Below are 144,179 nucleotides of genomic sequence, written 5' to 3'. Positions count from 1 at the left end.
CCTATTTCTCTGATCGGTGAAAAGATCACGAGGTACAGTACTTAGCCAGGTTTGATTTCCTTTGGAGGTCAGTGGAGGTGTCATGCCAGCTTCTGTTACCTGAATTTATTTAGAAATATCCACAAGGCAAGTATAAGTGGTGGCACACAACTCAAACACTCCAATAGGCAGCCAGATTGATTGCCTTACATCGGCTCTCCAGAGAGAAATAGAAAGCACCATAAAATGCTGTTAGAGGACAGCCCAAATTCAGCTCTCTGTCTTCTATCATTGGACTCAAAATGATTTTTTTCTTCATGTGCACACATCTTGATGATGATCATCCTTAGCCTCTCCCATCTTAACTCCCAATCTCACAACTTGTTAAAAAGGAGAGGCTTTACTCCTCTCCTGCCATGACTGCCAGTCTGGGTAGGGCAGCCATGCAAAGGGGCCCTCAGGTAGACATCCACCATACTGGGGTTGGCTTTACTAAACTTATGTAGTTGCTAGGGGGGCTGTGCCCCTCTGCTTGCTTTCCCTGCCAACCCTCTAGCCCCCCACCCACACACACGAGGGACTCCCCCATGCACACACACCAGGCATTTCCAAATGTGCACACACAGGGTCTTCAGAACACACACTTGCAAATGCACCCCCCCAGGCACTTGCAAACACTTCTCCCACAATTCCCCCTAGAGCCTCCAGACTTTGAACCTAATGCTAACGCTCCTTGCCAGTTCCTGCGCTTTGTTGCTCTACACTGCTGCTGTCCCACACAGCCGCTTACCCCTCAACAAATGGCGCCACTGCGCAGCTCCACACAGCGTGTCTTAAGCTGTCTCCCCACCTAGGGTGTTTACCTGCCTGCCGCCCAGGCCGCTGCCACCACCACTTGTCCCCCAGCTGCTCGCCCTTCCCTCTGTCTGCTTGCCTGCTCACTCCACACCCACTCACGCGCCTTGCTCACAGCCCACAGCTGCCCACTAGCCGTACAGGCCCTACTTCCAGCTGTCCTGCTCACTCACCCACCAGCCATCCTTGCTTTCCTCGTGCCCTCGCGTTGCTTACTGCCCTGCCCCATGTGATGGCATAACGGCTTAGGAAAATATTACAGATTTATTTTAAAAACTTGTATTTCCTCCTTTAGACTAGAAACCCAGAGTGTTACAACAGTAAATATATTAAAACAATCCATAGTAAAAGAAAGCACTTGAAATCAACCATGAAATAGATATCAATATAAAAGATAGAACATCTATCACTTTTTTGCGTCACTAAACAAACCACAAGTGGTAACCAAGGTTTGTTCTTGGCTTTGGCTTGCCTGGCAGAAACAAGCCATGGCCCCAAATGCAACACCAAACAAGACCATGGCCTCCCTCCCAGTAGCATGGCGGCAGCAGCAGCAGGGAAAGGAGGAAGTGCCCATGACTCCAGAAATGCACACCAGCATGTTGTGTGCCCACATCAAACCATGGTTTATTTTAACTTGTGGTTGAATGTGACATGTCAGTGAGATCGTTGTCTTTTGACTTCATCCCAGGGATGGGAAAGATAATTCAAAGCCTCAGATGTTGAACTGTTAACGGATTAGTTAGAGGAGGATAAGGGAACTTTACCAAGCCTATAATCCCTCATTACTTGCTCCCAGATCTTGCAGAACTGAATATTGGGTTAACCAGGTGCCACTTAACCAGGTGTCCACTCACCAAAATAGGCATGCTGATTCACTCTTAGATTCTCAAGCAGGCCAGTTTACACAGAGAATGTCAAGGGAGCCTAACCGCTCCTGCCTCCACCTCTGTTGTAAGCAGCAGAGCATAGAAATAGTTTTATGGGTGTCACTGGTTTTGCTTTGAAAATGGAGTATAACATCCTGTTACAGGATTGGAGGGTTGGTTTGGATGATATCTTTGGATACCTTCCAAGCTTGTGGCTTTGTGTTTGTAAGATGGGAGTCTGTAGTGGAAGGAACTGCTGAAGTAGTTAAACCAGTCTGTTTGTTAAGTTGGTGGCCCTCGCCAAGCCTGTAAAACATCCTTTCTACATGTCTAAAGGATTGGTCAAATATAGATGTGTTGCCATAGAAACAACTAGCTAGTGATGTCTCCATGTCATCATAGGGATAGGAGAACAATAGGCAAGGGGGCTAGTCTGAGTTGGCTTCCTTGGGAGCTGGGAATACACAGAGGCTGGACTTTCTCTCTGCAACCAAAACTATGACTTTGGGGACGTCCCCCGAAACCTAATGGGAAAGCAAAATCCAAGCAGCAAAGCATATAAATAGCTTTGTTGGTATCATTGTTTTTGCTTTTTATAAACTGCCTTGAAAGTTGGGGTATTAAATATTTCAAATAAATAACTGAAACTTGGGTCATGGTCATGAGAAGAATGTATCTTTTGGCCTGGACTAGCTTGCTGCCAACTACCTTTTCTAAGGTTTCTAGCAGGGTCTTTGTTGAAATGTTGCCCAAAAAGATTGAGCTATGAATCAAGGAGTCTCTGCTTAGAATCTCCCATAGCGTCCTTAGGAAAGCCACTCTCTTTCAGCCTCAGTCCTCCCATTTGAAATAAAATTGATTTACTTTACAGGGTACTTAGAACGATTATGACTAGTTAATGCTTGTGATGTGATTTGAAAAGGGAGTATTTTTCTTGGAATGTGTCTAGGCGTAAGCCAATCTCCCAACTGATGGCTTCTCTTTCCTCATCTGCCCCCACAGTAAATGTAACTTTGGATCCAGGCACAGCCCATCCCAGGCTCATCCTGAGGATCATTAAAGTGTGAGAAGTGAAGATCACCATCAAGATCTGCCCGATAATGCTGAGAGATTTGACAGACATCCCTATGTGCTTGGGCATGCGGGGTTCACAGCAGACTTGTGGGGGTTGCCAGAAAGTCTGTGAAGAGGAGGGTATGTTCATTTCTGGTCCTGAGGAAGGGATCTGGGAGATGGAGAGGTGGGGAGATACAGAGTCTCCATGCCCCCTGTTAACCCTCATCTGTCCCTGAGTGAGGAGCCCAAGAAGATCAGAGTGACTCTGAACTGTGAAGGGGGCCGGGGGGGCCTTTTACGATGCTGACACAGCAGCCCTGCTCTACACATTCCCAGCAGCCTCATTCTCAGAAGAGACTCTTCAACCCTTGTTTTATGTGTACACTAAAACCCACCTGACACTCCTTGCCTAAGGGTGAAGCCAAATTGCATAAATTCACGGCTGTTGTGACATATGTAGAAAGCTGTAAGGCAGATTTGACTTAATCAGATGGGGCCACGGTTGAGCAGTCTTCTTACAGGCTTTTCCAGGCGGCTCATTATGTACTGCTTCTTTGTAAAACTCTTGGAGTGTTGAACCTGTCTGATTCCTCCGGTGACCAACAGCTAAAAAGTGGCTAGCATCTAAAACCAGAGAAGAGAAAAAGAAGAGGGGAACCCCAATATGTTAGAAAAATATTTTATTTATAATCCAAGCCCAATGCGTTTCAGCCTGTGTGTATTTAGGCCTTTGTCAGGGGCTGTAAATAAAATAGCAGGGACATATTATTTTGATAAACGTATAAAATGAAATCATACATGGCTTACAGGATCTCTGGAGTGGATTAATTTTTATGCTGCTATTAACTGGAAGGGTTTTTTTTAGATTATTCATTGATTGTGGTTTTACATTGTATTTTATTGTGTAAAGTACGTCGCCTAGAGTGGCCGTTAATTTGGCCAGATAGGCGACTCATAAATAAAATTTTATTATTTTATTATTATTATTAAATCTGTCTATAAAAAATCTTTTCACTTACAACAGCTGATGTGAAGTGTCCTTCCATAAGCAAAGCTGCTTGCATTAGTACAGCCACCACAGAGAAGAATACACTAAGTATATTCATATATATACATTCCCAGAGATCATGATACTGGTGAAACCACTGAACGATTAGATGATTACAAACAACTGCAGGAAGAGAATGTGGAAGGGATCCTGGATATTTTTTAAATTTCACAAGAGAGGAAGAAATTCGAACCCCTCATTGAGTCCACTAGGGGTCATCGTTTTTAGATCCAGAATCCAAGCTGTTTCTCCTTAATAGGACATGATTTCTCTCCTCATTTACTTTTTCTAGAACCCAAAACTTAAAGTCAGCAACGGAGTGATGAGATTTAGTAAAATGCTCCACTAAGGGTCCCCCAGATCTCTTATTTTTGATGTTGCTGAGGTGTTCCCCTATTCATCTTTTGACAATCCTTGATGTTTGTCCTATGTAAAATTTCTTACATCTGCACTGAATTGCATAAATGACATTGGCAGTGTTACACGTGGAAAAATGATTCAGAGTATATTTTTTATGATTGGTGGGGTTAACAAACTCCATTATCTTACACGTGAATTTATGATAGGCTCCACAGGGATGATGGCCCATAGGTGCACTAGTACCTGGTAAGGTGTTTGTAATGGGATGAGTGTTGTCCCTAAATTCAATTCAAATCAAAATGTCTCTCAAATTCCTAGTTCTCTTAAAGGAAATCATAGGTTGTTCGTGACATCCAGGAATATGCCGTATAACATGCCCGTGCCTTTTGATGCTTCTTTGTAATTTGTTGGTGACATGATCAAAAGTCAAATTACAGTTTAAACGATCAGAAGCTTTCTGTATCGTTGGTTGCAAAAGCTCAGTGTGTTCTATATGGGAAACTTTCTTAAAATTGTCCTCAACAATGCTTTTAGGATAAACCCTCTTGTATAAATGGTTTTTCAAAATGTAGGATTGCTGTAGAAAATCTGTTTCAGAAGACCAATTACATTTGATCCTTAAAAACTGACCATATGGTTAGTTCTGTCTTAGGGGTTTAGGATGGGAGCTGTCAAACCTTAGGTAAGCGTTTCTGTCTGTGGGCTTCCTGTATATGTAAGTGCACAAATGTTCTCCTTGTTTCCTAATTAATAAGTCCAGAAAATTGACTTCCTCCAGACTATAGTGGAAATCAAATTGGATGTGGGCACTCCTGCTGTTTACCCATTCAAAAAAATTGCAAAGTCGTTCAACTGATCCCCTCCAAATCCGCCGGGACCTAGACTCTCAAGTTATAGCAGTAGATCCTAGTGAGATGTCCGGAGCACAGTCTTGTCCTGTTTTGTTGGATGAGCTTCAGTTGGTTCAACTCGAGGACGTGGACAAGGTGCTTGGACAGGTACGTGCAACCACTTCGGTACTGGATCCTTGCCCCTCCTGGCTGATAAAAACTAGTAGGAATGGAACAGGTAGCTGGGCCAAGGAAGTGATAAATGCCTCTTTACGAGAGGGAGTGGTCCCGGGCTGTCTGAAAGAGGCAGTGGTGAGACCACTCCTGAAAAAGCCTTCCTTGGACCCAGACAATTTTAACAGCTACAGGCCAGTGGCGAATGTTTCATTCCTGGGCAAGGTCTTGGAACGGGTGGTTGCTGGCCAGCTCCAGGCGCTATTGGATGAAACTGATTATCTAGATCCATTTCAATCGGGTTTTAGGCCCGGTTTTGGCACTGAGACAGCCTTGGTCGCCCTGTACGATGACCTATGTAGGGAAAGAGACAGAGGGAGTGTAACTCTGTTGATTCTCCTTGATCTCTCAGCGGCTTTTGATACCATCGACCATGGTATCCTTCTGGAGAGGCTCGCGGAGTTGGGAGTTGGAGGTACTGCTTGGCAGTGGTTCCGCTCCTACTTGGTGGGTCGTCTCCAGAAGGTAGTGCTTGGGGAACATTGCTCGACACCGCGGGCTCTCCAATATGGGGTCCCGCAGGGGTCAGTTTTGTCCCCCCTGCTTTTTAATATCTACATGAAGCCGTTGGGAGAGGTCATCAGGAGTTTTGGAGTGCGTTGTCATCAGTATGCTGATGACACGCAGCTCTACTTCTCCTTTTCATCTACTTCAGGTGAGGCTGTCGATTTGCTGAACCGTTGCCTGGCCTCGACAATGGACTGGATGAGAGTTAACAAACTGAAGCTCAATCCAGACAAGACTGAGATGCTGTTGGTGGACGGGTTCTCTGATCGGATGGTGGATATATACCCTGTCCTGGACGGGGTTACACTCCCCCTAAAGGACCGGGTTCGTAGTCTGGGAGTCTTTTTAGACTCTTCCCTCTCACTTGAGGCTCAAGTAGCCTCGGTGGTTAGGAATGCGTTTTACCAACTTCGGTTGGTAGCCCAGCTACGTCCCTATTTGAGTAAAGAGGACCTTACATCAGTGGTACATGCTCTGGTAACCTCACGTTTGGATTACTGTAATGCGCTTTACGTAGGGCTACCTTTGAAGACAGTTCGGAAGCTACAACTAGTGCAAAATGCGGCGGCCAGATTGCTGACAAGGACCAAGTGGTCCGAGCATATAACACCTGTTCTGGCCAGCTTGCACTGGTTGCCAATATGTTTCCGGGCTAGATTCAAAGTGTTGGTATTAACCTATAAAGCCTTATATGGTGCGGGACCACGATACCTTGCGGAACGCCTCTTCCGATATGAACCGGCCCGTGCACTACGTTCTGCTACGAAGGCCCTCCTCCGGGTTCCAACTCACAGGGAGGCCCGGAGGGTGATGACAAGATCTAGGGCCTTCTCAGTGGTGGCCCCCGAACTATGGAACAGTCTCCCTGAGGAAGTACGCCTGGCGCCGACTCTGCTCTCCTTCCGGCGCCAGGTCAAAACCTTCCTATTCTCTGAAGCATTTTAAGTTACATTGATTTAATTTTAAAAATGTTTATTGTGTTGGATTGTTGCTTGTATTTTAGTATTGTTTTGTTATTTATTGTATTTTTATGCTGTTTTATGTTCACCGCCCAGAGAGCTATTGCTAGTCGGGCGGTATATAAATTTAATAAATAAAATAAATAAATAAATAAACACATCATTTATAAACCTCCACCAACACACAAGCTGTTCAGAAAAAGGACTAGAAGACAGAGCGACGTCTTTTTCGAAGGATTCCATGTACAAATTGGCTATTTCGGGGGCCATACGGCATCCCATGGCCAGAGCTTGGAAGTAACTCGTTATTTTTAATGAGTTACTTGTAATTAGTTACAATTTTAAATAACGAGTGGGTAATTCCATTACATTTGGCAAGTATAGGAACGACTAGTAATTTCCCTACTTTTCAGCTGCAACTTTAACATTTCCACGTTAGGTTGCACGTTACTTGGGGGCGGGAACAAGGGGAAGTCAGCTCCTGGCTGTGATTGGTTAACACAAGACATGTGCCTCACACTGATTGGACCTCTGCGCAGACTCTTCCCTCGTGATCTGTGTTAGGAGGCACGAGGGAAGAGGTGAATAGGCAGGGCCTGCTGCTAGCGTCTGAGAGGACAAAATGGACGCCGGAGGAAAAAGCCAGTTGAAGGACAACGGAGAAGGCAGCAGCAGAATGGCGAAGAGCTGTGGAGGTGAGTGACAATGATTTGTGTGTGTGTGTGTGTGTGCGCGCGCGCCCCGGTATGTGTGTTTTTGGCTGGAGTCTCTGGTTTTGGGGGGGGCTCTGGCTCTCTGGCTACTACCCCTTACTCTCCGGACTCTCAGCTTCAATTTAAAAAAAAAAGTAAGTTTCTAGGTGGTCTAATTCCCGAGATATACACCAAAACGTAAACCCCCCCCACAACTTTATTTTAAACAGATCCATGCTCTAGCTACAACTCCCATCAGCCCAATCCAGTGGCCATGCTGGCTGGGGCTGATGGGAGTTGTAGTTTAAAAAAGTAACTTTTCAAAGCTCTGGCTGTAACCCCACCCTTTCATGATTGTAGCCAATGATGCCAGAGTTGTGACTTGTTGATCCAGGCATGCCTAGGCTGAACGTCAGAATATGGTGGCTTTGAGTTTTTTGCAGTTTGCGTAAATAATATGGCTTAATGTTTTTTTTTCCTCTTCTGTCCAAGAGTCAGACCCTGGGCTATGAAATATGAAAGTATTTAATCCAATATCTGCTTTTCTGGGAGTAAAGCCATTTCTGGGAGTAAAGCATGTACCTGGAGTAAACCCCATTGAACTCCATTAGGACTTGCTTTTGAGTAGACATGGTTTGTGTTGTAAATCTCTCTCCCTCCAACCCTATTTTTAAAGAAATTAGGCAGGGTTTATCACAGTTTTTATTATGTAGGAAACTAATACTCATTTTTTTAAAAAATGAATGAAGTTTATTTATTTATTTATTTTTATTATTTTATTTATATCCCACCCTTCCTCCCAGTAGGAGCCCAGGGCAGCAAACAAAAGCACTAAAAACACTTTAAAAATCATAAAAACAGACTTTAAAATATATTAAAACAAAACATCTTTAAAAACATTTTTAAAAGCTTTAAAAACATTTTTTTAAGAAAAAGTTTAAAAACATATTAAAAAGCAATTTCAACACAGACGCAGACTGGGATAAGGTCTCAACTTAAAGGACTTGTTAAAAGAACAAGTTCCTTATCACTTGACGCTGCAGTTTTCCCTGGTTGAGTAAGCCCCATTGAATACATTGGGACTTGCTTCTGAGTAAACAAACATAGGATTGCACTATAAATATCTTTACAGGTTATATAAATAAACATATTTGATAGTCATGCTTATATAAATATTTTCATAGAATCATAGAATAGTAGAGTTGGAAGGGGCCTATAAGGCCATCAAGTCCAACCCCCTGCTCAATGCAGGAATCCAAATCAAAGCATTCCCGACAGATGGCTGTCCAGCTGCCTCTTGAATGCCTCCAGTGTCGGAGATCCCACTACCTCTCTAGTAATTAGTTCCATTGTTGTATGGCTCTAACAGGAAGCTTTTCCTGATGTCCAGTCAAAATCTGGCTTCTTGCAACTTGAGCCCATTATTCTGTGTCCTGCACTCTGGGATCATCGAGAAGAGATCCCAGCCCTCCTCTGTGTGGCAACCTTTCAAGTACTTGAAGAGTGCTATCATATCTCCCCTCAGTCTTCTCTTCTCCAGGTTAAATATGCCCAGTTCCTTCAGTCTCTCCTCATAGGACGTTGTTTCCAGTCCCCTGATCATCCTTGTTGCCCTCTTTTGAACCTGTTCCAGTTTGTCTGCATCCTTCTTGAAGTGCAGAGACCAGAACTGGACACAGCACTCAAGATGAGGCCTAACCAGTGCTGAATAGAGGGGAACTAATACTTCACATGATTTGGAAACTATACTTCTGTTAATGCAGCCTGATATAGCATTTGCCTTTTTTGCAGCCACATCACACTGTTGGCTCATATTCAGCTTGTGATCAACAACAATTCCAAGATCCTTCTTGCATGTCGTACTGCTGAGCCAAGTATCCCCCATCTTATAACTGTGCATTTGGTTTCTTTTTCCTAAGTGTAGAACTTTGCATTTATCCCTGTTGAATTTCATTCTGTTGTTTTCAGCCCAATGCTCCAGCCTATCAAGGTCCCTTTGAATTTTCTTTCTGTCTTCCACGGTATTAGCTATGCCCCCCAATTTTGTATCATCTGCAAATTTGATAAGCATGCTCTGTACCTCCTCATCCAAGTCGTTAATAAAAATGTTGAAGAGCACTGGGCCCAGGACCGAGCCCTGTGGTACCCCACTCATTACTTCCACCCAGTTTTGTCATGCTGTGTCCCTATAAGTATCCAATTGCATACTATGGTTGTACAATACTTCCTTTACATTTTAAGTATGCCTTGGGGTAGTCATGGTTCTCCATTGTTTTCATCCTGAGGGGCAGATAGGCTGAGAAATGGTGAGTAGCCCATGGTCACCCACTACACTTTACAGCTTATTTTCATTTTGAAAAATTAATTAAAACAATTTACATGCAGGCAAAATTTATTAAGCGGATTCACACAATATGTGTAAAGCACATCCAACTCGCATTTAAAGCGCATGACTTCCCCTAAAGAATTCTGGGAAGTGTCATTTCCCCCTCACAGTTATAGTTCTCACCACTGTTACAAAAGGAGCCAGGCCTGAATGGAGGCCAGACTGATAGGAACTCTATATTCCTTGAGACACCAATAAGGAATAGAGACGAGACCAGAGTACTGCAAATGCTTGCCTTTATTTGAACCTTTGCAAAGGGAGGGCCACTCTCAAGTGGCTCTCCAGAATTGCTGACAGCCATCATATTTATAGGCTATAGATGCGTCACATACATAACATTAGAAATGCATAGCTAATCAAGAATACATCATTGTTTTAATTTCTCAGCATCTGTCTATTCTGGTCCACTTCTCTGTTCTCCTTCCAAACTTCCTCTATCCTTGACCTTTGGTTCGATAAGCTGGGAACAACATTTTTAATTGTGAAAGAAGCTGATAAGCGGAAAACTCCCATACTTTTCATAAGGGAGGCAAGCATATGTTTCACTTAGCATTGTTTGATTTTATTTCAATACAATATTTTAATTTTAACTCATTGTAACATTTGCCCCTCAGATACTTTCTTAATTTCCAAAGTAAGAAAGTATCTTCCTAATTGTCAATGGTGGCATAAATGTTTCTTTCTCCAGTAATAACTGATTGGGGAGCATAAACAGTATGGTTCCATATTTCTTCATGAGATGGTGCCATTTCAGTATAATCTCCCTGTATTTCATGCAAGGCTAGTTGCTGATACATCATCAGTTGGGCCTTTCTTTTCAAGACCCGAATAAGCATGCCAGATACACAGGATATGATACATGGTAAGCACATAAGAATAAGGAATATAATACAGCCAATAACAAAGAGATGCTTCAGCCAGGCCCAGTTTGGCAGCCAGCTCGTAAGCCAATCCCAACTTAGGCCCTTCCATTGCTGATCACCCACATACGCTGTTATTTCTGCATGGTCTACTAATTGATTAATTACCTGTGATGCATCTCCAATTTCAACACAACACTCACCGCTAGTGTTTAAGGTGGCGCAGAGCCCACCTGAGCTGGCGAGGAGCAGGTCAAGACCCTGTTGGTGAATGATCAATCTTTTACGTATTTGCTCAGTTTCCTGCGTTAAGGTGCGTATTGCTTCACCGGTGGCATTAGTAACCACTTCTACTACAGCTTGCAACCTTAACAGGCCATTTGTCATGGACCTAGCTCCAACGATTCCAATAGAGCTCCATGTTAATGGTTTGTATCCATCAATCAAATCTTGGGGGGTCCAAACTTTACTCCCCCAATTATGATTTCCAGCATGTAAAGCATGCCTTTTGTCTCTGGTATTTGTGTATAGGGGTCTGAAGATGTGTTGCCCTTTGGGTTTAACATTAATATTAGGTATTAAGTAAGCCGCATAACAGCTTCCTCTCCAGTCAGGGAGCAAGCATGTATATGCAGTGGTTCCACAAACAAACCAATGATGTCTAAGTGCACATTTACCCAAGGGCCATATCTGTGAATGATGGGCTTGTATAGTCCCATTCAAATGAGATTGAAAACCATGCTGTGGGGTAAAGTACCAGCTCATGAATAATGGCTCAGTATATATAGGGCCACTAGCATTGCATCTAGTTACCCCTGGGGCTATAGGGATGCAGGTTTCTATCCCTTTTCCCATCCGAGCTCTGGCATACCAAGAGTCGGAAGATATATATACCTCAGACCAAGCTTGGGGCTGATCCCCTTTGTACCATCTAAGCATAGTGGTTTGGTCTGGGATGTTGGTGGTCCAGCTGTTAGCACGACATAAGGTTAACCCATACCATTGCCAATAATCATCAAATCCTGTATGGCCACAATGACAAGGGGGATTTTTCCGGAACGAGTACTTCATGCCTTGTGGTGTGCAATTGCATCTGGTCTTATTGATGTGGGTATTATTATAGTGTAAATTAAGGCAAGGGATTCCCCCTGGCCACTTTTGCCATGGGCCTCTCTTATGTGTATAAAAACAAGAGGAGTGTCCCAACAGGGGCCCTGTCCCATCGTAGTTTTCCCAACACCACAAGCCTTTCCTTCTCTTGACCTGTACCTGATCCCTTCGTTGCCAAGTCTGGTTGTGTGCTGGATGGTCCACAGCCAATTCCAGTATGTTAAGCGGGAGAGGATATAGCGGAATTTGGCCATGTTGCACCTGCAAGGGGGAACATACCCAACAGCTGGTGAGCTGGAACTGGCTAACTACCTCCTGTACCAGCTTGAGGAAGGTGTTAGTTTGCGTTAAAGACCCGTTTCTGGTCAAGGGACGCGTCCATGCCGGAAGTAGAATACAAGATAAAGCAACATAATAAAAACCATACATGCTATAATGATCGCAATACATATGTAGTATGGGTTAACTATGTTCTGAGCTGCAGGATTAATAACTAAGTTTGGGGCGTTCTGCAGAGACGTAACTTCAGGCCCAGACCAGGGGCTGTCTGCGAAAGCCACTTTTCTTCAGGGATCTTCCTCCGTCCCTCACCTGTTGGGGAATCCTTGGCTATTCCCGTCTCTGGCTCCTGCACCTCGATAGGTGCGGATGCTTTCTTGACTCTGGTGTGGTGGATCCACTTGGCCTTGCCGTCAATCTTTAGCGCTGCGTCCGTGGTCAACAGCACCTGGACCGGTTGGCTCCACTCGGGCTGGAGCGTTTCCTTCTTCCACGTCCTGATCCGGACCCAATCTCCTGGTTTAAAAGGGTGAATGGCGGCGTCCAGCGGCAATCTCTGGAACTCTTGAGAATATCTATAGAGTTTGGAAAGAACAGACTGCAGGGCAATAACATATTCTTTGATCACAGCATCTCCCACTATTTGATTTATTTCAAGAGGCTGGGTCTTGAGAGCTGCCAGTACTGGCGGTCTCCCAAATAAAATTTCAAATGGGGTCAACTTAGTCTGTCCTCTGGGAGTGCAACGAAAAATTGTCAATGCCATGGGTAGGGCGTTTACCCAATTTTGTCCAGTCTCTTGGCAAAGCTTGGTTAGCGTGGCCTTCAAAGATCTGTTAGCCCTCTCTACTTGCCCAGCTGATTGTGGCCTCCACGCCGTATGAAGGCACCATTTAAATCCAAGGGGCCTTTGGAGCTGTTGAACCACTTCCGAAACAAAGTGCGTCCCTCTGTCAGAGTCTATTGTTTCAGGAAGGGAATATCGGGGGGAAATTTCTTTCATCAGTATCTTAGCCACTACCGCCGCAGTAGCTTGCCTTGTGGGGTAGGCCTCTATCCATCCGGACAGCTGATCTACTATTACAAGGAGGTATTTGTATCCATTCTTCCTGGGGAGCTCTGAAAAGTCAATCTGGAGTCTCTGGAATGGGTAATACGCCCAAGGGAGGCCTCCCATTGGCGCGGGTGCAGTTGGTCCCTTTTGATTAGTGGCAGCACATATGGTGCATTGCGCTGCCGCCCGTGCAGTTTCAACATAAATCCTGGTGCCATTATTTGTCGGACTAACAAATCTCCTAAGGCACTCCCCCCTAGGTGCGTATTTTGATGTGCTGCCAATACAACTTGTCTTAGGAGGGGCCATGGCACTATGATTTGTCCCGTTAGCAATTTCCACCACCCTTCCGGTGTCAGAGATGCTCCTTTGGCGGCAGCATCCTCTGTTTCAGCAGGTGAATAATGAGGCTTTAAAGCATCTAAAGGGATGAGCTGGAGAGCAACTGTGGGGCTTCTTTCAGAGAGAGCTGCTTCCTTTGCCGCTTGATCGGCCAAATTATTCCCTTCTCTTAATCTCTTTTCCTTTTCTCTGCCGTGTGCCAAAATGTGTATTACAGCTACTTTTTGAGGGAGGGTAACTGCTTTTAAAAGTCTCTTTATAATGTCCAAGTGTTCAATGTTTTTTCCCACGCTATTGATGAAACCCCTCTCTTTCCATATCATCGCGAAAGCGTGAATAACATTGAAACCATATTTACTGTCTGTGTATATATTAACCCTCTGTCCCTCAAACAGAGAGAGAGCTCTTTCAAGTGCAGTTAATTCAGCTTGCTGAGCAGAATAGTTATCTGGCAGCCTTCCACTGGATAATATTTGGCTCCCTTCTATTATGGCAAATCCGGTTCTTCTGCGGCCTTCCACTATCCTGCTACTGCCATCAATAAAAACTTCATGGGCATCGGGAAGTGGCAAATCAGAGAGGTCATCCCGGGGCTTTGTGGCAATTTCAAGGGCATGTTCACAATTATGCAACAATTGTCCTGGTTGGGGCATCAGGGTTGCAGGGTTTAAAGTATTGCAGGTGCTAAGAGTTATTCCCTGCCTTCCAAGAAGCTGTTGTTCAAACATGGTTAATCGGCTAGGGCTTAAAACTCTGGCTGCATCAGCTCCCATTATCTTCCTTAGGTCATGGGGTCCTAGGACTTCAACTGGGCTTCCGACCATAATTTTATCAGCCTTTTTAAGCAAAATGGAAGCGGCTGCTAAGATTCTTAAGCAAGCAGGCCATCCTTGGGCTACAGGATCTAATTTTGAGGAATAGTATCCTACAGGTCTCTGTTTGGGCCCCCACTTCTGCGTTAACACTCCAGCCGCCACTCCTTTGTTTTCTGAGATATAAAGGCAGTATGGCTTGTTGCCATCTGGCAATGCAAGCACAGGTGCTTGAGTTAACAAAGTCTTAAGTGTTTGGAAAGCATGCTGCTGCTCTTTGGTCCAACGCCAAGTCTCTTTTAATTGTTCAGCTTCCAATGCTTTATAAAGAGGCTGCACTATTCTGGCGTACTCAGGAATCCATGGCCTGCAGAAGCCAAATAGTCCTAATATAGTGCGTAACTCTTTCACATTTCTGGGAGGGTCCAAGCTACAAATTGCTTCCTTTCGCTCGGGAGACAGCATTCTGCCATGGTGGGATATTTTATATCCTAGGTATTTAACTTCACTTTGGCACCACTGTATTTTCTGATGGCTAGCACGATATCCTTTTTCAGCCAAGTGGTTGAGCAATGAGACAGAGTCCTGCTCACAGGAGGGCCTATCTTGGCTACATATCAAAAGGTCATCAACGTAAACCAAAAGGACAGTCTCCCTTGGCTGCTGGTGCCATTCCTCTAGGTCTTTTCGCAAGGCCTTAGTAAATTCCGAGGGGCTACCCACATATCCTTGGGGCAGGACTTGCCAAGTCATTTGGGAGGCTTGCCCTGTTCGGGGGTTTTCCCAGGTAAAGGCAAACAAATCTTGGCTCTCAGGGTGTATGGGAATGCTGAAAAAGGCATCTTTTAAGTCTATCACAGTAAATACTGTCGCCTCAGCTGGAGCTCCAGAGAGAAGTGTATGTGGATTAGGAACTACAGGAACGTCCTCTTGTACTTGCTTGTTAATAATGCGCAAGTCTTGTAGGAACCTGTACTTGCCTGGCTGGCCTGGCTTCTTAATTCCAAATATTGGAGTGTTATGGGGAGATGTGGCCGGGCGTATCCATTTGTCTTTAAGGAACTGCTGTATGAGCACAGTGAGGCCTTCCCACACATCTCTTCTTAATGGAAATTGTTTAACAGGGGTGGGCTTCGCTCCTGGTTTTAGCAGGACCTTCACAGGCTCAGCAAATTTAGCTCTGGCTGGGTTCCCTTCTGCAGCCCACACTATAGGGTTTATATTCTTATTTCTTCTTACATCATCATCATAAATGGGGCGCTCATCTCTCTGGTATAAAACTGCCATCTGGTATGCAGCTTCCATTTCCTTAGGAATGGTAACAATAAGGCAATGTTTCTTAAACGAAATGGTGGCTTGCAGCTTTGCCAGACGTCCCTGCCTAAGATGGGTAGGGGGCATTGTTCTGAAACAAGGAAGGCTATAGATGCGTCACATACATAACATTAGAAATGCATAGCTAATCAAGAATACATCATTGTTTTAATTTCTCAGCATCTGTCTATTCTGGTCCACTTCTCTGTTCTCCTTCCAGACTTCCTCTATCCTTGACCTTTGGTTCGATAAGCTGGGAACAACATTTTTAATTATGAAAGAAGCTGATAAGCGGAAAACTCCCATACTTTTCATAAGGGAGGCAAGCATATGTTTCACTTAGCATTGTTTGATTTTATTTCAATACAATATTTTAATTTTAACTCATTGTAACACCACTCTTAACCAACTGCAGTTCCCATGATTCTGTGGTGGGATTCATGTGCTTCAAATGGGTGTTGAATGTGCTTTAAAGGAATGGTGTGGATCTGCCCTAGGTATGATGTTCATTCAAGAGTGAATTGAAAAGAACAATTTTAAAAGATACTTCTTACTCTTACTCATTTTTCAGACCTCTTTCTGAAGTAAAGGGTCAAATCTGTAAAAACATTTGGAGCAGCCACATTAAAAGATAAGGGCAGGGTATTCCAGGCAGGGGGTTGCCAACCCTGCTTGGATATGGATGTCTTTGCAGAAGAACCCTAGTCAAGGTTTACCAACAGCACAGTCCAAACTATATCTAGTTAGAAGTCAGTCCTGTTGAGTTCTATGGGGCTTAATCTCTTAGTAAGTGTGTTTAGAATTGCAGCCTTCAGGAGCCTCCATCTTTACTCCCCAAAGCTCCCATCTAACATCTCCACAACACTAGGCTCCTTTGTCTCTGCTGTGGCCTTCTGGTGACTGCCCTAGCCTGAAGGCACTTAACCCTTCTTGCTGAAAGCAAGTCGGCTAGATTAAATGTTCCCTACCCAGGCTCATATATATAAAAGATAAAAGATAAACTGCATTTTGTCAAAAGTATTTTTGTCTACATTTTATACCTCATCCTTGGTTTTCCAAGCTTGGCATGGAATGCTTCTCATACAGAATTAATTTAAAATGCTGCATATATATTATCATAATCATATTCAAAATAAAAAATATATGTACCGCCTTCAAGTTGATTCCAACTTATGGTGACCCTATGAATAGGGTTTTCATGAGGCTGAGAGGCAGTGACTGGCCCAAGGTCACTCAGTGAGCTTCATGGCTATGTGGGGATTTGAACCCTAGTCTCATTTTGTTCTCACAACAACCCTGTGAGATAGTAGGTTAGACTGGCCCAGGCAGGGTTATTTAGTGAGCAAAAATGATGCAAATAGGATCTCTTAAGAACATAAGAACATAAGAAGAGCCTGCTGGATCAGGCCAGTGGCCCATCTAGTCCAGCATCCGGTTCTCACAGTGGCCAACCAGGTGCCTGGGGGAAGCCCGCAAGCAGGACCCGAGTGCAAGAACACTCTCCCCTCCTGAGGCTTCCGGCAACCGGTTTTCAGAAGCATGCTGCCTCTGACTAGGGTGGCAGAGCACAGCCATCATGGCTAGTAGCCATTGATAGCCCTGTCCTCCATGAATTTGTCTAATCTTCTTTTAAAGCCATCCAAGCTGGTGGCCATTACTGCATCTTGTGGGAGCAAATTCCATAGTTTAACTATGCGCTGAGTAAAGAAGTACTTCCTTTTGTCTGTCCTGAATCTTCCAACATTCAGCTTCTTTGAATGTCCACGAGTTCTAGTATTATGAGAGAGGGAGAAGAACTTTTCTCTATCCACTTTCTCAATGCCATGCATAATTTTATACACTTCTATCATGTCTCCTCTGACCCGCCTTTTCTCTAAACTAAAAAGCCCCAAATGCTGCAACCTTTCCTCGTAAGGGAGTCGCTCCATCCCCTTGATCATTCTGGTTGCCCTCTTCTGAACCTTTTCCAACTCTATAATATCCTTTTTGAGATGAGGCGACCAGAACTGTACACAGTATTCCAAATGCGGCCGCACCATAGATTTATACAAAGGCATTATGATATCGGCTGTTTTATTTTCAATACCTTTCCTAATTATCGCTAGCATGGAATTTGCCTTTTTCACAGCTGCCGCACACTGGGTCGACATTTTCATCGTGCTGTCCACTACAACCCCGAGGTCTCTCTCCTGGTCGGTCACCGCCAGTTCAGACCCCATGAGCGTATATGTGAAATTAAGATTTTTTGCTCCAATATGCATAATTTTACACTTGTTTATATTGAATTGCATTTGCCATTTTTCCGCCCATTCACTCAGTTTGGAGAGGTCTTTTTGGAGCTCTTCGCAATCCCTTTTTGTTTTAACAACCCTGAACAATTTAGTGTCGTCAGCAAACTTGGCCACTTCACTGCTCACTCCTAATTCTAGGTCATTAATGAACAAGTTGAAAAGTACAGGTCCCAATACCGATCCTTGAGGGACTCCACTTTCTACAGCCCTCCATTGGGAAAACTGTCCGTTGATTCCTACTCTCTGCTTTCTGCTTCTTAACCAATTCCTTATCCACAAGAGGACCTCTCCTCTTATTCCATGACTGCTAAGCTTCCTCAGAAGCCTTTGGTGAGGTACCTTGTCAAACGCTTTTTGAAAGTCTAAGTACACTATGTCCACTGGATCACCTCTATCTATATGCTTGTTGACACTCTCAAAGAATTCTAATAGGTTACTGAGACAGGACTTTCCCTTGCAGAAGCCATGCTGGCTCTGCTTCAGCAAGGCTTGTTCTTCTATGTGCTTAGTTAATCTAGCTTTAATAATACTTTCTACCAGTTTTCCAGGGACAGAAGTTAAGCTAACTGGCCTGTAATTTCCGGGATCCCCTCTGGATCCCTTTTTTAAGATTGGCGTTACATTTGCCACTTTCCAGTCCTCAGGCACGGAGGAGGACCCGAGGGACAAGTTACATATTTTAGTTAGCAGATCAGCAATTTCACCTTTGAGTTCTTTGAGAACTCTCGGGTGGATGCCATCTGGGCCCGGTGATTTGTCAGTTTTTATATTGTCCATTAAGCTTAGAACTTCCTCTCTCGTTACCACTATTTGTCTTAGTTCCTCAGAATCCCTTCCTGCAAATGTTAGTTCAGGTTCAGGGATCTGCCCTATATCTTCCACTGTGAAGACAGATGCAAAGAATTCATTTAGCTTCTCTGCAATCTCCTTATCGTTCTTTAGTACACCTTTGACTCCCTTATCATCCAAGGGTCCAATCGCCTCCCTAGATGGTCTCCTGCTTTGAATGTATTTATAGAATTTTTTGTTGTTGGTTTTTATGTTCTTAGCAATGTGCTCCTCAAATTCTTTTTTTAGCATCCCTTATTGTCTTCTTGCATTTCTTTTGCCAGAGTTTGTGTTCTTTTTTATTTTCTTAATTCGGACAAGACTTCCATTTTCTGAAGGAAGACTTTTTGCCTCTAAGAGCTTTTAATTGTGCTATCGACCTGCTTACTTCCACTCTGACTGGGGGATCTTGCAGCATGGGGAAGAGATGGGGGCACATCACAGCTGAAGTTCACCCATATAGGAGCATTATCTCTTGTTTATTACAGAGACGCCTGTTGCAGGTTTTGCTGCTGAGAGCAGCAGTCAGTTAGTGCGGCCACTTGAGTCACAGCTTGTTGATCCTGAGGAGGCAAAACTAGAAAGTGAGGTTCAGAAAGGAGGCCCTGTGCATGAGGAGGAGGAGGGCATGAAGCAGTGCCAGTTGCCCACAGCCACATCTGCAGAACAGCAAGTACCATGGTTTGGCTTTGAGAAAGCTTGTACATTTGTGAGCCAGAGTGGGGAAAATGTTGTACGATGCAATTACTGCCTTCCAAGGATCAAAAATCTGAGATCAGCTGTTTCCTCCTCATCCAATGTGAAGAAACATTTTGAGGTAAGCCTTTGTCATGCTGGTCCTCAAAGAGTGTCCATTGTCTATTTATGTTTAAATTGTGAAGTTCCTCTTCCATTTTTTCTTGGATTCATGCTTTGTTCTTCTTCCTCAGAGGGCACACCCTGAGAAGCTGAGAGCAATTGAAGAAGCAATAAAGGCAAGGAGACGTGGCCTTCCTGAACCAATGCATGACACCCCTCCTCCCAAAATGCTGAAGCAGCAGCAGACAACCCTTGAGAGGTGGGGATCTGGCAGGGAGCCTGTCACCCAGAGCAATCTCGACAGGAGAATCATTGATTTCATTGTAGAGGAGACATTACCACTTCAGACTGTGGACAAACCATCATTCATTAATCTGGTTCGCATTGGACTTCCCAAAGATCTCACCATCATATGTGCCAAGACTCTGAGAGACAGAATTGAGAAGAGAGCATGCCACATGAGAGAAACTCTTGCAAACCGAATGGGTGCTGTGGCATATATAGCAACCAGTGCAGATTGTTGGACCAATGGCAAGAAGAGTTACTTTGGGGTAACAGCCCACTGGATCAACCCAACTACCCTGAAACGTGAGGTCGAGGCCTTGGCTTGTAAGCGTCTGAAGGGGCGCCATACATACGATGTCCTTTCAAAAGCACTGCATGATGTACATGTGCAGTACAGGATCCACAACAAAGTTATGTGCACTACTACAGATAATGGCTCCAACTTTGTGAAAGCGTTCAGAGTTTTCATGGCCAAAGAACCAGTGGAAGCTACAGGCACCAGTGACGATGATGGTGATAACCAGGAGGAGGAGGAGGCTGAGGTGGAGTTTGTGCCTATCTGTGAGATCCTGGACACAGGACCTGAGGCAGAGGAAGAAGCTGCAGACTCAGGAGAGGATTTTGTTTTACCACCACACCAGAGATGTGCTAGCCACACCCTCAACCTTGTGGCAACACAAGACATAGAGGCCATGCTTTCTGACTCCTCCAAAAGTAGTCTTCTTGGTCCTTTCAAGAAACAGTTTCGTTCCTTGATGGGAAAGTGCAGCAAGTTGTGGTCCAAGCAGAACCAGTCAGCCCAGATTGCTGAGTATATCCATGTGCAATGTGGTGTGTATCTGAAGGTACCGAATAAGACCAGGTGGAATTCCACCTTTGATGCGTTGAAGCAACTACATGAGCTCCTGTCAACTGTGCCACTAAAAATGCATGCCATAATGGACCGCTGCTCCTTGTCCAGGATCACAGCTGCTGAGATTGAAGTGGTACAGGAATACACTGAGATTATGGAGCCACTAGCCCAGTCCCTAGATATCCTGCAACGGGAGAACGGCATGTTCATGGGGTATTTGCTACCAATGCTCTGCAATCTGGACCGCAAGTTAGAAGGACTGGAAAACAAACCTGAGAGGTACACATACTGTTTTCAGCTGCTGAGAGGTGTGCGCGAAGCCCTAAGAAAGCGGTTTGCAGCTATCTGGGAGGACAAGAGGCTTCTTCTGGCAGCCTGCCTACACCCTCGCTTCAAACTAGATTGGCTGGAATCGTGTCAGGCCACCACCCATACCAACAAGTAAGAACATTAGGGAAGCCCTTTGGGTGGATTACTCCAAGGGAAATGTTGTCTCAAGGGAGGTATCAGAGGGCTTAAGGTGGCAGGCAGGGGCTGGGCCTTTTCTTCCTGGGGATCCTCATCACAACCTTAGGTTGCTGCAGGTAATCCTTAAGGGTCTGCTGTGCTGCCCCATGAGTATGGTGACTTGGTCACCTTCCTACCTTCCATGTCATCATCCACAGGCTCAGGCTGGACCCTGAACCAGGGGACATGACAAGCATCAGGAAATGAAGAGCAGATGATGGTTTCCTAACATATATGTGTTAACATATCCTCTCTCTTTCTTAGATACACAATGGAAGCCTTGCTGAAAGCTGAAATAAAGATAGGTGTACTTAATGAGGACAGTGATCAGTCTTCAGATAAAGACCAGGAAGGAGATGACTTAGAAGATGACTTCTTTAACTTTCTGCCCCAGGGCAAGAAGTCAGCAGTGGACACTGCTGAGGAGGAACTGGTGAGGTACCTGAGGTCTCCCAGCAGGGAAGTGTCATCACTCCATGGCTTTCCACGTGTGCTGCGGTGTTTTTTGCAGCACAACACAGGCATGCCTTCAAGCGCCGCAGTAGAACGCCTGTTCAGTACTGGTGGCAACGTAATGACTGTAAAAAGACATTCCTTGTCTGACATGCTCTTTGAGCATCTTGTTCTTTTGAGACATAACAGAAACATTATAAAAGCATTTCAAGTGTAAAATTTGATTTCAAGAGTTGGGGTATCTTCATTGCTTGTTATGCCATTATGTTAATCTTATGGATAATTTTTTTTATTCTACTACCCCGTGTGTGTGTGTGTGTGTGTTTATTTTTAATATTGTTTTAGGCTTCTTAGATGTGCAGCAGCCAAGGCCAGCACCTTGTAGGAGTTTTTTTTAAGTAACTGAAATGTAATTGTAGTGATTACTTTTGAGAAAAAGTAAAGTAATCAGTTACTTTCAGAGCAATTGTAATTGTAACGGTAATTACTACTTTTTGGGGGCAAGTTATTGTAACTGTAATTTATTACTTTTTAAAAGTAATCTTCCAAGCTCTGCCCATGGCCACCCCTTAAATCTGCCAATAGTATGAATTATCAAATTTAAAATAATTTTTACACATTGCTATTTCTGCCAACGTGCAGAGAAAATATGTGGGAGGATGTCTATCAGTTCTCTTGTCCAACGTACACTGAATGATATCTAAAGCTTGTTCCTGAGGAATATTAGTGTAAAGAGATCTCACGTCCATAGTTACCAAGATGTCCAAAGGTTCTATAGAGGTGGAGTGTACCTTATTCATAAAATCTGTAGAATCCCATATATAAGATGGAATGGAAGGTATAAAGGGTTTCAAGAAATGATCGATAAACACGGACAGAGGCTCTAAAATAGAATTGCATCCAGAAACAATGGGACGACCTGGAGGAGGTAATTAATATGTCTTTGGGAATCTTAGGCAGCGTATAGAAAAATGGAACCCTGGGATTCTTATTAAACAGGAATTTATATTCATCATTGGTGATATAACCCAGGCTAAGACCTTCCTCGAGGACAGTTTTGATTTCATGACCACTGCTAGCTGTAGGATTATTAGAACATATCATGTATGCTGCTCTGTCTGATAACTGAGAAAGAATCTCCTTTTTGTGTTGTGGACATCCTGAATAACTATGGCACCACTCTTGTCAGCTTTTTAAAATTACAGTGGAGGGATCCTGTGATAATTCCCTTAGAACATGCTATTCTTTAGTGTTCAAATTATGCCAAAAACTTTGAAATGTAGCTTATATTATACAGCCACAAGAGTGGCTGTGTACTATAGCCAGCATGGATTTTTCACATTCCGCAATGTTAAATGGAAAATACCCCCACATGCCATTCTGATGCTTCCCATAAACTCATTTCAAAACAAAACCTTACAAAACTTATAGTTCTGAACTCAGAAACGCTTGCTTAACAACCCTGTCAGTTTTCATGGCGATACACAAAACAGTCAGAGAGAATCAAGAGTTCAAAGTCTAAAAAGAGAGAGAAAAACCTCAGAGCCCTTTTGGACTTTTTTCTGCCAGAGTTCTCATAATCTGTTGAAATTCATTAAAAATCAGCCATGTTCACAGAGCACCTGTAATCCTAATGCTGACCTTGCCCCATACTCTGACCTTCATCTACTGCAGTTTAAAAGTTAAAAAAATGCCTGTTTGATTTTTAATTAATTTAAGAAATTTTGGCTGGAAGCCTATTATAACGCGGGGCATGCTCAGTAAGGACCGTCAGTGTTCTAAAAGCCTCACAGCTGCTGTTACCAAATTCTTCCAAGCTACACAGCAAGTGGCTTGGACTGTGAAAGACCAACCCAAATTGTGTTTGCATGTTGACAACTTTGTAGGGCAGTCCAATATCTCAGAGAGGAGTTCAGGTCTCCTGTTCCCCTGGTGCATTCACTATAGCTGCCCAATTTCCCTGCTTTTTAAAGTTTGGTAGAAATATCTGAGGGCTATAGGTACATTCTTAAACTGCAAGGTTTTTTGTGTATTAGTGAATACTCTCTAAATGCTGAGAGACTAATCTTTCAAACGTTTGTATGGCGGGATCCATAGGCCCAAGGGGCATAAACTTAGAGGGAATTCTAAACATGCTTTTAGAATCTGTGAATTTCGAGACCGTCCCTCCAAAGTACTGACGTAACTTTATATTTCTGAAGAAACGAAACAAATCTAATCTGACTTGAATAGGGTCATGCCAGAGAGTAGGAACAAGAGTGGCCAACAAGAGAAAGTCCTTTATCAAGTACACATCTTTCCAAATCACTCAGAGTCCTTTGGGAGAGATTGACAACTCAAGTCTCCTTCTGAGTCGATACGGAGGAGACCTGATCCTCTTGGATCTTGTCCGATTCCTATTGTAAGTAGTTGTTCTCTTGTGTTTGCCTCTGTCTTCTAAAAGAGTTGAAGAATTGAAATTGCAACCATCTGCATCGCTGCTCTTTTGTTCCAACCTCTCCTACTGGAACAAACCCCACATTTCCAGGGGAGACAGCTATCGCAGTCAGGAGGAGCTTTGCTAACGCTTCCAATTCTTCTCATGGAGGCCAACAACAGCATCAACACACAGCAATACTGACACTGTTCTGCCTCCAGTGGGGGGCCATCTACAATGTTCCTCACCGGCATGGAAGCAACATGTTGTGGACAAGTGGGTGCAAAATTCAATAGAACTGGGATATCAGATCGAGTCTCTCCCTCCAACCAGGTTTGTCCCTTCTCCATCACCCTCAAAAAGAGGGAAATTATGCAAGAAGCCATATGACACCTCATTCAGATCCAGGCTATCAAGGAAGTGCCTCCCATGGAACACTTCTTAGGTGTATACTCAGTCTTCTTTGTGGTCCCCAAACAAGACAAGGACTGGAAGGCTGGTCCTACCTTCATTTTGTCCCAACCTGGTCCATCCACAGGAGAAGGTGTGGCACTCACTGGACATGTGTCATGCCTTGAAAGTATACCTTCACTGTACAAAAGGTTTTAGACAAACTGAATCCCTCTTTGTATCATTCCATCCTAGATCCCTGGGGAGAAAAGTAGAGAAAGGTAGGGCTACTAAACAAGACATTCCCTAGCCTTTTTGCCAAGATTAGGTGTAGTGGAAGGTAAGGTGCAGAAGAGGAGCATGGGGCTCCTGCACCTTTAACGGAGGGGCAGAAGAGGGGATTTCAACAGGTGAAGCTTGTCAGGCCATCCACACCTGCTGAAATTTCCTGTTCCACCCAGATATGAAAGGTGCAGAAGCCCTGTCTTCTTTTTGTACCTGGCCACCCTAAAGTAACTCTTCAGTATTCTGAAACAGCATTTAAGTCCAGGACATGAGAGGTGGAACGGTAACTTCAGGCCCCTTAAAAGTTCTTTTTGCTGCTCATCTATAGGCTGGTCTGTTTTAGCCTCTTCTGTTTCATAGATGGCAATAAACAGGTGCATATAGATTTATGAATAAGGTAAAATAATGGTAATGTGGTTTCCATAAGTTGTTATTTTCCAGGGGAATATGCTTCAGGAGACAAAGACATATTATTTTTGAATGCATGTACACGTTTTTAAAAGAAAGTTTCATTGCTGAATTGATAATGAAGGCTTCTCTTTTTGCATGAAAAGATGCATAGTTTGAGTGTATGGACTAAATGCCTGTGTGGAGTAGGTTTTTTTATATTTTTTTGGGGGGGGAAATAGTATGGTGACTCTATGAATAGAGTTTTCATGAGGCTGAGAAGCAGTGACTGGCCCAAAGTCACCCAGTGAGCTTCATGGCTATGTGGGGATTCGAACCCTTGTCTCCCAGGTTGTAGTCCAACACCTTAACCACTACACCACACTGGCTGATCCCATCTACCCACCGATCTCATCCCTTCTTTGTCTATGCTGACAGAACCATAAATATTACAAGTGAGTTGATTTTTTAAAAATGTAGATATAAATTTTTGTCTGGGTGCTGATAACCTGCGATTCCATTTAATTTGCTTTGATCTGTGGATTCTTAACTTTGTTCATATACCTTTAAATGCAAAAATGAAAGCAAATATAACTACAAACCCATTACAAACTGGCACTACAAGAGCATCCAGTATCTCGACATGGATCATTGTGGATTTCTAATGGTCTTCCCAGTCACTTTAAGCACATTTCTTAGCTCTTCCTAACAAATTGCTAGCACCCTTAATATTCATGGGAACTATAGTACTGTTACAAAAGGGCAAGACCAGAGGTTTTGGCCTGCCTGCTATGGCCTCCAATTCCTAGATTTGCCAAATAGGAATTAGAGACGAGACCTGTTAACTTGCAAGAATTTGCCTTTATTCCTTTGCAAAGGGAGAGATCACCATAAAGTGGGCTCTCCCCATAAAACAGACAAGCATCACATTTATAGGCTATTATACATCACATACATTTATTTATTTATTTATTTAAACATTTTATATCCCGCCCTAGTTCTTAGAATTCAGAGCGGCGAACAAATAAAACAATGTCTATTACAACTCAATACAATTAAAAGATAAAGTTAAGAAAATCAAAATTATACAGTAGTTATAACCAATTAAATGTTAACTTTAAAAGCTTGAAGAAACAAAAATGTTTTTAACTGACGGCGAAAGACCGTGAGTGAAGGGGAACATCGGATCTCTGGTGGTAGGTTATTCCATAAGATGGGAGCTACATGATCATCAAGGCATCACAGTATCAAAGTGCATTGCTAATCAGAATAAATGTTTCATCCGGGGCTTTCCTATCTTCACCCAGTGCCCTTTACATCTGTTTCCCATGGCTTACTTCCCTGTTCTTATGCCAAGTTCCTCTATCCTTGACCTTGTCCTCCTAGCCATGTGGGAGAATATTTCAGAATGCTGAGAAAGCCTAAAAGCATTTTTAACTTTTTGCACACATTAAGCATATGTTTCATTTTGCACATTTTGATTAGATTGTCACAGTACCACTTAATGACATGTTGCATAACCCTTCTAATAGCAGCTCCTGTCTGTAGGTCCAAAGTATACTGGATTATAGTGTTAGTATTCACAACTCTTTTTTTGCTGCTGCTACACCTTTATCATCAGCCAGACATGCAAAAATTAAACAAGTGAAGCTCTTCATGACATGGCAGGGGTGGAGAAAGCAATTTCCACCTTGTGCTTTCGCATGTACTTACAGGGCATCTTGAAGGTACATAGAATTGCAGCCTCTAACTGTCTTCATTACAGCTAAATGCAGAGGACCAGAGGCAATAAAAAAGAAGTTTGCAATCGTCCTGCCACTGTATAGTCTAGAAAGATGCTTCAGATCATACATGTACAAACTGCAGGGGGCTTAGAGGTTTGTGAAACAAGCTTCAGTTGGGTGTGGCTCGATCATCCTCGGGGACCAAGCCTCACTTGGGGACTGTGCACTGCAGCAGCTGTTCCAAAGTGCTAGCTCCTTGGGTCTGCGTCTCACCTTTGGCTAAAGTCTTCTTCACCAACCCCTCTTTTTTTCTCTCCCCCCTCCACTTGGCTCTAATAAAAAGATTCAGAGCGAGGGAAAACTAGGCGGAACCCGTGATTGTGCAAAGATGTTTGTTTGCAGGAAGGATCCCACCTCCACCCAGCATTCAAAATTATTATTATTATCATTTATTTATTGCATTTATATCTGAAGTCATTGTGGGGCCTGAGAAAGAATGGAGCATGGGGGCTGCCAGAAAGTCTGTGAAGAGGAAGGATGATGGCATGAAATACGGTCCCAAGGAAGGCTTCTGGGAGATGGGGAAGTGGGCAGGCAAGTTCAGGGCCTCCAACCCCCTATAACCTTCCTCTGACCCTGGATGGGGAGCCCAAGAGGATCCGAGTGACTCTGAACTGCGAAGGGGGTCGGGTGGCCTTTTACGATGCTGACAGAGCAGCCCTTCTCTATGCCTTCCCAGCAGCCTCGTTCTCTGGAAACACTCTCTTCCCTGGCTCATATGTGAGTGATAAAGCCTGCCTGACACTCTCTGCCTAAGGCTGGAGGCAGACAGACATAAATTCACTGTGCTTGTCTCACTCACTCTCACACTCGGCCTCTTCACCAGGCTCAGAGGTTAGTTTCTTTCTGTCTTGGGAGAAGTTGTAGTTGTAGGACAGTCATATTTCAGAGGATGTTGTACACAATACTGAAAACCTTTTAAACTTTACAAAGAAAACCCTTAAATATTTACAAAGCTCCGAGTAACCTTTTTCAATCAGGATCCTGAAGAGCAGCATAGAAATAGCTTAAATAAATGTGGCAAATCCAATGGCAGAGTGGGGGCAGTATGCAAAATAAAAGTGGAAACAGCCTGTTGTTGCTGCCTCCCCTTGTACTTCATTCACTAGAGTTGGGTATGTGTTTTCTTTGGAGCAGGAGAGGGGAGGTGGAGAGAAGCCAAGAACTAGCCCTCACTCCCTGTTTCTATATCTGTGTAGCTCCAGCTTTTTCAAAGGTGGCCAAAATTGCCTTACACCTGCCGTCACCACTGCTGATGTCTCTCTCCAGGCAAGGATGCTTAATTTTCAACACCCGCACATAGACGTTTATCAGTCAAGAGCACCTTCAGTTGGCCCTCAACAGGATTCTGGCTATACCAAAGCTACCTCTTAAAGATTGTTGTTGTTGAACTTATGTGCCTTCAAGTCAATTACGACTTATGGCGACCCTATGAATCAGTGACCTCCAACAGCATCTGTCATGAACCACGCTGCTCAGATCTTGTAAGTTCAGGTCTGTGTTTCCCTGATGGAATCAGTCCATCTCTTGTTTGGCCTTCCTCTTTTTCTACTCCCTTCTGTTTTTCCCAGCATTATGGTCTTTTCTAGTGAATCATGTCTTCTCATGATATGTCCAAAGTATGATAATCTCAGTTTCATCATTTTAGCTTCTAGTGACAGTTCTGGTTTAATTTGTTCTAACACCCAATTATTGGTCTTTTTCGCAGTCCATGGTATGTGCAAAGCTCTCCTCCAACACCACATTTCAAATGAGTTGATTCTTCTCTTATCCACTTTTTTCACTGTCCAACTTTCACATCCATACATAGAGATGGGGAATACCATGGTCTGAATGATCCTGACTTTGGTGTTCAGTGATACATCTTTGCATTTGAGGACCTTTTCTAGTTCTCTCATAGCTGCCCTCTCCAGTCCTAGCCTTCTTCTGATTTCTTGACTATGGTCTCCATTTTGGTTAATCACTGTGCTGAGGTATTAATCTTTGCCAAGTTCAATGTCCTCATTGTCAACTTTAAAGTTACATAAATCTTCTGTTGTTATTACTTTAATCTTTTTGACGTTGAGCTGTAGTCCTGCTTTTGTGCTTTGTGTGATGTTCCTGTTAGTTAGCATCTGTAAATATGGTAAGTGCGGGTCTATTGGGTGATGTGTGGTAATTGACTGAGAGAGAAAGGGGGAGTACATGGGTGAGAAGCTGAAGTATGCTGGATGATGATTGGCTGAGTGGCTGGCTGGCTGAAGGTATAAATGGAGGTTTGTGAGTCATGAGGGGGGGAGAAGTTGTTGAATTGGTTGGAGTGAGGTTGGGTGGTGAGGGTTGGTTGGCAGAGTTCTGAGGGAAGTTTGGATTGTATTTGGCTGATATTTAAAGAGTATATATATGAACAGAAACATAAAGAGTGACCATATATGAAACCATATGCTTGTGAAACATTCCTAAAGTAATCTTGTTATTTCCTGTTAAGAACATAAGAACATAAGAAGAGCCTGCTGGATCAGGCCAGTGGCCCATCTAGTCCAGCATCCTGTTCTCACAGTGGCCAACCAGGTGCCTGGGGGAAGCCCACAAGCAGGACCCGAGTGCAAGAACACTCTCCCCTCCTGAGGCTTCCGGCAACTGGTTTTCAGAAGCATGCTGCCTCTGACTAGGGTGGCAGAGCACAGCCATCACGGCTAGTAGCCATTGATAGCCCTGTTCTCCATGAATTTGTCTAATCTTCTTTTAAAGCCATCCAAGCTGGTGGCCATTACTGCATCTTGTGGGAGCAAATTCCATAGTTTAACTATGCGCTGAGTAAAGAAGTACTTCCTTTTGTCTGTCCTGAATCTTCCAACATTCAGCTTCTTTGAATGTCCATGAGTTCTAGTATTATGAGAGAGGGAGAAGACCTTTTCTGTATCCACTTTCTCAATGCCATGCATAATTTTATACACTTCTATCATGTCTCCTCTGACCCGTCTTTTCTCCAAACTAAAAAGCCCCAAATGCCGCAACCTTTCCTCGTAAGGGAGTCGCTCCATCCCCTTGATCATTCTGGTTGCCCTCTTCTGAACCTTTTCCAACTCTATAATATCCTTTTTGAGATGAGGCGACCAGAACTGTACACAGTATTCCAAATGCGGCTGCACCATAGATTTATACAAAGGCATTATGATATCGGCTGTTTTATTTTCAATACCTTTCCTAATGATCCCTAGCATGGAATTTGCCTTTTTCACAGCTGCCGCACACTGGCTCGACATTTTCATCGTGCTGTCCACTACAACCCCAAGGTCTCTCTCCTGGTCGGTCACCGCCAGTTCAGACCCCATGAGCGTGTATGTGAAATTCAGATTTTTTGCTCCAATATGCATAATTTTTCACTTGTTTATATTGAATTGCATTTGCCATTTTTCTGCCCATTCACTCAGTTTGGAGAGGTCTTTTTGGAGCTCTTCACAATCCCTGAACAATTTAGTGTCATCAGCAAACTTGGCCACTTCACTGCTCACTCCTAATTCTAGGTCATTAATGAACAAGTTGAAAAGTACAGGTCCCAATACCGATCCTTGAGGGACTCCACTTTCTACAGCCCTCCATTGGGAGAACTGTCCGTTTATTCCTACTCTCTGCTTTCTGCTTCTTAACCAATTCCTTATCCACAAGAGGACCTCTCCTCTTATTCCATGACTGCTAAGCTTGCTCAGAAGCCTTTGGTGAGGTACCTTGTCAAACGCTTTTTGAAAGTCTAAGTACACTATGTCCACTGGATCACCTCTATCTATATGCTTGTTGACACTCTCAAAGAATTCTAATAGGTTACTGAGACAGGACTTTCCCTTGCAGAAGCCATGCTGGCTCTGCTTCAGCAAGGCTTGTTCTTCTATGTGCTTAGTTAATCTAGCTTTAATTATACTTTCTACCAGTTTTCCAGGGACAGAAGTTAAGCTAACTGGCCTGTAATTTTCAGGATCCCCTCTGGATCCCTTTTTGAAGATTGGCGTTACATTTGCCACTTTCTAGTCCTCAGGCACGGAGGAGGACCCAAGGGACAAGTTACATATTTTAGTTAGCAGATCAGCAATTTCACCTTTGAGTTCTTTGAGAACTCTCGGGTGGATGCCATCCGGGCCCGGTGATTTGTCAGTTTTTATATTGTCCATTAAGCCTAGAACTTCCTCTCTCGTTACCACTATTTGTCTCAGTTCCTCAGAATCCCTTCCTGCAAATGTTAGTTCAGGTTCAGGGATCTGCCCTATATCTTCCACTGTGAAGACAGATGCAAAGAATTCATTTAGCTTCTCTGCAATCTCCTTATCGTTCTTTAGGACACCTTTGACTCCCTTATCATCCAAGGGTCCAATCGCTTCCCTAGATGGTCTCCTGCTTTGAATGTATTTATAGAATTTTTTGTTGTTGGTTTTTATGTTCTTAGCAATGTGCTCCTCAAATTCCTTTTTAGCATCCCTTATTGTCTTCTTGCATTTCTTTTGCCAGAGTTTGTGTTCTTCTTTATTTTCTTCATTTGGACAAGACTTCCATTTTCTGAAGGAAGACTTTTTGCCTCTAAGAGCTTCCTTGACTTTGCTCGTTAACCATGCTGGCATCTTGGCCCTGGCGGTACCTTTTCTGATCTGCGGTATGCACTCCAGTTGAGCTTCTAATATAGTGTTTTTAAACAACTTCCAAGCATTTTCGAGTGATGTGACCCTCTCGACTTTGTTTTTCAGCTTTCTTTTTACCAATCCCCTCATTTTTGTGAAGTTTCCTCTTTTGAAGTCAAATGTGACCGTGTTGGATTTTCTTGGCAATTGGCCAGTTACATGTATGTTTAATTTAATAGCACTGTGGTCACTGCTCCCAATCGGTTCAACAACACTTACATCTCGCACCAGGTCCCGGTCCCCACTGAGGATTAAGTCCAGGGTTGCCGTCCCTCTGGTTGGTTCCATGACCAACTGGTCTAGGGAATAGTCATTTAGAATATCTAGAAACTTTGCTTCTTTGTCATGACTGGAACACATATGCAGCCAGTCTATGTCCGGGTAGTTGAAGTCACCCATTACTACCACATTTCCTAGTTTGAATGCTTCCTCAATTTCATATCTCATCTCAAGGTCTCCCTGAGCATTTTGATCAGGGGGACGATAGATCGTTCCCAGTATTAAGTCCCTCCTGGGGCACGGTATCACCACCCACAACGATTCTGTGGAGGAGTCTGCCTCTTTTGGGGTTTCGAGCTTGCTGGATTCAATGCCTTCTTTCATGTATAGAGCGACTCCGCCACCAATACGTCCTTCCCTGTCCTTCGGATATAGTTTATATCCAGGGATAACCGTATCCCACTGGTTTTCTCCATTCCACCAGGTCTCCGTTATGCTCACTATATCAATGCTCTCCTCTAAGACCAAGCACTCCAGTTCTCCCATCTTGGTTTGGAGGCTCCTAGCATTAGCGTACAGGCACTTGTAAGCAGTGTCTCTCTTCAAGTGTCTTTGGCACTTGTGGTTTGGCCTGTGGTAGTTTTGCCCTTCTGAATTGATATCCTGTGCCCCTGCTCTCACAATGCCTACTTCTAGGCCTACCCCTTTTAAAATTTCATCATTTCTTTGGTTTTTATCCCAGGGGGGAGGTTTATTCCGAACCGGACCTTTCTCAGCTCCTGTCGGGTTTCCCCCCTCAGTCAGTTTAAAAGCTGCTCTGCTACCTTTTTAATTTTAAGTGCCAGCAGTCTGGTTCCATTCTGGTTCAAGTGGAGCCCGTCCCTTTTGTACGGGCCCGGCTTGTCCCAAAATGTTTCCCTGTGCCTAACAAATCTAAACCCTTCCACCCGACACCATCGTCTCATCCACGCATTGAGACTGCAAAGCTGGGCCTGTCTGGCTGGTCCTGCGCATGGATCCGGTAGCATTTCAGAGAAAGCCACCTTGGAGGTCCTGGCTTTCAGCGTCCTACCTAGCAACCTAAATTTTGCTTCCAGGACCTCACGGCTGCATTTCCCCATGTCGTTGGTGCCAACGTGCACCACGACCACTAACTCCTCCCCAGCACTGTCTACCAAACTATCTAAACGACGGGCAATATCCGCAACCTTCGCACCAGGCAGGCAAAACACCTTGCGGTCTACACACCCATCACACACCCCACTGTCTATGTTCCTAATGATCGAATCACCCACTACAAGGATCCCTCCACCCCCTGGAGATATATCCTCGGCACGAGAGAATAGCTGCTCATCCCCCAAGGAATGGGTCCCTTCTAAGGGATCGTTTCCCTCTTCCTCAGCTGGATGCTCTCCTTCCCCGAGACCATCGTTCTCCATGATAGCAGGAGAGCTATCATCGCTGGAGTGGGACACAGCTATAACATCCCTGAAGGCCTCCTCCACACATCTCTCTGCCTCTCCACTTTTCCAGGTCCGCCACCTTGGCCTCAAGGAAATGAAGTCATTCCCGGAGAGCCAGGAGCTCATTGCACCGAGAGCACACCCACGACTTCTGTCCAACAGGCAGATAGTCGTACATGCTGCAGGCGGTGCAAAACACTGGAAAGCCCCCACACCCCTGCTGGCTTCTTACCTGCATAGTTTTGTTTAAGGTTTATTACGTCAATAGGTTGGAGACTGTGGTTTAGTTGAGGTCAGGGAACAGAAGGGCAGAGTTATTAGTAAATAAATACTTATTTGGTTTACCAAAGGCCTGATCCTTGGCTGGGGAATATGTAGTGTAGCACCAATGGACCAGCGGAACCAGAAGTCCAGTAGCTTGTTAACTTGTTTATTTGTGTCTGCTGCCGAACGAAATAACAGACCAACAGCCGAGGCTTCAGGAAGAGAAACTTTACTGTTTCATTTAGAAGTTTATTACACCGTGCTCCGTCTCTCTCCGTCTCTCTCCACCTACAACGCATTCCTATTACCCCCACACCCATTGTGTGCTCACTCAAGCTTGTTATAGCTGAGCCTCTGATCTGCTACAGCTGCAGACTGACCTTGGATGTTTCCTTCAATTAACTGTTTAACTCTTGCACTGACTGTTCTGGAACTGGCTGTGGTGTTCACCGAAGCCTGACAGAATATACAGACCAGAAGAGAGGGCAAGGTAATTACCAAGGCTGAACAGAAACAGTATCTAGTGGTGGCAGCGGTGAAGGGAGAAATTGTAACAAGTCAAGCATCCAGAGCAACCCAGAGTTGTGTGCTTTTTATATAAAGATACAAGGGGATTGGGAACAGCATAAGCACTCAGTCACAAAAGTAACCAGCTAGAGAGAGACTCAGGCAAAGTCTCTGGGAGTATTGGTTACAGGACGTGACTGGTGGTGCTGCCCAGCAGTGGGATCTAAGAACATAAGAAGAGCCTGCTGGATCAGGCCAGTGGCCCATCTAGTCCAGCATCCTGTTCTCACAGTGGCCAACCAGGTGCCTGGGGGAAGCCCACAAGCAGGACCCGAGTGCAAGAACACTCTCCCCTCCTGAGGCTTCTGGCAACTGGTTTTCAGAAGCATGCTGCCTCTGACTAGGGTGGCAGAGCACAGCCATCACAGCTAGTAGCCATTGATAGCCCTGTTCTCCATGAATTTGTCTAATCTTCTTTTAAAGCCATCCAAGCTGGTGGCCATTACTGCATCTTGTGGGAGCAAATTCCATAGTTTAACTATGCGCTGAGTAAAGAAGTACTTCCTTTTGTCTGTCCTGAATCTTCCAACATTCAGTTCTTTGAATGTCCATGAGTTCTAGTATTATGAGAGAGGGAGAAGACCTTTTCTGTATCCACTTTCTCAATGCCATGCATAATTTTATACACTTCTATCATGTCTCCTCTGACCCGCCTTTTCTCTAAACTAAAAAGCCCCAAATGCCGCAACCTTTCCTCGTAAGGGAGTCGCTCCATCCCCTTGATCATTCTGGTTGCCCTCTTCTGAACCTTTTCCAACTCTATAATATCCTTTTTGAGATGAGGCGACCAGAACTGTACACAGTATTCCAAATGCGGCCGCACCATAGATTTATACAAAGGCATTATGATATCGGCTGTTTTATTTTCAATACCTTTCCTAATGATCCCTAGCATGGAATTTGCCTTTTTCACAGCTGCCGCACACTGGCTCGACATTTTCATCGTGCTGTCCACCACAACCCCAAGGTCTCTCTCCTGGTCGGTCACTGCCAGTTCAGACCCCATGAGCGTGTATGTGAAATTCAGATTTTTTGCTCCAATATGCATAATTTTTCACTTGTTTATATTGAATTGCATTTGCCATTTTTCTGCCCATTCACTCAGTTTGGAGAGGTCTTTTTGAAGCTCTTCACAATTCCTGAACAATTTAGTGTCGTCAGCAAACTTGGCCACTTCACTGCTCACTCCTAATTCTAGGTCATTAATGAACAAGTTGAAAAGTACAGGTCCCAATACCAATCCTTGAGGGACTCCACTTTCTACAGCCCTCCATTGGGAGAACTGTCCATTTATTCCTACTCTCTGCTTTCTGCTTCTTAACCAATTCCTTATCCACAAGAGGACCTCTCCTCTTATTCCATGACTGCTAAGCTTGCTCAGAAGCCTTTGGTGAGGTACCTTGTCAAACGCTTTTTGAAAGTCTAAGTACACTATGTCCACTGGATCACCTCTATCTATATGCTTGTTGACACTCTCAGAGAATTCTAATAGGTTACTGAGACAGGACTTTCCCTTGCAGAAGCCATGCTGGCTCTGCTTCAGCAAGGCTTGTTCTTCTATGTGCTTAGTTAATCTAGCTTTAATAATACTTTCTACCAGTTTTCCAGGGACAGAAGTTAAGCTAACTGGCCTGTAATTTCCGGGATCCCCTCTGGATCCCTTTTTGAAGATTGGCGTTACATTTGCCACTTTCCAGTCCTCAGGCACGGAGGAGGACCCAAGGGACAAGTTACATATTTTAGTTAGCAGATCAGCAATTTCACCTTTGAGTTCTTTGAGAACTCTCGGGTGGATGCCATCCGGGCCCGGTGATTTGTCAGTTTTTATATTGTCCATTAAGCCTAGAACTTCCTCTCTCGTTACCACTATTTGTCTCAGTTCCTCAGAATCCCTTCCTGCAAATGTTAGTTAAGGTTCAGGGATCTGCCCTATATTTTCCACTGTGAAGACAGATGCAAAGAATTCATTTAGCTTCTCTGCAATCTCCTTATCGTTCTTTAGTACACCTTTGACTCCCTTATCATCCAAGGGTCCAATCGTCTCCCTAGATGGTCTCCTGCTTTGAATGTATTTATAGAATTTTTTGTTATTGGTTTTTATGTCCTTAGCAATGTGCTCCTCAAATTCTTTTTTAGCATCCCTTATTGTCTTCTTGCATTTCTTTTGCCAGAGTTTGTGTTCTTTTTTATTTTCTTCATTTGGACAAGACTTCCATTTTCTGAAGGAAGACTTTTTGCCTCTAAGAGCTTCCTTGACTTTGCTCGTTAACCATGCTGGCATCTTCTTGGCCCTGGCGGTACCTTTTCTGATCTGCGGTATGCACTCCAGTTGAGCTTCTAATATAGTGTTTTTAAACAACTTCCAAGCATTTTCGAGTGATGTGACCCTCTCGACTTTGTTTTTCAGCTTTCTTTTTACCAATCCCCTCATTTTTGTGAAGTTTCCTCTTTTGAAGTCAAATGTGACCGTGTTGGATTTTCTTGGCAATTGGCCAGTTACATGTATATTTAATTTAATAGCACTGTGGTCACTGCTCCCAATCGGTTCAACAACACTTACATCTCACACCAGGTCCCGGTCTCCACTGAGGATTAAGTCCAGGGTTGCCGTCCCTCTGGTCGGTTCCATGACCAACTGATCTAGGGAATAGTCATTTAGAATATCTAGAAACTTTGCTTCTTTGTCATGACTGGAACACATATGCAGCCAGTCTATGTCCGGGTAGTTGAAGTCACCCATTACTACCACATTTCCTAGTTTGGATGCTTCCTCAATTTCATATCTCATCTCAAGGTCTCCCTGAGCATTTTGATCAGGGGGACGATAGATCGTTCCCAGTATTAAGTCCCTCCTGGGGCACGGTATCACCACCCACAACGATTCTGTGGAGGAGTCTGCCTCTTTTGGGGTTTCGAGCTTGCTGGATTCAATGCCTTCTTTCACGTATAGAATGACTCCGCCACCAATACGTCCTTCCCTGTCTTTCCGATATAGTTTATATCCAGGGATAACCGTATCCCACTGGTTTTCTCTATTCCACCAGGTCTCCGTTATGCTCACTATATCAATGCTCTTCTCTAAGACCAAGCACTCCAGTTCTCCCATCTTGCTTCAGAGGCTCCTAGCATTAGCGTACAGGCACTTGTAAGCTGTGTCTCTCTTCAAGTGTCTTTGGCACTTGTGGTTAGGCCTGTGGTAATTTTGCTCTTCTGAATTTATATCCTGTGCCCCTGCTCTCACAATGCCTACTTCTAGGCCTACCCCTTTTAAAATTTCATCATTTCTTTGGTTTTTATCCCGGGGGGGAGGTTTATTCCGAACTGGACCTTTCTCAGCTCCTGTCGGGTTTCCCCCCTCAGTCAGTTTAAAAGCTGCTCTGCTACCTTTTTAATTTTAAGTGCCAGCAGTCTGGTTCCATTCTGGTTCAAGTGGAGCCCGTCCCTTTTGTACAGGCCCGGCTTGTCCCAAAATGTTCCCCAGTGCCTAACAAATCCAAACCCTTCCACCCAACACCATCATCTCATCCACGCATTGAGACTGCGAATCTGGGCCTGTCTGGCTGGTCCTGCGTGTGGAACTGGTAGCATTTCAGAGAAAGCCACCTTGGAGGTCCTGGCTTTCAGCATCCTACCTAGCAACCTAAATTTTGCTTCCAGGACCTCATGGCTGGATTTCCCCATGTCGTTGGTGCCAACATGCACAACGACCACTGACTTCTTCCCAGCACTGTCTACCAAACTATCTAAACAACGGGCGATATCCGCAACCTTCGCACCAGGCAGGCAAAACACCTTGCGGTCTACATGCCCATCACACACCCCACTGTCTATGTTCCTAATGATCGAATCACCCACTACAAGGATCCCTCCACTCCCTGGAGATATATCCTCGGCACGAGAGGATAGCTGCTCATCCCCCAAGGAATGGGTCCCTTCTAAGGGATCGTTTCCCTCTTCCTCAGCTGGATGCTCTCCTTCCCCGAGACCATCGTTCTCCATGATAGCAGGAGAGCTATCATTGTTGGAGTGGGACACAGCTATAACGTCCCGGAAGGCCTCCTCCACACACCTCTCTGCCTCTCTCTGCTTTTCCAGGTCCACCACCTTGGCCTCAAGGAAATGAAGTCATTCCCGGAGAGCCAGGAGCTCATTGCACCGAGAGCACACCCACGACTTCTGTCCAACAGGCAGATAGTTGTACATGCTGCAGGCGGTGCAAAACACTGGAAAGCCCCCACACGCCTGCTGGCTTCTTACCTGCATAGTTTTGTTTAAGGTTTATTACGTCAATGGGTTGGAGACTGCGGTTTAGTTGAGGTCAGGGAACAGACGGGCAGAGTGGGGGGCCCTGGCCTCCTCGCCCTGCTGCCGAACTCGCCTTGACGCTTGGTCAGCTAGGACTCCCTCTAGCTCGTGGAGCAGGCTCCCTCGCTAGGGTGCTCTGACTTTATATGTGTGGCTGGTTCCTCCCAGCTACTGCTGCCAGCCAGTGATGTGTTACTTGAGGCTGATGGCTATCAGCTGGGGCTTAACTCTTTAGTATTCTCTCAGGCTTCCTTCCTTTGAAGGCAGGAAGGCAGGCTTCCTTCCTTCCTGAGCAAGGGGCGGGGCTGTTTAAGCTTCTGGCTGCTTTTAATCTAGTCAAGGGGCTGCGCCTTCCAGGCAAGTCTTTTGTGTTTGTTGTTTTCCCACCTAGAACAGCCTGACCTTTCTTTAACCTAGGGAAACAGAGCTTGTGGTTGTGTTTCAGGAAGGCTGAAGCTGCCCTTTTTAGCAAGGACTGAGCTGACTCTCTCCCTGTATGTATCGGTGGAGTTTCCTTTTCCCCCTTCTCTCCGACTGGAATTTAGCCTTGTTTACAGTGTCCCCTGAAGCTTTCCTGCTAGGGTGGTGTTGAAAACTAGCTTTCTATAGGCTTCCTTCTCCTAGGATCTGTCTCCTAAGATATAGGTTCTTTCAGGATTTGGCTCCTAGCTCAGGGTGACCTTGGGCTGCCCTTATTACTTATTGCTCTGAGCTGTTTTACTTCAATGAGGAGCCTTCTTTAGATGTTCCAGTGAAGGAATGTTATTCTGAAGCTAGTGGGGAGAATACACTTCCATTTGTCCCTGTCTTCTGTAAGATGGTCTGTAGTTAACAGTTAGGCAGATTAGAGAGCACCTCTGCTTATTTGTTTGCATGCTGTGTCTTGAACATATTTGGGGATGTGTTATCTTCAATGTGTATTTCTATTAAAGGGTTCTTTTCAGTTGTTCTGGTGCCTTGCTTTCAGACTCAAAAGTATGATGGCTTCATACCACCCCAATAAATTCCAGCAACATAGACAGGGCGCAATTCTATTTTATTCACACAGCAGCTCCACCAGCACTTCAGTCACTTTCTCCCACACCAACTATCTCAGCCTAGACCAATCCACACAGGAAGTTTACTTTTTGGAGGCTACTATACAACTCCACAATGGGCACAACCTCATATAGCAGGGGTAGGGAATTTGATACTTTCCAGGTATTTGTTGGACTTCAAATCCTATCATCCCTGAGCATTGGCCATGGTAGCTGGGGCTGATGGAAGAAGACCATGTCACCTAGTCCACTGACAGCTACCCATGTTTACATACTTTCAACTTCCACCCTGAATAATTTTTTTATCAAACAAGAGGGTGGTATTCAGTGCCAGTCCTACTCACAGTAGACCCACTGAAGTTAATGGGCATGACTAACAGGTTCATTAATTTCAGTGGCTTTACTCTGTGTAGGACTTAGTTGGCTGCAACCCTATTTGTGTTAATTCACTTACCAATGCCAGCAAGTCTGTGCTCTTCATGACTGCTTCTTTTGAATGGTTCCCACTTCATGTGTTAATTTACACAACATCACTGAGATGACTATATTATCACCAATCTGCTTTTGTGAAAGGTGTGCCTATGTAACATACATCTCATTATCACTGATGGTAATTGTTGCATCTCATTTCAATTCAACTTTCATCTTATAATTTTCTCCTTTTATATATCTGCCATCTTAGATTTCAAGTCACTTCTAATGAAGTGGGCTTGAGCCCATGAAAGTTTATGCCATAATTAAGGTGCTACAGCACTCTTTGTGATGGTCATGGCCAAGTAGATATTTGAATCTACTTCTCATCATCCCAGATCCAATACTATATGTGTTCAGTCTTTTAAAAGACTGAGGAAAGCATCAGAATGGTAGGATTTCTTGGGAACTTTAAAGGGCCTAGGTGTCTCCTGTGACGCTCCTTCCCTGGCTCTCCCTGTCAGGTTCCTACCTGCACGTGGCTACTGCCTGTCACTAGGCACCACCAGGGACTCCACCAGTCCAGACCGCTCTCTCTTATGGTTTCTCTCCCCGCTCTAGCACAGATCTCAACAGATCCCCCTGCTAGGCAACCACCAGTAACGTCCCAATACTAGTATTCCCACAGACTCTGAATACTGGTATTGTTATTCTCTTCACCGCTGCCACCATTTGTTACAGTTCCCCTTCAGCCTTGGTCATTACCTTACCCTCCCTTCTGGTCTGTGAAACCCCAGCCAAGGATCAGGCCTTTGGTAAACCAAATTAAGTATTTATTAAAGATAACAAAGCTAACAAGATTAACAAGATTTCTTCTTAAGGCACATAAGCATATGGTTTTACTCAATACTAATCCGAACTCCACCCCCCTCCTTCTTCACTCTCTCCTGGCAAACAACTCTCTCAAACCCCACCAAGCAATCCACTCTTTCTCTTCTCCCCCCCCAGATTCCACAATTCACCACCTCACATTCCCCCAGATTTACCTGTCATCCTTTCATTTATACTGTCAGCCATTTTAAACATTCAGCCAATCATCAAGCATTCTATTGCCTATTCACTCCCCCTCCTCTTTCACTACTTACCATGTATACTCTAAACAACCAGCACTTACCATATACACTAATATATAGGAACATCACATCTCCCCCCCCCCAAAAAAAACAGATTGGGGAAGTACAATCTGTTAGACTGGGGTCACCATCCTATTACCTGTGTGTGCCATGGTGCGCACCAGGGCTGTGGAGTTGGAGTCGTGGAGCTGGAAGCAATTTTGGGTGGAGTCAGAGTCTGAGTCGGTAGAAATGTTCCGACTCTGGCTTCAAAATAAATTTTGATTGACAATTTTTTAAAAATATAAATTCAAACTGTCAAAGAAGCTTCCCATGAAGTCAGCTGTATTTGAGCATTTCACCATAACTCAAGATGGAAAACATTTTGTGTGTCAGTGTATGACACAGGACCCAGATGAAGACAAATGCTGTGATACCAAGATCCTATGAGAGCTTCCAATTTAAAAAGACATTTACAGTGCTTTCTAGGGCTGTGGAGTCAGAGTTGGAGTCGGAAGCAATTTTGGGTGCAGTCGGAGTCGGACAGTAGAAAAATAGAGGAGTCTGAGTCGAAGGTTTGGCATACCGATTCCACAGCCCTGGTGCCCACAAAGGCCTTCAATGGCACTTCCAGCAGGTAGCTCAGAATCGGAGCTTTCATTAAAAAATAAAAAGTAAGTCTGCAGTCCTCCTAGAAAGAAAGTTATGGAGCAAAATGTGCAGGTACCCTTTTAAGCAATTTCTGTGAAATCTTCCAGCCTGGTTACTCCTGCCTGTCAGTGTTATTAGCCAATAAGAAGTAACAGCTGTGATTTGGTAAGTGAGTCGTTTGGACACCAGGTAATAGCAATCCCTGAGGTCCCCAAGGGCTACTAGTTTCCCCTTTTAGTGCACTTTTCCTGCTTCTGTCTTCTTCTTTTAGTCCTTGGAGTCTCCATAGGTTGCCCTTTTCCCCTAGTGACCAGGATGCATCTTTCTTGCGTTGGGTTTGCCTGAGATCAGGTAGTGCCTAGAAATTATTTTCTGCAAATTTTGTTGTTACATGCCTTCAAGTCGACTGTGACTTATGGCGACCCTATGAATCGGCAACCTCTAACAGCATCTGTCGTGGACCACCCTGTTATTTTCTGCAAGTACTACTACTTAATACATTTAAAAAATCCCCTCTTCCCAAAGAGCAAATGTGAAAACTTTGCAAAGAGGCTTAACAGGAGCTAAAGACCAGAGATCCAAATTCACTGTATAGTTAACTTACAGTAAAAGGGTATACATGTCTACTTAGAAGTCTTTTTGTGTTTACTGAGGCTTACATCCAGGTAAGTGGATACAGGATGGCAGCCTAGGATTTGGTTCAAGGTTGGCATAAGGGAAAAACCAAGGTTCTTCTGCCTTTAACAGCTTATGGCAAGCAGAAATTCAACAGGTGAAGCCTTTTTTAGTATGGACATTCAATTATGGAAAAAGCTTCACCATGACTGCTCTCTAATGTTGTGTTATACCATGTCCCCCCATGGCAGCCATTTTGGGACTGGTGCCCCAGTAAGAAATGTGCCCTCTGTTCCAAAAAGGTTGGTGACCCATGAATTAGATTGGTAATGCTATAAATCTCCACTTATGGTCAGCCTGTATATATGTGTGTGAGAGAGAGAGAGACTGAGAGAATAAATATACACTGTATCATAAAAATGCTACAAGTCTCTATTGGCTTCCTTGCAAAGGAAATTGAACCCTGAGTGAATATTGCATCCCTGAAAAGCTCAGAAGTGGAGCGCATGCAGTGCACATAATAATATAAATTCAGATCTTGAATTTAGGAGATGAGCATGTCTCCACCCAATTCATTTCCAAGCATTCCCTAAATTAATGCGTACTGGTTTCCTGGTTTCTGTGGTGAAAAAGCATTCCTGTTACCATTCATTTTATTCTTGTTTCCTGACAGGAAGCCTGCGGGGAAGAACATGAAAAGAATTTAGTTCTCCTCAGATATTTATCTGATCAACAAAGGTTAAAAGTGCGTGCAAGAAAATCGAACCAGCATCAAAATTGCAAATCATGTATTCATTTGTAATGTGAATGGTTCCGTCAACGAGGGGAGATGGAAGATGAAATTGGTGGCTGGGGCTGGGTCGAGACTGGGCGCACGTGGCAGTTCACAAATTTATCAGATGTCATGTAATTAATTGCACCTTTTATCTTTTTGCACACTGAAGTCTTCTTAATGGATGGGACTTTGGCAAAATGACCCCCCCCCCTTGAAAAATAACGGCCAGTGGATGGTTGGGCTTTGCGGTTTTTACTCTCAACTTACCGGAGGCGCGTGAAAGGAGTATTTGGGTGGGAGGGGCTTACGGGTTCAGATGCATTTATTGGCTTTCAAAGTTGTAAAAGAGAGTCTGAGGCTGACATAGGACTTATTGCCAGCTCTGAGAGGAAAATGGTTCATTAAAACTGCAGGCAGGAATTATGTCCATTCTTTTCTTTTTTTAAAAAATATTTTTTCCAAATCGAAGAAGCTCTTTGTTCCAGCCAGCTCCACATCTCCACGGCACCAGAGATCCCGACTCACCTCGTTTGATTTCCTTTGAAAGGCCCGTTTGCTGACGGAAAACAGAGAAAACGAAAGTCATTTTCTCTTCCTGGTGAGGTAGCTATGGCTGATCTCAGGGGCCCCGTCCAGGATCTCAACGAGGAAGCCACTTGTCCGATCTGCCTGGAGTATTTTCGGGATCCAGTGATCATCCCGGAATGCGGGCACAACTTCTGCCGAGCCTGCCTGAGCCAGTGCTGGGAGAAATCCGAGGCAGAGGCTTCCTGCCCTCAGTGCAGGGAAAGGATTCCGCACAGGAATCTCATCCGGAATCGGCCGCTGGCGAATGTTGTAGAAATACTTATAGCCAAGAAGAAACTCGGCCTTCAAGAGGAGATAGAAGGAAAGGGAAGAATCTGCGAGAAGCACCAGGAGCCGCTGAAACTCTTCTGCAAGGACGATGAAGCGCCCATCTGTGTGGTGTGTGACAAATCCAAGGAGCACAAAGGTCACGAGGTGATTTCTCTTGAGGAGGCTTCCCAGGAGTACAAGGTAGGGAGGAAAACTGGACACGTGGGATCTGCAATGAAATGTAATATATTCTCCCCACCGCCAAAAAGGAATTCTCCAGTAAGAATGTACAATTTCACAATAGTTTGATATTTAAAGGAATAATGTTTGAGTATTGCACACTGCATACATTTTTTTAACGGCCCATTGTTTTTTGACTAGGCCAGACTCAGTTTTGGGACCTCACTTAATACTTGGGGAAAGTACCACAAAAAATGTAGAAGAAAGCAACCAAATGGCACCTTGAGAACACCACCTGGAAAGGAAAAGCGAAAGTGACTGGGAATTTTTAGTTCCCAAAAAAAGGATAGGGTGAAATTAGAGAGATTTATAAAGTTGTAAATTGTATGTGAAAAGTGGAGAGGGAAATGTTTCTCCCTCTCATAATTTATTATTATTACATTTTTATGTGCAGCATTTACACCCCACCCTTCCTTCAAGGAGCTCGAAGCAACGTACATTGTTCTCCCCCCTCCATTTTATCTTCACAAGAACCCTGTGAGGTAGTTTAGGTTGAGGGATTGTGACTGGCCCATAAGACCACAGACTGAGTGACAAATGACAGAGGATGAGTGACAAATGACAGTCCTCCGGCTGGCCATGGCTGAAATGTTGGATACGATGCTGAAATCGGTTACTAGTTCCAAGTTCCTTATTTGCTCAAAAGTTCAAAACGCTAAAAAAGAAAGTCTCTATGTCCCTGAAGCCCAAAACAAACTCCCTGTGGATGCATGGGTATATGATGGGTAGTGGCCTGAAACATATTTTGGGGTAGACACCCTCAGTTGCTTATATTTTCCCTGTGTATTTTGGCTGTTGTTGGTGTGCATACATGTGCTTGACTGTGCCGTGCACCCAGAGTATGCTCTGAGCATATATTGTGTGTGATGGGCAGTGGCCCAAAACATGTTTTGTGGTGTGCACCCGTCCCTTGTTTTTTGACTTGTGGTATGTTCATGTTGCGCACGCCTGATCATTTTTGTTGGGCTCGAAGGGGAGAGTCCCTGACCATGGAGATATATTATACAGAGTATCCCAAAGCTTATTTTGAGGTTCAGGGACATAGGAACTTTCCTTCTTTTTTAGTGTTTTGAACTTCCAAGCAAATAAGGAACTAAGAACCACCTTCAGCATTGTACACTGGACTCACTAAATGGATCCTTGGCCTGGCCAGCAGGGCTTTCATCCTGTCTTTCTTAGAAATAATCCAGGTTCATGTTCTTTTCCCTGGAACAGAATTAAATCCCACTGTTTTCAATGGGGCTTGCTCCCAGGTGAACAGATCGAGGCAGAGGAGGAGGAAGAATGGTCCGGGGGCATATTGCTTTTGCTGGAATAGATGAACAGTAAAATCCTAGCCAGATTTACTCAGAAGTAATTCCCATTATTTTCAGTGGGGCTTACTCCCAGATAAGATAGGCGGGCAGAGGATTGCTGCATAACAACTGCTCTCTTCAGACCTGAACACGTGAGGGTTAAAGTGTGGAGGGGTGGGGTCCGCACATGCAAGGCCTGCCTCCAGTGTCCCCCTGCAGACGGGCTGGAGCAACCGCTTTGTATTTTGAATGTTTGTTGCAAGCTGCTTTGAGCACAGTGCTGTGGAAAGGCGGCATATAAAGTCAATCAATCAACTTCCCTATGAGGAAGGCTTACAATATTTGGTGTTATTTTTAGTTTTTAAAAAAAGGCAAGTTAAGACATGATAGAGGTGTATAAAATTATGCATGGAGAAAAAAATCAAAAACAAAGGCCACAAGTTTGTCTGCTTTGGCCTAGGACACCTCTCCAGAATCTGGACCCAGAGGAGCCCCTTCTCTGCCCCATCTCAAGGGGTGATAAACCCATATTGGATCTAGTAGTCTATTCAGTCTCCTTGTTTGCTACAATGGGATGAAGAAGGCACTTGGGAGATCTCCCTAAAAGACCCTGGAATGTAGGGCGGGGAGCAAGGATACTGTTCAGGTTGCTTCTTACATGTGTACTAAAACTTTAAAAAAATGTTTTCTCTTTAGGATCAGATCTGTAGCTGCCTAGACAATTTAAGGAAGGAGAGAGAGAAAATTCTGGCATTGAAAGTGAGCATTGAGAAGGAAAGCCAAGACCTGCTTGTAAGTGCTGCTAATATTGGGAAGTGAACAAGTACCATAGTCGTCAATATCTGAGGAAGTTGAATATGAACTTGTGTGTGTGTGTGTGTGTGTGTTTAATGCAGTATTTGGAATGGCCTGATCTTCCACAGAAAATTTTAATGAGATGATACTCTAAGGGGGACCAGTTTTTACAAAGCTCTTTCCCTGCCAAATATTGGTGGGTCCTCTGAAATGGCAAAAGTGACCTTCCAAGGGAATTCTTATAATTGATCCTCTGATGCTGCAAAGTCAGACTATAGTTATTTCCAGTGCTTTTTTGTTAATAAAAAAATGAGGTGCCGGTACTCATACCTTGATAAAAGTGCTGTGGGTTCCAGCACCCAGTGGTTGCCATGGGCAGGGAAATAAGAGGTGCCAGTGTACTGGTAAGTACCATCACAAAAAAGCCCTGTTTATTCCAGATATTGGCCTGCTGTTCTCTCGTTTCCATGTACCAGGGCTGTGGAGTTGGTGCGCCAAACCTCCGACTCCGACTCCTCTATTTTTCTACTGTCTGACTCCAACTCCTTCATAAATGGCAAATGTATATTAACTAGTAATAACTTTACTGTAGTGAAATGGTAGCACAAGGCATTTCATCACGCAGAGCTTGGAAAAGTTACTTTTTTAAACTACAACTCCCATCAGCCCCAGCCAGCATGGCCACTGGATTGGGCTCGTGGGAGCTGTAGTTCAAAAAAAGTAACTTTTCCAAGCTCTGCGTGAATCATCAGGCTAGATTGATAGAACATAAAATATATTTATTTGCTTAAAATTTCTGAACAAGAAAACTTTCCTAAATTCCTATGAAAGTTTTTATTTTGAACTCGGAGTCGGTACATTTCTACCGACTCCGACTCCATCCAAAATTGCTTCCAACTCCACAGCCCTGCCATGTACTTGTTGCAGAAACGAATAGAATCAGAGAGAGAAAAGACAGTGGCCGAGTTCAGACGACTGCACCAGCTTCTGGAAGAACAAGAGAAGCTTCTACTGGACCAGATGGAAGAGGTGGAGAAAGAGGTTGCAAGGAAAAGGGAAGAGCACCTGGCCAGGCTCTCTGAGAAACTCTCCTCTCTTGAAAGCGTCATCCAGGAGATGGAGGAGAAGCGTCAGCAACCAGCCAGTGAACTCCTGCAGGTAAAGTCGGGTCCTGGAGTGACAAAGTGGAATGTACTTCTTCAGACTGCAGATTGGGGAGATACCATTTTTGATCAACAAATTGATGGGGAGAAATGGCCTACCCCAATTCCTCATCTCTGCCCCTCCTAGTTTTTTTGCAGGGCCTTTTTTGTTGTTATAGTCGGCAGGCTCTTCTTATGTTCTTATATTATTATATAGGAGCATTCCTAAATGTGATTCTCCATCTGCAGGCTCAAGCGGTTCACTGTATCCTTTCCCACCTCATCTTGTGTAGCTTTAGCCAGGGCAAAACCAGCTTCAAACCTTTGAGTGCCTCCTTTCACCTGCAGGAAAAGTGATTGGGAGGTCTTAAAAGGAAAAAAACCCTGCGAAGTTTGAAAACCAGGCCCTTGCACTGCTCTCAGTGGCTGGACTTTGCCATTTGACTCAACCATCTTTTAATTACATTTTCTTTGCATATTTGATGGGGTGGGTGTGTTTTGCTTTACCAGATGGTATGTTGCTCTCTGCTTCAACTGTTGAATATTTCAAATAGACCCACTCAGAAATAGCAGTGAATTCTTCTCTCTCTTTCCCTCCAGGATATCAGAAGCTTCTTGCAGAGGTAAGCAAAACAATTAAAATAAAATAAAAATCTTAATGAGGACTAGTGTTTCACATGCATCCCCCCTCCCCTCAGAATTTGATTGATCGATTGATTACATTTCTATCCTGCCTTTCCTCCTGAAGGAGCCCATTTTGGGGGGAAAGAATTTAGATCTCTATCATCCCTCTAAAAATCATGGATAAAAGCCTTCCCGATAAGGATCACTGCCGAGGAACTCTCGCCTCCCATTACTTGCATGTATCTAAAGGCTTTTCTCTGTCTACTGGTTAAATTTACTGTGCAATAGTTACAAAGAAAAGAAAGAGCATCCCAAACAGTACCATAGTGGCAAATTCAAAAGTGCAGTGTCCCTTCATGATAGTCACAGCCATGACCCTCCCTCCCTTTTTTTGCACCTTGGTTTATTTATTTATTATTTATTTATTCTATATCTATGCTGCCTTTTGGCCAAAAGGCCCTCAAGGCGGCTCCCAAAAAAATAAAAAATAAACACAAATACAAAATACACATCAAAAAAAGAATACAGTGCACAAAAATTTGGTTGAGAATGAATCTTTGTTTAAATATTCAAAATGTTTCAAACTCCTTTCTCAGTTAGCTACAAATTATACAATGTCTGCAATGAAAAATCCAGTCCTATTAATTGTGGAAATGCTTCACATTATTTACAAGTATTATATTCGGCTCTACTATTCTTTTTAAAATAGCATCGCCGTTTCTTAAAGGATATAATTTCCATTGGGCAAACTCTTCATTCACTGCACTATTCAGCACTTACATTTAACAACACCAAAGTTATTTGGCTCTGTTCTTCTCTCTTTTAAAACGGTTCTTTTAAAATAGATCTAATCCTAAAATCTCTCACTGACCCTATTTCCTTGCACATATTTCTTCAACATATCTTCATATTTTGGCTTCTATGTATCAGAAGACCTCACCTTTTAGGATTGCTCCATTAATTGTTAAAAACTCCATAGAACCGCAAGTCATCCGGATGTTGCTTTTCGCCCTGGTAATACCCCTGATCTCAGCTCCCTGTGATATATCCATGATGTGGAGATTAACTAACATCAGGATGAGGCCTCTGGCTTTTCTGACAGCTCCTTTCATTGGAGGGATGGTGGGTAAACATTGTTCTTCTCCGCCAGGTCTCAGGCAAAGGAGAACCTTGAGGATCCTCCTGTGGCTTTCCCCCCTGCACTGAAGTGGAAGATCTGGGATTTCTGCGATATAAATCCCTTCCTGGAGGGTGTCATAAAGCAATTCAGAGGTAATGAAGAATGGCTGCAAGGATTTATACAGTGGAGATTAAAAAGTGTGCACGAAAAGCTGCAGCTCATCTGTAAAGTTAGCAGAACCAGGAAAAGGGGAGAGTTGTGTGAAAAGAAAAGGCAGCTTGATTTTAGTAAGGAAAAGGCTCTGGTCAAACTAACTCCTGCAAACTGCGTTCTGCTCATTTGCACCTATTAGTGCTTCAGTGTCTGGCATTAAGCGGGGGGAGCGATTTAACACAGGAAGCGGCTTTATACCAAGTCCTACCATTGGTCCATCTGGCTACCTCAGTATTGTCTGCAGCGGCTCTCCAGGATTTCAGGCGAGAGTCTTTCCCAGCCCTACCTGGGGATTGAACCGGGGGCCTTTCCCATGCAAAGCAGGTGCTCTGCCACTGAGCACAGAGAGCAAGCACTGCAGAAGATGCGCCCATCCTTCATTGGCATCAAACTTTGGCACCCCTCTCAAAAAGCAGTGCATGCATTCCGCCCACTCTGAACTTGAAAAAAATCAAATGGGCTGCCTTCATGTCATTCTGGACTTATGGTGACCCTATGAATAGGGTTTTCGTGGTAAGCGGTATTCAGAGGGGGTTTAGCATTGCCTTCCTCTGAGGCTGAGAGGCAGTGACTGGCCCAAGGACACCCAGTGAGCTTCATGGCTGTGTGGGGATTCGAACCCATGTCTCCCAGGTTGTAGGGCAACACACTAACCACTACACCACACTGGCTCTCAACTTACTCCACTAAAAAAGAACTGCTGTAACAATAAGTTTAGGCTTTGTGCTGATTCATGCCTGGCTTGCTCTTTATTCTTAGGGCACAGAGTGATTGGGGGATGTTGTTGAAGGAGCAGCCAGAAACCCAGGCAACTGATGTTGAGACCTCCAGTCCTGAGATAGGGAAATGTAGATCAGACAACTTCTCAAGGACGTTGGTGACTGGTGGATCTGCTGGGGTGTGTGTGTGTGTCCTGATTCCACTCCAAGGAAACACCAGGTTCTCATTCGGGCAGGGCAGAATATTAACACTAATACATCACCTCTACTCTGATGCGTATAAGCTATGATGCAGGGATAGCTAACATGCTGGCTTCCAGATGTTTTTGACTACAATTCCCATCAGCCCCAGCCAGCATGGCCGGTGCTTAAGGTGATGGGACTTGTAGTACACAACATCGGGGGGCACCACATTGGCTACCCCTGCTCTAATGCTACGAGCTCATATTGTTACCAGACTTGTTGTAAGGACGGTAGTGTGACACTAAGTCTGTGTTCCCTTTTCTTTTCCAGATACTCTGGGATCTGGACTTCAGCTGCAAAAAGGTAAATTTCAGGGTCTGATGGAGGCACAATTACTAGGAGAGATGGGACTTTGCTCTGAAAGACCGGGCCTCTGGGGCTCTTCAGCCCATGTTTGTTTTCCCTGCCTTACTTATTTGTGCCTGTCTTACTTGTTTCTGTTACTTTCAGGGAGCTCTAAATTGCACCTGGGGCATTACATTCTCCCCACTTTTCTGGGCAGTGAGAAGCTCCAGCGAGGCCCCATCTCCAAACCCGTCCTGCATGATACAGAGGAGGAACCCCTACCCAGCGCCCCACCACCTTATAGGCAACCTACGGATGAGGAGACGCCCACCAGCCCACCATCAAACCCCAGCACACCTGAAGTGACTACCCCTTCGAGTCCAACAGCACCCCAAGAGACAGTGACCACCCCCCATTTTGAAAACCTCCCGAATTGTTCCCAGTGTCAAATAGGAAGCGGTCAGAGGTATATTCACGAAATCCACACCAGCGCGGCAAGCACCCCCCAAGAAAAAACTCTTAAAGAAGAGAGACTGCGCGTTTTAGACGAAGCTGTAGAAGCGGCTACTAGAAGGAGGGAGGACGTTAGGGAGCATAGAAGTGGCAACAGTTATCTCCAGGCCCCCATGAGACAGGTCCTTGATGGAACTGGGCATTTGGCATATGTCTATGTCCCTTTCACGACCTCTGACCTGATTAATTGGAAGAATCAAACACCCCCATTAAGGGAGGACCCCGGGAAAGCTTATCATTTGTGGCAGTCAATATTTGCCTGTTACCACCCCAGTTGGGCGCACATCCAAACCTTGATGAACTTCTTGCTAACGCCCGAAGAGAAAAGCTTAGTTATTGGACAGGCCCGTAGACAGGCCGAGGCCGACAGGGTGGCTGCTGGACGGTTCGCAGCAGCCGTCACCATCACCATGCCAGAGGAAGACCCAAATTGGGACGCCGCACCCAGCAAGAGCCCCGAGCTCAAAAATTACCGCCGCCTCATTCTTCTTGGTTTGCAAAATGCTATACCCAAGCCCACCAATATGAGTAAACTGTACGAGATTAGACAAGGTAAAGATGAAGATCCCTCTTCTTTCCTTGTTCGACTGCAAGAAACTATGAGGAAGTACACACCCCTAGATCCAGCCGCGGCCAATAATCAGAGACTGTTAGTTACACTTTTCATAGAACAGAGTGCCCAAGATATTAGAAGGAAGTTGCAGAAAGTCGAGGGAGCAGTGGGAATAAACTTGAGTCAATTGATGGACATTGCCTATAAGGTGTTTGTGAATAGAGATGAGAAGGAAAAAAAAGAGGACCAGCGTATGTTTAAATGGCAGTGCGCGGTGATGGCCGCAGTCATGCAGAAAGATGGCGACAGAGGAAAGGGAGAAGGAGGCAGGGGGCAACGCCCCATAAGGAGATTGGAAAGGGATCAGTGCGCCAAATGCCTCAAGAAAGGGCATTGGGCAAAAGACTGTGAGGGTGAAGAGCGTAAGAAACCCACACCCCCGCCCCTCTCAGCATATGCTGAAGGGGATTCAGAATGAAGGTGGTCGGGCCCACAAGGTAGCGATCCGGGAGAGCCACTCATCCCCATTGCGGTGGAGAATCAAAAGTTAAAAGCCCTTGTTGACATCGGAGCTACCTATTCCATGCTACTAGGGGCGGCACCCCACCACATGAGCCCCAAATATAGAACCATTCAGGGAGTGACTGGAAACAAACAAAAACTGTTCCTGACAAAACCAATAGGGATACAGACGGGGAGACAAGTCTTTAAACACCGTTTCCTTGTTTCGGAACAATGTCCCCTGCCCATGGGACAGTGAGAAGCTCCAAGCGGTTTCCTTTGGAAGGAGGTCGCTGGAGGCCTATGGCATTTTGTCATATTTGAGTTCACTTACCAATATATAGCGTATTTAAAATATTTCTGTCCCACCCTTCTATTCTACAATAGGGCACTCAGGGTGGCTCACAATAAAATCACGCACATGGTTGAGCAAAAGTGGTGGCGCACAGCTTCAGCACTCCAGCAGGCAAGTCCACAGCCCCACGCATCAAATCCCCAGAGAAAGGCAGCCAGACCAGTCAGATTACAGAACCCAAACTGTTATTTGGGTCTCCTCCTCTGTCTCATGCTGCAGTTTTTTTTCATGCATGGACACCTAGATCATAGAATCATAGAATAGTAGAGTTGAAGGGGCCTATAAGGCCATCAAGTCCAACCCCCTGCTCAGTGCAGGAATCCAAATCAAAGTATTCCCGACAGATGGCTGTCCAGCTGTCTCTTGAATGCCTCCAGTGTTGGAGAGCCCACTACTTCTCTAGGTAATTGGTTCCATTGTCGTATGGCTCTAACAGAAAGTTTTTCCTGATGTTCAGCCAAAATCTGGCTTCCTGCAACTTGAGCCCATTATTCCCTGTCCTGCACTCTGGGACAATCGAGAAGAGATCCCGGCCCTCCTCTATGAGACTTTCATGTACTTGAAGAGTGCTATCATATCTCCCCTCAGTCTTTTCCAGGCTAAACATGCCCAGTTCTTTCAGTCTCTCCTCATAGGGCTTTATTTCCAGTTCCCTGATCATCTTTGTTGCCCTCCTCTCAGTGGCGTCACTAGGGTTGGTGTCACCCGGTGCGGTAACTCATGGTGTCACCCCCATGGACCTCCTCCCGTACCAGACCATACAGAATCCTTAGTAATGTTTTTTGTACTAATGTTACTCGTAAATTGTAATTCCCATATATCACCGAATGTAATGGCAATAGTAGTGACATAAACAACTAGCAAAATTAAAATTACACCTTTAAATTACAATATCATACACACAGCTCAAATTCTTGCTCTTATCACTAATCGGAGTTAATTATCTTGCATATGCCCATAGTAAATTTTCAGATACTTTCAGACCCTCAGCAATTTTCAAGTGGTCTATGTAGAAGAAAGATTTGGGAACCCCTGGAATAAGACACCTGCTTATGTCCCTATGCTGCCCTCTCCCCTCATTTAGGGGCCTGGGATGCATGCGTGTAGACATACCTCCTTACAATTATGGAAAGTGATTCTTAATAATAAGTCTCCAGACACAAAGTTACATAGGTATTTATCAGTTGTTTAGTAGAAAATTCAGAAGTGTAGAGTCCCTTCATGATAGTTGCAGCCACATACACCCTTTTTTGCTCCTGGATTAAGAATGAGATGTTTGTTAATGCATTCTCTCACAACAACAAACATCTCTAGGAGCCAATCAGCATGTAAGTGGAGAGCGTTAGCAACTGAGAAGAGTCTTCTCAGTGGCTGACTCACCTCCTTTCACTCTGATTGGCTCCAATCAGCAGGAAAGGCAAGGAAGCATATTAGAAGACTCTTCTCAGTGACTAACACACTCTCTTTTCATGCTGACTGTAGGATGCTTGGAGACATAGGGACCCTGCTCCTAAAATAGCAGAGGGACTAAGATCCCCTGGGCGACTACCCTCCTGGTGCTTATGGACATGACCATAATATATGTTGTGACGTGCAAGTTCGATATTATTTATTAAGTGTGTTTAGGATTACACTGATGGCATTCCCAAATATGTACTTTCACACAGACTTTGGTTTTCCATAACACAATGTTTGTCCAAGCCTCCACACTTGGGGGGACACTACTTGCACACCCCTTCCATAAGCACATCAAAGTTGGATACACACCTGTACCAAGACCCGGACAAAAGGGCACTCAAAACAAAAAGGTAATTACAGTGGCTGAGTAGATCTTGCACAGTGGTTATACTGACTGGGCAGCAATCAGAACCAGCTGTTACCACAGATGTTACTACTGTGCATGGAGGGGGAGGAAGTGGAATAATTCTAGGGGAAAAGGATAGAAAAATACCATCTGGTTTGGCTAGTAGTAGCCAAATATTGGGGAACCCAAATGTACAGCGTTGGATGGAACTTGCAGAAAAATGTGGCGTGCTGTGAATATGATGTCAAAACTGATTTACTAGTGTTAGGGATAAATTGAAAACCCCAGTGCTTGTAAAACTATAATTCACTTGCCTTGCCTAAACCAGCTTGGGCTTCACGGGAAATAGAACCAAACTGGCCTTTATTTGACTTTTGATATAAAACGTTGGTTTATTTCCTGGTGACCTGACCCTTACCTACATTCCAGTGGCTCGCATAATAAAAGCCGGTTTAAGCTGGAAACTTCCCTACTATGCATTTCTGTATCACATTTATGCTTATGGCCTTGCTTATTGTTACTAATGTGCCTTGCATAGAAATGTCAAACGCTATTCCAATGCCCCTCATACCCTTGACTTGTAATACTCCTTTGATATGTAAGCAGAATAATATCATGTCTGTCTCTAGTTTAGGGGGCGCCTGGTTGCAGCTGGGCCTCCCCTCAATAGTTGCCTTTGTCTGTTCCTGCATAGTGCTTATCTCAAGGACATGCGAAATATGCAGACATGGAGTCTGAGAGATAGTCTTGATGTTTCCACTTTGTCCTTCCCCCGGTACCCCTTTACCTCCTTACATATGCCCCAAAGCTATGACAGTTAGCAATTGTTTCTTTTGTATTTTATGACGTGAACCCGATATTGTAAACTTCGGGGTAAACCTATATAAACCCTTGAACACCAATAAACGAGGTTCCCATGCTGGCCTGCTTCGGCTTGTAAGTATTGGGTCCCCTTTGCAAAGGTTTTTGTCTCGTGTTACTTGATCTCTGATAGTGGGTTCATTTGCACTCAACTCCGCACTCTTCCCGGGTGTAATAAGCGAGTTGGGGTTGACAGGGCGACTTGCGTGTTGGGTTTGGACCTAACACTAGTTTGAGATGATCACTATAAAGCAGTCTTTCTTTTTAAGAAAACATGTGGTGAAGTTGATCCTGAAAGCAAAACAAAACCAGAAGTTCCTGAGAGAGAATTTACAGCTGGAGATTTAATCCATGTTGTAATTGACAAGATGTGGATTTTTTTTAAAAAAAAGTCATTTCTTGTAATATTTGCTCTTTCTCTCCTCTCATCATCCGTTCAAGTATCTGTAAGCTCTTTGAGTAACAGAAATGTCCTTATGGAATTTGTTCCTGCTTTTCTAAAATAAATTTTAAAAATAAATTTAAAAAGGAAAGGGAAAATAAATCCCCTCTGATTGTACACACACAAACAGAGAGGGAGGGAGGGAGGGAGGGAGGGGGGAGTTTCTTGCTTTTCTAAACACATCCATCCACCCATTCAGACAATGCTGGCTTTCCTTCTGCCACCTTCCCCACCTCATCCCTCTTCATGTTTCTCATTCATGTTTTCCCCTTTCCCTCTTCATTCATTCATTCCTTCATCCTCTCTCTCTGCATCACGTTTTTCATTCATTCCCTTTTGGGCTCTGCTCTGCTCCCCCCACCCCTAGGAACAGCCTGGATAAGCTGGGCGGAATGTGTAGGGATCAAATCAGGCATAGCAATGAGGGGTGTGTGTGTAAGAGGAGATGGTTCTCTGTAGCAATGGGCCCTGGTTCCTCCCTCCCCCCTGTCAAATCACACAATACCCCCTTTTATGGTTGCGTGTTTGTGTGTGTGAATGGCTGGGGACTGGGAGCTACAAGCAACCCTGGTGTGTGGATGTGTGAAAAGGAGAAGGCAGCGCCAGCATCAGCAACCAAAAACATGACCAGCCTGTATCAAGCGGATCCAGCGGGAGCCGGAGGCAGAGAGTGGAGAGACTGTTCTGCTAATATGGCATATTCTTGGAGATGAAGGACTGATTCACACGGAGGTTAAACTTCACAGCTTTTGGCATAGCAATAATTTGCAAGGTTCACACTTCCCACCTTCCAATCCGCTGTTTTCCATTCACACAATCAACATTCCTCTGGAAAGGTTTAGTATCACTGTTTCCTTGTGGCCCTACCCCAAATATACATGTTTAGTCCCTTTGGAGTATCCACATTGCGAGTGCCCAGCCACCACGGCCCTTCTTCAGTGAGCACTGCCAGGCCATGCAGGCATTGGCGACAGCTGTAGCCAGCAGTTACCCAGGCATCACCGTTGAGCCCCAGTTTGCCTGCCAGGCCCCTGCTGCTGTCTCCTTAGACCATTGCAGATGCAACTGAGAGGCTGAGCTGGAAGTTGCTGAGGAGGGAAGCCCTGCCAGGTCCTCTCCACGGAGCGCAGCAAGAAACCGGTGCTGTACCTGGCTGAGGTGGAAAAGCAGGACAAGTACCTGCGGCAACATTTAGAGTAAAAAAAAAAAAAATGAAATGGACTGCCTTCAAGTCGATTCCGACTTATGGCGACCCTATGAATAGGGTTTTCATGGTAAGTGGTATTCAGAGGGAGTTTACCATTGCCTTCCTCTGAGGCTAAGAGGCAGTGACTGGCCCAAGGTCACCCAGTGAGCTTCATGGCTGTGTGGGGACTCAAACCCTGGTGTCCCAGGTCCTACTCCAACACCTTAACTACTACACGACACTGGCTCTCATTTACAGTAACCCCCCCTTTTTTTTACTAAGTACATATGAAATGCAATTTTTAGAGAGACAGTGTGTGTGTGTGCACATGAGTTCTGTCACATCGGGGGAAAGGAAGGCTAGCATGACCGGAAGTGGCTGGTTAAGTTGATGGAAACAAAATTAAATTTGTGGAGACTTTAGTGGGCAGAGAAGGGGGAGTACCCAGCAAAAAACGTTGGAGCAAATCACCTACATGCAGGAACGCAGGGAAGTGGAAACGGTTTTTCCTTCACTTTTTGCATTTTCAGCAGATTGGTTTAAGATGGATTAAAAGGGGAAAGCAGCGACATACCTTCGCCTTGCCTGCAACGTCATGTGAACCCTGCAAATCAAACAGGGATGCAAGTAGCATCGATCTCACAGTAAGTCCCATGTGAACCAGCCCAGTCTCCTCTAAACTTGAACCTGAGGGGGGAGGGGAGGCTGTTCATGTGTCGCAACTACAGTCAGCTTATGTAATTTGACTTCACCCTTAAGCAAGGAGTGCCAGGTGGCCTTTATTGATCACAAAAAAACAGGGCTGAAGGCTTTTTCTGGAGAATGAGGCTGCCTGGAATGTGTAGAGAAGGGCTGCTCTGTCAGCATCGTAAAAGGCCACCCGTCCCCCTTCGCAGTTCAGAGCCACTCGGATCCTCTTGGGCTCCTCCCTCAGGGACACAGGAAGGGAGGTACGGGAGTAGTTTGCCCTGTATCCACCTACCCACTTCCACATATGCCAGATTCCTTCATCAGGACCACAAGAGGACAGACCCTTCCTCTGCACTGTCTTTCTGGCAACCCCCACAGACCATATTTCTGCACTTTCCACAGTTACTTCCCAGAAGTGTCTGCCTGCAGTGAATCCCTGATGTCCCAGCACGAAGGGAACTGAGTCAAATCTCTCAGCATTGCTGGGCAGAGCAAGACATTTTCCTCCCCGTCTCACACTCTTGTGATCCTCAGACAGGATGAGGTAGGGATTTGCTGTGTGTGGATCCAAAGTTACATTTTCTGTGGGAACAGATCAGAAAAGAGAAGACAAGCAACATCAGATGAGGGATTGGCTTACAACTAGATGCATGACAGGAGAAACTCCCTCTGCAATTAACAGGACTTCCGTGTTGTGAATTCAGGAATTGGATGCTTCTCTTTGTTAATAATAATGATTCAGATTTGTCCTGCCCTTTCACATTTTCAAAGCACTTCATGTGCATTATCTAATTATAATCCTTACACGGACTCTGTCAGGTAAATCAAAATTATTATCCCCATATTTCAGAAGGGAGGACTGAGGCTGAGGGAGAGTGTCTGGCCTAAAGCCACCCATTTTGTTGGTGGCAGAGGCGAGAGACAATCTGTGAAAAGGCCTTGGAGCCCTCTGCAAAATGTTGACATACACCTAGAGTCTGCTCACCCCTTGCCTGTGGGAAGTCCATAAGCAGGACATCGTCAAGAAGACTAAAGTAATAACAACAGAAGATTTATGTAACTTTAAAGTTGACAATGAGGACATTGAACTTGTCAAGGATTATCAATACCTCGGCACAGTCATTAACCAAAATGGAGACAATAGTCAAGAAATCAGAAGAAGGCTAGGAATGGGGAGGGCAGTTATGAGAGAACTAGAAAAGGTCCTCAAATGCAAAGATGTATCACTGAACACCAAAGTCAGGATCATTCAGACCATGGGATTCCCGATCTGTATGTATGGATGTGAAAGTTGGACAGTGAAAAAGGCGGATAAGAGAAAAATCAACTCATTTGAAATGTGGTGCTGGAGGAGATCTTTGCGCATACCATGGACTGCAAAAAAGACAAATAATTAGGTGTTAGAACAAATTAAACAAGAACTGTCACTAGAAGCTAAAATGATGAAACTGAGGTTATCATACTTTGGACACATCATGAGAAGACATGATTCACTAGAAAAGACAATAATGCTGGGAAAAACGGAAGGGAGTAGAAAAAGAGGAAGGCCAAACGAGATGCATTGCTTCCATAAAAGAAGCCACAGACCTGAACATACAAGATCTGAACAGGGTGGTTCAGGACAGATGCTGTTGGACGTCACTGATTCATAGGGTCGCCATAAGTCATAATAGACTTGAAGGCAGATAACAACAACAAAAATATGAGACAGGTGCCATCTCTTATCTTCTCAGTGCCAACTGAAGACCTTCCTCTTTCAACAAGCCTTCTAAGTACAGACCTTATCCCAGTCTGCATCTGTGTTGAAATTGCTTTGTTTTAAAGACGTTTAATATGTTTTTAGTATTTTGTCCCTTGTTTGCTGCCCTGGGTTCCTTCTGGGAGGAAGGGCAGGACAGAAATTTTAATAACAACAACAACATTCTTGTGGTTTGTTTGAAGTGGACCATACTTATAAAGATTGCCTGCATTGGCAGATAGTTGAACTAGATTACATTTGATGTTCCTTCTACCTCGCATTCTATAGCCCTTTTTTAAACAACCAACAAAGGCATTTGGAGTCAAAAGAGCCCTGATGGATTGGAGCAAAGGCCCTCCTAGTCCAACATTCTGTTCCCGGAGGGGCCAACCAGATGCTTAAGCATAGATGGGTGGAAAGCAGATTGGAATTTTGGGTGATTGCAGTAGATCTCCAATGATTTCTGTCTCCCAATTGTGTAACAAAAGCAACAATTTAAAAGCTCACCACCACCACTGTAAAAGCTGCTGGAAAAAATGGCTTGAGTGAGGAAACCAGGAGTGGAGTTTTGTGAGAATAGATTTCTGAGCTTGGTTCTGGTGCTGATCACAACGCCCTGGGGTGACACACCTTGTTCCTAAGTTTATGTCCTCCTGGCCAAGCTACTATTTTGCACCTGGCTCTGGCTGGCTGATCCTGGCATGCTAGGTAAAAAGCAAAGTAGATTCTACAAGACTGAAGCCTGCCCACCCCTTACTGTTGCTGCCAGGCCTCTGGTATTCCGAGAAATGGTGCCTCTGACCCTGCAGGTAGCTTCTAGCCATCATGATAAGTAGCCACTGGCCGCCTTATCCTCCATGACTTTGATGGGTTTTCTACACTATGCATAACTGTATACAGGAATACCCCACATTAACATACGCAATGGGACCGGAGTGTGTATGTAAATTGAAAATGTATTTAAAGTGAAGCACTACTTTTTTTTCACTTATCGATGCATGTACTGCACTGCAACCATCATATACGGGCATAACTGATGTAAATTACACATTTATAACTAAAATAAACAATAAATAAAATAACATTTACAACTTTTCTTTGTATCTGCCATTATGTACTGTACTACTGTACTGTACTGAAGGCAAGGGAAAAATACCAATACACACACACATACACACGCTATTGGTAGTCACAAGCCAGCAGTGGCAAAAGCCAGAACTAATGATGGGCAGAGACAGAGAGAAAAAGCAGGAAAGGAAGATGGGACAATGGAGAGGTATGAAATGAAATAGGGGATCTACAGAATTTTTTTATTTTTTATTTTTTTATTTTCTTTTAATCACAAAATTAAAGCAGGAAAGGAAGATGGGACAATGGGGGACAGTGGAGAGGTATAAAATTGGACAATGGAGACATATAAAATGAAATCAGAGGGATCTACAGTAAAGAGCACAAGGTGCCCCCCCCACACACACACACACTGCCGCCACCGATCTAGGCCGGGGCAGGCAGAGCTCCAATCACTCTGTACTGCACAGAGTAAAGTACAGTACAGTACTCTAGTACTAACAATTTAAAGAAGATCTTTACTGTAAACGACGAGAACCTTCAGGTCAGCAGTCGCTCAGAGTCGCTCTGATCGCTCTGAACGCTACGGGAGACGACGGGGAGATGACGCTTCGCAACGCACATGGCACATGGAATGCAAGTTTGGGCGTTCTGTCAGTGTCCGTAATTGCAAAGCGTGCATACTTTAAATGGGGTATGGTGGAGTATTGATCATGTCCGCAATTGCGAGGGTCCGTTAAACGAGGGTCCGTTAATCAGGGTATTCCTGTATCATGCACTTATATCTTCCAAGAGTTTCTGGATTTGGTTTTTAGGATATTCGTCAATAACAGTCCACAGTTTCTTTTTTAGTCTTGAACCCTTCTTCAGCTTAATCAGAGGACCCCAGGTGTATAGGGTTGCCAGGTTCTTGGCCTGAGACTGCTTCTGTATCTTTAGGAGAAGAGAAAGTTAGCCAAGTGCAAGTGTTCTTGCAATACTGTAATGGGAAAAACTACAAGGTGGAATTCTCCCTTCCCCTTACACAACTTTTAAAGATACAGAAGACCTCTTGGAGGCCGGGCCTGGCAACCAAGAGGTCTTCTGTATCTTTAAAAGTTGTGCCGGGGGAAAGGAGAATTCCACCTTGTAGTTTTTCCCATTACAGTATTGCAAGAACACTTGCACTTGGCTGACTTTCTCTTCTCCTAACGATACAGGATCAGTCTCAGGCCATGAACCTGGCAACCTTAGGCGGGGAGGAGACATCTCCCTCGCTATCTACTTCCTCCACATTATGCACAATTTTATATACTTTTATCATGCCCCCCTCCATGGCCAGTTTGTGGTGGATTTGTAACTGTCTTGTTTTGCATTAATTTTTGCATTTAGAAATAAACCCAAATTAAAGCAAAATGAAATCCATGCTTCAGCACATTGTTGTTATGTGCCTTCAAGTCGATTACGACTTATGGTGACCTTATGAATCTTTCATATATCGGTTTTTCATGGTAAGAGGTATTCAGAGGTGGTTTACCATTGCCTTCCTCTAAGCTTACGGCACCCAGTACTCCCAGGCAGTCTCCCATCCAAGTACTAACCAGGCCTGACCCAGATTAGCTTCTGAGATCAGACGAGATCGGGGGTGTTCAGGGTAGTATGGCTGTAGGTGCTTCAGCACATATCAGATAGAATATCAGAGAAAAATTTGCCCCAGCATCAAAATTGAAAAAAATAATTCAGTTGTAATATTTCTTATATCTTAAAATTAGGAATAATTCAACAATACTGTAGCAGCTTTCAACAATAAAAATAAAACAAGTAAAAAGAGAGAGAACACTCTAAAGAGAAACATTGGCCATTAGGAAACTCATCCTCCTGGGAAAGCCTATAACAGATTTTTTTTTAAAAAAAAAGTTCTTCATGTTAATAATAATTCTGTCATCATGGACAGACGGAGATGGGATCAAGGGGTGGGTGGGACTGGGAAGAAGTTGGATCTGAAGAGCAGATTAAAAATTCACCAGCATCCATCAGATGCCATGTAGTTCCAGCTTTGACCTTTTTGCAAATTATTTGTAGTGAACGTGGAGAGATTTTCGTCAAAATGGTTCACTGGGAACATAAGAACATAAGAAGAGCCTGCTGGATCAGGCCAGTGGCCCATCTAGTCCAGCGTCCTGTTCTCACAGTGGCCAACCAGGTGCCTGGGGGAAGCCCGCAAGCAGGACCTGAGTGCAAGAACACTCTCCCCTCCTGAGGCTTCCGGCAACTGGTTTTCAGAAGCATGCTGCCTCTGACTAGGGTGGCACAGCACAGCCATCATGGCTAGTAGCCATTGATAGCCCTGTCCTCCATGAATTTGTCTAATCTTCTTTTAAAGCCATCCAAGCTGGTGGCCATTACTGCATCTTGTGGGAGCAAATTCCATAGTTTAACTATGCACTGAGTAAAGAAGTACTTCCTTTTGTCTGTCCTGAATCTTCCAACATTCAGCTTCTTTGAATGTCCACGAGTTCTTGTATTATGAGAGAGGGAGAAGAACTTTTCTCTATCCACTTTCTCAGTGCCATGCATAATTTTATACACTTCTATCATGTCTCCTCTGACCCGCCTTTTCTTTAAACTAAAAAGCCCCAAATGCTGCAACCTTTCCTCGTAAGGGAGTCGCTCCATCCCCTTGATCATTCTGATTGCCCTCCTCTGAACCTTTTCCAACTCTATAATATCCTTTTTGAGATGAGGCGACCAGAACTGTACACAGTATTCCAAATGCGCCCGCACCATAGATTTATACAACGGCATTATGATCTCAGCTGTTTTGTTTTCAATACCTTTCCTAATTATCGCTAGCATGGAATTTGCCTTTTTCACAGCTGCCGCACACTGGCTCGACATTTTAATCGTGCTGTCCACTACAACCCTGAGGTCTCTCTCCTGGTCGGTCACCGCCAGTTCAGACCCCATGAGCGCATATGTGAAATTCAGATTTTTTGCTCCAATATGCATAATTTTACACTTGTTTATATCAAATTGCATTTGCCATTTTTCCGCCCATTCACTTAGTTTGGAGAGGTCTTTTTGGAGCTCTTCTCAATCCCTTTTTGTTTTAACAGCCCTGAACAATTTAGTGTCATCAGCAAACTTGGCCACTTCACTGCTCACTCCTAATTCTAGGTCATTAATGAACAAGTTGAAAAGTACAGGTCCCAATACCGATCCTTGAGGGACTCCACTTTCTACAGCCCTCCATGGGGAGAACTGTCCGTTTATTCCTACTCTCTGCTTTCTGTTTCTTAACCAATTCCTTATCCACAAGAGGACCTCTCCTCTTATTCCATGACTGCTAAGCTTTCTCAGAAGTCTTTGGTGGGGTACCTTGTCAAAGGTTTTTGAAAGTCTAAGTACACTATGTCCACTGGATCACCTCTATCTATATGCTTGTTGACACTCTCAAAGAATTCTAATAGGTTACTGAGACAGGACTTTCCCTTGCAGAAGCTATGCTGGCTCTGCTTCAGCAAGGCTTGTTCTTCTATGTGCTTAGTTAATCTAGCTTTAATAATACTTTCTACCAGTTTTCCAGGGACAGAAGTTAAGCTAACTGGCCTGTAATTTCCAGGATGCCCTCTGGATCCCTTTTTGAATATTGGCGTTATGCCCAGGAATGGAGAGTTGGGCTGTGATGCTCTTTGGAGTTTTCCATCTGCACACCTAGGGTGGCAGCTTGAAAGAGATGTGTGAAAGGAGTATTTGGGTGGGAGGGGCTTACGGAGTTCAGAGTCATTCCTCAATCATTGTCCCTCAAATTATTTAAGCCTGAGTCTGACATGAAACACGCTTATCTCCACCTCTCATCCGAAAATGGTTCCTTAAATAAGCAACCACAATTATGCCCATTCTTTTTTTTTTTTTTTAAAAATCCATATCAAGCAGGCTCTTTGTTCCAGCTAACCCCACATCCCAAGGCAGCCTTGATCATGAGTCGCCTCCTCTGAAATTCCTTGAGGAAACACCCAGTTTGCGGCGGGAAAGACAGAAAACCGAACACACACTCTCTTCCTGGTGGGGCCACCATGGCTGATCTTGGGGGTCCCGTCCAGGATCTCTGCGAGGAAGCCACTTGTCCCATCTGCCTGGAGTATTTCCGGGATCCAGTGATCATCTCGGAGTGCGGGCACAAGTTCTGCCGAGCCTGCCTGAGCCGGTGCTGGGAGAAATCCGAGGAAGAGGCTTCTTGCCCTCAATTCAGGGAAAGGGTTCCGCAGAGGAACCTCATCCCGAATCGGCCGCTGGCAAATGTTTTAGAATTACTTATAGCCAAGAAGAAACTCGGCCTTCAAGAGGAGAAACGGGTAGAAGGAAAGGGAAGAATCGGCGAGAAGCACCAGGAGCCCCTGAAACTCTTCTGCAAGGACGATGAAGCGCCCATCTGTGTGGTGTGTGTGACAGATCCAAGGAGCACACAGGCCACAAGGTGATTCCTCCGGGAGAGGCTTCCCAGGAGTACCAGGTAGGAATTTACGGGAAGGGGGGAGAGAATAGCTGTGGACGTATCAAATAAGCAACTACTGTATAATTATGCCCGTTTTTTAAAAATATTTTTCCTTATCAGAGAGACTGCGTTTCAGCTAACTTCCCATCTCAGGGCAGCAAACAGTCACCACCACGTTTAAATTTCCCGGGAAAGAAACGGCCAGTTGCTGACGAAAAAGAAAGGAAACGAAACTCATTCTGTCTTCCTGGTGGGGCTGCCATGGCTGATCTCTGGGGTCCCGTCCAGGATCTCTGCGAGGAAGCCACATGTTCCATCTGCCTGGAGTATTTCTGGGATCCAGTGATCATCCCCGAGTGCGGGCACAACTTCTGCCGAGCCTGCCTTAGGCGGTGCTGGGGGAAATCCGAGGCAGAGGCTTCCTGCCCTCAGTGCAGAGAAAGGGTTCAGCGAAGCAGCATTAGGCCGAACCGGCAGCTGGCAGACATTGCAGAAATCGCCAGGAAGCTCAGCCTGCAGCGGGGAAAGGGGGCGGAACGAAAGGGGAGAGTCTGCGAGAAGCACCAAGAGCCCCTGAAACTCTTCTGCAAGGACGATGAAGCGCCCATCTGTGTGGTGTGTGACAGATCCAAGGAGCACAAAGGTCACGAGGTGATTCCTCTGGAAGAGGCTTCCCAGGAGTACCAGGTAGGAAATTACGGGAAGGGGGGAGAGAATAGCTGTGGATGTATCGGGCTTGCAACAAAATCTTGCAATATGTCCTTCCCCCACCCACCACCAAAAAAAGCATTAAGGAAGCGCTCCTCTGCAGCATTATAAAAATAAAATTCTGAAACCTTGTTTCATAAAATGTTATTTTTCTTTCCTTGAAAAACACACAAGTCCTCATCTGAAATTTAAAAATAGAAAGCTGAGCATTGCTTGCTGCATAGATTTGTATCGTGAGTCCCTTGTTCTTGGACTACGACTATACCAGACCAAACGTTGGGATCTCACTTAATACATGCAAAATGTACTCCCAAAGGGTATGGGGGGAGGGGAAAGGCAACCAAACAACACCATCTCCTAAGGAAAAGCTAAAGTAAGTGGGGATCTTTGTCTTTAGTTTACAAAAAAAGACAATTGAATAGGATCAAGGGACACGGGAGAACATTATTAACTTATAAATGGTTTAGAAAAAGTGGAGAGGGAAACATTTCTCCCTCTCTCATAATTTATAATGATTTTAATTTTAAATACTACATTTATGTCCTGCCTTTCCTCCAAGGAACTCAAGACAGCATACATGATTTGTCCCTTGCATTTTATCCTCACAACAACCCTGTGAGGTAGGTTAGGCTGAGAGATAGTGACTGGCCCATGTCCAGATAGATACACAGACTGGGTGACAAATGAAAGGGGAGGCCTGTAGCCTTTGTGGCCTGCTGCTTGTGGGCTTCCCACAGTCCTCAGCCTGGTAATGGTTGAAAACTGTATGGTGGGACTGAGCAAGTGGATCCTTGACCTGACCCAGGAGGCCTTTCATCATGGTTGTCGTAGAGGTTAAGAAAGGAGATGGGAAAATAGTTCAGGGGTGTGGTGCTTTTGCAAGAGGAACAGCACAGTCCAATGCATGTAAGTAGTAAATCTCACTGTGTTCAGTGGGGCTTACTCCCAAGTAAGTGGGCAGAGGATTGCTGCCTAACCGTAGCCATCTGCAGAAACAGGTGAGGGTCAAAAGTATATAGATGTGTGGGGTGCACAGGTAAGCCTTTCTTGCACTGTCCCCCCGCATGCAGGCTAGAGCAACTTCCCTGGGAGGAAGGGTTACAACATTTGAGGCTTTCTAGTTTAGAAAAACAGGCAAGTAAGGGAGAGACGATAGTGGTGCATGCACTGTGTGGAGAAAGTGAAAAAATCCAAAATTTAGGAGTTGTATCCAACTAAGAGAAAAATCAACTCATTTGAAAAGTGGTTTTAGAGGAGAGCTTTGCGCATGCCATGGACTGAGAAAAAGACAAATAATTGGGTGTTAGAACAAATTAAACCAGAACTATCACTATAAGCTAAAATGATGAAACTGAGGTTATCATAGTTTGGACACATAATGAGAAGACATAATTCACTAGAAAAGACAATAATGCTGGGAAAAACAGAAGGGAGTAGAAAAAGAGGAAGGCCAAACAAGAGATGGATTGATTCCAGAAAGGAAGCCACAGACCTGAACTTACAAGATCTGAACAGGGTGGTTCACAACAGATGCTGTTGGAGGTCACTGATTCATAAGGTTGCCATAAGTCATAATCGACTTGAAGGCACATAACAACAACAACAATCCAACTAAGTTGCACTGAAGGTAATCAACACAAGTTAAGCATGTCCATTACTGTCAGTGGGTTACTGTATGATGCTCTGCTCTAATATAGTACACTTCTCCAGAACCTGGACCCAGAGTTGGTGGGAAGGAGCCTCTTCTCTGCCCCATCTCAGACCCTTATTGGATCCGGTAGTCTGTTCAGTCTTCTTGTTTGCTACAATGGAATGAAGAAGGCACCTGGGAGACCTCCACAAAAGACCCTGACATGGAGGGCAGGGAGCAAGAGTAGCGTTCAGCTTTCCTGTTATAATACATACACTACTACAACTCCAGCAAAGGAACCAAAGTGGCACTTTGTTTTCTCTTCAGGAACAGATCAGCATCTCCCTAGAAAGTCTGAGGAAGGAGAGAGAGAAAATCCTGGCATTTGAAGCAGACACAGAGAAGGAAAGCCAAGACCTGCTTGTAAGTGTGGCTCTTCCTGGGAAGTGAAAAAGTACTATAGCCTCGGTATCTGGGGAAACCGATTCTGAAATGCAGAAAAAGTTCAGCTATTTGGAATGGCCTCATCACCCACATAACATTAAAGACCATTTAAAAGGCTTGTTTTTACAAAGTCCTTTCCCAAAGGAATATTGGTGTGACATGCCAAAGGTGCCGTTCCAAATGTGCCCTGATTCTTTGATGCTGCAAAGTCAGACTACAGATTCCTGATATTGGCCTGCTGTTCTTTCAATTTACTTGTTGCAGGAAAGAACAGAATCAGAGAGAGAGAAGATGGTGGCTGAGTTCAGACGGCTGCACCAGTTTCTGGAAGAACAAGAGAAGTTTCTGCTGACCCAGATGGAAGAGGCGGAGGAGGAGATTGCAAGGAAAAGGGATAAACACCTGGCCAGGCTCTCCAAAGAGCTCTCCTCCCTTGAAAATATCATCCAGGAGATGGAGGACAAGCGTCAGCAGCCAGCCAGTGAACTCCTGCAGGTAAGGCGCGTGCACCTGTGTGTGTGTGTGTACCACTCCACATTGCAGACAGCAGGATGCCATTTTTTAATCCTCTCCCATATAAAAACCCCAAGCAGGACATCACTGGGGAAAGGTATTATTGTAATTCCTCACATACGCTACTATTCTAGTTTTAATTGCAGGGACTTTTTCTTGTTACATAAAGGAGCATTCGTAAATATGATTCACGAACTGTCTTATCACAGTCATCTTCAACATTTTCTAGCCTGGGACCCACTTTTAAATCAAACATGCATTTGGGGGACCCACTTATTCCTTTATTTTACCGTATCATTGCCTGGTGGTAGTGCTGCTGTTGCAACCCACCTTCCATCAGGCCGTGACCTGGTAGCGGGTCCCAACCAAAGCTCTATCCGACAACCCCTTTCTCACCTCATCTTGCATAGCTTCAGCCCAGGCTTTGGGTGCCACCTTCACCTATGTGAGAAATGAAGTGACCCAGTTAATGGCGCTGATAACAAGGTCTGTTACCTGCAGGAGCATCCAAGAGAAATAAGGCAGGGCCTTTAACTTACTATTCTGAATGTGAGGCTTCTGTTTAACATGGATGAAGTCTGAGGTCATTGTCACTTCTCTGCGAACAACTTCCTTCCTAATATCTCCCAGCTGGATGGGTCCTGTTGCCTTCATGCCTCACTTGTGGGCTTCCCAGAGGTCCCTTTGTGGCTAATGGGAACAGTATGCTGTAACAAATAAATGTTATGGTAATTCATACTCTACATCTTATATATGCCTCTCTTTCTCTCTTTCTGCTTGCTGCCTATTTAATGCTTCTTCACATCTGCATTCTTCACCCAACTCAAGGGCATGGAGTCATGGCACACAGTACTGGCTGGGTAACTGATATTTATTCCAAAAATGTTAGGACACTTACAGTGGTGTAGTGGTAAATTTAGAAGTGCAAGGTCCCTTCATGATTCATGCCTTGTCCCCTCGCAGCCTTGCCACCTTGCAGCCATGCCCTTCTTCTGCCCACCCTTCCTCCTCTCTACTGAATTTGTAATAATCATAAAACATGGATAATAAAAATTAAAAACACATAATTAAAATATTTAAAGTTTTATAGACGATGCTTATTACTTTGAGTTATAAACAATGAAAAATCAAGACTAGTGTCAAGAGCACCTCTCACAAAATGGGGTGTGTGGCATAGCCAGACAGTTTAACCCTTAGAAGACCAAGTGCCCATCTTATCCTCTCTGAATCTGTCAAAGGAGGAGAAGCCAACAAGGAAAAAAATCCATTGCAGGGAAAGCATGACCAGAGTTGTGCCACTGCAGTATCGTCCAGTCCGTGGCTCCTGCTTTCAGAGGTGCAGAGAGAAGCGCTCCATCCTGCCTGCGGCTTGGCCTATTAAGGGTTAAAATGAACTGAACTAGGTTCCTCCAGAGGATGTGAACTTGGGGATGGGGAAGGAGGAGGAGGGGGCGGTATCCTCCAGAGCAATTGCAAAGCTTGCAAGCCGCTTCCCGCTCTGGCTTCTCCTCTCGAGGAACACAGCTTTTCTTTTGTGGTTGCTTCCCTCACTCTGCTCATCTGCCGGCTGCCTGGATGGTGTATTTTGCGGCCGCCAAGGCTCCTGTAGTGACTGCAAGTCAGGAGCAGCCGCTCTCATCAGCCTCTCACTTCCCCTCCCCCCCTCGCTCTTCTTGGAGTTGTACGGACCCATCTGAGACCCGCCTTCCAAATGACCCCCCGGGGCCAATACACCACTGGACATTTAGAAGTTAGGTATTGTTAGGGCATATGGAAATTCTGTTTAGCAACTAGGTGGGCTTGAGGATGTTAGAAGGCGTCCAAATCATCAGTTAGGATGGATATCATGCTCTGAATGAAGCATGCAAAGCCACATCCAGATTAACTAGCCCAATTGACAGTTACAAACAAGGACATGTCCCCCTAAAGCCTCTCTTGTTGTTAAGACTGCAAAAGAGATTAGAGTACCCTGTGCTGACATGTGGACGTTTAGGCAGAATGCCCTGCACGGCAAGATGGACAACGGGTGGGATGGGACTGTTGAAGGGTTTGGGTGAGCTGGAAAAACAAAACTTAACTGGGAAGTAAAAAAACCCCCTAAAAATCAAGTAGGCGTCCTTGTACTTCACTCAAAGTGCTGTACTTTGCCATATAATTCAGTTATCTTATAATTATGGTTCTCTGCATATTTTATGGTGGAGGTTGTTTTATCCAATGGATTGATACTCCTCTCTCGGCTTCAGCTGTTGAGTAGTTAAAATAGTCCACTGAGTGTTCTGCAAGGAAATGGCTTCACTGGATTTCTTCTCTTTTTCTTCAGGATATTGGAAGCTTCTTGCAGAGGTAAGCAAATAAACAACAGCCTGGTGTAAGGAAAGCTCTTGTTTCACATGTTAAAAACATGTCCTCCCAAATCTTACGGGAAAAGGTAACTACTAACTCATATTTATTGGGAAAACCCTCCATACATTGCACTATTCTGCGCTTATGTTTTAGAAATACCCACACCAAAGTTTTGCTCTGTTCTTCTCTTTTGAATTTGTTCATTGAAATTGGATCTAGTCATAACACCTCTTTCTAAGGATCCTGTTTTTTGTGGCTTTTTCAACAAATTAAATTGCATATATTTCTTCAACATACCTTTGTATAGCTGCTTTTGTATTTTGGAAGTCTTTGCCTTTAGGATCACACTGTTACTCCTTTAATACTTTTCAGATGAGTGATCTGGATGTTGCTTTTCACCTTGGTAAAATCCCTGATCTCAGCTCTCCATGATATATCCATGATGTGGAGATTAACTGACATCAGGATGAGGCCTCTGGCTTTTCTGACAGCTCCTTGCCTTGGAGGGATGATGGGTTGACCTTGTTCTTCCTCACCAGGTCTCAGGCAAAGGAGAACTTTGAGAATCTTCCTGTGGCTTTTCCTCCTACACTGAAGTGGAGGATCTGGGATTTTTGTGATATAAATCCCTTCCTGAAGGGTGTCATGAAACAATTCAGAGGTAATAAGAACAGCTGCAAGTATTTTATCTTGAATGTTAAATATTGTGCATGAAAAGACTCCAGATCATTTGTAATATTAGCAGGACCAGGAAAGTGGGAGAATCAACTGTCAAATCGAAAAAGCAATTATATTTCACCATAGAAAGTGTTGTGGTCAAATTCACTCCTTCAAACTGCATTCTTCTCATTTGCAGAGTTTAGCAGCGTGAGTTGGGAGTGACTGAACATAGGAAGTTGCTTGATGCTGAGTCAGACCGCTCCTCCATCTAGCTCAGTATTGTCTACACTGATTGGCAGTAGCTCTCCCAGATTTCAGGCAGGATTCCCTCCCAGCCTCACCTGGAGACACCAGGGATTGAGCCTGGAGCCTTCTGTATGCAAAGCAGGTGTTCTGCCACAAACCCACGGCCATTCCCCGACAAAGGCAGTGAGCTCTGTGAAAGATAAGCCCATTCTCCAATGACAGCAAACCTTTGTGCCCTCTCAAAAAACAGTTCATTGCACCCACCCCTCATGGCTGCCTTTATTTTAACTCCCACCAAAAAAAGGAACACTCAGACAGTGTTGGCAGCAAGCGGACTCCTTGTCTATTTCCCCAGTTTCGGAAGGCTGAGCCTGAAGCTGTTGCTTCAGCAGTGAAGCAGATCAGACTGAGAGCTGATATAGGGGCTGGAGGCTCCACCCCTCTCCGCCAGGCCTTGATCTGTTCAGGTTCCTTACAATCACCTCACCCTTCTCCAAGCAGCGGCATAGACAGCTGTCCAGGCACTGGAGCCCAGAAGCTTCTGCCTGGCTTGGTGTCTCCTCCGTTACAGTGGCCCTAGGAGTGATAGGCCGGGGCGGGGGGGAACTGTCAAAAGCTAGCCAGGAATTCCAGGCAACTGGCATTGAATCCCCTGGTCCAGAGGCAGAGATGTCTACATCCGACAGCTTCTCAGGGTTGCTTGTCATGAAGAGATCTGCTGGGGTGTCCTGATTCCACTCCAAGGAGTCACTGAATTCTTGGTCTGGGAAGGGCTAAACCTTGACACTAATACATCATCCCTGCCCTGATTTATGCATGCCTAATGCTATGAGGTGAAGTTGTTGTCACCAGAATGGTTATCAGAATAATGGCCTGATGTTAAGATTCTGTTCCCCTTTTTTCTCCAGATGCTCTGGGAGCTGGACTTCAGCTGCAAAAAGGTATATTTTGGGGTCTGTTTAGAGGTACAGGTATTGGGAAAAATGGGATCAGTCTGTGAAAGACCAGCCCATTGGACAGAGTGTTTTGACAGTCTCTGCTTTGCCCAGATGATGCTTCCATGTCTGCCTTACTGGTTTCTCTCTGTTTTTAAGCAACTGCATATTTTAACTAGTGTGTTACACAATCACCCAAAACCTTTGGGCAGTGAGAATTTCCAAGGGCTTATACTTTCCAAAAGGTCTTCTTTGCACAGTTCTGTCCAATGCTTTCCGTTTGAAGGAGGACAAGGCAGCACCCTCAAATGCTGTAAACTTACCAAGCCCAAAATCAGCTCTTTGCGTCTCTCACTGAAGCTACATTTTTTCTTCATACATAGAGACCAAGAGGACATTATCCTAACCTAGGAGTGTGGGGAGAAAGACATTCCCCCTTTTAGGTCCTTCTGAGTATTTCCTAGCCTAAGAAAAATCAGCCACTTTGCCAGGACTGCAAAGGGAGACTCTAGCAACACTCCTGGCTCCATTAACCATCCCCTGTGCAAACTCCCAATCTCACAAGATGGGAGGGAAACTGCTGGTTGTGATGGCAGAAGTTCAGCCTGGCCTTGTGCTGGATTTTTTTAAAAGGATATTCTAACAGCTGGAAAAGGTGCAGGAATGGGCAGCATTAATCAGACTCTTGCAGGATTTCCATTTCTTGCTTTTTTTGTTGTTGTTATGTGCCTTCTAGTCGGTTACGACTTACGGGGACCCTATGAATCAGGGACCTCCAATAGCATCTGTCATGAACCACCCTGTTCAAATTTTGTAAGTTCAGGTCTGTGACTTCCTTTATGCAATCAATCCATCTCTTGTTTGGCCTTCCTCTTTTTCTACTCCCTTCTGTTTTTCCCAGCATTATTGTCTTTTTGAGTGAATCATGTCTTCTTATGATGTGTCCAAAGTATGATAACCTCTGTTTCATTTCACCCGATTATTTGTCTTTTTTGCAGTCCATGGTATGCGCAAAGCTCTCCTCCAACACCATATTTCAAATGATTTTTCTCTTACCCGCTTTTTTCACTGTCCAACTTTCACATCCATACACAGAGATCGGGAAAACCATGGTCTGAATGATCCTGACTTTACTGTTCAGTGATACATCTTTGCATTTGAGGACCTTTTCTAGTTCTCTCATAGCTGCCCTCCCCAGTCCTAGCCTTCTTCTGATTTCTTGACTATTGTCTCCATTTTGGTTAATGACTGTGCCGAGGTACTGATAACCCTTGACAAGTTCAATGTCCTCATTGTCTACTTTAAAGTTACATAAATCTTCTGTTGTCATTACTTAGGGCCTGATCACATGGCGGTATAATCTGGATCTGATGTTTTTTGCAGATCCTTTTAATTTGGACCGTTTGCATGACGTTTTTGCCAACTCGCGTACATTGAGTTGCTTTTGCCCTTAACTCCGGATTAAATCGATGCGACAAAAACCTGAAATTACTTTTAAAATCTGCACCTGCTTTGGTGCGCTTCTACTGTGTATTACCTTTTAAGTGATTTTTTTTTGGCTGCGCAGTTTCTTCACCATTAGATCCTCCCCTTTATCTGCCCCTTTAACTGTCTCTGGGCATCATTTTGTTTCTTGCTGTTGAGAAAGCAACTTCCGGTCACTCTTGCCTTCCTTTCTCCTGCTTTCTCCTGCTTCCCCCCAATACAATTCCCCCCCCTCCTTTAAACAAAATCACATTGATCCAAATTATTCACCCTAGACAACTCCGTGAGGGTAGCAGGAAAGAGCTGGAGCTCAGGAAATTCCTTCCTGGGGAAATCTTGCTTGCCCTGCTGCCAGAGAGGGAGACTCCCCTTCAGCCTTGGCTGGCTGTCTCGCTTGAGCTGTGTGTGTGGGGGGGGGGTCCGCAACCTGCTACACGCCGCTCGCTGGAGCTACACCCAGGCTTGGAGCACGCGCAGCCACGGCAAGAGGAGGCTGGTGAAGGCGACACTGGCGTACTTTGTAAGTACCCAAAAGCGCAGGGGAAAGGGGAGCTGCCTTGGCGTCTCATCCCAGCATCTGCTCCACTTGGTCAATGCTTCCTTTAGTAGCCGCTTTTAATTGTTTGGGGGTTTTTATGTTTCCCAGAATGCATGCTGAGGCTTGTCCCGGGATGCCAAAGGCACACCAATCTCACGCAGGGACAGCCTAACAGCCACGGGTGGGAGCAGGGGGGACGGGAGAAAGCCTGCACCGCAGGGAAGGGGGTAGCTGTAGGTTATTTCCTTTCTTTCAAGTGCCTATTCCTCCCTTCGTTTAGGGAAACACCACCCCCTCCCCGCCTCTGCAGTTAACATGCTAATGTGTGGGTGCGGCAACAAGGAAACGCTGATAGCAATAAACGCACACACGTGTGAATGCTAACAAGAAAAACAGCCAATTTATTCGTAGCGAGGGTGGAAGTATGTGAACTGTCAAAATTCATCACGATGGAAAAAGCAGCATTTTTAATGTGGATCTTGGCTCATATGTGAACCAGCCCTTAGTCTTCTTTACATTCAGCTGTAGTCCTGCTTTTGTGCTTTCCTCTTTAACTTTCATCAGCATTTGTTTCAAATCATTACTGGTTTCTGCTAGTAGTATGGTATCATCTGCATATCTTAAATTATTGATATTTCTCCCTCCAATTTTCACATCTCCTTCAACTTGGTCCAATCCTGCGTTCCATATGATATGTTCTGTGTATCGATTAAACAAATAGGGTGATAAAATACACCCCTGGCTCACACCCTTTCCGATTGGGATCCAGACGGTTTCTCCATATTCTGTCCTTACAGCAGCCTCCTGTCCAGAGTATAGGTTGCACATCACGACAATCAGATGCTGGGGCACCCCCATTTCTTTCAAAGCATTCCGTAGTTTTTCATGATCTACAAAGTCAAAGGCTTTGCTGTAATCTATAAAGCACAGGGTGATTTTCTTCTGAAATTCCTTGGTCCGTTCCATTATCCAACGTATGTTTGCGATATGGACTCTGGTGCCTTTTTCCTTTCTAAATCCAGCTTGGACATCTGGCTTTTCTCGCTCCATATATGGTAAGAGCCTCTGTTGTAGAATCTTGAGCATTACTTTACTTGCAAGGGATATTAAGGCAATCGTTCGGTAATTACTGCATTCCCTGAGATCCCCTTTCTTTGGAATTGGGATGTATATTGAATGCTTCCAGTCTTTGGGCCATTGTTTAGTTTTCCATATTTATGGACAAATGTTTGTCAAAATTTGGACAGATTCAGTCTCAGTTGCTTGTAGCAACGCTATTGGTATGCCATCTGTTCATGGTATTCTTCCAAGTATTTTAAGAGCAGCTTTCACCTCACATTCTAAAGTTTCTGGTTCTTCATTATACAGTTCCTCCATGAATGAATCTGTTATCCTGGCATCTCTTTTATAGGGTTCTTCAGTGTATTGCTTCCATCTGCCTTTTATTTCATCTCTGTCAGTCAGTGTGTTCCCCTGTTGATTATTCAACATCCCTACTCTTCGTTTAAATTTCCCTTTCATTTTTCGATCTTTTGGAATAGGGTTTTTGTTCTACCCTTTTTGTTGTCCTCTTCTATTTCTATACAATAACTATTATAATAGTTCTCTTTGTCCCTATGTACTAGTTGCTGTATTGTTGCATTTAGGGTTCTGACCGTGTTTCTATTTCCTTTCGCTTTTGCGTTCCTTCTGTCTTTAACCATTTTATGAGTTTCTTCAGTCATCCATTGAGGTCTTTCTCTCTTTTTAACAAGAGGTATTGTCTTTGCATTCTTCCCGGATCATGTCTCTGACTTCACTCCATAGTTCTCTTGGTTCTCTGTCAACTAAGTTTAAAGCCTCAAATCTGTTCCTTATTTGATCTTTATATTCTTGTGGGATGTTATTTAAATTGCATTTTGGCATTATGATTGCTTTGTTGTTCTTCTTTTGCTTTACTCTGATTTTCGATACAACCAGTTCATGCTTTACAAGCCACATAACCCAGTGGCCATTTATCAAAGCAAAGGCACCCTCATTTTCTCTTGGACGACCAAATAGCCAGTTTTCACAGGGAGTGTCAATCTTTCCTCCTTCTGCACTTTTGTAACCAGGAGGGCAGAGAAATAGCTTTTATGGGTATCTCTGTTGTTGCTTTTTGTAGACTACCATGAATGGTGCGATATAAAATAACTGAAACTTGGGTCATGGCTACAAGGCTGTTCTCTGCCAGGAGCTTTTCCTGAGTGTCCCAAAGTGGACTTTCTTGAAAGCTGGAAGAGACTGAGCTATGAATCAGGGAGTACCTACTTTGTCTCTCGCCTCTGCTACCAACAAAATGGGTGGCCTTAGGCCAGCCACTCTTCCTCAGCCTCACTCCTCCCATCTGAAATACGGGAATAATAATTTTGATTTACCTGACAGAGTCCTTGTAAGGATTATAATTAGATAATGCACATGAAGTGCTTTGAAAATGTGAAAGGGCGGACAAATCTGAATCATCATTATTAACAAAGAGAAGCATCCAATTCCTGAATTCACCACATGGAAGTCCTGTTAATTGCAGAGGGAGTTTCTCCTGTCATGCATCTAGTTGTAAGCCAATCCCTCATTTGATGTTGCTTGTCTTCTCTTTTCTGATCTGCTCCCACAGAAAATATAACTTTGGATCCAGCCACAGCCCATCCCCGCCTCTACGTGTCTGAGGATCTCAACAGTGTGACATGGGGAGGAAAATGTCTCACTCTGCGCAACAATGCTGAGAAAATTGACGTATACGTGCTGGGATATTATGGATTCACTGCAGGCAGACACTTCTGGGAAGTCACTGTGGAAAGTGTGGAAATATGGGCTGTGGGGGTTGCCATTAAGGGTCTGTCCTCTTGTGAAGGAATCTGGCATATGGGGAAGTGGGTAAGGGGATACAGGGCTAATTGCTCCCGTATCTCCCTTCCTGTGTCCCTGAGGGAGGAGCCCAAGAGGATCCGAGTGGCTCTGAACTGCGAAGGGGGACGGGTGGCCTTTTACGATGCTGACAGAGCAGCCCTTCTCTACACATTCCAGGCAACCTCATTCTCCAGAGAGACCCTTTGGCCCTGGTTTTGTGTAATAAATGAAGGCCGCCTGGCACTCCTTGCTTAAGGGTGAAGTCAAATTACATAAGCTGACTGTAGTTGTGACACATGTGCAGCCTCCCCTCCCCCCTCAGGTTCAAGCTCAGAGGAGACTTTGGGCTGGTTCATACAGGGACTTGCTGTGAGATTGATGCTACTTCCGTGCTCATTTAATTTGAAGGGGTCACATGACGTTGCAGGCAAGGCGAAGGTATGTCGCTGCTTTCCCCTTTTAATCCATCTTAAACCAATCCACTGAGAATGCAAAAAGTGAAGGAAAAACTGTCTCCACTTCGCTGCATTCCTGCATGTGGGTGCTTTGCTCCGATGTTTTTTGCTGGGTACTCCCCTTTTTCTGCCCACGAAACTCTCCAGGAATTTCATTTTGTTTCCATCAACTTAACCAGGTGCTTCCGGTTGCACTAGCCTTCCTTTCCCCCGATGTGACAGAACATGTCTGCACACACACTGTCGCCCTAAAAATTGCATTTCATACGTACTTAGTAAAAAAAGGGTTTTTTTCCTACAAATGAGAGCCAGTGTGGTATAGTGGTTAAGGTGTTGGACTATGACCTGGGAGACCAGGGTTCAAATCCCCACACAGCCAGGAAGCTCACTGGGTGACCTTGGACCAGGTACCGCCTCTCGGCCTCAGAGGGAGGCAATGGGAAACCCCCTCTGAATACCGCTTACCATGAAAACCCTATCCATAGGGTCGCCATAAGTCGGGATCGACCTGAAGGCAGCACATTTCATTTTTTTTTACTCTAAATGTTGCTGCAGGTACTTGTCCTGCTCTTCCACCTCAGCCAGGTACAGCGCCGGTTTCTCGGTGCGCTCCGTGGGGTGGACCTGGCAGGGGCTTCCCTCCTCAGCAACTTCCAGCTCAGCCTGTTGGCAGCAACTGCCATGGTCTGAGGCAGTGGTTCTCAAAACTTTTTGGTTCGTGGCGCACTGTAAAACATAAAAAAATTTCTGGAGCACTTCGTGTACAAAATTAAAAATATATTAATTGATCATGGATGTAATAAATCTATACAAATGGGTTTCTTCTCTTTTTTAAAATATACTTTCATAATATTCGCGGCACACCTAGTCACCTCTTGCGGCGCACCGTTTAAGAATCACTGGTCTAAGGAGACAGTGGCGGGGGCCTGGCAGGCAGACTGAGGCTCAATGGTGATGCCTGAGTAACTGCTGGCTATAGCTGTCACTGCCTGCATGGCCTGGCAGGGCTCACTGAAGCAGAAGCAGTGGTTGCTGGGCGCCTGCTGAAGGCCAGGCTGGGCAGTCGCAATGTGGATACTCCGAAGGGACTAAACATGTACATTTGGGATAGGGCCACAAGGAAACAGCGATACTAAACCTTTCCAGAGGAATGTTGATTGTGTGAATGGAAAACTGGATTGGGGGATAGGAAGTGTGAACCTTGCAAATGTATTGCTATGCCAAAAGCTGTGAAGTTCAACCTCTGTGTGAATCAGTCCTTCATCTCCAAGAATATACCATATTTGCAGAACAGTGATTGGCTAGTCCTTGGGTCAGTCATGATGCAACTCCCCCTGATGATCAGGCCAGCTCTACACCCAGCTCTGATTGGCTGGCTCCTGGGTCAGTCAGAAAGCCTGCCTGTTGTCCCTCCCTCATGCTCCAGACAGCTTTCCCATAGAATCCAGCTATGTTTGTGGTCCAGGAGGAGCAAAGATGGAAAGAAGGAAACAAACAAGCAAAAAAACTCTACACTCATTCCTGTTTCGATGAAGGTTTTCCTCCAGATTTCCTGAGTCTGATTTGCATCTCTCTCCAGATAATGCCAACATCCATCCTGAATAAAAGCAGAACTCTTAAATGGGTGTCACTCCAACCTCCCTCAACGTCAATCTTGCGCTCACTTTCTTTTCTTCCCCAAGCACCACAGTTACAAGCAAACTCTTCATCTGAAGAGGCTCGTTTGTTTTGCAAGAAGAGTCTGCTCTGAAAGGGCCTTGAAGCCCTCTGCAAAATGTTAACATACAGGCAAAAGATATCAGAATCCACAAGGAGCCAGAATATGTAGCTCAGTGCCCTTGTAGGGCCAGTTTGTGGTGGATTTGTAATTGCCTTAATTGTTTTGTATTTTTTGCATTTAAAAATGTACAAAAATTAAGGCAAAATAAAATCCACACTTCAGCACATATCAAATACAATGGCAGAGAAAAATTTGAACCAGCATCAAAATTGAAAATAATTGTTTTATAATACTTGTTCTTTTCATTTATTAGGAATAATGTAATAATACTGTACTACTATACAGCAAGAAAAATAAAACAAGTAAAAAGATCACTTCCCTCCAAAAACAACCGATCATATTCTGGCCACGAGGAAACTCATCCTTCTGGGAAAGCCTGTAAACATTAAAAGTAAAGTTTTTAATGTTAATAGTTCTGACAGACTGAAGATGAGATGGGAGAGGGGTGGGGCTGGGAAAGAGTTGGACCTGCAGAGCAGATTAAAAATCCACCAGCATCCATCAGATGCCATGTAGTTCCAGCATTGACCTTTTTGCACATTACACGTTCGGACATTGGGTGAAGTGGATGTCAAAACAGTCAACTAAGAATATAGCCCAGGAGAAGAGGATTGGGCTGTGATGCTCTTGGGCGTTTTCCATCTGCGCATTGTGGCCTGCAGCCAGACACGTGTGTGGATGGAGCATTTGGGTGGGAGGGGCTTGAGGGCCTCAGATTCATTCCTCGGCTTTCAAAGTAGTTTCTGGCTGACTGAAAGGTTAATACGAAACACTCTTATCTCCAGCTTTCGTCGGAAAACAGCTCCTCAAATAAGCAACTACTGTATAATTATGCCCGTTTTTAAAAAAATATTTTTCCTTATCAGAGAGACTGCGTTTCAGCTAACTTCCCATCTCAGGGCAGCAAACAGTCACCACCACGTTTAAATTCCCCGGGAAAGAAACGGCCAGTTGCTGACGAAAAAGAAAGGAAACGAAACTCATTCTGTCTTCCTGGTGGGGCTGTCATGGCTGATCTCTGGGGTCCCGTCCAGGATCTCTGCGAGGAAGCCACATGTTCCATCTGCCTGGAGTATTTCTGGGATCCAGTGATCATCCCCGAGTGCGGGCACAACTTCTGCCGAGCCTGCCTTAGGCGGTGCTGGGGGAAATCCGAGGCAGAGGCTTCCTGCCCTCAGTGCAGAGAAAGGGTTCAGCGAAGCAGCATTAGGCCGAACCGGCAGCTGGCAGACATTGCAGAAATCGCCAGGAAGCTCAGCCTGCAGCGGGGAAAGGGGGCGGAAGGAAAGGGGAGAGTCTGCGAGAAGCACCAAGAGCCCCTGAAACTCTTCTGCAAGGACGATGAAGCGCCCATCTGTGTGGTGTGTGACAGATCCAAGGAGCACAAAGATCACGAGGTGATTCCTCTGGAGGAGGCTTCCCAGGAGTACAAGGTAGGAGGAGATCACTCTGGATCTGGAGAGAGGAAAGGGAGAGCATTGCACCAAAAGATCGTAGTGTAGACGACAACGCCAATAGAGAATTCAGGAAAGCTCCTTTGCAACGTTATAAAAAATAACATTCTGAAACCTTGTCTAAGCCACCCCAATCTCTGAGGGGTGCGTGACTTCCAGGGGTTCCAGCAGTTATCTAGGATTTGGTTTCCTTGGAAAGAAGGTCAGCAAAGGCTATGGTTTTTTGTTTACACACACACACACACACACATATATAGCCTGAGCGTAATATGGAGGGGTTCACGGCATTAGCAGTCCATCAGATCTTGCTCCCCAAAGGCCAACAAAGCTTTGGGGGTTCCTTCAAACACAGGGAGCAAGCCAGCCTCTTTGTCTGTTTCCAGCTCCTTTCTCAGACTGCCACTAACACAGACCACCTTTTGGCTCCAGTGGGAGGCGGCCTCCAGCCGGGTGATGGTGGGGGAGGCCCTTTCTCCTGAAAGAGGTCTTATGGCTCGGGTTGCTCTCCTGGCCCAGCCTTGCACATGTTAAGGAGGGCACTTGACAGAATCCATCCACTTCTGAATCCATCCACTTCTGAATGGAACTGGTTTGAACAAGAGAGCAGGTTTCTTGCACTGTGGATGCCGCTTCCAGATTCAAGGTTACAGGCTGGAAAGGGGACTGCTAGAAATCATCCATCTCAATCTCCAAATCCTATAGATCCTATATATCCCCATCAATAGGAGTGTACCTATATTGCATCTGAAATATAAAAGTGATGAAAAGGTTGAGCATTGCACGCTGCATAGTTTTGTATAATGAGTCCTGTGCTTTTGGACTTTGACCACACCAGGCCAAACTTTGGGATCTCACTTAATACATGCAAAATGTACCTCCTTTGGGGGAAAACAAAGCAACCAAATGACACCTTCTCCTAAGGAAAAGCTAAAGTGAGGAGGGGTTAGTTTACAAAAAGACAAGTAGGATCAAGTGACATGAGACAGCTTTATTAATTTGTAAATGGTTTGGAAAAAGTGGAAATAAAAATATTTGCCTCATAATTTATTATGATTTTATTTTTATATACTACATTTATGTCCCGCCTTTCCTCCAAGGAACTCGGTGTAGCAGATGTGGTCTGTCTCCTGCATTTTATGCTAAGAACAACCCTGTGATGTAGTTTTGGCTGGGAGATAGTGACTGGTTCATGTCCGGCTAGATCCACAGACTAGGTGACAAATAATAATAATAAATAATAAATTTTATTTTTCAGCCGCCTATCTGTCCGGGACACTCTAGGCGACGAACAACAAGAATAAAAACAATACATATAGATCAACATAATCAAATTTTAAGCTAAAAAACCATTCATTAATTCAAAAGTAACATAAATTAATCTGTCCCAATCTTGTAGGCCTGCCTGAACAGCCAGATCTTCAAGGCTCGGCGATAGCTGGACAGGGAGGGAGCATGTCTGAGATCGAAAGGGAGAGAGTTCCAGAGGGTGGGGGCCACAACAGAGAATGCCCTCTCTCTGGTCCGCACCAGCCTGGCTGTTCTCACAGGTGGGACCAAGAGAAGGTCTTGCGAGGCTGATCTTGTCAGGCGGCATAATCGGTGATTCTGGAGGCATTCCTTCAGATATACTGGGCCGAAACCGTATAGGGTTTTAAAGGTCAGCACCAACACCTTGAATTGGGCCCGGTAGACAACTGGTAGCCAGTGAAGATCTAATAGCACTGGGGTGATATGATCCCAGCGACGGCTATGCGTAATCAAGCGTGCTGCCGCGTTCTGTACCAGCTGTAATTTCCGGACCGTTTTCAAGGGTAACCCCACGTAGAGCGCATTGCAGTAGTCTAAGCGAGAGGAGACCAGGGCATGTATCACCTGAGGCAGCAGGTGAACAGGAAGATAGGGACGCAGTCTCCGTATCAGATGTAATTGATACCAAGCTGCCCGGCTCACTGCTGTAATCTGAGCCTCCATGGACAGCTGGGAGTCAAGTATGACCCCAAGACTGTGGACCTGGTCCTTCAGGGGTAAACTTACCCCATCAAGCATCAGGTCAGTAATTCCTAATTTCCTTTTATCTCCCACAAGTAATACCTCAGTCTTGTCGGGGTTCAGCTTCAGCCTATTCTCTCCCATCCATCCACTTACGGATTCTAGGCACTTGGACATGGTATTCACAGCCAACTCCGGTGAGGACTTAAAGGAGAGATAGAGCTGAGTGTCATCTGCGTACTGATGGCACTGCAACCCAAAACTCCTGATGATTGCTCCCAGCGGTTTCACATAGATGTTGAATAGCATGGGAGAGAGGATAGAACCCTGTGGCACTCCACAATGAAGAGGCCAAGGGTCTGAAACCTCATCTCCCAATGCCACCCGTTGCTGCCTATCCGAGAGATAGGAACGGAACCACTGCAAGACAGTGCCTCCTATTCCTAATCCCTCTAGGCAGTTTAAAAGGATACCGTGGTCAACGGTATCGAAAGCCGCTGAGAGGTCCAGGAGGACAAGGAAGGTGTATTCACCCCTATCCAATGCCCTCTGCATATCATCCACCAGAGCGACCAAGGCTGTTTCCGTACCATGACCAGTCCTAAAACCCGATTGGTATGGATCTAAATAATCTGTTTCCTCCAAGTGTGTCTGTAATTGCGCAGCCACCACCCTCTCAATCACCTTGCCCAAGAATGGTAAATTAGAGACTGGGCGAAAGTTGTTTAACTCTTGGGGATCCAAGGATGGTTTTTTTTAAGATGGGCTTTATTACCGCTTCCTTGAGGGCTGATGGCATTGCACCCTCTTGTAAGGATGCATTCACCACCGCCTTGATCCCTTCGCCCAGTCTCTCTTTACAGCTCATGATGAGCCATGATGGGCAAGGATCAACCAGACAGGTGGTCGGCTTCACAGTACAGAGCACCTTGTGCACTTCCTCAGAGAGAAGAGGCTGAAACCAATCCCAACAGACCGGAATGCAACTGACCGACTCTGGCCCACTTCCTGTCTCCACGGCAAGCGGAAGCGTGCTCTTCAGACGTTCGATTTTATCAGCAAAGTGTTTAGCAAAAGTATCACAGGAGATTTTAGAATGTTCCATGGGTTCCTGAGCAACTGGACCGACCAGGCTTCGGACCACTTGGAACAATCTCCTGGGACAACACTCTGCCGACGCAATAGAGGCAGCAAAGAAATTTTTCTTTGCTGCCTTTGTTGTCACCTGGTAGGCAGCTATTGCTGCTCTAACCCGTGTCCGATCGTCTTCAGTGCAAGATTTCCGCCACCGGCGCTCAAGTCGTCTCACCTCCTGTCTCAGACCCCGCAGCCGTGGTGTATACCAAGGTGCTGTCTGAGTTCTGTTCAGGGGGAGAGGATGTTTCGGAGCCACCTGGTCCACCGCCCTGGTGATCTCCTTATTCCACTCCATCACCAGGGATTCGACCGGGCGTCCTTCAGTCAGCTCCATATCCCCCAGCGCATTCAGGAATCCTTTGGGCTCCATCAGGCGTCTGGGGCGGACCATTCTAATAGGTCCTTGTCCCCTGCGGAGGGCGTGCGGCATCGAGAGATCTATATTCACCAGATAGTGATCTGACCATGACACGGGGTTAGAAGAATTCACCCTCATTTTCAGAGCACTATCCTCCCCTCCCGAGACAAACACAAGGTCGAGAGCATGACCGGCTACATGGGTAGGCCCTATATTACTAAGGTGCAGATCCCAGGAAGTCATGGTTTCCATGAAATCCCGAGGGGCTCCTGTGAGGACAGCCTCGGCATGTACGTTGAAATCCCCCATCACCACAAGATTGGGGGAGAGCAATCGCACAGCCGAGACTACCTCGAGCACCTCAGTCAGGGATTCTGCTGCGCAGCGGGGTGGGCGGTACACAAGCAGAATCCCTAAACTGCCCTTTGGGCCCAACCTCCAGTACATGCAATCAACAAACTTCGTCTCGTGGAGAGGGGGTCTGGCGAAACACAAAGATTCCTGGTAGATAACTGCCACTCCCCCTCCCCACCTCCCAATCCTCAGCTGCTGTGCATATCGGAAACCGGCTGGGCACATGGCCTCAAGTATAGGAGCTGAGGCCTCATCCAGCCATGTCTCCATAATACACACCAGGTCTGCGTCCTCATCCAGGATCATATCCTGGATGAGTGATGTTTTCTGTACCACAGACCTGGCGTTACACAACAGCAATCGAAGATTGGATGGAGTTCTGCTTCCCCCAGTTATCTTCTGGTGGTAAACAGGCCCGGAACAAGGGATGGATATTAAGCATCTATCCCTAGTTCCCCGATGCCGGCTTGGCCTGCTACCCACGCCCCTACAGAATCTGCCGCCTAGCCTTTCAATATTGTGGCCCCCCACCCTCCACCGCCCCCACACACTAACCCCCTCTGATCTACACATAGCTCCCTCCGGTACGCCGACAGGCAGGCCTTCTCCTTCGGTAACAGTAAAAACAGTAAAACAACCCCCCACCCCCCAAAAAAAGAAGCAGCAAAACAAAACAAAAGACAAAAACCCAGGCCACCTCAGCCAGCCGGCTTATGTATCCCTCCAAAGAGGGACAGGTGATGGAAATTAGTCCCAGCTGGCTGGGTACCTGGGACCTGGTCCTGCAGGAGGCACGTCTGCCAGGCAGCAGTCCCACTGGGAAGGGTGGTGGAGGTGGTGTTCCAACAGTAGCAGCAACAGCAGGCTCTCCTTCCCTGGGTGGCAATGTTCTCCTTCTTCCTGCAGGCACTGGGTCTCCCAGGCCACCTCAGCCAGCCGGCTTATGTATCCCTCCAAAGAGGGACAGGTGATGGAAATTAGTCCCAGCTGGCTGGGTACCTGGGACCTGGTCCTGCAGGAGGCACGTCTGCCAGGCAGCAGTCCCACTGGGAAGGGTGGTGGAGGTGGTGTTCCAACAGTAGCAGCAACAGCAGGCTCTCCTTCCCTGGGTGGTGATGTTCTTCTTCCTGCAGGCACTGGGTCTCCCAGGCCACCTCAGCCAGCCGGCTTATGTATCCCTCCAAAGAGGGACAGGTGATGGAAATTAGTCCCAGCTGGCTGGGTACCTGGGACCTGGTCCTGCAGGAGGCACGTCTGCCAGGCAGCAGTCCCACTGGGAAGGGTGGTGGAGGTGGTGTTCCAACAGCAGCACCAACAGCAGGCTCTCCTTCCCTGGGTGGCGATGTTCTCCTTCTTCCTGCAGGCACTGGGTTTCCAAATGACGAGGGCTGCTGCCTTCGTGGCCTGCTGCTTGTGAGCTTCCCAGAGTCCTCAGCCTGGTCATGGTTGAACAACTGAGTGATGGGACTCGGCCAGTGGATCCTTGGCCTGACCCAGCAGGGCTTTCACCATGGTTGTCCTAGCGGTTCAGGGAGGAGGTGGGGAAATAGGTCATGGGTGTGTTGCTTTGCAGAAACAAAGGAACAGCACAATCTAATGTATGTTTACTTATATACACATAACTCCGCCTACTCACTCCAACCTTTCGTATCTCCCACCAACCCACAGTCATACTAGTGATTTGACTGCAGCTCTCCACCGAGGGCTTGTGGAGAGGGTGTGCATGGGTGGGTATAAAAGTGGGTGATTGCTGTAGGGCAGCCTTTCCCAACCAGTGTGCCTCCAGATGTTGTTGGACCACAACTCCCATCTTCCTGACCATTGGCATGCTAGCTGAGGCTGATGGGAGTTGTGGTCCAACAACATCTGGAGGCACACTGGTTGGGAAAGGCAGTTGTAGGGTGTTTATTTGAAGATGCAGAAGAAGATATGTCTACTAGTTCTTAAATCAATATGTTGACATCAGAACATGATACCTGTGAGGTGTCCTGCTGGTACTGCATCTGCCAGTCCTAATACAGGAAAAGGAGCAGGAGCAGTCCAGCTTTTTGCCAATATAGACAGTGTCCATGGTACGCAGTACCTCAATTTGAACAGGGGGATGAAGCATTCGATAGCTCCAGAGGTTTTAGAAAATAAAGGTGGCACAACTGCACCTCTGCCACAGGTCCCGAGTGCCAAAGGTGTTCAAAATAAAGCACCAGCAGTTTGCGCGCTGCTCTCTTCTCTACGCTGTCTTCTTGCAACCTTGCAGGAACCTGTTCATGCCGCTGCTCATGCTGCCCTCATGTTTAACAGGCCCAAGCAAGAACACCTGCTTATCAGTGGAGCCTGGTACATCAAGGCCATAGGCCTGGGAAGGTTGGGGAGTACGTGACAGTTAGGCGTGAAAACTCCAGAAAGCATTTCTTCATCTGAAAGCCCCCTGACTGGCTAATGAATTCCTGGCTGTTGCTGGGGATTTCCCCATAAGTATAGGTTTCAAACTTTAGCCTTTGTTCCCCAATGTCCCTCAGAGGTTGCAATGCTACCTGAGTGGGGTTCCACCTTCCCATCCACTATCCGGACTTTATATCTCTGGAGAGATGTGGAACTATGAAGCTATTTTGCTGTTTACCTCTTTGTAAGTATAGAATAGGCTAGGCACTTTTGTTGTTTTTGTCTGGGACTGTAACTCTCTGTATTTTTACCTGGTCCTCAGGGGTGTGAGTTTTAAGGAACAAATTTGCTGCTGTATTTGTGCACTTATATTTTATTTAATAAAGCTACCTCTTATTTACTAGTGTGTGTTGCAGGAGTACTGTGGCCCTGAATCTAGTACCTTGGCTACTTAACCACGGACTACCGTATATTTGAGTATTTTGCCTAAGGCTCCAGGACAAGGAGTGCTCTTTTGGCTCTTGTCTGTTGGAATCCTTGGCAAATCTATTTCTGGTACTTTAGGTTGACCAGGTTAAGGGGTGGTGGCACCTTGCAGGGTTGGTGTTGGTTTACACAGACCTGGTAAGGGAGGCATGGATTTGTGCCTTGCCAGGATCAATTGCCCTGGGTTTGGGAATTGAGTCCTGGGACTGAACCAGAGCAGATTCATGACAGGATGCACAGGTAAGTCCTGCCCCCAATGTCCTCCACCCTGCATGCAGGCTGGAAGAACTCCCCTGTAAGGTAATTCCTCCAGTACTGGAGGCCTTCAAGAGGCACCTGGACAGGTACCTGTCAGGAATGCTTTGAGTTGGAATCCTGCATTGAACAGGTGGTTGGACTCGATTGCCTTATAGGCCCCTTCCAACTCTACGGTTCAATGATTCTTTGAAAGAGTCCAGCATTTGTGGCTTTTTGTTTTTTTAAAAAAGTCGAGTAAGGGGGGGATGATAGAGCTGTATAAGATTATGCATTGTGTGGAGAAAGGGGGGGAATCCAAGATTTAGCAGTTGTAGCTACCTAAGTTCTACTCAGAGTAGGTCCAGTGACATCAATGAACCTAAGTTAGCCATGTCCATCAGTTTCAACTCTTGAGGAGAACTAGAATGGGATACAAGATTTAAAAAAACACACCAATATTTCTCTGCTCTAACATAGGACAGCTCTTGAGAATTTAGACCTGGAGCTGGTGGGAAGGAGCTCTGTGTCTGCCCCATCCTCAAGGGGGTGTTAATCCCATATTGGATCCAGTAGCTCATTCAGTCTCCTTGTAAGTTATAATGGGATGATGGCACTTCGGAGACCTCCACAAAAGACCCTGGAATGCAGGGCAGAAAGGAAGGATATTGTTCAGCCTTCCTTTTATAATATGTTACAACTCCAAAAATATAACCAAACTGGAACTTTGTTTTCTCTTCAGGATCAGATCAGCGGCTGCCTAGACAATCTGAGGCAGGACAGAGAGAGAATCCTGACATTCAAAGCAGATACTGAAAAGGAAAACCAAGATCTGCTTGTAAGTGTGGTTGTTCCTGGGAAGTGCAAATGGTACAATAGCCTCAATATCTGGGGAAATTCAATATGAACTGCAGAAAGAGGTCAGCTATTTAGAATGGCCTGATCTCCCACAGAACACGAAAGACTGTTGGGGCAGAGGCTCTTTTCCTGCTGGTGAGATCTCTGCAAAAAGTGCTTCCAAGGGGATTCTCATAACTGATCTTTTGAGACTGCCAAGTCAGGTTATAGTTATTATTCCTAATATTGGCCCGCTGTTCTTTCCATTTTCTTGTTGCAGAAACAAACAGAATCAGAGAGGGAAAAGATGATGGCTGAGTTCAGACGACTGCACCAATTTCTGGAAGTACAAGAGCAACTTCTGCTGGCCGAGATGGAAGAAGTGGAGAAGGAGATTGCAAAGGAAAGGGATGAGCACCTGGCCAGACTCTCTGAGGAACTCTCCTCTCTTGAAAGCGTCATCCAGGAGATGGAGGACAAGCGTCAGCAGCCAGCCAGTGAACTCCTGCAGGTAAACTCTGTTCCTCGGGTGACAGAGGAAAGTGTACCACTTCATGCTACCGACAGGGGGATACCATTTTTGAATCCTGTCCCACATAAAAAAGCCAAGTAGCACATCAGGAGGAAAAGGCTCTATCCTAATTCCTTGCCCACACTACTATGCTTGTTTTAATTTACATGTACCTTTTATTGTTACCTAAAGGAGCCTTCATAAATATGATTCACTAACTGCTGGCTGAAGTGACAGACTCTAATCCAGGACCAGGACCCACTTTTAAACCAAATATGCATTCGAGGGACCCATTTCTTAATTTTTTACCATAACCTTGCCTGGCGGTAGTGCTGCTGTTGGGATCAGGCCATGACCTGGTAGAGGATTCCAACCAATGCTCTATCTGACCACCCCTTTCCCACCTCATCTTGTGTGGCTTCAGCCCAGGCTGCTCTCCAAGGCAAGGCTGGCTTTAGTCCTTTGGGTGCCTCCTTCACCTACCTGAGAACTGAGGGGGCCCAGTTAATGGTGCTGATAATAAGGTCTGTTACCTGTAGGAGCATCCAAGAGAAATAACTCAGGGCCTTTACCTTAGAGTGGACTATTCTGAACTTAGGGCTTCTGTTTAACATGGATGGCGTCTGAGGTGATTTTCTGCTCTCTGCAGACAAGTTCCCTCCTAATGCCTCCCAACTGGATGGGTTCTGTTGCCTTCTTGCCTCACTTGTTGGCTTCCCAGAGGTCCCTTTCTAGCTGGTGGGCAGCAGGAGCTGAAACAGATTTTATGATAAGCCATAGTCTACATCAAATGTACCCCCCCTTGCTGGGTGCCCATCTGCTCTTCTTCATATGTTCACACCCAGCTGAAGGGCACAGGGTCCTGGCGTACAGCACCAGCTGGGTAACTATGACATTTATTTCAAAGGACATCTAGAAGTTAGGTCATGCTAGGGTACTACATAAGCTGGAGGATGTTAGAAAGAGTCTAAATCATCAGTTATGATGGATATTAAGCTCCGGATGAAGCACTGTGCATCATTTCAGGTGCAGTCCTGGGTTAGTGGTGTTTTATCACTGGTTATGTTTTTCTGCCTGTCCTGAAGGGTTGCTAATGTGTTAAATTGAACCCAGATTATTCTCCACATTAACAGTTAAGAACAAAGGATGTGTCCTGCTAAAGTCTCTCTTGTTGTTAAGAATGCAAAAGAGGTTAGAGTACCCTGTGCTGGCATGTGGACGTTTTGGCAGAATGCCCTGCAGGGCAAGGTGGACAACGGGTGGGTGGGATGGGAATGCTGAAGTGTTTGGGTGAGTTGGCAGAACAAAACACAACTGGGAAGTAAAAAAAAACCCCTAAAAAACCCCTAAAAACCAAGTAGGCATCCTTGTACTTCACTCAAAGTGCTGCTTTTTGCCATATAATTCAGTTATCTTATAATTATAGTTCTCTGCATATTTGGGGTGTGTGTGTTTTGTTTTATCCAATGGATAGATACTGCTGCTGTTTCCCTTGTCTGCCACTGCTGGGCCGGCTTCCTCTTTCTGTTCCTTCTAGAGGGGCTTTTCTTGCTTTGTGTGTGTCTCTGCCGGTTTGGAGATGGGCATTTGCCTCCCATCTTTTCTCCTGGGCCCTTTTTAGAAGGCCAAGAAGAGAGAGGATTGAAGTTTTGCTTTGTGATTTGTTAATGTATTTTATTGGATGTTGTAACTGCTGTTTTCTGTAAATTGTATTGTTTTTATTGATGTATTTTTATATTTGTGTTAATTTTTTTTTGTAAGCCGCCTTGAGGGCCTTTTGGCCAAAAGGCGGGGTAGAAATAAACAACAATAATAATAATAATAATACACCTCACTCTGCTTCAGCTGTTGAGTAGTTAAAATAGTCCACTTAGTGTTCTGTAGGGAAATGGCTTCACTGGATTTCTTCTCTTTTTCTCCAGGATATTGGAAGCTTCTTGCAGAGGTAAGCTAAAACAACAACAGCCTGGTGTAAGGAAAGCTCTTTTTTCACATGTTAAAAACATGCCCTCCAAATCTTACAGGGAAAGTTCAACTAAAAAATCATTTTCATTCAGAAAACCGTCCATATGCTCATTTATTTATTAAATTTATATACCGCCCCATAGCCGAAGCTCTCTGGGCGGTGCACAACAGACAAACAACCAATATACAATTAAAACCATATGTTAAACAACTTTAAAATAGATTCATTATACCATAAATCAAACATAATTAAACACAGAAGTAACTAAAAAAAACAACTCAATACAAGATAATAAATATTAAAATTAAATTAGTTAAGATATTAGGATGTGATATTAAAAGTATTAAAATATTAAAATATCAAAACATTAAAATGCCTGGGAGAAGAGGAAGGTTTTTACCTGGCGCCGAAAAGATAATAATGTTGGAGCCAGGCGTACCTCATCAGAAAGAGTATTCCACAGTTCGGGAGCCACCACTGAGAAGGCCCTTTTTCTCGTTGTCACCTTCCGGGCTTCTCTCTGAGTAGGCACCCGGAGGAGGGCCTTTGATGTTGAGCGCAGTGTACAGGTAGGTTTGTATCAGGAGAGGCGTTCCAACAAGTATTGCGGTCCCAAGCCGTTTAGGGCTTTATAAGTTAGAACCAGCACTTTGAATCGAGCTCAGAAACATATGGGCAACCAGTGCAAGCGGGCCAGAGTCGGACCGTCTAGTCCCTGTTAATAGTCTGGCCGCTGCATTTTGCACGAGCTGTAGCTTCCGAACCGTCTTCAAAGGCAGCCCCACGTAGAGTGCATTGCAGTAGTCTAGTTTAGAGGTTACCAGTGCATGGACAACTGACGCAAGGTTGCCCCAGTCCAGATAGCGGCGTAGTTGGGCCACCAGCCGAAGCTGGTAGAAAGCACTCCGTGCCACCGAGGCTACCTATGCCTCTAGTGACAGGGATGGTTCTAAAAGAACTCCCAAACTACGGACCTGCTCCTTCAGGGGGAATGCAACCCCATCCAGGACAGGATGAACATCCACCATCTGTTCAGGAGAACCACCTACTAACAGCATCTCAGTCTTGTCTGGATTGAGCCTCAATTTATTTGCTCTCATCCAGTCCATTATCGCAGCCAAGCATCGGTTCAGCACCTTGACAGCCTCACCTTAAAAAAATGGAGAAGTAGAGCTGCGTGTCATCAGCATACTGGTGGCAATGCACTCCAAAACTCCTGATGACGGCACCCAGTGGCTTCATGTAGATGTTAAAAAGCATGGGGGATAGTACTGACCCCTGTGGAACTCCATATTGGAGAGCCCAGGGTGCCGAGCAAAATTCCCCAAGCACTACCTTCTGGAGACGACCCGCCAGGTAGGAGCAGAACCACTGCCAGGCAGTGCCTCCAACTCCCAGATCAGCGAGTCTCCCCAGAAGGATACCATGGTCGATGGTATCAAAAGCCGCTGAGAGATCAAGGAGAATCAACAGAGTTACACTCCCCCTGTCTTTCTACCGACACAGGTCATCATACAGGGCGACCAAGGCCGTCTCCGTGCCAAAACCGGGCCTGAAACCCGATTGAAATAGATCCAGATAATCGGTCTCATCCAAATCGCCTGCATATGCTGCAGTATTCTACGCTTATGTTTTAAAAGCATACAAGCCAAAGTTATTTTGATCTGTTCTTCCCTTTTAAAATTGTTAATTCCAAATGGATCTAGGCCTAAAATCTCTTTCTAAGGATTCTATTTTTCATTCTGTTTCAGCAAATTACATTGTATATATTACTTTGACATATCTTTGAATATTTGCTTCTATATATTAGAAGTCTTTGCCTTTAGAATTGTTCCCTAACTTGTTTCATACTATAGATCCACATCTGGATGTTGCTTTGCACCATGGTAAAAACCCTGATTTCAACTCGCCATAATATATCCATGATGTGGAGATTAACTGACATCGGGACAAGGCCTCTGGCTTTAAAGAAAGGTCCTTGCATTGGAGGGATGGTGAGTTAATGTTGTGTTTCTCCACCAGGTCTCTGGCAAAGGAGGAGTTTCAGAGTCCCTCAGCTTTTCCTCCTGATCTGAAGTGGAGGATCTGGGATTTTTGCGATATAAATCCCTTCCTGGAGGGTGTCATGAAGCAATTCAGAGGTAATAAGAATGGCTGCAAAGATTTTATATTGAATGTTAAATATTGTGCATGAAAAGGCTCCGGGTCATTTGTACTATCTGCAGGGCCAGGAAAATGGGACAGTTGAGTGTCAATTGAAAAAGGAATTATATTATGGTCAAATTTACTCCTTCAAACTGCATTCTTCCCATTTGTATCTATTAGTGCTTCAACATTTTGTTTAACAGTGTGAGTTAGGAGTGAAACAGTGAGTTCATAGCACCCACTCCATATGGCAGCCTGAATTTTCACTCCCACCAAAAAAGGGACCACTCAGAGAGTGTTGGCACCACGCAGACTTATTGTCCATTTCCCCAGTTAGGGAAGGCTGAGCTTGGAGCTGCCCCCTCACCAGTGAAGCAGCTCAGCTGATATAGGAGCTGGAGGTTCCACCCCTCTCCGCCAGGCCTTGATCTGCTCAGGTTCCTTACAATCACCTCACCCTTCTCCAAGCAGCGGCACAGACAGCTGTCCAGGCACTGGAGCCCAGAAGCTTCTGCTTGGCTTAGTGTCTCCTCCGTTACAGTGGTCCTAGGAATGATAGGCTGGGGGGGGGGAAGCTGTCAAAAGCTAGCCAGGAATTCCAGGCAACTGGCATTGAAACCCCTGGTCCAAGCGCAGAGATGTCTACATCTGACAGCTCCTCAGGGTTGCTGGTGACAGGGAGATCTCCTTGGCGGGGAGAGGTTCTTGTCCTTCCTCCAATATGTTAGTGGGTTCTAGATCTGGGCAGGGCTGAACCTTGACTCTGATACATCATCCCTGCCCTGATCCCTATGAGCTTATGCTGTTGTTATCAGAGTTGTTATCAGAACAATGGCCTGATGTTAACTCTCTGTTCCCCTTCTTCTCCAGACACTCTGGGATCTGGACTTCAGCAACAAAAAGGTACATTTGGGGATCTATTAGAAGCACAATTACCAGGAAGGATAGGACCAGTCTCTGAAAGACCAGTCATTGGACAGAGGGTTTTGCCAGTGTCTGCTTTGCCCAGACAATGTTTCCAAGTTAAATACATTTTAACCAAGAACAATACATTTTAACTAGGGTGTTACACAATCACCCTACATGTCTGGGCAGTGACAAGTTCAAAGTGCTTATCCTTTGCAAAAGGTCTTTGGACAGTTCTGTCTAATGGCTTCCTTTGAAAGGAGGACAGTGGAGGCTTATGACATTTTGTCATTTTCTACTTTATTCACCAATATGCAAGGTTGGGCAGAGGTGGTGGTCCACTGCTTAAATCAGGGGTCACCAATGTTTTTGGACCAGAGGGCACATTTCAAACTTTGAGGGAGAGCTGGGAGCACCAGTCACAAAATAGCTGACATGGGGGTCTGCCATAACACAAAATTAGAGAGTAGTCATGGTGAAGCTTTTCCCATAGTATACTTCCATTCTAGAATGGATTGACCTGTTGAATTTGCCTGCTATACAACTGTTAAAGGCACAAAAACTCTTTCTTCCCTAACGTCAACCCAAAGCCAAACCTTAGGCTGCCATCCTGTAACCACTTACCTGGAAATAGACTTACCTCTGAGTAGAGATGTATACCATTGTATTGCACGTCAGACATACAGTGAATTCTTAATGAGTCTTTGATCTTTAGCTCCTGCAAAGTGAGAGACATGCCGAAGCCTCTTTGCAAAGTTTTCACATTTCCCTTTTTGGGGAAGGGGGATTCTTTAACATCCACCCACACTTATTGTGCAGTAGCATTTGCAGAAAATAACTTCTAGGCACTACCTGATCTCCAGCAAACCCAGCACAGGAAAGATGCATCCTGGTTGCTAGGGAAGAATGAAGGACAAACTATGGAGATCGTAAGGACTAGAAATAAAGTCAGATGCAGGAAAAGTGCACAAAAAGGGAGGGAAAACCAGCAGCTCTTTAGGACCCAAGGGATTCCTGTTGCCTGGTGTCCAAACAACTCATTTATCAATAACAATACTGACTTCACTCATTGGCTAATTACCTGGATAGGCAGGAGCAGCCAGGCTGGCTCTCACATAAATTGCTTAGAAGGGTATCTGCACATTTCGCTCTGCAACTTTCTTTCTATGAGGGCTCCAGACTTAACTTTTTTAAAAAATGAAACCTCCTTTTCTGACTACCTACTTGGTGCTGCCGAAGGTGATCCCAGGTTTAAATGATCCAGCAGGCCAGTCCACTCACCCACATCAGATCTCCAGAGAGGCGCACCCAGCACCCCAAACCTGCTGTTAAATTACCAAGCCCAAACTCAGCTCATTGTGTCTCTCAGTCTCCAGTTTTTCTTCATGCACAGACACTGAGATGGCACCATCCTGAACTATGAATGGGAAGAGACAGGCATTTATCCTCACCTTCTGGGTATTTTCCAGCCATTTAGCCAGTGATCTTGAGAAATGCCTTGTATTCAGCCACTTTGCTAGGACAAAGAAGGGAGATTCCAGCAACACGTCTGGCTCCATTAACCCTCTTGTCCACCCCCCACCCCCAATCTCACAACATGGGGAAGAAACTGGTGGATGCAAATGCAGAAGGCCAGCTTGGCCTTGTGCTGGACATTAAAAAAAGGGGAGGATATCCTAAAGGCTGGAAAAGATGCAGAAAAGGGCAGCACAAATCAGGCTCTTTCAGGATTTTCATTACGTGCTCCTCAAGGGCCACCTGCAAAACTGGATGTAGGGTTTTCACTGAAAATAATATGCTCAAGCCAAGCTACATAACCAGCTGGCCACTCACCAAAGTGAAGGCACCCTGATTAGATGTTAGAGGACCAAATAGCCAGTTTGCACAGGGTCGAGGGAGCCTAAATTTTTCCTCCTCCCTCCGCCCTTTTGTAACCAGCAAAGGAGAGAAATAGCTTTTATGGGTGGCTCTGTTTTCGCTTTTTGAAAACCCACAAATAGTGGGATATAAAATGCTTTAAATAAATAACTGGAACTTGAATCATAACTACAAGGATGCTGTTTTCTGCCAGCAGCTTTTCTTGAGTGTTCTACTGTGGACTTTCTTGAAAGGTGGAAGAGACTGAGCTATGAATCTGGGAGTCCCTGCTTTGAATCTGACCTCTGCCACTAACTCACTGGATGGCCTTAAAGGCAGCCACTCTACTTCAGCCTCAGTCCTCCTAACTGAAATATGGGGACAATAATTCTGACTTACTTTACGGGATCTTTGTAGGGATTATAACTGGATAATTCATGGGAAGTGCTTTGAAAACTTGAAAGGATAGGACAAATGTGAATTATTATTATTAACAAAGAGAAGCATCCCATTCCTGAATACAGAGGAGGGGAGCCCTGTTGATTTCAGAGGGAATGTTTTCCCTGTTATGTGTCTAGACATAAGCCAGTATCCCAGCTGATGTTCCTTGTCTTCTCGGTCCTCATTTGTCCCCACAGAAAATGTAACTTTGGATCCAGACACAGCCCATCCAATGCTCATCCTGTCTGTGGATCACAAGAGTGTGAGATACGGAAATGAGCTTCAAAACCTCCCTGACAATCCTGAGAGATTTGACGAATTCACGTATGTCCTGGGACGTGAGGGGTTCACCACAGGCAGACATTTCTGGGAAGTCCTTGTGGGATGTGAACCAACGTGGACTGTGGGGGTTGCCAGAAAGTCTGTGAAGAGGAAGGGTGTTATTGACTGGATTTCTGAGGGAGGGATCTGGGAGATGGAGAAGTGGTCAGGTGAATACAGTGTTTCCACCTTCCCTGGTTGCTCTGTTCTGTCCCTGAGTGAGGAGCCCAAGAGGATCCGAGTGACTCTGAACTACGAAGGGGGCCGGGTGGCTTTTTATGATGCTGACAGAGCAGCCCTTCTCTACGCATACCCGGCAACCTCATTCTCTGGAGAGACCCTTCAGCCCTTGCTTTGTGTGTGCTATAATGCCCACCTCACGCTGTCTGCCTTAGGCTGAAGGCAGACATGTTTATGTTTATAGTGCAGGAAAGATGGAAAGAAGGAAGCAAGCAAAAAACCCAACACCCTACACTCATTCCTGTTTCAATGTACATCTTTCTCCAGTCTTCCCAGAGGCACTCAAGTCTGCCTTGCAGCTCTCGCCTGATAATAACATAATCTATCAACACTGAATAAAAGCAGAACTCTGAATGGGTGTCATGTAATCCTCCATCAGCCTCAATCCTGCTCTTGATGTTCCATATTCTAAGCAAAATCTCTATAATCGAAGAGACCCATTTGCCTGATGTGCAACAAGAATCTGAAAACAAAGAGCAGAGTTCCAATGAGAGAACAGAGCCAATCTAGAGAATTCCGTGGAGAGGTGGTACATTCTATTTATACAATTATTTGCTCTAAAATAATCTGTAGTTAACAGCCAGATCCATCTGTAGATTTTTAGACAACTCCTCCACTTAGCCTTTTGTATAATATGTCTGGATGTATTGGGGGATGTGTTTCATGTGTTGAGATGTTTAATTCTATGAAAGATTTTGATTCTTCTTGCTCTTGGGTCATAACAGACTCAAAAGTATCATAACCTCATACATTCCACAGGATACTCCAAGGGCATAAGAGGAATAATATCCTGTTTTATCGTCATGGCAACCTTGTGAGGTAGGATAGGCTGGGCTGAGAGATGGTGACTTGTCCAGGGACACACAGTGAGCTTCATAGTCAAGGATAAACTCAGGCCTCTTCATTCCAAGTCCAACAGGTTTTGCACTCAGTATTTAAAATCCTACAAGTGTAGTCCTCTTCAGGTGTGTGGGCTTAAAGAGGTAAAGAATGTTCTTCAAGTCCTCCCCCCAACATGCTTGCGTGTGACAACTGCCCTTCAGACCTCCCTGTGCTGAGTGTGAAGTTCTGAAGGGAGATTCTAGGCCTGTTTTGGTGAATGTATGTAGAATACTACTTGCTTTTGGGAACTTTTAAAAGCAGCATTCCCATGCATGCTTTAACTCAAATGCGCATAGACTCCATCTTCAAACCTTCCCACTCAATGCACAACAGGGCTTGGGTCAATATCATTGTCCCCTCCCCACTCATACAGTCAAAACACCTGAATAAGCTTGTGTTGCCTTGAACCTGGGGAAATCTGGAGGCCACACCATCCTCCGTCCAAGATCACCTGTCCTCAGTATAGAGGCAGAGAAAACAATCTAGTTTGTTTGAGGCTGACCATAAAGATTTCCTCCATTGACAGATGGTTTGTTTATTTATTTATTGCACTTGTATATTGCCCCATAGCCGAAGCTCTCTGGGCGGTTTACAGCAATCAAAAACATTAAAACAAATATACAATTAAAACACATTTTAAAAACAATTTAAAACACAATTTTAAAATTCAAAACAATGTAAAAACAATTTAAAAACACATGCTAAAATGCCTGGGAGATGGTTGCACTAGATAACCTTGGAAGTTCCTTCCACCTCTCATTCTATGGCCACTTTTTAATCAACTAGTGAGCAGTGTTGTAATGGATTGCAAAGAAAGTTGGTGTCATAAGAAGAGCCCTGATGGATCAGCACAGGCATTACAGCATTCTGTTCCCAGAGGAGCCAACCAGATGCTTGAGACAGGGATGGGCAGAAGGTAAATTGAAATCTACTAGTGGATCTCCAGTGACTGTAGTAGATTGCCAAGGGTTTCTGGCTTCCAGTTGTCTAACATTAGCAACAATTTAAAAGTTCCCCAGTACCACCATTGCAAAAATGGCTGGAAAAAACCTGCTTGAGTGAGGAAACCAGGAGTGGAGTTTTTGTGTGAATAAATTCCTGAGCTTGGTTCTGGTGCTGATCACAAATCCCTGGGCTGAGATTCCTGAGGCTTAGTGTGCGTCAACCCAGCTAAGCTACTGTTTTACATCAGTCTCTTGGAGTTGGTTGATTTTGGCATTCTGATACAAAAAACTACAAAGTACATCAAACAAGCCTGGATTCTGTTCACCCCTTGCCTGTGGGAAATCTATACGCAGGACGTTTTAGGGCAACAGCTCCCTCTTGCTGTTGCTTCTGAGGAATGGTGCCAATGATCCTGGAGGTAGATTATAGCCATCATAAATAGTAGCCATTGTCAGACTTTTCCCCATGATTATCTGATGGGTTTTTAAGCCCTCTAGCTTGTGGCAGTTTATCCCATAGTTAAACTATGTGCTGTGTGAAGACATCCTTCCTGTTGCCTGCTCTGAATTTCTCACTGTCCAGATGATCCTTCATGCTAAGATTGAAAATGAAATGGACTGCCTTCAAGTCGATTCCGACTTATGGGCAACCCTATGAATAGGGTTTTCATGGTAAGCGATATTCAGAGGAGTTTACTATTGCCTTCCTCTGAGGCTGAGAGGCAGTGATTGGCCCAAGGTCACCCAGTGAGCTTCATGGCGTGTGGGGATTTGAACCCTGGTCTCCCAGGTTGTAGTCCAACACCTTAACCACTACGCCACACTGGCTCTCTATGCTAAGATTAGGAGGGAGAAAAACATCTCCCTATCTGCTTTTTCCACATTCTGCACACTTATATGCTTCTGTCATGCCCCCCTTTCTTGATCCCCCCCCGAGAGTGTCTGAGTGTTATTTTTAGGATATCCACTCACAGACGTTTTCAGTATAGTCTCCTGTGAACAGGGATGTAGTTGTCCAGGGTTTTGGGAGGAGGGGTCTTACACCCCTTACTCTTTTGGGGGCAGGGCCCTTGCCAGGGCCCAGTGTCTCCAGTGTCCTATAAGCCAATCAGCATGAAAGGGGAGCGTGTTAGCCACTGAGAAGAATCTTCTAACATAGTTCCTTGTCCTTTCCTGCTCATCCTGTCTGAGGATTGTAAAAGCGTGAGAGATGGGGGGAAACATCAAGACCTACCTGACAATACTAAGAGATTTGTCTCGTATCCCTGCATGTTGGGATGTGAAGGATTCACTGCAGGGAGACATTTCTGGGAAGTCCTTGTGGGGTGTGAGGAGCAGTGGGGTGTGGGGGTTGCCAAAAACTCTAAGGAGAAAGGGTGATGGTGAGGAAGGGATCTAGGGAAATACAGAGGTAACTACAGGGCCCCCATCACCCTTGTTAGCCTTCCTCTGTCCCTGAGTGAGGATCCCAAGAGGATCTGAGTGACTGAACCACAAAGAGGGACGGGTGGCCTTTTATGTTGCTGATAGAGCATCCCTGATCTTTGCCTACTCAGCAGCTTCATTCACCAGAGAGACTCTTCAGTCCTTGTTTAATGTGTGTGTAAAGCCCACCACACTGTCTGCCTAAGGGTGGAGCCAGATGTACTTAAATTCTCTGCAGCTGTAACACAGACGCCCTCCTCCACAGGATCGAGTGGGTGTCACTTCAACTTCCATAAGCTTTAAACTTGCTTTCAACTTCCCTTTTCTTCCTCCAAGACCTCTACTGGACACAGAAATCTATTCTTCTTTGCTGCTACTCAGGGAAGATGATGTGGTATTCTAAGCAAAGTCTCTATATTCAAAGATACCCATTTGCTTGTTGTGTGACAAAGTTCTCTTTCGGAAATGGAGAGCCTCCTCTAGGAGTTCCAGTGAGAGAACAGTACGTGGTGCATTTCCATTTGAATGATTATTTTCTCTATGACAATCTATAGTGAGCAGGCAGATCCATGTATAGATTTTGAAAAAGCACCTTTTGTATAGTATGTCTGAATGTATCTTGGGATGTGTTTCACATGATGCGATGCTGAATTCTATTAAAAGATTTTTTTCTTCCTGTTGTTCTTGGGTCATTTCAAACTCAAAAGTATAACAGCCTCATACCTTCCACGTAGCCCTTCCTCTAGGGGTATAAACAGGGTGATATCCCGTTTTACCCTCACAGGATATAGGCTGAACTGATGGTGACTTGTCCTCACAGTAAGTCTCATGATCCAGAAGAGTTTTGAACCCAGACCCATCATCCCAAGTCCCGAGAGGTGCGAGCTGGATGGGGAGGCCGCACCCAACCCACATCCGGTAGGTTCCCTTACTGTGCAGTATCCTTGGCCCTTCTTGCCAAAAGTTCCCATTGACTCTATGGTTTTTTTAATTGTACCTGAAATCCCAAGACTTACGTCCTCCTGAATTCCTATTGTAGAGTCATACATCCAATTTTAGGAGCATTTATTAAGAATGAACTTTTAAGAAAGCAGAATGCTATGTGAAAGAAAATAAACATTTCAAATCTGCGTACCCTGTGAGCTACTTACAAACAGGTGTACGGTCTGTCTCCTCATGAGTATTGTAGTTTCCTGGGTGGTCAGACAGAAGATGAGAGATGAAGGAATGATGGCAACATTCTGTGTTTCAGAGCCAGGTGGGCTCATTGACAGGTGGCTCTACGCAGGCAAAAATGGGAGGAGCAATGGATATGTACCTTCTCTTTTAGCCTTCTAGAAATCAGAAATGTCTATACTCACCCTCATTTCTCCATTCTGGTAAGCAAGAGACATTGTCACAGTTCAAGGATGTTGTGAAGCAGAGCCAGGGAGGGCTGTCACGTGGGGAGGGGCCTGAAGGGCCAAATTCTTCCCCCCGCCAACTCAGGTTCCCCTCACTCCTGATATAATAGAAAGAATATCTGTACATTTTCTGCAATCCAGACATGATTCCACATTAAAAAATCTGATGGGAGAAGTGGGTTTCCAACTTGGGCCTAAAAAGAAAAATGTTACCTGTTGAACCTCCAGAGGGAGATGTTCCATAACTGAGACCTGATGGGGCACCACTGGGGGTTCCCCATGCCCCTGAGGTTTGGTTGGCCTTCACCAGGGTACCGAGCCTTTAGTGTGACAGGCCCTGCCCTGTGAAACTCCCTACCAAATGAGGTTTGGCAGGAACCATCCCTTCCTTTCTTTGGGGCATCTTTTTAAACTGAACTTTTTAGACAGGCCTTTTAACAGGATTCCCTCCGCCCCCAATCAATACAGTGCTATTTCTGCTTTTATTACTGTTTTTAATGATGTTTTTATTGTTTTTAATTTTTTTATTCCTTTGTATGTTGTAAGCCACCTTGATGTACTCTATGATAAATACTTTAATAAAGTACTATTAATAAATAGCGTACTAATAAATCCATAGAGTACTATTACTGAGACAGCCCTCATTTAACATTTTAAGAATGTTAAATACACAGACATGTCACTTAAATAAAAGTTACAGCCCATAGGTCAGCTGAGATTTCCTAAGCTTTGTAGCAGAAGTCCTATGTGAAAATTTATGTTTGTTGAAATTATGCGTAAGTAGGCTTATTCTTTCTAAAGAAAATTTTCTGCTAGAATGAGCTACACTAGTAGGTTGGATTTTTCACTCTCCCCCTTCCACTTCCTATTGGCTGGAGCTGCAGAGATCAAAATAAATAACAATGGGGCTTTTTGCTGTGACCTGCTGGTTGCAGTACAAATTTGATGCTGCCAGCAGCTGGTACAGCTTATGTTGCAACACTCTCGAATTGTTGCATTTTTGTGGCACATACAAGGAACCCCACTCACTGACTGTATCTTTGAACTACGCATGTGTAGGCCAAAGAGCATAGAGTTTCATCACATCTGGACCTTGGGAGGAGGTGAGAGGTTTTGAACTTGGGAATACTTTTGTGGTTTTGTCCAATTGCTTGTTGTTTGCCAGCATGAATAAATTGGCAGTATCTCAGGTTTGTGCATGTGAAGATTACAGCCCAGATATCCAAACCAGGGGTGCAAGTTTTCCTGGGCGAGGGCTTGAGCCAGAAGAAAGAAAATAAGCCTGAGACAATGACCCCATTACTGGGTGCCTGCCGAGCCAAGGGCTACATTTGATCATGGGGTCTGGACATCTGTCGGGATGCAGAATTGGGGCCCTGTTGTTTCAGAAGAAGAGGAGGAGGAGGAGATCAGTTGGCCAGAGTTGTGTGAAGAAGAGTCAGAGGAAGGGGGGGGGATCTCAGAGATAGAGCCGTCTCACAGTGGAGACCTTGAAGATTTCACAGAGACAGAAGCTGTGCTTCCCACGCCTCCTCCCCTTTCTCAACTAGAGCAGCTGGAAAGGGAGGGAGATGAAGGGGGAATTCAACTCCCTCCTGATCCAGGGAAAAGCCAGTCTGACGGTTTAAGCACAACTCCCCCCCCCGCTTTCCCCCATACCAGAGGTAGAATCCTCAGAAGGGGAGGGGGCCACGTTTCCCCCCTCACCACGTACACGAAGACAGCAAAAGAGGGCAAGGGGGAGAGAGAGAAGGGGTGTGGACGAGAGTGCATTGAGGCGGAGTGAGAGAATTCGCGCCAGAAAGGCCCCCTTTTAAGGGAGGGGGGGAGAAGGGATTCCTTGTTCTGTCAACTCTCTTACACGTCGCAGGATATGTGTATTGTGTTGCTTCATGAGAAGACGCAGCTTTTGTCTGGATATTACTTTAATAAAAACTGAATTGCTTTCACCAACTGGTCTGGTTCCTGAGTCCCAACCTGGACCTGACAACATCCAACTTTAGGGGGTCATGTGTATTACTTCATGTACTTCAAAAATGTGGCAAGTGTCTGTGGACCCTCCTGCTCCTTCTGCTGAGTGGGCCCTAGTCATTGCCCAAAAGTCCTGCCCTGACATCATCACTTGAAGAGGAAGGGACAAGTGTCTAAAATTAAAAGTATTTCCCGCATCCTTCTTGCACAAAACAGGTGTGGCTGGAAATTCAGACAAAGTTTATGCTAACACTGTAAACTTTGTTACTCATTAACCGCTTACTGTCATATTTGTCATTACAGACAGTGAGAGACTTTTGTCCAGAAAAACATGGCTGGGCTTTGTACAATGTAAAGATGTGCCAATCAAACAATTATATAAACCTGCAGAGTGTTTGCTTTGCTATCCAGTATTGTGTTTTTTAAGCAAGGCTGCTGTCTCAAAAAGTAGAGGGGCTAAGATGGAGCAGAAATCAGTGCTGTATTAGGAGTGAAGATGAAAGCCAAGCACACCCAGCTTCAGAGAAAAAATGTGCCAGTTCCTAGTTTTAATGACAACTGTACACAGTACACACCCTCTGTCTCTTCATAAAGAAAGGGTGAGGAAACGAGCAGGAATAAGTGACTAAAAGGAAGCATCACTTCAGAACTTCTTGTGGATCTACCATCCCAACTCTCTGCCCCCAAGAGAAGAGTAGCTGAGCGGTGAGTATTTTACAACCAGACCTTAACGTTTTGCTCCCAGGTAGTTGTTAACCCAGGCAGGCCTATTTTCACTGGGTTCTCAGTTTGTACAGAGGATAGTTTTAACATTTTTCTCCTCCTCCTCCTCTCCTTCCCCTAAGTTCTTATGAAAATCACACGTGCACATCACACACACTCACACAGATGCTGTTAGTCCCAAAAGGGCATCACCCATTGGTGCTAGCAGACAGGTTGACTTGGTGTCTGAAAGAGGGTCTGGAGCCCTGCAATAACTTCCACTGTTGCCCCTCCTTCCTCTGCCATCCCAGGGCCACTTGTGACAACTCAAGAGGAGAGGAGAGCTGTACATGATAGTGAGATTGTGAGATGTTTAATGGCTCTTCTGCAGATTGTTTCAACGCACAAAGCAGGCCAAGGCAGACTGCGTACACCCGAGGGGGACAGGAGAGATTCTGCTTAACATTTTTCCCTCTGACCCTTTTCTGGATCAAAGCCACACTCCTAGGAAGGGAGAGGGAGAGGACACTATCAGTGTCATGGGGCTGTGCCAAAGTGTGTCCCCACAAGCCCCTAAGAGCCCCCCCTCTCTCAGAAGAAGGAGTTCTGGCAGCAACAGCACTCAAAGTATTTCTCTCTTCCCCTCATAACCAACCCTTAATTATGTAATTTGTTGATACAAAAATAACTGTTGGTTTACTGCATCTGGGATGTTAAAAGATATTGATGCAAAAATACAAGAGAGGTTGGCTCACATTCTGGCCCAGAATGCAGATGGGACAGGATGAAAGGGCAGTCCCTCTCCTGATCTGCTCTGCAGGCAATTCTTTCAGCTTGGACATTTGACAAGTTTGTTGTGTAATGGGACAGTCCAGACAATGGCTTAACAATGCATATAATGTGCTGGAATCATTTACATAAGCTTATAATGGTGTAGCTTGTAGCTTAGTAGAACATAGAAGGAATAAGTTCTCTGTTTAAAAAAGGTTCCCTCAACCCTCCCTTAAAGCATTGTTAAGCAGAGTACGGTACAAAATGAAATGTCTGGGAGAAAGCCAATGTGTTATGTTAACTGTCAATATGAAGTGAGAGGAAGACATGGAATGCTTCCTGGACACAGCAAATGGTGCTCTAGTGGGCAGCATAATCAATAAAGCCGTGGGAACATGCGTTCCCTTTGAAAAGAAAAAGTATAAAAGGCTCAGGTTTTATAGCACTCAGGACCCCCCTCAGCACTGCTGGAGGGGGGGGTCGAAGAACGCAGGAGAGAACCATCCATCTATTGCATCCATGATGTCTGATGGGCGTTGTGTCATGACATGCATTTCCATGTACTTTGTAATTTTGGCTCTGTGATATGACTTAGAGTTTAATGCAGTCCTTCAACTATTGTAACTTATTGTAACTAAGATGTGCCTTCAGAGTCTTCAGAGTACTTTAATGTTAAATGGGTATCCAGCAACTTCTCTCATGCTCATCGGTATTTCTGATTTTCTGTTTCTGCAGTGTTGGCTAAGGCCACCTAGAATGCATTTTATTAGTTGTTGTGTGCAAAATAGGAATAAATAGCATATCTTATAAAGACTGTTCTGCTATCTGAAGTCTGACTCCCAAACAGAACGTTTCTGGTACCTCCCAAGACTCAAGAATTCTTGAAGTGGGGTCTCCTCTATTCTCCACCTATACTAGCCGACTGCTATTGATAACCCGTGAGCTTAGGTGAACTAATGTTTGGCATACAAGGACTCTATTTAGACACAGAGGAAGGAAGAAAACAAGAACCCTCAACCCTATGCATTCCCTGGCAAGTGGACTAGTCTGGCCAATATCAGTTGCTTGGCAGGAAGTATATTAGAGCTGGAAAAAATAGTAAGGGTGTGACAACTCCCTGGGGCGCCTTGTCAGTTTTCTGAGGCTCTCCTCTGATGCCTGCATTAGTGCCTTTCCAGCACTAGGCTGAGTTATGATTTTTCAATTGTATTTTTACCATTTTGTGCTTTTGTTTTAAACCACCCTGGTAATCACTGTATTACAGGGTGGTGTACATATCCAAAAACATAACAACGGGTTTGGAACCTAATATAAGTTAAGAAAGTCCACAGAAGGGACATTTCCTGTCCCCTCCCTCATCCCATATTGTCCACAAGCTCACCCCCTCCTAAACCTCCAGAGAGGCATCATAGGGGCAGAGGAGGGGGTGGCAACTTTCCTCCTATGAACTTGCTTAAGATAACTTATATTAGGATCTAAGCCTATGGGAGTGATACAGTCATTTTAGAATCTCATGGTGGGATCCAGAAAAGTGCATCTGAGGCGTGTGATGGGGATGGTAGAAGGCTCAGGTTGGTAGCAGGATAGAAGTTGTTGAAAAGTTCTGATTGTGCTTTCTTCCTATGAATAAGTCCAGCTGATGAAAATGCCATTGGTGTTTTAGCAAGCAGAGTGGAACGAGAGTAAAGATGAGGAAAGAGGAGTCTCAGTGGCAATTGCTTCCTTCCCCACTTCCTCAGAGATGCCCATTGAACACCAAGGAGAATGCAGAGCTGCTTCCACATCAGTGGTTTGTTCCTGGTGCTGCTTAGTCTGTCACTGCTCTTCCACTGTAAGCTATAAGCGGGATTGCAATTGACTTTCCACACTGCTTGGAATATTGCACCAATTCTTGCATCTGTTTTGTATACTTTGCATCTGTCTTCACAGTGGAGGATACAGGGCTGATCCCTGTGCCTGAGCTACCTTTTGCAGGAAGGGAGTGTGAGGAACTGAGGGAAATAGTGGTGACGAGAGATGAAGTCCTAGGCTAAGTAGACAAAATAAAAAATGACAAATTGCCAGGTCTCAATGGCATCCACCCGAGAGTTCTCACAAATGTGAGATTGCTGATCTTCTAACAAAAATATGTAAGTTGCCCCTCGATCTGCCTCCATACCTGAGGAATGGAAAGTGGCCAATGTAAAGCTAATCTTTAAAAAGGGATCCAGGGGGATCCTGGAAGTTACAGGCTGGTTAGCTTAACAACTCTCCCAGGAAAAGTGGTAGAAAGTATTGTTCCTCTTCAACAAGCATTTTAAGTAGAGACCTTATCGCAGTCTGTGTCTGTATTGCAGCTGTTTTGTAATATGTTTTTAAAGCACATTTTAAGGTTTGTTTTCATGATATTTTAGAGTGTTTTTAGTGCTTTTGTTTACTGTCCTGAGCTCCTGCTGAGAGGAAGGGTGGGATATAAATGTATTAATAAATTAATTAATTAATAAGATAAAATAATCAAGAATATAGAAGAACAAGTCTTGCTGAAGCAGAACCAGCATGGCTTCTGCAAGGGTAAGTCTTTTCTCACCCAACTATTGGAATTCTTTGAGAATGTCTACAAGCATATGGATAGAGGCGAGCTAGTTGATATAGGGCTCATCCACATGGTGATTTAGTGTGTGTCTGGTGCTACTTGCATTCCCTTGTAATTCACATGGTTCACATGATGTTGCAGGCAAGAAGAAGCTATAACGCAGCTTTCCCTTTTAAATCCATATTAATCCAATCCAACTATAATGTGAAAAGGAAAGGAAAAACCATCTCAGTTGCGCAGTGCTCTTCCTCATAGGCACTTTGCTTCAATGTTTTTTAGTGGGCGGGCTCTCTTTTAATGCCCCATCACCAGCTCCCTCTCTCTCTGCCACTTGCAAAAGCTGCTGCATCCGCTGCCTACTTTTCCTTTTCACTCACTCCCCCGTCTGGGCCGGGACAATGGAGAAGGGGAGGGTTATCAGTTTCATTTTTTCTTGTTAATTTCATAATAAGGCCCTCTCCAGGCTTCAGCCTTAAACTAGAGGGAGTAAACTTAAAATTGGAGGGTGGACCCACAAGGAAGCAGTGACACTGATCCCTCACAGAGGAATGTCTAATAGTGTGAATGGAAAATAGCAGATTTGAAGCTACCGAGTGTGGACCTTGCAAATGTATCACGACGGTAACAGCAGCATCTTTAATACAAAGGTATGCTTCCGTGTGGATAAGCCCTTAGTGTACTTGGACTTTAATTAATTAATTAATTTATATCCCTCCCTTCCTCCCAGAAGGAGCCCAGGATGGCAAACAAAGCACTAAAAACATGAACAGGTTCAGAGGAGGGCAACAAGGATGATCAGGGGACTAGAAACAAGGCCCTATGAGGAGAGACTGAAAGAACCGGGCATGTTTAGCCCTGAGAAGACAGGACTAGAGATATGACAGCATTCTTCAAGTTCTTGAAAGGTTGTCACACAGAGGAGGGCCAGGATCTGTTCTCGATCATCCCAGAGTGCAGGACACAGAATAATGGGCTCAAGTTACAGGAAGTCAGATTTCAACTGAACATCAGAAAAAAACTTCCTAACTGTTAGAGCAGTATGACAATGGAACCAATTACCTAGGGAGGTGGTGGGCTGTCCAACACTGCAGGCATTAAAGAGGCAGCTGGACAGCCACCTGTTGGATATGCTTTAATTTGGATTCCAGCATTGAGCAGGGGATTGGACTTGATGGCCTTTTAGGCCCTCCTCAACTCTAGATTTCTATGACTCTATGACTTTGTTTGTTGTTATGTGCCTTCAAGTCGATCACGACCTATGGTGACCGTATGAATCAGCGACTTTCAGTAGCTTCTGTTATAAACCATCATGTTTGATCTTGTAAGTTCAGGTCTGTGGCTTCCCTTATGGAATCAATCCATCTCTTGTTTGGCCTTCCCCTTTTTCTACTCCCTTCAGTTTTTCCCAGCATTAGTATCTTTTCTAGTGAATCATGTCTTCTCATTATGTGTCCAAAGTACCTCAGTTTCATCACTTTAGCTTCTAGTGACAGTTCTGGTTTAATTTGTCTCACACCCTTTCCAGTGGGGAACCAATCAGTTTCTCCATATTCTGTCCTTACAGTAGCCTCTTGTCCAGAGTCTAGGTTGCGCATCAGGACAATCAGATGTTGTAGCACCCCCATTTCTTTTAAAGCATTCCATAGTTTTTCATGATCTACACAGTCAAAGGCTTTGCTGTAATCTATAAAGCACAGGATGATTTTCTTCTGAAATTCCTTGGTCCGTTCCATTATCCAACGTAGGTTTGCAATATGATCTCTAGTACCTCTTCCTTTTCTAAATCCAGCTTGGACATCTGGCATTTCTTGCTTCATATATGGTAAAAGCCTTTGTTGTAGAATCTTTGACTTTAAATCACCTTAAAAACTTTCAACAAGCTTTTGACAAGGTACTTTACTAAAGACTCTGGAGTAAGATTAGCAGTCATGGAAGAAGAGGAGAGGTCCTCTTGTGGATCAGGAACTGGATAAGCAGCAGGAAGCAAAGAGTAGGAATATATGGACACTTCTCCCAATGGAGGGGTATAGAAAGTGGCATCCCCCATGGATCAATGTTCAGACCTGTACTTTTTAACTTGTTCATAAATAATATAGAGTTAAGGGTGAGCAGTGAAGGGGCCAAGTTTTTTTGGATGATACTAAATTGTTCACGATCATTAAAACAAAAAGAGATTGTGAAGAGCTCCAAAGGACCTCTCCAAACTGAGAAGTGAATGGGCGCTAAAATAGCAAATGCAATTTAATGTGAGCAAGTATAAAGTGATGTATGTCAGGGTAAAAAATCTTACTTTCACATATATGCTCATGGGGTCTGAACGGGCAATGACTGACCAGGAATAAGACCTTGGGGTTGTAGTGGATAGCTCAATGAAGATGTCGACCCAGGGTGTGGCAGCTGTGAAAAAAGGCAAATTCCATGCTAGGGGCCATTAGGAAAGGTACTGAAAATAAAACTGCTGATATCATAATGTTGTTAGACAAGTCTCTGGTGCAACCACATTTGAAATACTGTGTACAGTTCTGGTTGCCTCATCTCAAAAAAGATATTGTTATGAGCATGGGGGTGGAATGGATGATTCCTGTGGGTCCCCTTCCAACCTCAGATTTGGAATCCTATGCCTTGGGGACAGAAACTCACTCTGCTGGTCAGATGAGTCTCCTTTGTTAAGCAAATAGAGTGGCCATGTAAGATAATGGGCCTATCAGTTGCCCAGCAACAGTGAATGGGTTAGGAAGACCTTTTGTCACTGAAACTCTTCAGGAGAGCACACACTCCTCCTGGAGCCGAAGACAGGCTTGTAGTTTTAGTGGTCTGAGAAGAATTGCTGGGGATGGGAGGCAGCAGAAAGGCTGGCTCTCTGCATCATGGCTATAGGATTCCTCCTGTAACCCTGATGAAAAAGCTGGATATTGGACTGCTGATGCCTTGAACCCCTCCATCCTAAGCTCAGGTTGGAATGTGTGTAAATAAATAAACCATATTTCATAAAGACACTGCAGTCTCCGCTGACCTTCTTCCCAAAGGAAACCAAACCCTGGAGGAGTGCAGGGACCCCGGAAATCTCACAGCTTGGAGATTGGGGAGGCGTGCAACAATATTATACAGTTGGAAAAGGTTCAAAAAAGAGCAGCCATGATGATCATGGGGCTGGGGTGATTCCCCTATGAGGAAAGACTGCAACATTTGAGGCTTTTCAGTTTGGGGAAAATATGTGTAAGAGGCAACATGGTAAAAGCGTATAATATTATGCATGGCTTGGAAAAAGTGGATAGAGAAAAGCTTTTCTCCCTCTCTCATAAAACTTGTGGACAATGAAGCTGAATGTTGGAAGATTCAGGACAGACAAAAGAAAGGACTAGTTAAACTGTGGGATTTGCTCCCACAAGAGGCAGTGATGGTCACCAACTTGGATGGCTTTAAAGGAAGATTAGACAAATTCATGGAGGACAAGGCTGTCAGTGGCTATTAGCCATGATGGCTTTGCTCTGCCCCCATAGTCAGAGGCAGTATGCTTCTGAAAGCCAGTTGCCGGAAACCACAGAGGAGGAGGGTGCTCTTGCACTCAGGTCCTGCTTGAAGACTTCCTGGTTGGCTGCTGTGAGAACAGGATGCTGTTGGCTTGTGTGCGTTGTTGTGTGAAACAGCATACATTACGTTGGAGTTAAGTTGAGCAAGAAACATCCTCAGAGCATGTTAAGAGTCTTTATTAAGACATTAAGGCCAGAGGCTTAAGAGTAAATACATGTAGAGATTCTTCAGTCACCCCCCTTCTGGTACATCTCTCTCCATAGATAAACACAAAAACACAGCCTCTCAGCTCAGAGGCATAATTCAGAAGAGCAACAACTCACATAGACTCTGTTACAACTTTCCCAGCTGTTATCAGATGGCTACCATAGCAACAACCTTCACTGTCCGTTCCCAGACTGGCATAGCCATAACTCACCCCTTAACCACAGTTACGTCTTCAAACTTGCGGGCTTCATGGAAAACTACTAGAGACAGTAATGCCTACTGGTCACCAGCCCAACAGCCTCCCTTTTTTCCATTAAGACTGCAAAATACACATGAAATACATCTCCATAATACATAGTCATACAGTCATACATTTCTACAATGCCTCTTGCAATACATTTCAGTACATTGCATTTTCAGTTCAGTACAGTTCAAACTTACATCTCAGTACATAGCAGTACATTTCAGAAACTCAATCAAACTTTGGTTCAACACATGTCAAATAAAGTGTTTCAGGATCCATTTCTACAAGCTTATTCATTCCAGGACTTGTTATTAATCCCACAGTAAATCTGTCAGGCGGTTTGCCTAAATTCGCTCTTGTGGAGCGTCTTAAAGGAACCAGAGCCTCGGCTCTCTCTGCCCCCCCATTTGTGCTTGTGCTTGGCACAACCTGCACAGGAGCTTCCATTTCCTCAGCTTTTCGTTTCTTCGATCTGCGTTTTCCAGAAATGAGCTCATTCAAAGCATCTCTGAGAGGAATTTGTGTACCTTCCACTTTAATGTCAACATCTGGCTGAAATTTCTGTGATTGTGTTCGTGTTTCATTTGTTCCTGTAAGAAGGACTGTCTCTCTTTGATCCCAAGGCTTTTCTGAGACTTTAATGCTTCTGCTCAGAATTAACTGCTGTGTTTCTGGACACCAAACTCTGAAATATGCATTCTGAAATCCCAAAACAAAACCTTGCTGTGCTCTGGGCGCAAGCTTGCCCCTCCTTTTTCCCTGTGGAATGTGGATCCAGCACCTTGCCCCGAATTTTTGAATATGTTGTATTCTAGGCTTTCTGCCAGTAAGTTTCTTATAAGGAGACATTCCAATAGCACTATGTAACACCCTGTTGTGAATGTAAGTCGCATAAAGAATTGCCTCTTCCCAGAAAGAATTCCCTAAACTGCAATCCAGCAGCATGGCTCTCATTGCTTCCCCAAGCACCCTATTTTTTCTCTCAGCAGTTCCATTGGAAAACGGGCTGTGTGGAGCAGTGAAATTCTGGTTTATTCCCTTACTCTCCAGAAAGTCACTCAATGCTTTACTCGTAAATTCCCCACCTTGGTCCGAGCGTATAGCCCCCACCGTGACCAAGTGTTGAGTTTCGATTCTCTTAATGAACAGTTTCAGCTTCTGCTCAGCTTCACTTTTATGCTTTAACAGAAAAACATGACAAAATCTTGAAAAATCATCTACCAGTACCATGTAGAATTTCGCACCTCCTCGTGAAGCATTTATTGGCCCTGCTAAATCAATATGTACTAGCTGGTAGGGAGCTGTTGTGGTTCTCTCAGCCTCCCGGTTTATTGGTGCAATAGTCATTTTAGCTTGATTACAAGAATCGCAATCCATTATCTGCCCACAATCTTTCAAACACATGTCTTCACTGTGCAAAGGGGTTTTTCTTATAGTGTCAAGATTTGCATGCCCCAGCCTTTGATGCCATTCATGGACGCAGCCCTGATGTACCTGTGCCTCAGCGTTTAACACAGCACACCCTGCTTGACTGCTCTTTATTACAAACTGTGAATCTTTAAGGCTTCCCTGCATGCACACTTCATCCCCCCTCATTATAAAACATTGGTCTTTGTGGAACAAAATGGAATAATTACAACTTACCAGTTTGCCCACTGATAAAATATTATGAGCCAAATCCAGAACAAACAAACAGTTTGTCATAATTCCAAGCTTGTCAAATTTAATCAGACCTTTAGCTTGCACAGATTTCCGTGATCCATCAGCAAGTAAAACAAAGTCCTGCTCATTTGTAGACGTGTAAAACAGGCTCCTGTCTTTAATTAGTATATGGCTTGCTCCGCTATCGAGCAACCAGTTCACAGGTCGTAAATCTTGAGAGTTCTGTTTACAAACAAAGTTCACACTGCCTTGCTTCAAGCCTCCATCCCTGGAGTTTCGACTGGGCAATCCCGCTGGAGATGTCGACGATCTCCGCACACAAAACAAGCCTTCAGCCTCTGTTGCTGCTCCTGTTTATTATCCTTCGGCACGGCATTTTTCACCTCTTGTCTCCTGACAGCCTCCATCGACTCGGCTCTTTTCGCCTCCTGTCTCCGCTGCCATTCTTGGGTCAGTTTTTCCTCAATAAACGCAACGTTCAAACCTCCGTCAGGCATGGCTTCGAAAGCCATGACCATATTATTCCAAGTCCCATCAAGTGAAGCCAGAATCAGATAGGTCTTCTGAAGTTCAGAGTGTTCGACACCTCGGTCTGTCAACTCAGCAAACAGGCGTCTGAATTCCGTGAGATGCTCATTCATGTCGCACTCACCCGTGAAGCGCATTTGATAAAGCTTCCATGCCAAACACAATCTAGATCCCGCGGTCTGTTGCACATGAATGCCTTCCAACCGGTCCCACATCTCCTTGGCGTTTGTAACATCTCTCACGTGTAGCAGTTGAGAGTCAGATAGAGCCAGAAGTATAAAAGCCTGCGCCTTCTGCTCTCTACGCGTCCAAGCCGCAGTCAGTACCGCCGGAGTGGGTCCATCTATAATGTCCCATAAATCCTCTTTTATCAGCAAAGCCCTCATCCTCGGCTTCCAGCTGGCAAAATTCTTCTCATTAAGTCGTTCCATCGGCAAGCCTCCCCCAGACAGGTTTACAGCCATGTTGCTCACCTCCGTCTGGTTTAATCACGCTGCCCTCTCTGGAACTCCGTCTGCCTTTCAGACCAGCAACTTACTCCGGTGTAATGCGCTGTGGAGCGTAATCATCCTCTGCTACCACTGTTGGCTTGTGTGCGTTGTTGTGTGAAACAGCATACATTACGTTGGAGTTAAGTTGAGCAAGAAACATCCTCAGAGCATGTTAAGAGTCTTTATTAAGACATTAAGGCCAGAGGCTTAAGAGTAAATACATGTAGAGATTCTTCAGTCACCCCCCTTCTGGTACATCTCTCTCCATAGATAAACACAAAAACACAGCCTCTCAGCTCAGAGGCATAATTCAGAAGAGCAACAACTCACATAGACTCTGTTACAACTTTCCCAGCTGTTATCAGATGGCTACCATAGCAACGACCTTCACTGTCCATTCCCAGACTGGCATAGCCATAACTCACCCCTTAACCACAGTTACGTCTTCAAACTTGCAGGCTTCATGGAAAACTACTAGAGACAGTAATGCCTACCGGTCACCAGCCCAACAGATGCTGGACTAGATGGGCCAATGGCCTGATCCAGCAGACTCTTCTTATGTTCTTATGTTCTGTATACATCCATATTAGTTGGTGTGACATATGCTGTGGATTAGGTTATTTGAAGCTCAGCTCACATGCACTATAGATGTGCCTCTTCACCCTGGCTTTTGACATGTGATATATATATATATATATATATAGTCTCTAGTTGTGAATGTAATTTGTTTTAAACTGTTTTTAATGATGTACTTTATGATGTTGTAACCCGCCCTATGACCTATTGGTAAAGGGCAGGTAATAAATTTATTAGCAACAACAACAACCCTTGTGTTGGGCACCAACCTCATTCCCAGCTTTTGCACTGAGTATTATTTATCATGTTATCCAATGATGGAGGAAATATTGCATTAAAAAGTGAAATGCAGACTTACTGTCATTGGAGGGATTTTGAAATGCTTATTGCCCCGTAGTTTTTACCCAACAGGTATTTCTTCCTTCTGTAGCCTCTTCGCATTCTGCTGTCATCCTGCAGCTGCCTCTCCTGTCAACAAAGCCACAGAAACTCCATCCGCCATGGCCTCAGCCCCACTGCCCACCAATATGGAAGAGGAGGCCAAGTGCCCCATCTGTCTGGAGTGGCTGAAAGATCCGGTGACAGTGGACTGTGGCCACAACTTCTGTCGGGTCTGCATCACCAACTACTGTGATATATGGGAAGAGCAGAAGGTGGGGGACTTGGAGTGTCCCATGTGCAAAACCCGGATACAGAAAGGGAATTTTCGCCCCAATTGGCAGCTGGCAAATATAGTAGAAAACCTCAAACTCCTGCCAGTGAATAGAGAGGGAAAGGATCTGTGTGACAAACACAAGGAAAGACTCCACCTGTTCTGCAAAGAAGATAAAGAATTGGTGTGTATGGTTTGTCTGCATGCCCCAGAACATCGGAAACATTCTATGCTGACTCTGGAAGAGGCTGCAAAAAAGTACAAGGTAGGAAGTCATCTCTACACTTGGTAGTGGAATCCTTTCCATTTTTTAAAACTAGAATATTCTTCCACTATGTTTGGAAAGCAACTCCCACACCAAGATTTTAGTTTCTAGTTTTCTTGTGCCCTCAGCACAACACCTCTCCTCCATTATTGGATCTGCCCTTCCGGATTAAATACTTTAAACACTTCTGAACCTATCATGATAAAAAGGACGCCAGACTCCATCATTATAATAGCATCAGGACGTCCTGAACACAACTCTTCTTTAACGTTCTCTCCTGGGGGAGCTCATCCTGTAATGGACAAAGGCAACTTTATGTACATATTTATTGTCTGCAGTGACTGCACCCAAAGTGAGTTCACAAGTAAGCCCTGCTGAACTTAACGGGACTTATTTCTGATGAATAGGATTGCACTGTAAGTCATCAAAACAATTTCAGTAGTAAATGCTCCATTCCTACCAATTTTTTATCCTCTAAGAAGCAACACTATAAATGACAACATTAAACAGAAAGTCACAATTTATTTACCTAGCCTGGGGAGGAAAAGAACACCAGCAGAACTCAGCAGCAACAACAGAAGAACCAAACTAATTAAGATGTCATGGTTGTAGGGGAATAAGGATATTCAAATGTACAACTAAAAAACTAGAAATCCCCAGAGCAATTATTAGATTAAAAAAAACCCCACACACAAACACACCCAAGAACCAAATATAAAATTCTGTGTAGATATTAAAATACTTGAGCCTGAGCTAAATTACAAGCTTTTATTTATTTTTTAATCTGACTGGTCCATAAAGCTGCCTCAAAGTTCTTGTTGTGCTGTCCACCCGGCTGCAGTACAGCCTCCCTATCTGAGCTGGCAGAGGTAATCTCAGATGTGGTGCTACAGACTCCCTTCATGGTGGTATTGGGGAACTTCAATATCCATGCTGAGTCTTCCTCACATGGGCCAGCTTGGGACCTCATGGCCTCCATGACAACTATGTACATGGCTAGCCCAACACATGGGGCTAGATAGACCCTTGACTTGGTCTTTGCCACGGAATGGTTTGGTAATACTCTGCTGATTGGAGGGCTTGTTGTGAGTCCATTGTCATGGATGGATCACTCCCTGATTAGGTTTGGGCTGAACAAGGATATTTTATGCTGCAAGGGTGGGGGAATCTATTAAGAAGGTCCGCCCAAGGAGATTTAAGGAATCTGGTGACTTCCTGAATGCTGGCTGGGATTTTACATCTGGCACTCCTGTCAAGGTTCTTGTCACACTGGAACGGTGAGATGTGTAGAGTCATTGGCACAATCGCTTCTGAGTGCCCTTGACATTGCTGGGGAGCACACAGGTCACCTTGACTCTCAGTCTAGTGACGTGTGTGTGATGAAACTGAGGAGTCAGCTGCTACAGCACAGCCTGTGAAAATCTTGCTCTGAACTGACTAAGCACGAGTGAGTGAAGTTGCATTACCATGCCTGCCATGTGGTGGTGAAGATGGTAAAGAAAGCTTATTTCACCACCACCACTGCATCCACAAGCAGCAAAGTCTAGTGAGCTTTTCTGAGGGGTGAATGGGCTTTTGTTATCTAGCAGGAAAGCCTGCTGTAACAAATTTGTGGGCCACTGTAGGGACAACATTGCTCAGATTCAGACAGAGCTGGATGCCAAAGTTACAGCAAGTCCAATGGAAATGTGCAGAGCACTGTCTGTTCCATCCAAACTGGATCAGTTCCGACTATTGCTGCCTAAGGATTTGAACATGCTCCTTGCAGGAGTGTGGCTGACCACCAGCCCCCCCCCCAGCCTCTGCCTCTTAGAGCGAGCAGGAGGGGACTGACTGGCATTTCTTTAATTTTTATATTTCAGGTTTAAACAGTTGTAACCATCCCTGGGACCAGCTGGTGAAGGATGGGTGGTGGTAATAATAATAATAATAATAATAATAATAATAATAATAATAATAATAATAATAATAATAATAATAATAATATAGTGTCTATGCACTCCCTGCCTTATAACAGAGGTGCTAGGTATGACCCTTTCCCACTGCTACCCATTGCCTTTTAATGTCTTTCAAAACCTTCTGGTAGCTTAGTATAACAGGCTTAGGCATGAGATTGATGCTACCGCAGGAGACAGGATAAACTGTTGAATAAGATTGTTTATTTAAAGGTTATTATATACATAAAGGAAGACTGATATTTTACTTTAGGGTCTTACATATGCTTGATGACACCTACCTCGAAGCAGATTTTACCTCAGTCTAATTCCCCTAAACCTCTACCCCAGCCAGATTCACTCACAACCTGGTGTAGTTACTGGGGACAATCTGCCTCTGACTCCAAAGCTCCTCCAGTTGTACTTCTGGCTGTTTGGACAGTTTAGCTGATTTTAAAAATCTGCTCGTGCGGCTTTCTTCTGGTCAAACCTTTACACAGGGCAGCATCTTAGTCTAGCACAGCTACCTGCTCCCTTCTTCTGATCTTCACCAGCGAAGTACTGTTAACATATTGGGGACAAATAGCTTAATATTCAAGTATTCACTATCCTCAACTATCCACTTTCACCTCAGCTTTTTTGGTCTGTTCCTCACATAGCCTCAGCTTTAAAATCAACCAAATTTACCAACTGTCTGCGCTCTGACAGAATTACCTTTTTCATTGACTACTAGGCCACATTCACACCATACATTTATTCCACTGTTATTCCATTTCAAACAATCATGGCTTCCCCCTGGGTAGTTTGTGAAGGGTGCTGAGAGTTGTTAGGAGACCTCTCTTCTCCTTGTAGAGCTACAGTTCTCGGAGTGGTTTAACAGTCAAGCCTTCTTCCCAGGGAACTCTGGGAATTGTAGCTCTGGGAGGGGAATAGAGGTCTCTTAACAACTCTCACTTTCCTTAACAAACTACACTTCCCAAGAACGTTTGGGGGAAACCATGGCCACATTCACATCGCACATTTATTCCACTATTATTCCACTTTAAACAGTCATGGTTTCCCCCAAAGAATCCTGGAAAGTGTAGTTTGTGAAGGGTGCTGGGAGTTGTTAGGAAAGTCATATTCTCCTTACAGACCTGCAATTCCCAGATTACTCTGGGAAGAGGGACTGACTGTTAAACCACTTGGGGAACTGTAGCTCTGTAAGGAGAATAGGGATCTCCTACCAACTCTCAGTACACTTCCCAAGATTCTTTGGGGAAAACCATGACTGTTTAAAGTGGAATAATAGTTGAATAAATGTGTGTGAATGTGGCCCATGACTGTTTAAAGTGCAATAACAGTGGAATAAATGTATAGTGTGAATGTGGCCCTAGATCATCCAGCCAAGCAGAAGCTGTTGTTTCCCACACCAGTTAAAATGAATTTACCAGATCCAGACTATAAATACTAAAACATGTGATCTCTCTCTCAATCTCGATCTCTTTCTCAGAATCTGCCACTGAGTAACTACTTGGCTTGTATTGCAGGCCAAATAAGGCATGCAACATAGTAACAGCACAAGGTCTTGAACTTTTGGCAGTTACACCCTGACATGGTCACAGAAGTTATTTCTAAAACACCTGATATGAAGAGACACTTATATATACAGCATTTCTCCACTGGTTATAAGATTTGGGACTTTCTAGTTTAGAAAAAAGGTAAATGGGGACATGATAGAGATGAATAAATTATGCATGATGTGGAGAAAATGGATAGAGTGTAGTTTTTCTTCCTCTCTCAAAATATTTATCTTCCCAAAACCTTGCCCCCATCTCAAGGGATGTTAAACTCAGACTCCAGTTAGACATAAACTCAATCTTTTTGAATGCTACAATGAGATACAGATAGGATTGCCATCTCAGAAGCATCCCAAACCCTGAGATTTCAGTGGTGGGCCCTAGTGATGTCATGGGGTGAGCCCTAGTGATGTCATAGGGGAGTGCCCTAGTGATGTCATTAAGCATGACACATTAAGCATCAACCACAGTTGCTTGGAGCATACCACTCAAACAAAAAAAAATATCTGATTGGAAATTAAGATAAAAATCTTAGCTAAATGAGGCTGTTTCTAGGTCCAGCTGATGTGACGGGATCATTCCTTCTGACCCTGCTTAGAGAGCTTGGGTAAGCAACTTTTAATCTAGCCTACTTGCTTCTGGCCAAAAGGGTTTAAGTGCCCTCAGGCCAGTCACCAAAAAGCCACTGTAGCAAGAAGGGAGCCTAATGTTGTGGAGATGTTAGATGGGAGCACTCAGAAGTAAAGATGGATGCCCCTGAAGGCTGCAATTCTAAACACACTTGCTAAAGGACTCAGCCCCATAGAACTCAAAAGGACCTACTTCTGAGTAGATATGATTAGGATTGTGCTGTTGGTAAGGCTTGACTAGGGATACTCTGCAACAATATTCATATCAAAGCAGGGTTGGCAACCTCCTTCCTGGAATGCCCTGCCTGCCTTTTAACATGGCTGCTCCAAACTTCTTTACAGTTTTGACTCTTCACTGCTGAGAGAGATTTGAGAAATGAGTAAGAGTTAAGATGATCCTCTACTCTTTCTTGCCTATTCTGTGGGCTGCTATAAACTCCCTTTGAAAGCCAACCTAATTCCAGTGAGTAATAATTGACAGAGAGAAAACACACATGGTTCGGTCTACCTTCACAGGCAGTAAATTGCAAACAACAGCAATTGAAGCTACACTTCCCAATCTGTGAATTCTCTTTTACCATTATTGGTAAACAAGAAACAAGAAACAAACTGTCATGAAACCAACAAGGTACATCATCACTGGGTTTATGGGGGTTGAGCTGACTGCATGGAGCCACTGTTGTTGCTTCCATGGATGTAAGGGAGTAAGGACAGAGGTAAATAAAATGCAAATAGAAAAAGAAAAACAAAAGACAGTGATGCTTTCCTAAATGCAATACCATACCGACCACAACAAGATTCCTATGAGTAAGACAGAAAACTCAGCATCCCACAACCCATCAGGGTTCCTAACTAAAACTATAAAAATCCTGGCAGCCAGTCAGCCAAGGTCACAGAAATCCCATGCAGTACAACCTGGCCCTGGGGCTGCAGTTAGTGCACAATGCTGTGGCACAATTGCTGACATGAGTGAGACCCTATCAGCACGTAATACCCATCCTCTGAAATCTGCACTGGTTGTTGATTTGCTACCAGGCCAAGTTCAAAGTGTGCTTTCCATGTTAAGGGTGCCACATAGTACTTGTTCTGCTCTTGTAAGAAATGGATCCTTTAGTGTGACATTACCTATGCTTTGGAACTCCCTGCCTATTTACATTAGGCAGGTGCCTTCATTGTACTCATTTTGACACCTGCTAAAAACATTTTCGTTTAGGCATGAAGAAACTATTATGCTTTTTATCCGTTTTTAACATTGTTGGTTTTATTATTTTGAATGTTTTTAAATATCTGTCTTTAACTGTTTTGCCAGTAATAATTTTAGTGTTTTAATTCCTTCTATAAACTGTTTTGAGGGTTTTTTTTTTTACAATAAACTAGTATATAAATGTTGTAAATAAAATACATAAATGAATTTCGGAGTCACTGTGGCCCTTGGGTCTCTTTCCTCTTTTGTACTGAGTCAGGCCATTTGGTACCATCTAGCTCAGTACTGATGACATGGACTAGCATTGGCTCTTCAAAATTCCAGGCAATAGTATCTTCCAGGACCTTTGCATGCAAAGCATGTGCCCTACCACTGAGCTACAGCCCTGTTTAAAAACAAATCTTTTAAAACTGCTTTTCAATTCACTAATGAATACACAGCATACTAGGGCAGATCCACACCATGCATTCAAAGCACGTTCAACATATGAATCCTACTAAAGAATCCTGGGAACTGTAATTTGTTAAGGATAGTGGGAACTATAACTGTGAGGGGGAAATGTCACTTCCCAGGATTCTTTGGGGGAAGTCGTGCACTTTAAATGCGAGTTGGATGTGCTTTAAATGTATTATGTGGATCTGCATTACTTCATAAACTTTGCCTGCATATACATCATTTTAATTAAATTTTAAAATGGAAATAAGCTACAAAGTTTACTGGGTGACCATGGGCTACACTCCATCTCTCAGTCTAGGGTGAAAACAACAGAGGGGGACCATGACCACCCCAAGGAAGAAGGGCAGACTTAAAATGTAGAGGAAATAATGATTTGTAAATAATAATTTACAACCATAGTGTGAAATCAGATACATATCAAGACATAGCATGAAGAAATATTTATATAAGCATGAATGTCAAGCATAACCTGTAAAGACATTTATAGTGCAATCCTATCCATGTTTTCTCAGAAGCGAGTCCCAATGTATTCAATGGGGCTTACTCAGACAGGGAAGCATGCACAGGACTGCAATTCAATGATAAGGAACTTCACTCATCCAATCCAAAATTCAGAATCATGCCACTTTAAGCTGTTTTGCAACTGTTTTATATTTGTGTTATGGTTATTGGATTTTAAATGGCTTTATTTCTTGTTGTGCGTGCCTTGGTTTCCAACCCTGCCTCACAGGGTTGTTGGAAATATTCCATATACAGGCACACTGGAGATGTAAAAATACATACACCCCATATAATAGTTTATTGTCAATACTAGTTGGCCATTATGGAACATTTTTTTAAAAAAGTAATAGTTTCCTTTAAAAAAAAATCAGTATTAGTTTCCTACAAAATAAAAGCAGTGATACCTAGGTAAGCTGTGCCTAATTGCTTTAAAAATAGGATTGGAGGGGGAGAAAAACATTTACAACCCAAACACAATTATTTGCTATGTTCACTCAAAAGTCCCATTAATTTATAGCACAATCCTAACCATGTCTACTCAGAAGTAAGTCCTATTGAATTCAATGGGGTTTACTTTGGGTATGTGGGATTAGCATTGCAGCTTTACTCCCAGAAAAGTGAGTATAGGATTAAAGCTTCATATTGGGAAGGTTTTCAAAACACTGCCCTCTTCAACAGCCCAGGAAAATTTAAACTTGTTTGACTCCTGCACACAAGAGAGAAAAAGACTAAAAGCTATATACTTACTCAATTTATGAGATTTTCAGATAAGCAGGAAGAAAAAACAATTTTCTGACCTTGCAATGGGGTCTAGGTACTGCCTTGTCAATCACAACTCTGACTTCACTTATTGGCTACAAACCTGAAACGGCAGGGTTGGAGCAGCCAGCTACAAACTCATTTTACAGAAGTTGTGGGGAGGCGGCTGACATTTTGGTGTATCTCTCTCCAACCAGACTACCTAGAAACTTAATCTTTTTAAAAAATGAAAGCTGAGAGTCTGGATATTAAGGTGACTCACCTGGAGACCAGGAGAGGACCCCAAAACCCAGAGTCTCTAGGTGAAAACTGGAGACCTGGTAACCCTAGATACAGACGGTGCAGGAGGCCTTCAGAAAAGGCAGTAGAATGTGTGGTATGGAGCAAGTATATTATTCAACTTGGCTCTCTCTTTTGCAATTTTGATTTCAATATGCACCATAAACCTAAAAAAAAGGAACCAAAAGGAACTAAACTGGAAATTATGTTTTCTCTTCAGGGTCACATCTGGAATTGCCTGGACTGTTTGAGGAAGACAAGAGAGAAGATTCTGGGATGCAAAGACGACACACACACAAAAACCCAAGACATGCTTGTAAGGGTTGCTGATACTGGAATGAAAGAGTACGGTAGGCTAGCAACAATATCTTGGCTGGAACAAATGAAATGCAGAAGGAGTTATTAAAACACAGAAGGTAGCCCAGCTCGTATTTGGGATGGCCTCATTCTTCCACAGCTTGTACAGGCTTCTCCATGAGGATGAATGGGGCACTGCCCCACCAATAGCAGTCATCCCTCATTTAGCCCCCACTTGCTTATCTCCTTACTTACAACCAGTCTGGGTGGTGGTGGTACTGGTTGTCTCCTCTTAAGTCATCAGTGTTGTCCTTGTAGAACTCAGGAACAAGGAAGTATACGTGCCGGGAGAATTAGAATTGGTTGGCTCTACCTATCATTGCCTCTGGCTTTGCCTCCTGTTGCCCTCTCTGCCTTCTGTTCTACCAGTCCCAATGGGCACCAACCACCACTGCCAACTGGAAGAAATCTTCATGAACAACCATTCTAAGGCTGGCTCTTTGTAAGTTTTTAGGAAACTCTTTCGCAGCTGAATATTCAAGTGATCTCTGGAGGATTTTAGAATTGCTCTTCCTAGGGAATTCTTGTGGCTGACCTCTAGATGCTCCAAAATCTTGAGTATTTCCTCCATGTTGGCTACATGTTCTCCTCTTTTCATCTTCTTGTTGCAGATGCAAACAAAAGCAGAGAAAGAAAGGATGGTGGCTGAGTTCAGGCAACTCCACCAGTTTCTGGAAGAACAAGAGAAATTTCTGCTGGCCCAGATGGAAGAGGTGGAGAAGGAGATTGCAAAGAGAAGCAGTGAGCACCTGGCCAGACTCTACAGGGAACTTTCCTCTCTTGAAAGGATCATCTGGGACATGGAGGAGAAGTTTCAGCAGCCAGCAAGTGAATTCCTGCAGGTAAGGCCAGGTTGTGAGGAGAAAGAGTGGAGTGTGCCATGTCAAATTCAGAAAGGGCAATACAATTTTTTGAATCCTTGCCCATATAATACACCTTTACTGAAGTAAGCGGTGTGGCTATAGAGGCCACCAACTGAAATGAAATCACATCTGAGACACACTGCACACCAAAAAAATGTGCTAAGGTGCTTCCACACCAGCACTGCCTGTGGATGTTTAACAGGCCATTTTTATCTGGCAGATTTTCTGCAAAATGGGTAAATTTATTTTATTTATTTATTAAATTTATATTCCACCCTTACTCCCAGTAGGAGACCAGGGCGGCAAATAAAAACACTAAAAATGCCACAAAACGTCATAAAAACAGACATTAAAATAAACAAAACATCTTTGAAAACATCTTTTTTAAAAAAGCTTTAAAAACATCTTAAATCTGAATTAAAGGAAGAAAGGGGGCATTTGGATGACATTGATAATCACTGTGTAGATGATATGGTCCAAGCATGAGTAACAATGAATCCACACTGAACTCCCATGCAGAAGCACCCCTTCCTCTTTCATCTCTATGTGCTTCTAAAGGCTCAGATTGGCACCTAAGCAGCTGGACCAAAAGCAGAGCAACCAAGAGAGTAGGAGCGAAAGGGGGGTAAATTGGAAGACCGAGGGGAGGAAAACTGAGTGAACCAGGGGGGAGAAAGGGGGTGCTGTAGGAGTTAGGGATGTAAGAACGCAGTGATTTCCATTCTGCCCTGTCTTTGTCACAATCAGCACTATTTCCATACTGCTGCAGTTCGATTGCCACCAAATGCTACATTATTGATCTCGCTGTCCACTATTTAATGTAATTAAATGACATAATTATTTCCACACCATTCATTTCAGTGCAAAGGAAACACAATTTAAATTCGGGTTAAAATGTCATGTATCACATACCATTTGCGGACTAAAAAAAATAAGTATTTGCTGTATTTATTTCCATTCCAGATGTGGGACAAATAAGCAAACATCAGCAGATTCTACTTCCGTCGGAATTCTCTGACATCCATACGCAGGAGTCAATGGGGAGACAGTGCCAGAGAGAGAGACCAGAGTGTGTGTGAGAGAAGGCATGCAATGGATCCTCTTGAAATTGCATTTTTTTTCCACAGACCATCCCCCAAAAAACCCACCATCCAATCCCAAATCACATCTGTCTCCATTAACTAAACTGAAAAATCCTGAATCCATTGCTTTCTGATCCTGGAACCAAGGCATAGAGCCTTATGGATCCTCATAATTTTTACATGGGATCCCCTCAAACCACAATCAGAAGTTACCTCTGTGCCCGTCTGTGGCTTCATTCTGTGATTTGCTGGTGGTTTTGTTGTCATCCTCTGTAACAATCTTGACGATCCTTCAGAATCCATGCCTTGGATCAATGTTTTTGTGTCCCTGTCAAGCACCAGATCTGTGATTTTCACTGTGTGGTCTATTGATGTAAAGCTCAGTTGGACATGATTTAATTTTATGGTGTAATATGCAAATTCAAGAAGTTCCATTTCATTCTACTGCATCTGACTTTTACCCAGACTGTATGGAATCACAAAAAAATTATGTGTGTATTTATAGTGTGTTTGTGTGCACCCTCTCTCTCTCTCTCTCTCTCTCTGACCCCAGGGGATCCTGGGATTTTTGCCCTTGGCGCTCTCTTCAGCATTCCAAATGTGTCCATAGGCCTAAAAAAGATTGGTGATCCCTCCTCTAGCATGATTCCCTCCCTCCTGTTCTAGTTTTTAAGTTCTAGGGACTTTGAGAACAACAACACAGGGGAGCATTCGTAAATGTGATAATCTAACTGTAGACTGACATGATGGTACACTCTATCCTGCCACCACTTTCCTACCTTTTCTTTTTAAGTGTCAGTCCAGTCTAGAATGGGATATCAGTACGTCAGGGATGGGGAACTTGTGGCCCACAGATGTTGTCAGACTCCAACGCCCATCCACGCGGCCAGCATGGCCCATGGCCAAGGACGATGGGAATTGTAGTCCAGCAATATGGGGGGGATACAAGTTCTCCATTCTCCATCCCTGCAGTAAGCCATATCTTTGAAGTTCCCTGATAGGCCATGAGGGATGATCACAGGTGAACATTCAGACAGAATGCACTGCAGGCTAAAATGGTCGTGGGATTGAATCTCTCCAGTGTTTTAGCGTGGCAAAAAAACACAAACAGGAGCATTTACTGGATATCTTAGCACTACACCCAAATGGCTGCTGTTTCCCATTTTACAATTGTTCCATAATTAAGTGCCTCTGAGTATTTTATTCGTGGTCTTTTGTTTTGTGCTTGGCCAGCCTCTCTCTCCTTCATTTGTTGAGCTTTAAAGCTAACCACAGTATTTTATGCAGAAATGATTCCACCAAGTTTTTTCTTTTTTTCTTTCCCTCCAGGATATTAAAAGCTTCTTGCAAAGGTGAGTGACTGAGATCTCCCCTTTATGACGCTAGGAAAGTTCTTGTTTAAGGTGTAAAGAACTCACCTTCCAGTCTCCCCTTCCAGAGAGAATTTAGGACTCCATCTTCCCTTCCAAAATACTAGAGGTAAAAAAATAGGGACAGACTTTTGTAGTGATTTGTAGCTATTTCTCCCAACCAAAGATCACAGCCAGGAAACTACCCACTACCCCCCCCATCCATTACACATTTTTGAAGGTTGTTCTCTGCCTGATGGATTCACTTATTGTGCACTCTCGTGCTTGTAAATTTTTAATATAATTTAACTTTAAATATTCAACATATTTCAAGCTCCTACAGGTTGTTCCTCAGACAATTACAAACATATACAAACTCATTTTTCAGATATGTATAATGGAAGCTCATGATTAATTATGAAAAGCCTCCATATTTAAAAAATATTGTATTCATCTCTAATATTTATTCACTAATAGGCAAAAACCCTTGCAGTTTAAAAATGTGCCTGTAGCCAACAGATATTTCTATCAAACTTAAAAAGCAAGGAAATTGGGCAGTTATAGTGAATGCACCAGGGAAGCAGGAGACCTGAACTCCTCTCTGAGATATTGTACCGCCCTACAAAGTTGTCAAAATGCAAACACAATTTGGGTTGGTCTTTCACAGTCCAATCCACTTCCTGTGTAGCTTAGAAGAATTAGGTAACATGTGCCTCTGAGCCACCTTATTGGCCACCTTATTAGCCAAGACAAACACTTGTGAGTCTGGCTTTTAGAACACTGACAGTTGGTTTTAATTAAGCATGCCTGTGCTTATATTCACTCCAATGCTAAATTTCTTACATTAATTAAAAATCAGCCAGGAATTTTTTCAACTTTTAAACTACAGAAGATGAAGGTCAGAGTATGGGGCAAGGTCAGTAATGGGATTACAGGTACTCTGTGAACATGGCTGATTTTTAATGAATTTCAACAAATTATGAGACCACTGACAGAAAAAAGTCCAATAGCAGTCTGGATTTTTTCCCTCTTGTTTTATACTTTGACCTCTCGATTCTCTCTGACTGTTTTGTATATCGCCATGAAAACCTAGAGGGTTGTTAAGTGAGCACTTCTGAGTTCAGGACTATAAGGTTTTGTTCTGGTTTTGCAAGGTTTTGTTTTGAAATGTGCTTATGGGAAGCAGCAGAATGGCATGGGGGGTATTTTGAATTGCGGAATGTGAAAAATCCATGCTGGCTATAGCATACAGCTTATCCCATTTTAAAATACAATTATTTCATAAAAATATAGTTAATTGTAATAATTAAATGTACTTCCTTATATTTAAAACACGCATGCACACACACACATACCAGAATTACAATCTTCTAAAATGCTTCACTTAAAATTGGTGTGATGCTAAAATATCTCTAAAGGACACTATTTTTTATTTTTCTTCAACAAATTGATTTGCATATATCTCCTTCTTTACCCTCAAACATATCTTCATATATTTCCTTTTATATGTATTATGGAAACAAATGTGTGTTTGTTTTCTTCAACTATTTAGATACTCTATAAATTCAAAAGTTGTCCATGTTGTTTTTTGCCATAGTAAAAACCTTGAATTCTCTGTGATATATCCAGGATGTGGAGAACAGACATCAGGATGAGACATCTGGCTTTTCAGAAATGTCCTTGCATTGAGGGATGGTGTGCTGACCAGGTTTTTCTCCAACAGGTCTCAGGCAAAGGAGAAAATTAAATCCATCATTTTTCCTCCTGACCTGAAGTGGCGGATCTGGGACTTCTGTGATATAAATCTCTTTTTGGAGGGCAACATGAAGCAATTTAGAGGTAGAAAGGCTGCAAGGATTTCTTTATAATGGGTGTTAGAAAGTGTGCATGAAAGGAGCCAGATCATCTATAATGTTAGCAGGGCCAACCAGGAAAAATGGGAGAGCTGAGTGTCAATCGAAGAAGCAAGTTGGCAAAGATGGTTCTAATACATTCAAACAAACCTAAAGATGATCTGCACAGAAATGGTCTCCATCCCTCCTTTCTCTAATACCAAAACAAACAGGTTGAAAATCTGCCCACTTCCATTCAGTCTGTCTGCACCACAGGTGGGAAATCTTTTTCAGCCTGTGGATTGCATTCCTTCAGGGCTAAGGGGGTGGGGGGAGAGAAGAGGAGATGCATGCCAGTGATGGACAGGGCCGATCCAAGTTACTTTTTATCTCTCTGTGTCTCTCACACACACCTTTCTCACACACAACACATCCATCCATTCATTCACGTGCAAACACATTTCCTCCCTCTCTTTCATTCTCACACACTCCCACCAAAGAATTGTGAGCATTCATGCAAATTGCCAGAGAGGGTTGATTGCAGTGCACAGACAGGGAGAGATTAACCTTTCCCTTCCCAGCTGCAATCCCCATGAAGATGCTTTCATGGTGAGGATGGTCAATTCAACCCTCCCCAACAGCAGCCCTACCCAAAAATGCAATTAGGCATGGCAATTAGGCTTCCAAAAAGCTTCCAATGGCGGACTGTTTTCAAGACAAGGTGCTACATGGGGAAACCCTGAAGAGGAGCTCAGAGCCCTTAAGGAGAGGAGGCTTTTCCCAGCCTAATTCTTGCACTGTCCTGATCCATGGGAATGCCCACCACCGAGGATAGGTAGGGCAAGGTCAGCAGCCCCACAGCTGCAGGCAGAGAGGAAGGCAAGGCAGGATCAGCACCTTGGAGAAGAACCAAGGCATGGGTTTCAGAACTACAGTACAGTTAGTGTGAAAGCCATCAGCTGCAGCAACAGGCAGATATTTATAGTCTGGCCTAGATATTCATTGACTAGAGCCCCCCCCTCCGCTTCATTTGTCCAGTTGAAGAGGCAGTTCCTCCTCCTGCTGTTCTTGACTTCCTCTCTAGACCAGAACTGGAGATTCTGTGGCCCTCCAGATATTATGGGGCTCCAGTTCCCATTAGCCCCAGCAAGCATGGCCAATGGTTAGAGATGATGGGAGCGGTAGTCTAACAACATCTGGAGACTAAATTCAGATTGTAGGTTACTCAGTCCCCAGTACAGATAGCAGAAACTATGTCTTAATGGGAGCCACCCTGTTTTCTTCCCTCCCCCCCAAAAAAGTTCTGAATGACACTACCTCTGTGTCATTTGGGTCTGGGAGTTAAGAGGATGGTGGCTGGGCTGCTGAGAGCAGAGAACCTCCCACACATCAGGACTGCTAAAGGATACACTCTCCTTACTGTGGCAGCCAAGTTTAGAACATCTGGCTCACTCTGCATGATGACCTCCATTCATTTCCCCCTGCAACGGCAACTGCTTCATTCTTGTCCCCCCCACTGCTAAATATAAGCCCTCCTCCCCATGACAGCATTCATTTCTCCCTACAACAACTGCCCTAACTCAGAGCTTGGAAAAGCAACTTTTTTGAACTACAACTCCCATCAGCCCCAGCCAGCTGGCTGGGGCTGATAGGAGTTGTAGTTCAAAAAAGTTACTTTTCCAAGCTCTGCCCTAACTCATGCCTGCTTAATGAACTGAGCTCATATTGTTGTGACCAGATTTATCATAAGCTAAGTCTCTGTTCCTTTTTGTTCCCCCAGACAATCTGGAATCTGGACTTCAGCTGCAGAAAGGTAAATTACTTCAGGGTCTGACAGAGACCCACATTCCCTGGAGAGATGGTGCCCTTTTTTCCATATCTACTTTCCCTGGATAGAGCTTCCATGTCTGCATTAATGGTTTCTTTCTGTTTTTAAATGAAAACTTTTAACTGAAGTGTTAATACTCACTCGATTTCTCTGAGCAGTGGACAATTCCAAGGGAGAAGTGCTTTGCCAGGTTTTGGTTTCTAACATTTGAATGTATTTATGTATACACAGGTCAAGCATAGAGAGTAGCACACAGCTCAAACATTCCAACGGGCAGCCAGTTCCACTAGGCCTGGCCCACATCAGATCCTCGAAGAGAGGCAGCCAGCACCATAAAAATGCTGTTAAGTTGACAGAGCCCAAAGTCAGATCTCCTCTGTCATTGACTCAAACTGCAGGTTTCCTTCATGCATAGACACCTAGATGATGATAATCCATTGCTAGGCGGGGTGGTGGTGTGGAGGTAAGACATAGGCCCTTTCAGGCCCTTTTTGGGTATCTCTTAGCTGTTTACCCAGTAAACCCCCTAACAACAACAACAACAGAGGTACTTGCCAAATTTGCCAAGGCTGCTAAAGGAGTCTCCACCTGTACTTCTGGCACCCTTAATCTTCTCCTTTCCTAACTCCCAATCTGACAACATGAGGGTTGTAAAGAAAAAGCTTTACTTCTCTCCTGCCATGACTGTCATGACATGTCAGGAAGTGAAATCTGAGGGTGCAAGGCAAATACTAATGAGGGAAGGCAGAGGGAGCATCCATCTTTCACCCATCTCTCACGGGAACAGAAGGTAGCTTGCCCTTCGCTGTCACATCCCACTTGTGTATGTACTGCCTTCAAGTCGGTTCCGACTTATGGCGACCCCATGAATAGGGTTTTCATGAGGCTGAGAGGCAGGGACTGGCCCAAGGTCACCCAGTGAGCTTCATGGCTATGTGGGGTTTTGAACCCTCGTCTCCCAGGTCGTAGTCCAACACCTTAACCACTATATCACACTGGCTCTCCATACATTCCACTTAGCTTAATGTGAAACCAAATGGTCTAGGCACCAGTGGCGGCTGGTGGCTCCATGTCAGTGGGGCAGTGGAATCCGCTCCGGATTGTAGTCCAAACTTTCAAGGAGTTGTCCAAGGTGCTGATCTTGGGCAGCTCCTTGAAAGTTCAGACTAAAACCCAGTGTGGATTCCACTGCCCCACTGACATGAAGCCACTTACCGCCACTGCTAGACACGTGAGAGGAAAGTATCCCTTTTTGTCATGCAGGAGCCCCAACAGCCAATTTTAAGGTTTAAGAGAGCAAAAGGGAGAAAAGCGGAGGGGTGCATGAAAGAAAATAAAGAAACACTTCAAGTCTACCTACGCCAGAAAATAAGTCATAATATTTCTTGGGGGCTAGAGGATGAAGCAATCCAGGTGTCCATGGCAGGGAGATGGGGGCTCTCAGAGTGTTAACTCCTGCTTGGGGTGGGTCAGCTTCCCTGCTAGACAGTATTTTTTCCTCAGCTTGCATATTGCTTAACATGTTGGAAGACTAGAGGAACAGGGTCATCTTAAAAGGACTTGGGGGGCCAGGGCAGAACCGCACCACAGGGGGAAATTAGAAAAAGCCAGGAGAAACTTCTAGATGGGAAGGCAGAAGTCCAGCCTGGCCTGGTGGTGGACATCACAAAAAGGATGTCACAAGAGCTCTAAAAGGTGGAAGAAATGGGCAGCATTAAGTAGGATTTTGTAAGGTTTATTTGTTTATTTAAGAAACTTCGATACTGTTTTTAAGAACAACCACTTTACAAAGTAATGTATAATCAGTAAAGTGCATTTGAAAAGAGAAAGAATGGTTATATCACCAATCTGATGCAGGGAGCCAAGTGGGGTCATGCGTTCAGGGCTTTTTTGTGACAGTCCTCACTGGTATGGAGTACTGGCATCTCCTTTTTGGCTGCCCATAGCAGCCATTTTGTGTTGACATCCATAGCATTTTTATATGAGTACCAGCACCTCATTAAAAAAAAAAAAAGCACTGCGAGGCATTTACAATGACTAGTGGGAATGGCAACTCTCAATGGAGTTGCCTTTACTAAATTTATTTTTAAAACTTATATCCCACCCTTTACCCTAGGACCCCAGAGTGGGGTACAACAATAAGTATGTTAAATAAATCCACAGTAAAACAAAAGTTCAATATCACCAGTACAGTACAGAGGTGGGAACCATTTTCAGCCCAAAGGCCGCATTCTTTCATAGGCACCCTTTTGGGGGCCGCATGCCAGTGGGTAGGGTAATGGATGTGCCTCTTACCTTTGAACACTTCAGCCACACAAAAACCAGAGGCTTCTACACTGACAATCTCTCCATCAAAGACGCCTTGTCACAGTTCAGGGACATCATCTGGCCAGACAAAAGCACTCAAGGATGGTGTGGAGCAGAGAGAGTGAGGGGCATGGCCTGGAGAGAGTCTCAAGGGCCTGGGGGCCGCATTCAACTCCCAGGCCCGAGGTTCTCCACTCTTGATATACTAGATAGAACATCTATACATTTTCTACACTCCAGCATCACTCCACTCCACATTAAAAAGCCTGACAGGATTTTAAATAGCACCGAAAACTAAACAACATTGGTGCCTGTTGAACCTCCAGAAGGAAATTGTTCCACAACTGGGGTAATATTACGGAGACATCCCTCATTCAATATTTGAGAATGTTAAAAGACACTTAAATAAAAGTTGTGGCCCATAGTTCAACCATTTCTTGGCCTGGTTCACAGTCACATTAAACCATCCTTAAAATAAGCAATCAGTGCACACCACAAAAAACACTGGTGTCCCACTTCCCTCCGGTTTCCACTTGTCACTGGGGGAAAAAGCATGGTCTGGCCCAGTGCCACATCTGAACCCAGCATCATAGCCAGCCTATCTCCAAAAAAACCCACAAGTGGTAACCAAGTTTTGGGATCGGTTATTCCTCATGATTGGCCAGGGGGAAACAAACCACTAGGTTGCAACACCAAGCCACACTATGGCCTGCTGTCCCTCAGCACGGCAGCAGTAGGAGTGGGGGAGGTGCAAAACACCCATGACTCCACCAGTGCACACCATCACATTGTATGCCCACATCATACCACAGTTTAACTATGGTTAAATGTTAATTGTCAATGGGGGCATTATCTGTTGCCTTCATCCCAGGTGTGAGCGAGACTGTCAGGTTGTTATGGATTAGTTCAAACATGATGAGGGAAATCCAGCAACCCTACGAGGCAGATTTCATTACTTGCTCACCCAGTACTGACCCAGATCTTTTTCCTGTAATGTGTCTAGATGTAAGCCAATCTCCCTGCAGATGTTGTTCATTTATTTAACAAAATTTATATCCCACTGGATTGTAAAAAACAAACAGCAAACACCTCTAAGCGATTTACAATAATTTTATTTTTATTTGTTTAACAAAATTGTCTTATTTGTGTTCTCTTTCTGCATCTGCCCCCACAGAAGATGTAAGTTTGGATCCAGGCACAGCCCATCCCCGGCTCATCCTGTCTAAGGACCATAAAAGTGTGAGATTTGGGAAAAAACATCTAGCAATGTCCAACAGTTCTGAGAGATTTGAAACATATCCCTGTGTGCTGGGCCGCGAGAAGTTCACTGCAGGCCGACATTTCTGGGAAGTCCATGTGGGGAGTGAAGAAACATGGGCTGTGGGGGTTGCCAGAAAGTCTGTGAAGAGGAAGGGTAAGATCAGTTTCGGTCCTAAGGAAGGGATCTGGGAGATGGGAAAATGGCCAGGTGAATACAGGGCCTCCTTCAGCTTTGCATTCCGTGCTCTGTCCCTGAACGAGGAGCCCAAGAGGATCCGAGTGACTCTGAACTGTGAAGGGGGTCGAGTGGCCTTTTATGATGCTGATAGAGGAGACCTTCTCTATGCCTTCCCAGCAGCTTCATTTCCTGGGGAGACCCTTCAACCCTTTTTTTATGTATTCAACAAAGCCCAGCTGACACTCTCTGCCTAAGGGTGGAAACAGACGTATGTAAACTTACTGCAGTTGTGAACGCTCCTCCCCAGCACCAGGGGTTATTTTCTAAAAAGAAGCCATATTTATAGAATAGTGATTGGCTGGTCCTTCTGTCAGTCATGATGCATCTTCCCCCTTTCTCAGGTCAGCTCTGTAGCCAGCACTGATTGGCTGGCTCTTGTGTCAGTCAGGAAACCTGCCTGTTTTGAAGTCTGCTGTGGCAAGCTGAATTGTCGTTTGACAATTTGTCAAATTGTCGTTTGACAGAAAGGCGCCAAGAAAGCAGAGGAATGGAGAATATTGGCGGGTGACGTCCCCTGATTGGCTGGTGGCTGTGGGTTGCTAGGAATGGCCTTACAGGCTAAATTAGAACCCATGGCAGGCTAAATTTCTTGGCTCACAGACCAGAGGTTCCCATCCCTACCCCCATGCTCCAGACAATGCCATCACCTCTTCTGAATACAAGCTGAACTCTAAATGGGTATCATTGTGACCTCCCTCAGTCTTAATCCTGCTCTCAGTTTCCTTTTCCTTTCTCTAAGACTTCCAATAAAACTCTGGAGATTCAAGCACCAAAATCCATTCTTCTTCGCTACTATCCAGGAAAGCATTTCCATTTATACAGTTATTCTCTCTAAGATCAGCTGGAGTTAACATTCAGACAGATCTTTAGATATTTTCACCTCTGCTTATCCTTTTGTATAATATGCCTGGATGTGTTTGGGGTTGGGTTTTATGTATTGAGATGCTTATTAAAGATTTTGCTTCTGTTGCTCTTGTGTCATTTTGGAGTCAAAAGCATAACAACCTTGTATATTCCACGTAACCTTTCCTCTGAAGAACGGCAGGGACACACACAGGGCAATATCCCATTTTATCCTCACAGCAACCCTGTGAGGTAGGGTAGGCTGAGCTGAAGAAGGGTGATTTGTCCAGGGACACACTTTGAACTTGATGGTCAAGTAGTGATTTTAACCCAGACCTCATCATTCCAAGTCCCATGTTCTATGCACTCAGTATTTAAATCAAACAGGTCTAGTCCTCTTCAGGCATTTGGGATGAACGCATGTGGCTTCAAGAGGGGAGGGGTGTGCTTGCAAGTACTCTGTCCAGGGTCCCTTCATCTGTTAGCTCCCCTTCATATCTATTTGTGTTGAGCATGAAGCTCTGGTTGAGGGATCTAGGCTTATTTGAGTGAACACACTTAGAATTCTCCTTGCTTTGGAGGATGCTGATAAGGATTATCAGTCATAGGGTGGGGCAGGGCTTTTACCTAAAAGTGCAGACTATTCTAGTTGGCCTAGACATTGACAGGTAGTTGGTCTAGACTGCAGGTCTTCAACCTTGAGTCTCTAGATATTGCTGGACTACAACTCCCATCAACCCCAGCCAACTTAGCCAATGGCCAAGGATGATGGGAGTTGTAGTCCAACAGCATCTGGGGACCCAAGGTTGAAGAACAGTGGTCTAGATGACCTTTCCAAGTCAATGATTCCATAACCACTGTAAAAACAACCAATGAGCTGTGGTTTAATGCATCCAAAAGGCTATTTGGAGTTGTAACAACATAAGAGCCCTGATGCATCAAAGAAAAGTCCCATTTAGTCCAGAATTCTGTTCCCATAGTAGCCAACTGGATGCTTACGGCAGGGGTGGGCGGAGGCTCAACTTCTCAGCTCTCTCCTGCTGTTGCTCCCCAATGACTGTAACTCAGATAAATGGTGCCTCTGGAGATAGTATGCAGCCATCATGAACAGTAGCCATTGGCAGCCCCTTCCTCCCTAACTTTGTCTGATGGTTTTTAAAGTGGCAAATTCCATATTTTAACTATGAGCTACATGAAGAAGTCCTTCCTTTAGTCTGCCCTGAATCTCCACCATTCAGCTTCATTGGATGACCCAGGCTCTAAGATTAAGAGGGAGAAAAAAAATCGCCATATCCACTTTCTCCACATCATGCACAATTTTACATACTTCTATCATGCACCCGCTTTCTTGCCTTTCCCCCTCAAGATTGTCTGAATTTTGTTTTTTATCCACCCAGAAAAGTTTTCGGTACAGCCCCCTGAGACACCACAGAGCCCCTTTCTTCAACCTTGAACCATCTGCAAAATGTTAACACACAGGCAAAAGAAACCAGAATCTACAAGGATCCATAATATGAAGCAGGATGCCCTTGTAGGGCCAGTCTGTGGAGGATTTGTAATTTTCTTAATTGTTTTGTATTGCTTTTTGCACTCAGAAATACACCAAAATTAAGGCAAAACAAAATCCCCCCTACAGCATGTATCAAATAGATCAGAGAAAAATTTGTATCAGCATCAAAACTGAAAATAATTCATTTGTAATATTTGTTATTTTTATTAGGAATATTTATAAACCACTTAACGATAGTATTGTAGCAGTATGCAATAATAAAAATAAAACAAGTTAAAGAGACAGAACACTTTTAGAAAAAATACTGACTCTGTGTAAATTCATCCTTCTGGAAAAGTCAGTATTAAGTTTATAATGTTAATATTTTTGTCGGTATGGATAGACAGTAGATGGGATCAGGGAGTCATTTTCATTGGTGATCACTCATGGCGGAGTAAGATTATCTTCCAAAGATAAGGTCTTTAAAAGTGGGTCCATATCCACTGCCCATGTGCCGGTCCATAACCGGGGGCTTCCAGATTTCACAGTCCTGCCCCCATTGCCATTTGCTGATTGCCATGGGACTTTTGGGTTGTTTTGGTTGGAAGACGTCTGTGCGTCAATTTGTTTTATGTGGGGAGATCGGCTCACAACGATCAACACAATCTTGACAGAAAAAGGCTTTGATCCAATGGCATAGGTACCATGACAATTGGAAGTCTTGTATCTGCTGCAGCCTTCATCCGCCTTCTCAGCCATTGTAACATACACACTGTTATCCTCCGCTGTTGGGGACATTCTTGGATCGTTCTTTGTCTGGTTCCTCTCCCTTGACCTTACTGCCATGGGTGACCCTGCTGGGAGTACATGACTCCTGACGGCATCGCTCACAGGGTTCATTGGAACACACAAGCCCACTCACCACTACAAGGTGACGATCCAGTGAGTGGGAGTGAATGGGATTGGGAAGGAGCTGGGCTTGCAGAGCAGATGAAAAATTTACCAGCATCCATTGGATGTCACATAGTTCCAGCACTGACCTTTTTGCAGGTTGAGGTATTCTCAGTGGCTGGGGACTTTTTGTCAGAAACGGTCCACTAGGAATGGAGTTGAGGGCTGGGCTGTGATGCTCATTGAAGTTTTCCATCTGCACATCATGGCCGGCAACCAGACAAAGGTGTGTGAATGGAGTAATTGGGTGGGAGGGGCTTATGAGCTTCAGATGCATTTATTCGCTTTCCAAGTAGTTTCAGCCTGACTTGAATTTAATACAAAACTCACTTATCTCCAGTTTTTAAAGGGAAATGGTTCTTTCAATGAACAGCCGCAAATTATGCCCATTATTTTAAAACAATATTTTTCATATCTAAGAAGCTCTGTCTTCCAGTTAGCTTCACACAGCTACAGCAGCAGAGATCCTGAGTCACCTCCTTTGAATTTCCTTGAAAGGAAACATCCAGTTGCTGACGGAAAAGAGAGAAAACGAAACTCACACATATACTCTCTTCCTGGTGAGGCAGCCATGGCTGATCTCGGGGGGGGTCTCTGTGATGTTCCTGTATTAGTGTATATATGGTAAGTGCTGTTTGTATAGGAGATACATGGTAAGTGGAATGAAAGAGGAGGGGGGAGTAAATGGGCAGTAGAATGCTGGATGATTGGCTGAGTGTTTAGAATGGCTGAGAGTATAAATGGAAGGATGACAGTTAAATCTGGGTGGACATGAGTGTTGGCGTGTGTGCGTTGTTGGTGGGTTTTTGAGAGGAGATTGTGTGGAGAGGTGGTGGATGTGAGTGGGTTGTTTTGGTGGGTTTTTGAGAGGAGATTGGGTGGAGAGTTGGTGGATGTGAGGAGAGTGTGTTCGGATTAATACTAAGACCAGTACCTCAGGAATAGATGAAACCATATGCTTAAGTGCCTTTATAAAGTAATCTTGTTATCTCTGTTATTTAATAAATATATTTGGTTTACCAAAGGCCTGATCCTTGGCTGGGGTTTCACAGACCAGAAGGGAGGGTAAGGTAAATTCCAAGGCTGAAGGGAAACTGTAACAAATGGTGGCAGTGGTGAAGGGGAGAATATAACACCACAAGTATTCAGAGCAAACCAGAATTATCTGCATTGATACAAAGGGAGTGGAACAGCTTAAGCACGCAGTCACAGAGGTAACCTGATAGAGAGACTCAGGCAGAGTCTCTGGGAATACTGGTTATAGGACGTGACTGGTGGTGCTGCCTAGCAGGGGGATCTGGTGAGGTGTATGCTAGAGCGGAGAGAGAAACTATAAAAAAGGACAGTCCGGACTGGTGGAGTCCCTGGTGGTGCCTAGTGACAGGCAGTAACCACGAGCAGGTAGGAACCTGACAGGGAGAGCCAGGGAAGGGCGTCACAGTCTCGTCCAGGATCTCTGTGAGGAAGTCACTTGACCCATCGGCCTGGAGTATTTCCAGGATCCAGTGATCATCCCCGAGTATGGACACAACTTCTGCCGAGCCTGCCTGAGCCACAGTTCAGCACAGGGACCTCATCCTGAATTAGCTACTGACAGGGGGGAAAGAGAGTAGAAGGGAAGTTCAAAACACTAAAAAAGAAGAAAAGTTTACAGCTACAGCAACTCCATAGGAAGGTTAACATGTCTCTGAACCTCAAAATATATGTTGGGGTACCCCGTATCATATATTGCTGTGATTGGGGACTCTCTCCATCAAGACTAACAATAACTTTATTCAATTAAAATCATCAGCTTTCTGTTATTATCATAAATGCATAATGATGTCATAAAATAATAAAAAATATGTAACTGAGGGTGCTCACCCAAACTCTGTTCTGGGCCAGGACAAATCATACACCCCAGGAAAGGGGAGGGTATCTTCTACGAGATGCCACTGCTTTCCATCTGTCCCAGAGTGTCCGCTGGGTGCAGGGCACAGATAAGGGCATCTACACAAAACCAAAATTGACAAAAGCATGCAGAAATAAGTAACTGTGGGTGCCCACCCCAAAATCTGCACTGGGCCAGGCACCCCAGGAATAAAGAGAGTGTCCTCTATGAAATGCCAGTGCTTCCCATCTGGCCTAGAGTTTCTGCTGGGTGCAGAGCACAGATAAGGGCATCTAAGTACAACCAAGGTAGACAAAAACATGCAGAAAAAATAAGTAACTGTGAGTGCCCACCCCAAAATCTACTCTGTACCAGGACAAATCATACACCCCAGGAAAGGGGAGGGTGTCCTCTATAAGACTCCAGTGCTTCCAGTCTGGCCCAGAGCTTCTGCTGGGTGCAGGGCACAAATAATGGCTTCTACACACAGAAAAAAAAAGTAACTGGGGGAGCCCACTCCAAAATCTGCACTGTGCCAGGACATATCATACATCCCAGGAAGGGGGAAGGTGTCCTCGACAAGATGGAAGTACTTCTCATCTGGCTCACAGTTTCTGCTGTGTGCAGGGCACTCATAAGGACATCTATGCAGAACTAAAATGATGAAGAGTAAGTAGAGAAAAATATGTAATTTGGGGTGACCACTCCAAAATCTGCTGTGGACCATGAAACATCATTCCCCTGAGCAAAGGGGAGAGTGTCCTCAACAAGATGCCACTGCATGCTGCCTGGCATCGATTTTCTTGTGGAAACACGAAATGGATATGCGCATCTATGCACAACAAGCAATGTAGAAAGTATATAAGGAGCTGCGGGTTTCCATCCCAAAACATTCTTTGGGAAATATAAGTCATACATCCATGCATGCAGGAGAAAGTTTTAAAAATAATAACTGAGCTATAACAAGGTAACAGGGAGGACCAATACAAAAATTAAACATTAAAAAATTCCACATAGAACATAAGCACTGGCTGTAAGCACTGGAGTATCATAGAGGACACACTGTCAATTTCTAGGGTATTTGATTTGTCTTGGCCCAGATAAGATTTTGTGGTGAACATCCCCAGATACTTATTTTTTTTCTTCGCTTTTTGTCTCTTTTGGTTGTGCATAGATGCACATGTACATGCCCTGCACCCAACAGAAGCTCTGGGCCAGGTGGGAAGCATTGGCATCTTGTAGAAGATATCCTCCCCTTTCCTGGGCTATATGACTTGCCCTGGCCCACAGCACATTTTTGGGTGGGAACCTTCAGTTACTTCTTTTGTCTATACATTTTTGTCTGTTTTGGTTGTTCATAGATGCCCTTATCCATGCCCTGCACCCAACAGAAGCTCTGGGCCAGGTGGGAAGCAGTGGAATCTCATAAAGGATAACCTCCCCTTACCTGAGGTATATGATTTGTCCTGGCACAGAGATTTTGGGGTAAGTACCCACAGTTACTTATTTGTTTCTGCATGTTTTTGTCTTGCCTGAAGAAGGGAGCCCTCCTGAGTCCCTGAAGGGGGGAGGCAGTGCTGAGGACAGAGACCTCATTCAGCGGACTCCTTCACCTCACCCTTGCAAGGAGGTGGGACTGTCATGGGAGGGAAACAGGACTTGTCCCCAGGCACCAGGAAAGGCAAAGATAAAGCTACCTGACAAGGTACTGTTGGACTAGATTTCCTGGGCACCAAAGAGCTCTTGGGTGGGACCACTGGCTGACCATTGGGGGGACTGCCTAAAGGCCAAATATTGGGAGGCTGTTTAATGCCCAGGGAGATGCATCTCTGGCATTGCTGGGGGTAATTATCAGAGTGTGCTCTAAGGCCTAATCGCTAATAAAAACTGAACAGTCCCAGTGTTTGTGGCCATTTGTGCAAAGGAAGAGGAGCCCAACACAGAGTAAGTTAAACCAGTGGGCAGCGAAAGACCTTTAGAAACATGTATGGGTGGGGCAGAGACTATTCCTGGGCAGTGATTCTTAGCGAGAGGGTTCGTGTTCTTTCTGTTTCTCTTCTTGCTTACCTCTGCAAGAAGCTCCCAATATCCTGCAGGAAAAGACAGAGAAGCAATTCAGTGGAGGCATTTCCCTGCAGAAACTGAATGGGTCTATTTTAAATGGTGAAGCAGAGAAAGAGAGGGAGGGAGGGGTGTATCTCTTGGCCAAGCACAAAACAAAACACACACACACACCCAAAAATGCAGCAAAACTTAACTGTACAATACTTGAGTCAAATTGCAAAGTGCAGCCATTAGAGTGCAGTGCAAGGATGTTTACTTAAGAACATAAGAACATAAGAAGAGCCTGCTGGATCAGGCCAGTGGCCCATCTAGTCCAGCATCCTGTTCTCACAGTGGCCAACCAGGTGCCTGGGGGAAGCCCGCAAGCAGGACCCGAGTGCAAGAACACTCTCCCCTCCTGAGGCTTCCAGCAACTGGTTTTCAGAAGCATGCTGCCTCTGACTAGGGTGGCAGAGCACAGCCATCATGGCTAGTAGCCATTGATAGCCCTGTCCTTCATGAATTTGTCTAATCTTCTTTTAAAGCCATCCAAGCTGGTGGCCATTACTGCATCTTGTGGGAGCAAATTCCATAGTTTAACTATGCGCTGAGTAAAGAAGTACTTCCTTTTGTCTGTCCTGAATCTTCCAACATTCAGCTTCTTTGAATGTCCACGAGTTCTAGTATTATGAGAGAGGGAGAAGAACTTTTCTCTATCCACTTTCTCAATGCCATGCATAATTTTATACACTTCTATCATGTCTCCTCTGACCCGCCTTTTCTCTAAACTAAAAAGCCCCAAATGCTGCAACGTTTCCTCGTAAGGGAGTCGCTCCATGCCCTTGATCATCCTGGTTGCACTCTTCTGAACCTTTTCCAACTCTATAATATACTTTTTGAGATGAGGCGACCAGAACTGTACACAGTATTCCAAATGCGGCCGCACCATAGATTTATATAACGGCATTAGGATATCGACTGTTTTATTTTCAATACCTTTCCTAATTATCGCTAGCATGGAATTTGCCTTTTTCACAGCTGCCGCACACTGGGTCGACATTTTCATCGTGCTGTCCACTACAACCCCGAGGTCTCTCTCCTGGTCGGTCACCGCCAGTTCAGACCCCATGAGCGTATATGTGAAATTCAGATTTTTTGCTCCAATATGCATAATTTTACACTTGTTTATATTGAATTGCATTTGCCATTTTTCCACCCTTTCACTCAGTTTGGAGAGGTCTTTTTGGAGCTCTTCGCAATCCCTTTTTGTTTTAACAACCCTGAACAATTTAGTGTCGTCAGCAAACTTGGCCACTTCACTGCTCACTCCTAATTCTAGGTCATTAATGAACAAGTTGAAAAGTACAGGTCCCAATACCGATCCTTGAGGGACTCCACTTTCTACAGCCCTCCATTGGGAGAACTGTCTGTTTATTCCTACTCTCTGCTTTCTGCTTCTTAACCAATTCCTTATCCACAAGAGGACCTCTCCTCTTATTCCATGACTGCTAAGCTTCCTCAGAAGCCTTTGGTGAGGTACCTTGTCAAATGCTTTTTGAAAGTCTAAGTACACTATGTCCACTGGATCACCTCTATCTATATGCTTGTTGACACTCTCAAAGAATTCTAATAGGTTACTGAGACAGGACTTTCCCTTGCAGAAGCCATGCTGGCTCTGCTTCAGCAAGGCTTGTTCTTCTATGTGTTTAGTTAATCTAGCTTTAATTATACTTTCTACCAGTTTTCCAGGGACAGAAGTTAAGCTAACTGGCCTGTAATTTCCGGGATCCCCTCTGGATCCCTTTTTGAAGATTGGCATTACATTTGCCACTTTCCAGTCCTCAGGCACGGAGGAGGACACAAGGGACAAGTTACATATTTTAGTTAGCAGATCAGCAATTTCTCCTTTGAGTTCTTTGAGAACTCTCGGGTGGATGCCATCCGGGCCCGGTGATTTGTCAGTTTTTATATTGTCCATTAAGCTTAGAACTTCCTTTCTCGTTACCGCTATTTGTCTCAGTTCCTCAGAATCCCTTCCTGCAAATGTTAGTTCAGGTTCAGGGATCTGCCCTATATCTTCCACTGTGAAGACAGATGCAAAGAATTCATTTAGCTTCTCTGCAATCTCCTTATCGTTCTTTAGTACACCTTTGACTCCCTTATCATCCAAGGGTCCAATCGTCTCCCTAGATGGTCTCCTGCTTTGAATGTATTTATAGAATTTTTTGTTATTGGTTTTTATGTCCTTAGCAATGTGCTCCTCAAATTCTTTTTTAGCATCCCTTATTGTCTTCTTGCATTTCTTTTGCCAGAGTTTGTGTTCTTTTTTATTTTCTTCATTTGGACAAGACTTCCATTTTCTGAAGGAAGACTTTTTGCCTCTAAGAGCTTCCTTGACTTTGCTCGTTAACCATGCTGGCATCTTCTTGGCCCTGGCAGTACCTTTTCTGATCTGCGGTATGCACTCCAGTTGAGCTTCTAATATAGTGTTTTTAAACAACTTCCAAGCATTTTTGAGTGATGTGACCCTCTGGACTTTGTTTTTCAGCTTTCTTTTTACCAATCCCCTCATTTTTGTGAAGTTTCCTCTTTTGAAGTCAAATGTGACCGTGTTGGATTTTCTTGGCAATTGGCCAGTTACATGTATGTTTAATTTAATAGCACTGTGGTCACTGCTCCCAATCGGTTCAACAACACTTACATCTCGCACCAGGTCCCGGTCCCCACTGAAGATTAAGTCCAGGGTTGCCGTCCCTCTGGTCGGTTCCATGACCAACTGGTCTAGGGAATAGTCATTTATAATATCTAGAAACTTTGCTTCTTTGTCATGACTGGAACTCATATGTGGCCAGTCTATGTCCGGGTAGTTGAAGTCACCCATTACTACCACATTTCCTAGTTTGGATGCTTCCTCAAT

At 44.5% G+C, this 144,179-nt stretch overlaps 4 protein-coding genes and 1 pseudogene across 5 annotated transcripts in view; 3 read left to right on the top strand and 2 right to left on the bottom strand.

Annotated features, from left to right (window-relative positions):
- LOC133381060 (tripartite motif-containing protein 10-like) overlaps nucleotides 1–3,635 on the top strand; it is a 14,763-nt gene extending 11,128 nt beyond the window's left edge. For both annotated transcript variants that reach the window (XM_061619512.1, XM_061619513.1), the window contains exon 7: nucleotides 2,706–3,635. In XM_061619512.1, the coding sequence (XP_061475496.1) occupies nucleotides 2,706–2,708 (3 nt within the window). In that variant the 3' untranslated portion in view covers nucleotides 2,709–3,635. The remainder of the gene's footprint in view (nucleotides 1–2,705) is intronic.
- A 38,131-nt stretch (nucleotides 3,636–41,766) lies between these two features.
- On the top strand, nucleotides 41,767–78,225 carry LOC133378868 (uncharacterized). Its single transcript, XM_061613482.1, has 17 exons — nucleotides 41,767–41,849; nucleotides 42,787–43,926; nucleotides 45,957–46,052; nucleotides 46,983–47,213; nucleotides 47,798–47,820; nucleotides 48,972–49,093; nucleotides 50,387–50,419; nucleotides 50,567–51,939; nucleotides 64,195–64,298; nucleotides 64,544–64,604; nucleotides 64,707–65,273; nucleotides 67,252–67,347; nucleotides 67,633–67,863; nucleotides 70,202–70,224; nucleotides 70,764–70,885; nucleotides 72,039–72,071; nucleotides 76,721–78,225. The coding sequence occupies exons 2-17, from the start codon at nucleotides 43,498–43,500 to the stop codon at nucleotides 77,206–77,208; spliced, it is 4,032 nt and encodes a 1,343-aa protein (XP_061469466.1). The 5' UTR covers nucleotides 41,767–41,849; nucleotides 42,787–43,497; the 3' UTR covers nucleotides 77,209–78,225.
- On the bottom strand, nucleotides 61,644–61,762 carry LOC133382524 (5S ribosomal RNA; annotated as a pseudogene).
- Nucleotides 78,226–79,906: 1,681 nt separating the features above from the next.
- On the top strand, nucleotides 79,907–134,982 carry LOC133378867 (uncharacterized). The gene is made up of 15 exons (XM_061613481.1): nucleotides 79,907–80,621; nucleotides 88,322–88,417; nucleotides 88,697–88,927; nucleotides 90,850–90,872; nucleotides 92,916–93,034; nucleotides 93,909–93,941; nucleotides 96,440–96,947; nucleotides 104,053–104,133; nucleotides 115,143–115,629; nucleotides 123,171–123,266; nucleotides 123,919–124,149; nucleotides 126,582–126,604; nucleotides 128,325–128,440; nucleotides 130,214–130,246; nucleotides 133,743–134,982. The coding sequence occupies exons 1-15, from the start codon at nucleotides 80,196–80,198 to the stop codon at nucleotides 134,258–134,260; spliced, it is 3,021 nt and encodes a 1,006-aa protein (XP_061469465.1). The 5' UTR covers nucleotides 79,907–80,195; the 3' UTR covers nucleotides 134,261–134,982.
- A 6,300-nt stretch (nucleotides 134,983–141,282) lies between these two features.
- The window catches only part of LOC133378866 (zinc finger protein RFP-like), a 10,087-nt gene continuing 7,190 nt past the window's right edge, over nucleotides 141,283–144,179 (bottom strand). Inside the window, exon 5 of the mRNA XM_061613480.1 lies at nucleotides 141,283–141,309. Within this exon, the coding sequence (XP_061469464.1) occupies nucleotides 141,283–141,309 (27 nt within the window). The remainder of the gene's footprint in view (nucleotides 141,310–144,179) is intronic.

This window comes from Rhineura floridana, chromosome 3, assembly GCF_030035675.1.
Source record: "Rhineura floridana isolate rRhiFlo1 chromosome 3, rRhiFlo1.hap2, whole genome shotgun sequence".
NCBI lineage: Eukaryota > Metazoa > Chordata > Lepidosauria > Squamata > Rhineuridae > Rhineura > Rhineura floridana.
Note: the sequence above shows the minus strand (reverse complement) of the source record. Positions and strands in the feature narration are given on the sequence as shown.

What these genes read in the sequence shown, in the direction of transcription:
- LOC133378868 (XM_061613482.1), top strand. Translation starts at nt 43,498, where the DNA reads ATGGCTGATCTCAGGGGCCCCGTCCAGGATCTCAACGAGGAAGCCACT. An exon ending in CATATGCTGAAGGGGATTCA is followed by an intron (nt 51,940 to 64,194) that starts GAATGAAGGTGG and finishes GGTCCCGTCCAG; the next exon opens with GATCTCTGCGAGGAAGCCAC. An exon ending in CAGCCAGTGAACTCCTGCAG is followed by an intron (nt 67,864 to 70,201) that starts GTAAGGCGCGTG and finishes CTTTTTCTTCAG; the next exon opens with GATATTGGAAGCTTCTTGCA.
- LOC133378867 (XM_061613481.1), top strand. Translation starts at nt 80,196, where the DNA reads ATGGCTGATCTCTGGGGTCCCGTCCAGGATCTCTGCGAGGAAGCCACA. An exon ending in AGGAAAACCAAGATCTGCTT is followed by an intron (nt 88,418 to 88,696) that starts GTAAGTGTGGTT and finishes TTCTTGTTGCAG; the next exon opens with AAACAAACAGAATCAGAGAG. An exon ending in AAGAGAAGAGTAGCTGAGCG is followed by an intron (nt 104,134 to 115,142) that starts GTGAGTATTTTA and finishes TTCCTTCTGTAG; the next exon opens with CCTCTTCGCATTCTGCTGTC.